General features: G+C 39.5%; 2 protein-coding genes across 3 annotated transcripts; one reads left to right on the top strand and one right to left on the bottom strand.

The window, feature by feature from the left end:
- Nucleotides 1-1406: 1406 nt before the first annotated feature.
- Nucleotides 1407-88224, top strand: SEC24D (SEC24 homolog D, COPII coat complex component; the record flags this gene model as incomplete). 2 transcript variants are annotated; one of them, XM_084252215.1, is made up of 22 exons in its annotated part: nt 1407-1524; nt 10152-10281; nt 15967-16115; nt 17169-17435; nt 17995-18122; nt 23504-23615; nt 26635-26762; nt 45641-45779; nt 49979-50094; nt 57396-57520; nt 61805-61996; nt 62699-62792; nt 69841-69957; nt 70698-70868; nt 72913-73009; nt 73130-73275; nt 74806-74944; nt 75723-75841; nt 78510-78689; nt 80032-80223; nt 82895-82984; nt 88084-88224. In XM_084252215.1, 22 exons carry the CDS (start codon nt 1407-1409, stop codon nt 88222-88224), a joined length of 3090 nt encoding a protein of 1029 aa, XP_084108341.1. The 2 variants fall into 2 exon arrangements, with proteins under 2 accessions (XP_084108341.1, XP_084108340.1); XM_084252214.1 differs by having other exon boundaries at nt 17992-18122.
- Nucleotides 88225-94916: 6692 nt separating this feature from the next.
- On the bottom strand, nt 94917-110175 carry METTL14 (methyltransferase 14, N6-adenosine-methyltransferase non-catalytic subunit; the record flags this gene model as incomplete). The annotated part of the gene is made up of 11 exons (XM_084252773.1): nt 94917-95221; nt 97262-97472; nt 98512-98628; nt 100034-100126; nt 100455-100596; nt 102120-102210; nt 104364-104451; nt 104810-104890; nt 105961-106048; nt 106957-107045; nt 110110-110175. 11 exons carry the CDS (start codon nt 110173-110175, stop codon nt 94917-94919), a joined length of 1371 nt encoding a protein of 456 aa, XP_084108899.1.
- Between the last annotated feature and the right edge of the window lie 248 nt (nt 110176-110423).

Genomic DNA, 110423 nt, shown 5'->3' with positions numbered 1-110423 from the left:
TTCCTCCTGACTTCCTAAGTGTGCTTGGTTGGATGAGCTTGACCAAAGCTCAGGCTGCCACGTCTCTCTCTCTGCTAAGTGGGAGGAGGGAAAGAATATTGTCAAAAACAAAGCTCACCAGCAGGCCTTTGCCTGGCTCTCTTCATTTCAGTTCCTGCCTCCCAAGGAGAAGAAAGTGCTCTTATGGTATTTTTACTCAGTGGCTTTAATTTTGGGAAGTTATGGCTTAATATAAAAACCAAACCAAGAGAGTGTCATTTCCTAAATACAGGTTTATTTCAGGTCTTAATAGGTATCACTGATCTTTTACCTTAAAAGGTAGCATTATCAAATAAAATGAATATTTCTATGCTGGGTGAAGAAACGGGCATTTGGAGGCTTTATTTGTTTGGTAAGAGGGAACAGAAGCCCAAAGAGGTTTTCCAGTTTATTGCAGGTCACACAAATAAGTATTGGAAATTTTGAAGTGAAAACCCACTTCTCTGGCCGTCATTGGGAGTTTTTTCTGTCTTGTTATTAAATGTTTCAATAATAGTACTATGTGGACTGTCTGGAAAAAATGGAAAAGTTAAAGTACATTGATGTTTGTATTCCAGATAGAGGGTCAAGATAGTTGTTTCATTTGTGTCTATGTGTGACTAAACAAATTTGAAACTGTACTTTTTTTCTTAATTACCTAAATATATGTGCATATGTTCTTACAGATGTGGTATTTCAATCTAAATAACTGTCATCTTCAACTGAGACCACTGACAGCTCCCCCAGTGTTTGTAGGCTACTGTTTAGCTTGGTCCGTTTACATTGAGCCCTAAAATGAATCCATCATCAACTTCTTTATCTTCTGGCCTATCTGTTGGACTATTGATTTTTCTTTCTCCCAACTGCCTGATTAAAATGACTAATTAGGATGCCACTAAAATGACACAGGTCATAAAATACCTGATTGCAGACCACTAGCAGTTCTGCTGGCCAGTCCATAGAATGCTGTGCAATGATTGGCAGTGGTGTGCTGTGTGCTGAATTGGAGCCATGGAAACCAAAGGCACAAAAATAGTAGATCCACTCTGAGAGACTGTATGTGAAATAGGTCATTCATCCATTAACTAAGTGGCTAGCAATTGTTCAGATTTTGTCTGCGAATTTGCCCAGGACTATAGACTTGAGTTACTGAGTTTTGTAGAGTTATGGCTGGAATCTTTTTAGGGGATTGTGATATGATGTATTGTATAATATGAAGCTGTCTCATGCATCTAATAAATGTACCTTTCCTTAAATCATCATAAACATTTATTAACATTGTTTATATTTTTAGTAGCATTAAGTAGCTCTTGTTCTTGTGTTGACCTTTTTTTCCTTCTGTTACAGGGTTCTTTTGTGGCTCTATCCCTTGGAATGATATTTTCAAAATGAGTCAACAAGGTTATGTGGCTACACCCCCTTATTCTCAGTCCCAGCCTGGAATAGGCCTTGCTCCTCCACATTATGGGCACTATGGGGACCCAGCCCATGCAGCCTCTCCACCAGGTAAAGTGCATTACTTTGATATATAATGATCAACTTACACTCTGAGATATAAGATGTTCTGAAAGAGCAGCGTTGGGAATGTTAAGTGGTCATTATATGATGCAATGCCTTGAGATTATAGGATCATTTGGAAAAGGCTCTCAATCATCAGTTTGGTGGTTGTGTGAAATACAAGTTTGGTTTTTAAATATAGATTGAAACAAACAAGTTTCCTGAGTGTTTATTTTCACTGTAAGATTTGTTCTTGTTACTAATCAGTGGTGTAAGGTTATTGGAAACATTCAACTAAAAACAAATTTTACATATATAGCTACTATTCATCCTATATATATATATAAAAAACATATACTATCATATATGCCATTAATCATGTACATTCACACACAGTAAATTGGTTTTGGAAATGATAATCATTGTATTACTCAAGAATAATAAAAAAAAAAAAAACCAAAACATGGTCTTAACTTGAATTCATTATTGAACATTATTAGTTTCTTTAAACTACCATACCAGGCAGATATGGGGAGGTGGAAATAAGGAGGTTGCTTTGATGGCAGTTGACACTATGAAGCTGCCTCCCTTAATTGAGGGGCTGCTCTGACCAACTATTTTTCACCCCTAAGTCTGGGGTGATGCTAGTAATAGCCTGTTTTAGGTGGATGTCTGAAATCCTCTGAAAATTTTTGTATAAGACAGTTCTTGAGGCCTCCCTGGTGGCGCAGTGGGTTGAGCACAGCGCTGTGGAGCTGTTCGCAGCCTCTACAGCGCCAGTTCGATTCCCCGCCAGCCAGGGAGATTCCCACATGGCTAGGCAGACCTCCCCTGTCTAGTCCGCTGCTCCCCTCAGGAGCATAAGACAGTTCTTGGGGCTTCAAAGAGAATGCTGAGGAATTCAACACAAATTCTTGGTGGAAATGAGTTGTGTACAAATTAGTGAGTGTCTTTGGGGTTTGCTAGGATTGACTCAGATAGGTAGGGTCCAGGCTGTGCTCCCAGCGTGTGTGCAGTGTGTCAGTGAGGAGAGCGCTGTAGGGGGGCTGGATGGTGGCATCCTCACAGAGTTTCCTGAAAACGTGCACTAAGGCTATGCGTTTCTTGTGGTTACTTGCCTTTTTGATTTCTCCTACACCTAATTTTTAAAAACCTCCCCTCAAGGCATTTTCCTCTTGTCTAAAGCCAATACTCCCCCATTTGTAGTCTTGCCTTTCTAAATTCTGTGTGAACAATCTCCAGTTTCTCTCTTTCTGGCAATTCATTCCCTCTCAGCACTTATGTATTATGGTAAATATAAATTACTCAGAAACTAGTCCTAAAAACTTCACATGTACTGTTGAATTCTCTTATTAGTCCTGTTTTGCAGTTAAAAAAACCCCGTAATGTTGTATACTATGACTTGTTCAATGTCTCAGAGCTGGTGATGTAGCCAGGATTCATATACCCAGAACCCTAAAGAAAAGCAACAGCAAGTTCCAGTTTACACCCAGGGATAACCCTCAGCATTATTTACCCTTCCTTTCTCTCTTCACAGCCGTGTTCTTTTTTTTTTTTTCTTTTTTCTTTTCCTTTTTTTTTTTTTTTTAAGATTTATTTATTTATTTATACAAGCACTGGGCACAGTCAGAGGCACGGGAGGGTGAGAATTCACCAGAGTGGGGAGCAAAGCAGGCAGAAGGACCGAAGTACACTGCTGAGGGGAGCAGCGGGCGGCAGGAGAGGGAAGCAGCTGGGGATCGAGCTGGTGCTGCGGAGGCTGCGGGCAGCTTCACAACCCAGCGCTCAACCACTGCGCCACCGGGGAGGCCTCACAGCCGTGTTCTTAAACAAAAGGACCCACTTCACTCAGTGGCTCCCCATCCTTGCCTCGCAGACCCTCCCTTGCCCAGTGTAGTCTCCCTCCATGGTGCGGGACCATCACCCACTCCTTTATCCTGCCAGGGTCGTTGGTGGCCTCCCATCAGCAAACGCAGCTGGACACTGTCCTTGCACTGCTCTTCTTTTCACAAAACTCACTTCTTTGAAGTCAGTAACACTCTCCTTTTGTAGCCTCCTGGGTTGCTTTCTGGTTATCTCTTGCTAACTAACTTTCCTTTCTCCATAACCCTCAAGGGTAGCTGCTTCTCTTTCTTTTTTCTACTGTACTTCTTTTCTCCACTCACTCTATAGATGTCCCCCCAAGGCTGCATGATTGCCCATGAAGTGCTAGTGTCCCAGATCTGTTTCTCCACCCAGGTGTATCCCCTGAGTTCCAGACCCTTATTTTCAGCTGCCCACCTGTTCACATAGGCACATTGCACTCATCACGTCCACGACTCTTTGTCTTTCCCATACGTCCTATTTTTTCCTGATACTACAAATCTCACTCACCAACATCATTCATTCAGTTTTTCATGTTAGAGATGTTTGCTGTTAAAAAAAAAAAAAGCTCTCCTTTTAACTTTTCTTACTCAGCTGGTCTCCCAATCCTTTTGGGATGACTGTAAACATCTCTCCTACCTGCTTCCTCCTTTTCTGTCCTCCTCTCACTCTTGTTCAAGCTCTGCAACTCACTTAGATTACTAAAATGGTCTCTCTGCCATCATGCTTTTTTTCATCCAGTTCTGTGCTGGGTGAAAGGATTTTTAGGGTTTGCAGATCTCATCCTGACTTCCTTGTACTTAGAATGCTTTATAGTTTCCCATTGCCCCTGATTATGTTTTAAGCTCTGTAGACCTTCATTAGTTTACCCATCTTCTTTTTGTCTTTTTTGGTTCGTTTCTCGGTCACTTTCCCATACCCATTCCTCAGCTAATTGAGGCTTCACAATTAGTCATTTGGGGACCAGTTTGCCCTTACATCCTGATTTGCACCCCTTATCCCAGAAAGCCATTCTCTGCTTCCACTTTATCAATTCGGACCCAGCTCAAGGGTGCTGCTTGCAGGTGTTTCTGATCCCTCTTCCTCCTCGCGCTCTCGCACCTGTGCAGGCCTCTTGCCATTTGTCACGTTAGACTGACTTGCCCGGAGCAGTGAGGCCCCCATTAAATTCCTATTCACTGAGCGAGTGAATGACAAGCTGCTGTATTCATCAGTAAACACTATGGTGTGTTCCAATATATATATTTTAAAAGCCCTGTCTTTGTTGGATTCAATTCATCATGCTTTAATTCAAACCTCTCTTTCCTGCAGTTCTCAGATGGATACCAGCAGGTTGACTCTTTGAAATATACCTTTCTGTAAGTGATGATGTTTTGTTTAATTATTTAAGTCTGCACTGGATAAAGTTGAATCCCTTAATCATCAAATGACTTTTCTAGTCTTTTTGCTGCTTTTCTGATAGACGCAGGCAACCTACTTCTGATTCCTTCAAGTGTCTATCCTGTCACAGATCTGGACACTGCTAGCCCTTCTACTTCTCACACCCCGTATCTCCATCTGTGCCTGTGTAATACCAGTGCTCTGTAGTAGCATGTTTAACAGATTTATTGAGTGAGTACTTGTGGTGACAGAATAAAGTGGTGACTAAAATAAAGCTAGTTGTTAACATGATTGTGTCTACCATTCTAGGGGGGGTGGTGCATTAAGTGGCAGGGATGATACAGGGGACACACTACTGTACAGAAGGTGGGGGGAAGATGGAGACCCTGACCAGGAAGAGAGGGAAAGAATGACCTGAAAGATGAATGAGACCTGGCCTGGTATGGAGGCTTCTTGCCTGCGGGACTGGGGAAGGCGCTCGAGTAGGTGGCACAAGAGATTCTGCATGGCTTCAGGGCAAGTGTTTGAGCAGCAAGAGCTGTGCCTGGCATGGCAGGAGGGCTGTTGACACTTGATTTAGAGGACTGGATTCTAAGGGCAGATGGGTGCTACTGAAGTGTCGCAAGCTGGGAAGTGTCGTCCTCCCATGTGCATTTTATTTTTTTTTAAGATTTATTTATTCATGCATACAAAACTTGGGTACAGGCCAGAGGTGTGGCGGGTGAAAGGATTCACCAGAGACAGAGTGGGGAGCAGAACAGGCAGCTTGACTGAAGTACACCGCTGAGGGGAGCAGCAGGCAAGTCAGGAGAGGCCTGCTGCACCATGTGGATAGCTCCCTGACCGGGGATCGAACTTGTGCTGCAGAGGCTGCGAACAGCTTCATAGGTTGCATCTTAACCCCTTGCACCACCAGGGAGGTCCCCCATGTGCATTTTAGAGTTATGCTCCACTCAGTCAGAAACTGAGTCACACTTGTGCTCATTGGAAAGGGGCAGCCCCCTGGTTCGCTGGAGCAGGGTTTCCTCCCCAGCTTTTTGGGCTTTGGGGGGCCACATCTTCTATTTTGTGGCAGGCAAGGCTGCAATTATAGGACACTTAGCTGCATCATGGACCTCTACTTAGTAGATACCAGTCCTCCCATCCCACTACCCTTTCTCCACCCTGCCCTCAAGCTGTAACAACCAGAAAAGCCATAGATATCACCAACTGTCCCTTCAGAAGTCAGGTCACCCCTGGTTGAGGACCACCAGTCTGAAAGCTCAGAGACAGGAAGCGGTGATGCCTTGGAACCAGGGTAGGGGCTGTGGGGTGGGTGAGGCCCCTAGTATATGGTGAGCTTGTGTAGCTCCTCCACCTGCCACAGAGCCCACAGGAGGAGAGCCATGACAGTTCGGCTCAGAGGCTCCCAATAGGGAACTTACCTTTGTTTATTTTAAATAAATATTTACTTCACACATATTTTTTTTTTTTAATTTTTGTTTCAGTCACTCAGATCCAGGGTCAAATTCAAGGTTTACTTTCCTGTGATGTATTTGTCAGGCTTTTGTTGATGATAACAGACACCACTCTAACATAAAGGAGCCTATTAAAGGGTCCTTGGGAAGCTTAGAATGTTCAAGAGAGTAGGAGAGCCAGAGTTGGGTGTGTGAGGGCCCTCACTATGCACACCCCACATATGACTGTGCTGCTAGCAGCCACTGCCTGTCACCCCAGAACCACCCTTTCTTGACCCCATGCTGGTTGGGGTCTCCTGAAGGTTTGTTGCTTTGCTGAATTTAGAGCACATGGGAACTTAGTTTGTAAGGGACTCCAGGATGGACACTTCATCTCTCTATCTCAGGAAAAGGCAAGCTAGAAAGAAATTGGAGTTGGTACTGAGTAAGCTGGTCTGTGTATTAAAGACCAGTTTGTGATTTTCAATATTTTCCTTCAGGCATGAGCGTGGCATGCCTCTCCTTTCTTGTTCAGATTCTCATACTACTATATGAAGAACCCACTTTATCTGTGATCACTTTTGAACATGACAGCACTGTGCTGAGGGGGAGACTGTGACTCTGCAGGTAATCATGATACCGACTCCCCTTTGCCCCCAGGATAGGGTCCAAGTGGCACACCGGACTTTGTAGTCTGATTCCAACCAACCTGGACAACCTCTGCTCTGGCCAATTCCCAGTCTCTCCACTCTGAACCTTTTGCCAGCCCCTCTTTACACTGAACCCTTTCTCTGCTTGCCCTTCAAGATTCAGCCCAAGCCATATTTCCTCTTCCCCCAGAAGAGTTAGTTTGTCCTTTTGCATATTATCACACTCATCATAAGGCACAATAATTGTTTGTTTATGTGGTCGTCACTTCCATAAGAGTTCCTGGTGCCTCTACGGCCCTCAGAGTAAGTTTGAATCATTGCTGTAGACTTCATTTCTAAATATGAAAGGGAAAGAACATTTTTGTGTGTAATTTATGTATATGTATTTAGTGTATAATAGCTCTGCTTGTCTATATGATAGCTGTTTTTTTTTTTAAGATTTATTTATTCATGCATACAAGAACTGGGGTACAGTCCAGATGCACGGGAGGGTGAGAGGATTCACCAGAGACAGAGCGGGGAACAGAACAGGCAGGCTGACTGAAATATACTGCTGAGGGGAGCAGTGGACGAGACAGGAGAGGTCTGCCTCTCCACGTGGGTTGCTCGGAGGCCAGCGGGGATTGAATCCACATTGAAGAGGCTGCATACAGCTTCACAGCACTGTGCTCAACCGCCTGCGACACCAGGGGAGGCCCCATCTGTTGTTTTTTTTATTCCCTGGTCAGGTATAGATTAGGGGTGCTGATAAAAATTGCTTTTTATCTACTTACTGGAGAAATGAGAGTATCTTTAGCTGATTGTAGTGCATGCAATTATTTACTATTTTAGAGTTAGTGCTGTGAATTTTCTACTTTTGTCCAAAATAATTTAAAAAATTAAAATACAAGTGTGCATGTAATCATGGTGTACATATTTTGTCAGAATAGAAATCCTTGAGATAAGAGAGACAGGGGATTTGATCAGAGGAAGGGAAACTAAGATTTGAGGAGTGATTACCTTCATGTATCAGGCATTGTTCTGGATAATCTCATAGCCACTGCATCACTTAGTTCTAGAACAGGCCTCAGTGATAGAGGACATTAATGCCATGGCAGGATAAAAGTTGAATTTCTGAAAAAGTGTCTTGTCAGACCACACCTGTTTAATGGCAGGGAAGGAATTCAAACCAAGTCATTGTGACCGCAAGTCTCGTGTTATTCTAACCCTACTGGGCTTGGGGTTTACAACTTTCTATAAAAATGTTATAAGAATAATATTGTTTTTGTTCTCAGTATATGAAAATTGCTGAGTAGCATTGTGACTGTAAAGTTAATGTAAAAAAAAATCTTAAGGTTAAGAAATTCCTTTGAATAGAAGGAATAGAAGAACAGAAGACAGCTTTGTAACAGTCTCAACAATAATATTCATGAAAACTACCATTTTGCTGCTTTCATTTCATCCTAGATTACCCAAGCATCTGAAAGCATGCTCTCTAAAGTGTTAGGTTGACATTATAAGAACCCCCCATGGGCAACTGCGAGGTCATCCAGGTAGTTCCCTTTTGAGCTGAGGGAGTAAATGCTCCAGAGGAAGAAAGAAAAAGAAAGGAGATGTTTAGTAGGAAACTCTATCATGAGGTTGGGCAGAGGAGAGCATAGGGGCAGCTGGGAGGTCACTGAAGCTGTGCCAAGAGGAGGGAGGGTCAAAAGGAAATGGAAGGAACAGAACAAGAACCAGCAGGATTCAAGTGGAGATAGCAAATAGCAGAAATGTTTTGTTTATTTAAAAGTTTCTGTAATTTGGGGCCTCCCTGGTGGCGCAGGCAGTTGAGCACAGGGCTGTGAAGCTGTCCACAGCTTCTGCAGTGCCGGTTCGATCCCTGCCAGCCACAGAGCAACCCACATGGTGCGGCGCACCTCTCCTGTCTTGCCCGCTGCTCCCCTCAGCAGTGTATTTCAGTCAGTCTGCCTGTTCTGCTCCCCACTCTGTCTCTGGTGAATCCTCTCACCCTCCTGCACCTCTGGCCTGTACCCCAGTTCTTGTACAAAAATAAATAAATCTTAAAAAAAAAAAGTTTCAGTAATTTAAAACTCACACTGGTCATCTAGCCTGAGCCTTTCCTTTGCCAGTGAAGGGAAACTGAGGGCTTCAAAGATTACCCCCCCTCCCCCGCCCTGGACCATACATCTGCTAGTAGGCTGCCAGGTGGGGCCGTGAACTTTTCTAACCTGAGCTCAATGTTTTCTCTTAGAAGAAAAGAGAAAAGGGATGTGAATAGTTCTGAAGAGAAACATTAAAGTCTGTTGGAGAAGGCTGCTTGCAGACGAAAAATCACTGCAGGAGCATCCAGATCACATGATGCATTTTGTGTCTGAGCGAGTCTTAGGACACAGAAATGCTGCCCTTCAGGTGTTTATTACCCAAGATTTGGAATCCTGGAGAGATGGTTAGCTTTGAAGTCTGGCTCTAGATGAGTTGGAAAAATTGATGCTACTCTCCATTTGCTTTCTTCATGGCGTAACGCAAGGCATAATCAGAGGGTTTTTTGTTTTTCTGTTTTTTTTTTTTTTTTTTTTTTTTTTGAGGCTGTTCTACCAAGCCTCATGCTGTTTGGGTTCACCGCCCCCCTTCCCATTTATTTGCTGATGTCCAACTGGCATTTTTCGCTGTGTATTCTAGCTTCCTTGGTGTGACTGTATGTTTGATCAAAGTGCCTCTACCATATACAAAGTTTACTTCTTTTACTTTAATTTCTATTTAGTCTTAAATTGACTCCTATCTTTTCTGTTATCAGCTATGATGTCCAAATAGCTGTGCTGGGGCCTGGCACTGATAGCTCTCTGATGGTGGAAGCAAGTTTAAAGAAGAAGCTGTCTTAACCCATTCCTGTTCTTCCCCTACTTCCCTTCCCACTTTGAATTTTTTTTTTTTTTTTTTTATAGAGGCATGCTTTATTTATTTGTTTGCTGGTTTGTTTGTTTGTTTTGTTTATACATGCACTGGGTACAGTCAGAAGCGTGGGAGGGTGAGAGAATTCACCAGAGCCAGAGCGGGGAGCAGAGCAGGCAGAAGGACCGCAGTACACTGCTGAGGGGAGCAGCGGGCGGCAGGAGAGGTCTGCACGCCATGTGGGACCCTCCTCTGGTGGCCGGGGAGCAGCCGGGGATCGAACCGGCGCCGCAGAGGCCGCGCGCAGCTTTGCAACCCAGCGCTCAACCGCTGCGCCACCGGGGAGGCCCCCCACTTTGAATTTTTAACAGATTATTGTTGCCTCCTCTCTCTTTGTACTTTTTGACTCTTCTAAATACCTGTCCTTCTGTTGCAGGTATCATGAAGACAGCAGGGCCTGTGGGGCCTGCTGCCCCAGGGGGCATGTTGCCTCCGGGCCCTCCACCTCCTGGGCCTCATCAGTTTGGCCAGAATGGAGCTCATGCCTCAGGTTATCCTCCCCAAAGGTGAGCTACCTGCATTCCAGCTCTCATGTGCATCACCAGTTGTCTGAGTGCATTCTAAGCTGGCATGTGTATTGCTTGCAAATTTGACCTCTTGATATTGTCCACATCCTTAGAAGGATGTACTAGAAAACTGCCCTAAGAAACAAAGCATTTAGAAAAACTTGGAGAAAAAAATACAACATTATAACATATTCTAAAATCTATCAAAAATTACTTGTGTCAATACCACACATTTTAGTTTGGGGTTATAGTCATCGTAATTTGGAGGTAAGTATTGATGTCTGATCCCTTCAGATGCCTATCACCTGTTTACTGAATAAAGTTTTAAATCACCTCTTCTCTTGACTCTTTCACAGAACAGACTCAGTGCCAATAGGTGTTTCATGAAGATTTTAAACATTAAATTACTTGGGTCCCATGGTAAAGACTGGATTGCAGGAGGCACAAGGGCCTCCGAAAAGGCAGGAGAGTATTAAAACAACACAGGAAATAAATCTTGTGTTTGTGTTTATAATAAATTAAGGGAGGGAAAAGTTGGCAGCAGGCCTGGAGAAGCTAAGGTATGAAGTGTGTGAATTATTCAGAGCCCTGCAATCCACTGGGAAGGGAGCTGACCTCACACCTCTGCTGGAAATCCCATTATTGTTTGTCCTGCTAGGTGTTGTTGAGAATTGCAGTCCTAAGCGGTAGAGAGTATTTACTTTGGAGATTTTCCAAGGATTTCCCAGAGGTATCACTTCCCAGGTTAAGTATGATTCCAGGTAATATGGTTTATGTGTGATGGTGGTTTGAATCAGGAGCAAGAAATCAAAGGACCTTACCTGGGAACCTTATGCCACTGCCTCTACCAGTAGTGTTGGGGGGGGTCGGGGGGCCAGAGGGGAGAACAGAAAAGCTGACACCCACCGTGTGGCTTCTGGTTGAAGCAATTCACTAGCCGTGGGATGCCGATACTTTCCTGGGCTACTAGGCCTCATTTTCCTCCCTTTTAAAGTGAGAAATAGAATTCTCAACCAGAGAATAGAGGAGAAAATCTAGAAAAGTTCCTTGTTATGAACTCCCAAGCATTTCAGATTTTGTTTAAAAGAGAAGGAAAAATCCAGTCATTGCTCTGAAGTCAGGAAAAGGTTTGGGTCACTGGTGTTAGCTCAGAGTGGGTTGAACTTTTTTGGTTGTTTCCACTTGTTTCATAAATTAGGTTTAGGTTTCCCTGGAGTAAGTAAATTGCAGGCTGTACCCTCACACAGACAATAGCTATTTGGGGGTGTGCATGGCTCATTGTCGAGTACGTGGAAAGACCTACACTCTAGAGTCAGAACCTTGTTCTGGTGCATGCAGGTACCAGCTAGACGAGGTCTTTACCTCTATGTACCTTGGTTTCCTGCTCACAGTCTAACCAAAGTAACATGGCAGGACAATGTGGAAGGTGCACCCTTGCTGACGACCTCTTGTGGTGCCCAAAAAGGGCTCAGGAAGGGTTACCAGCACTATTTCCACAGATGGAGAATGTCTGTCGCTTGCCTTTCCGGCCGGCTCAGTCTAGTCACTCCTGACAGACCAGTTAAGGAATCTGCTTGTTATGCTTCTCAGCGAATCACTGGCAGAATTGGCCCAGCCTCCTCCACCATTCACTTGCTTCAACTTGAAATGTGATTTCCAGGTTGGACATTGGGCTTGAGAAAGGAAAAGGCTAGAGACAAGTCTAAGCCTCCAGGGTGTCCTGCTACTTTGCCCTGGCGGGACACATTTCTGCGGTGTAGCTCACCTCCAGGGCAAAGGGCGCACTGGCCGTGCAGGTGAGTCATGTGAGTCAGCTGGCCAGGCTGTCAGAGAGCACAGGTGGTTTCTGACCTTCTGGATGATTGTAGCATTTCTCCTTACCCACCCAAGGAAACTCTTCGTTTTTACCATATTTAAAATGTCAAGTCAAGACTAGATGTAATTCAGTCATTACACTGATTTAAGCTTAAAATATCTATTTTTTATTTTTAAATATTGCTATTTCAAAGGTACTGTCTCATAAAATTTAAAAACTCATACATAGTCATTTGCCCTTTTGATCTTGGCTGAGGCAGTAAATGTTTTAAACTTGTAAATGGGGCTGAAGTCATCTACAGAGAGTTGCTTTTGGGTGGATTAGTCTATATGAAATCTAGAACCTAAAATTCCATTTTTTTATTATGAGGAAAAGAATCAATTAGTCTATTGTAAGAGATCTATTTTGGTCAACAAATGGTGAATTAGCATGGGGAAGAAATAGATAGTAGTAAAACTACAGAAAAATTGGTTGTAGCAGGAAAAAAAGAAAGCAAGAAAAATAAGAGAAATAGTAATTTCTCTCGTGTGTGTGTGTTTGTGTGTATGTGTGTAAAGAAATATGATTTGGCAGAGATTTTGTTTTCTCAACTCTATGGTCTTAGTTTAAAATCCAGATTTTATTTTGTCACTTCTTGAAAAATCTGGTACCTGATGTCCACATTCTAACAAACATCAGCACATTTCTTGGGCAGTTTGCTGCAAACTTGAAAATAAGAAGTAAATAAGTGTTTGAGGTTGAGTCGGCCACAGACAACAGACAACTGAGACTTTGGATAAAAAGACTAGGTTTTCATGTCTCTCTTATCCTCTGGGTGTTATTCTTTGAGTATTCTTTTTTTTAAGATTTATTTATTCATTTATTCATTCACTCATTTATGTATACAAGAGCTGGGGTACAGGCCAGTGGTCTGGGGGGTGAGCGGACTCACCAAAGACAGAGTGGGGAACAGAACAGGCAGACTGACTGAAATACACTGCTGAGGGGAGCAGCAGGAGAGATAGGAGAGGTCTGGTGCGCCATGTGGGTTGCTCCCTGGCCAGCTTGAGATTGAACTTGTGCTGCAGAGGCTATGGATTACTTCATAGGTTGCATCTTAACCCCTTGCACCATCAGGGAGGCCCTTGAGTATTCCTTTTGATGTCAAGTTTTCTCCTTTTCTGCATTCAATGAAATAGTAAATTAAAATGTGTAATTGACTGCTTCTTAGTCCATCTACATGTCACCTGAAGTAATCACCTTGAGAAATACTTAAATCTATATGATTCTTAATTTAACCACATGGCCTTTTTAGCAGGAAAGGAATGCCATAACATTCCATCTGCTCATTTTTAAGATTTGAGCCTGAGAGCTACAGAGGTTGAGTGCCCATGCCACAAACGAGGTCTCTGGGTGAGGGGTCGGAGGACATGGGGTTCCCACCTGTACTCTGATACCCACCCACTGCGTTACCTTGGATAAAGTAGCAATGAAACTGAAAAATATTAGACCACCGTGTATGTTTAAAATGTTCTGTTCATTTCTTTTCCCTTATGTGAGAGCTTTTATTAGCTTTTTAATATGAATTTTATTTTTATTTTCAAGTTGATAATATTTGTTTTAAAATCCAAATCTATCTAAAGCCTAGAATGCTCAAGTTGGTCAGGAAAGAAATACTTGTGAATTTCTGAAGCCTAACTCCCACAATATATATTAAACATTGGATGATAATTAGGCATTTATGGGTCCAAAATTAATAGCTCATGGTTGTACATTCCCACTCCATATTTTAAATCTTTAACCTTTAATTTAAAAAAATACTTGAGACTCCTTATGTAATAACTTTGATTTGAAACAGATTTCATCTCTCATCACTGTCTGCATAATAAATGATTCATATAATTTTCTCTTTTGCAAATAGTAACTTTGGTGAAATATCTATCAAAATGTTTTGGGGACTTTTCCCCCTCAAGCAATTGAGCAACACCTCCCCACAAATCACTTAACTGCCGGCCCCGGTTCCTGAGTATCAGTTCCAAACATGCAACCTTACTGCCTGTCTGTAATTATTCCATATATCTAGTTCCATAACTGAGCTATTTTTATAGGACAGAATTTTTGAAATCAAAAGAAACAATTTCTTTTTATGAAGTATTGGATTTATAAAACACATTTAAGACCGTTCTTTAAATAATTTCTAAGTGATACTATACTTTAAATGTATCAAATATATCTAGAATTATATTCTATCTTGCATATGTTTCAACCCTAGTTCATTAATAGAAATCTAAAGAAAACTTTTACTTTAAAATGTTATCTGTATCAGCAGTCTTTCTGCCTACCTGAGACTACGCAGGTGCTTCCTTTCACCAACTCTCTCCCTCTGCAGGGCAGCAACTTCCTGCCTGCACATGACCTGTACTATGCCAGGGCTTCTCTTCACTGACCTGCCTCAGTGGAGGCTGCTTTCCTCAAGGCCACCTGCCTGCAACCATGCAGGCCTCTCTCAGCAAACCTGTCCCTTTTGGGGCAGCTCTTTCTGCCCGTTTGTGTCTATGCAAGTGTCTTTTACTTTTCTGTCCCTTTCCCTAATAAACTTGTTCTTTCAATATTAAAAAAATAATAATAATAAAATGTTAAATTTTATATTGTCAATCTTAATTTTTTCCAAAAATCATGTAAATCAAGGACACTTAGAATAACCGTGTTCGTCCTTTTGTAATTTTGGTAGGAGAGAACAGCTTTGCTTCCCAGAAGTATTTATGTTAATATCTTATTCATGCTATCTTTACAGCCAATTATAGCCATGTATCTGCTACAGGATAACTTGTCCTTTTACATTACAGAGAAAAATCACATAATCATTTATCCACTTTACTGAAAGTATGGGCTGTTACCTTTCTGAAATATTTTGTAACATGCCATCAGAGTAATAGCTTGAAGGTTTGTTTTGTTTTGTTTACAATAATTAGTCAATTTAAGATATGGAAGAAAACAATGAGAAAAAATAGTGTGGTGTTTTGGAGAGGGTACTCACCTTTGTCACAAATAAGTTGTGGGTGGGGGACCCCAGGCCTCTCCCAGGCTCAGCTCTCACCTCTCCAGTAGCAGTAAAGAATGGAAGGCAAGAGCCAGGGCCACCAGGGAAATACTTTCTTGTTTCCAAAGAAATTGAAATCAGAGTGTACCATCTGGGAAAATTTAATGTTTATTTAAAATTGGTAAGAAGTCATAATGTGACTCTAAGAGAAGGATTTCACCTCCTTTGATTACATAATGAGAACTGTTGATATGGCTGTCACTGTTTCATGCAAAACAAGGAAAATTAAGTGTACAGTGTGTTCAAACTAAACCAAAGGTAGAGCACAAGGGACTTTTTAGATTAAGAAAATGAGTGATTTTAAAACGATTTATTGGCTTGTTTGCTTTCAAGTACTGTCTTGTAAGGAATGTCTTGCTCATTGAAATTATAGAGCAGGTGACACTTAGTTTAAAAAACTGGATAGAATATAAGGAGAATCTTCCCACAAATATATCCTTGAAGCATTTTGTTTTCTGGATTTCTGTGCTACGGATCCTTAATCCTGTATGGACAAAGCTGTGATGGGCTTATCTCCCCAAATTGATTTCCAGCGCCAGTACTATGTTAACATTAGGATTTGTTGTTGTTAAACATCTTTACATCTTCAGCCTGTGAGCATTTAGATATGGGATAATGTTTCATGGTGTACTCTGGGATCATGTTATAATTAAAGACTTAGCATATAGCATCAGTCATTCCCCTAGTGCCTATTAGGTGGGCCTGTTTATTTTTGCAAGTTATGGACTTTGTGGCATGTCATTTGTGTATGAAACTATGATTCTGTTTAACTTCCTTTTTGTTCTCTCAGATTTCCCGGCCCTCCACCTGTCAACAGCGCGGCCCCATCCTATGCACCCTACCCACCCTCTACCCAGTCATCTTATCCGAGTCCTGCATCTACTTCATCTGTCACTCAGCTGGGCAGTCAGCTCAATGCTATGCAGATCAACAGCTACGGTACTGGCTCCAGTCTTAATGTTCACTGGCTACTTTGTGTTGGGAGTATTTTAATGAGAAAGTATTTTCTACATTTTCAAAATGGACATAACTCTGACACACCAGAGTACTACTGTGGGAATCCCCACTGTAATAGCAGCATAACCAGCCATTGATCTTCGAGAAGAATGTTTCCATTCCTTAAAGTTAGCTTTTTAGAAGTCAGTGAAAAAAACCCTCAGAATGCTTCCCATCTTTTACTGATTTTAAAATGGTAAAAGCAAAGCAACTCAATTTCACATAGAGAAAGGGGAAAAAAATCTGATTTTTGCATCCCCCTTGTGTTACTTGCTTCTACTTCCAGTAACTGGTCAAGTCAAGGAGAGGATGTGAATAACTTTTTGAACCTATACATTACCTGAATGATGCTTGTTATATAATAACATTTTCTTCTATGTGATTCTCTACAGTTTTTATCAGATACAATCCCTGAATTAGTAGCATGCATCATGCAAAGTTGATGCAACAGAGTTAAAATTTATCCCACTACTTTTCTTTTTTCTTTTTTCTTTTTTTTAAAAAGATTTATTTATTTATTTATTTTATATAAGAACCGGGGTACAGGCCAGATGCGCGGGAGGGTGAGGGATTCACCAGAGACAGAGTGGGGAACAGAACAGGCAGACTGACTGAAATACACTGCTGAGGGGAGCAGCGGGCGAGACAGGAGAGGTCTGTCTCACCATGTGGGACACGAGCTGGCTGGCTGGGATCGAGCCGGTGCTGCAGAGGCTGCGAACGGCTTCACAGAGTGGCGCTTAACCACCTGTGCCACCAGGGGAGGCCCTCCCACTACTTTTCTTACTAAAATTATAAATGTTATTTTTACCCCTTTTAAATTCTCCAGTTGTATAAAATGCCCCAAATAGTGTTGGTCTCGCTTTCTGATTGAGGGTTTCATTTGCAAGGGCACCTTCTTGCTTTACATCAGCAAGACACGTGCTGGGCTGAGTACTTTGGAGAAGCTGGAGAGTAGAGAACCATGTGGTGCTCATGTGGTCTGGTCTTTCACAGGTTCAGGCATGGCCCCATCCACCCAGGGTCCCCCTGGCCCTCTGCCAGGGGCATCATTCCAGGGTCCCCCACGACCTCCACAGCCTTCCATTTTGCAGCCCGGATCTCAGGTTCTCCCACCACCGCCCACTGCACTAAATGGCTCTGGAGCCCCACCCTTGCCTCCATCAACGCTCCCTGGGCCTCCACCTCCCAATGCTCAGTACCAGCCTCCACCTCTTCCAGGACAGACCATGGGCTCTGGATATCCTCCACCTCTGCAGCAAGGTAAGGCTGGCTGGGCTGAGAGAAGGTCTTGGGTTACCTAGGGGTACCTTTCATTGAAAATCAACTTTCTGTCTATATTGTTAGGTTTCTGTCACTCGCTCTTAAAGAATAGTAGTTTTTGAATGGCCAGCACAAAGAAAAGGCAAATCCTAGATATTCCTTCTTTAATAAGATGAAATATGCAACATGCTTGCCTGAACAGAGTGTTGCCAGTCAGCCTGACATCTGGGACGCTGGATTATAGTCATTTCTTTTTTTTTTTTTTCTAAAGATTATTTATTTATACAAGCACTGGGTACAGTCAGAAGTGCGGGAGGGTGAGAGAGTTCACCAGAGCCAGAGCGGGGAACAGAACAGGCAGATGGACTGAAATACACTGCTGAGGGGAGCAGCAGGTGCGGCAGGAGAGGTCTGTCGCACCATGTGCGACCCTCGCCAGGTGGCCGGGGATCGAACTGGCGCTGCAGAGGCTGCGGGCAGCTTCGCAGCCCAGCGCTCAACTGCTGAGTCACCAGAGGAGGCCCTATAGTCATTTCTTTAAACATTTCTTTCTAAGGAGGCACCTTCGGCCCGCAGATGGCTGGTGCACAGCTCTCCTACCCAGGAGGCTTCCCTGGAGGGCCTGCACAGATGGCTGGCCCACCACAGCCCCCAAAGAAGCTGGACCCTGACTCCATCCCCAGCCCGGTGAGTGCCTTTTCTCTCCTGAGGCCCTTCTCACAAAGGGTCCTCCTTCTCTCATTGTCCTCAGAAATGCTTGTTAACATTTATCTTGTCCTTTGTCATCATACCATAATGCCCATCCTAGGGGAAGGCTTCCTTCTCTCTATGAATGTATGGGGTCTACAGGGTGGGTTACAGCCTACTTTAGGGGTGTCTGTGAGGGAAACCTCCTGTGTGTCTTTGGTGTCCATATAAAGGTGGCAGCATCTATTGATGATGATATTGGCATGTGTTGACGGTATTGATTGAGGCCTAATGAGTGATCAGTAGGAAGAGTCTGTCCTATATGAAGTATGCCATTTTCTATAAAGCAGGGCCTTTTTCAACAAGAGAAAGTACCCAGAGAGTGAAGGGCAAAGTATTTTACATTTGTGTATTAAAAGAACAATTGTCCTGTATCACATTAGAACTGTAACTGTACTTCTTAACCCGTGAGAGTGATTTCCGTCGGAGGATTGTTGCTCTTTAGCACCAGTATCTGTCAGCTCTTACTAGGCTATTCTGCTTAACAAATGATCCCCACCTCTGCTTACCACTGCAGAAGTTTGTTTATTGCTTTGGTGACACGTCAGCAGTAGCTGTGCTTTAAGGCCTGCTCCAGGAGCCCTTATTGTAGACTCCAAGGTGAAGGGGCACCCCCACAAGGGACATGCTATCTCATCAACAAGGGATAAAGGGGAGAGAACAGGCCAATAGGTGCAGTAGCTCTGAAAGCTTCCATGCAGATGTGGCACATGACCCAGCCACTCATGTGCCCTTGACCAAGGCAAGTCAGGTGGCAAAGCTGTGTTTCAGTGGGCAGGGGAGCATGTTCTTCCCTCAGGAGAAGCCGTGATGCTATAGGGCAGACATGTAAGGTTCTTTGGGATAATGAAATTGATGCAGTTAACTTTTGTCTCTGAAGGTAGTTCTATAAACAGAAGTAAGAAAGGTAGACTAAAGACCACAAAGAGCCTCCTGCATGAGCTAGCTCTCACTGTGTAACAAACCACAGGACAGACCATCCATATCAGCTGGCAGCATCTGAAAGATTCATGTTCTCAGGCTCCATCCCGGGCCTACTAGATCAGACCCTCCAGGAGCGCGACCTGGAGTCTGTGTTTTAACAAGCTGCTGCATGCTTCTTAGGCACACTAGAGTTTGGGAAGCCCCCCACTAGGTACTCCCATCCATTGCCATGACTTTAAATGAGTTTCCCACTTTCCTAGTCAAGGACTTTTCTGGAAATCCAGATTCCAACCCCATTCTTAGAGTTCCTTAGCCATCCCTGATTGTCTCTCATACATCTCACATTTAGTTCTTAGCTAATTCTATTGGCCCTGCCCTTTCTGCTCATCCTGTCAAAGCCTCTACCATTCATCCATCTGGATGATTACCATAGACTCTTCTCTGGTCAGCCTGGTCTTCCTGTCTGCAGACAACAGCCAGTGTCATCCCTTCCAGCGCTAAGTCCCACCCTGTTGTGGCTTAGAACAAAACCCTCAGTGTGCCTCTAGATAAAACCAAAGTTCTTATAGTCACCAGTAAGATCCTACATTATTTGCCATGCTTGATTCCCCACTCTGCTGGGGGCGTGTGTGCACACATACAAAAACAGACACACACGACACCCCCCCCCCACACACACACACACGCCCCCTTCTCCCCTTCTCTCTAAGCTGGTTTCTTACCTCTCTTTTCCATTGCTTTGCGTCAGCTACACCAGCCTCCTATTATTCCTTAAACACACCAAGCACACTCTTGCCTCAAGGTGTCTGCACTTGACCCTAAATTCTCTTCCTTTATATCTGGGTAGTGATGGCCCATTTCTCATTTTCCGCATGTCCTCCTTGTTCTTCCCAATCTCTCTGGCTCCCCTGTTCATATCACTCCATACCCACAGCACTTATTTATATGTTTGTTTATTTATTGCCTGTCTTCCACCCTAGAGTGTCAGCTCCCGGAGGTCAGGGATTTGGATTTTTCCCTGCTACGTCTCCAACAGTTAGAACAGACCTAGTCCATAATATGTGTTCATGGTATTTCTTGAATGAATGAATGAATGTTAACAGCAAAAGCAATAGGCTCCATGTACTGGGATTCACTCAAGATCCTTAAAATATATACATTGCAGATCAGTATTATTTTTATCTTAAAAGTAATGAAATAGCAATGCCAGATGGTGCCTGTTTATGTTCTATTACCAAAGTAATATGCTTTTACTAACTAAATAGATTCTTCCTTCTGGAAAGAAAGATGTAAAATCTCATTTACTGAACTCCTGCTACATGTCAGGCCTGCGCCAAGTGCTCTCAGCTACTCCTTTGGGTGTTGGTTTTAATCCCTGTTTTGAAAGTGAAGAAACTAATATCATCCTTGAAATTCTTCCTCACTCTCTTTCTGTGTCTGCAGGAGGTTTACTAAGAAGTTGATCTCTGCTCTTCCCTTCTTGCTCATACCACTCCAAAGTTCAAATAATTCTGCTTTAGGCAGCCTGCCTCAGACATGCACAAATGCCTCTTCTTTCTTGTTCTTGCATCTCAAGAGAATCAATCTCTTTTTCTCCTCCTCTTTCCTTTTCATTTTATAAACCCAGAATATTCTATTCATAGCATAAAGAGTGTGGAAGTATTTCAAGTGGCACATCTTGTGAAGGAAAAAGAAATCTGTATGTTCACAGGTAGCTTTGGCACCATCAGGAATCACTGTCATCAAATCAAAGCACTTTAACAATTGATCACAGTGAAAAACTACTGACTTTCTGCTTATTGTTTTTTTTTTTTTTTCCTGAGCCTGCTTTTAAGAACAATCACTGGGGTTAAATAAAAAATTACCATAATATGTTTTTTTAAAATAACTAGAACCATGAGACTATTTCCTACTATCTTTGTAGTATTCCAGGCAAGATGTGGATGAATTAAAAAATGTAGTCATCACATAGGGCATTGATTCTTTGGAGGCAGTGCTTTGTATATTGAAAACTGGTAGTTTATCTACCTGTTAATTTAATTTTATTTTGCAGAAGAACTGGGGTACAGGCCACAGGTACAGGGGTGAGAAGATTCCTTAAAGACAGAGTGGGGAGCAAAACAGTTGGGTTTACTGAAGTACATTGCTGAGGAGAGCAGCGGACAAGACGGGGAGATCTGCTGCACCATATGTGGGTCAGCTCCCTGGCCAGGGATCGAACTCAGGCCTTCTTTGTGATGGCACTGACACTTAACCTCTAGGTCCCCAAGGAGGCCTGCAAACTGGTAATTTAGAAGTAAATTTTTTTGAAATATGATCTATTGAAAGACTGAAAACTATCTATGTTCAGTATATTAATTATCATTACTTCTTTTTTTGTTTTTATTTAAAAATTTTTAAATATAGGATTATCATTACTTCTACCTCACTTTCTTCTTTGACATGTCAGTGGTTGAAATGATTATAACAATTATTTATTTTTTAAAGATTTGTTTATATAAGAATTGAGGTACAGGCCAGATGCACGGGAGGGTGAGAGGATTCACTAGAGACAAAGACAGAGCGGGGAACAGAACAGGCAGACTGACAAAATACACTGCTGAGGGGAGCAGCGGGCGAGACAGGAGAGGTCTACTGTGCCATGTGTGACCCTTGCTGGCCGGCCGGGATCGAACCGGTGCTGCAGAGGCTGCGGACAGCTTCACAGCGCTGCGCTCAACCACCTGCGCCACCAGGGGAGGCCCATAACAATTATTGATAAATATAAAACAATACTAATTTTGAATGACCCAGATTACTTTTGTGGTTGAAATGCAGAATATAATAATGGTTTTTGATGTCTTTTCACATCTAACCTCATCTGTGCCAAACAGTAGTTATGTTTGGAGTATAGAGAATGTATGACCTTGTGTGTGTGTGTGTGTGTGTGCGCGCAGAGAGAGAGAGAGAGAGAGAGAACAATAAGTGTATAGAATATATAAGTCCTCAGTAATAATTCAAGTCCTATGAAATTAGAAGGACAGAAAAGTATAGATTTCAAGAGAGACTAAATCTATCTGATGTTCCATAAAACCATTGATATCACTGCCAGTTGGATTGGGTAAGATGGGAGGAGAAAATGGTGAAGATAACTTTTTCAGAATTTGGGGGAATACAGTTCCATATTATTAATAATTTCTTTAGGAATATAAAAACCTTCATGTCCTTCACAGCTACCTGTTCCAGTCTGGGCACTTACCTCGTTTTTCTCCCCCTCCTCCCCGCCTGTTTTTTTATTCCCTTTTTTTTTTTTTTTTAACTACCTTGTCTCGTGTCTCTTTTGAGGGAATGGTGAAGATAAACAGAAAGATCATTATTAGAACTCTTTCTTAACTCATTTTTGTCATCCCTAGACAAATTACAGCAGAAAGACAATTTCGTATGTCTATATGCTTCATCAGTTCATGTATCAGTTTTCTATGTTTATATTCTTCATCATTTCATGTAGAGAAATATAACATGTTCCAAATTAGTCAACTAAACATGTGGATTTTTATTCCTTCTGTTATCTACACAATGACACAACCAAAGTGGGAATACATAATATTGTTGGTCTCATGTCTCAGAGAGGATGGGTGTGGTGGGCGTGAGAGACTTAAAATGCAAACTGAAGATCAAGAGGGATTTGAAGAAAAAAGTTAGCTTATTATTGCACATTTTTAAAAATTTAGTCATTTTTAGCCCTTTAGAGTTTTATTACAGGAAAATGTTTTCTTTCAAAAGATTATTTTCAATTTCTTTTTCTACCAGAATCTTTTTTTTTAAGATTTATTTATTTATACAAGAACTGGGGGACAGTCAGAGGCACAGGAGGGTGAGAGAATTCACCAGAGACAGAACCAGGAGCAGAACAGGCAGACTGACAAATACACTGCTGAGGGGAGCAGTGGGAGAGACAGGAGAGGTCTGCCACACCATGAGGGATTATCCCCGGCTGGCAGGGATCAAACCCGTGCTGCAGAGGCTGTGTACAGCTTCATAGCGCGGTGCTCAACCCGCTGCACCACCAGGGAGGCTGTCTATCAGAATCTTTTAAAAACACTTATCTCTGGTTCCAGTAAACAAAGTGAGTAAAAAGCTCTCTAAAGGATTAACATCAGAGCTCAGAGTGTTACAGAATAGAACTGGGAAACCAGTGGTCTCAGTAGTGACACGTACTTTATTGAGAAAGTAGACAGAAGTGCAGCTAAAGACATGGTAGACTCTCAATGAGACCTTGATCTGAAATGAACTGAAAGGATATAGGAAATGTCTTGTTTTTGTATTGTGAAACATGAGCAGGAGGGAGACAATTTTGGGTAAAGTCTTAGCTTAACTTGCTCTGGTATCTTGTTTAACTTGCTCCGGTATCTTATCAGATCCAGGTGATCGAGAGTGACAGAGCTGCCAGAGGAGGGCAAGTTTATGCCACCAACACCAGAGGCCAGGTCCCGCCCCTGGTCACCACAGACTGTGTGATACAGGACCAAGGTAACCCTCCAGCTATAGTTTTAATTGAGATTGTGAAATTTCTCGCCATTTGAAAAAACAAACAGCACTGTTACCACTAATGGGTAACTCCTTTGGAGTTGATGAGCGAGACTGACTTGCTGTAATCACTCAACACAAAGAAGTTCTGCCAACCAATTCTGCTTGCTGCTTTAGAAGTCTAGCTAGTATCTGGTAAGATAGTGTGAATTCTCAGTTTAAGAAAATAATTTCCACTTGTGCTTTTAAATTAGTTCATGCCCTGCTTTGGTTTAATTTATTTACCCTGGAAGGTCAGCACAAGCAGAGCAGTTGAGGCTGGACACTGGCAAAGTCAGTAGGCCTGGTTCTTGCCCCTGTTGCATTTTTTCAGCAATTTTGGGTTCTGTTTCACTACTTTTCTACTGGGACAAGGAAAGACTGGGCTCTGCCTCTACTGACTGTCCTGTCTGTGCTGTCAGTTTAATAGTTTTGTTCCCCCCGTATGGGTTTGATTTTTCCAAGAAAATGTTATTCTGTTGTTCATGGCAAGTTAAAATACAGCCTGATGGAATGTGAAGTGTCAGATTCTGAATTTGCCATTTTAATGGATCCTGTACTCATTCCTAGAAGCAAAATGTGGGGGTGCAAACATGCATTTTTGTCTCTTTGAGTGGCCAAGCCCGCCAGGTGGAGCGGGGACCTCTCTCTGTGCTGCACAGTCCTTACAGAGCTGGAGGCACACTGTGGCAGAAGGTGCGCTGATCGGGAGCTTTGCACCCCTGCATGTGAATCCAGGCTCCCTCCTCACTGCCAGCATAAGCTTGCTCATCTCAACTCTCTGAACCCTGGTATTCTTGCCTTGTGTAAAGTGTGAGCACTATGAAGATGATGATTTTTTTTTTAAGATTTATTTATTTACTTGTACAAGAACCGGGTACAGGCCAGATACGCAGGAGGGTGAGAGGATTCACCAGAGACAGAGCGGGGAACAGAACAGGCAGACTGACAAAATACACTGCTGAGGGGAGCAGCGGGCGAGGCAGGAGAGGTCTGCCACGCCATATGGGTATCTCCCCGGCTGGCTGGGATCAACCAGTGCTGTGGAGACTGGGCACAGCTTCACAGCTCAGTGCTCAACTGCCTGCACCACCAGGGGAGGCCCATGAAGTTGATGATTTTTATTCATCATTGTTGACTACAAAAACAGCAATCTCATTTCAATCTAATGGTGTTATATAAGTGTTTTCTCAATTTCTATTTTTTTTCAGTGTTTTGAATCAATAAAAACATTTTTGAGGCTTTTTATAACCTAAAGAATACTCCCAACCAGCCTTATCTTCTGTTCATTTCCTTCTTTACGTCTGCCTCAGCTGTACCAAAACTCATCCCCTTTCCCCTCATGTCTCCTGTTCTCGCTTTGTGCAATTTTCTCTGCAACAAATTAGGTACTTTTGTTAAGGTATTTTATGCTTTTGGTAGCTCAGACTGAACACCTTGGAGTCCTGCCTGACTACTCTCCCTGTTTCTCACATCTCCCATCTTCACACCTTAGGTGTCATACATGTCAACAGTGAACCACGCACCTTCAGAGGATGTCCAGGCCTTGGGCACTTGTCACACATATTGCTGTCAGCTGGAGTCTACCACTGCCGGCTCACCTGGCACAGGCTCCAAGCTGGTCTCTCTGATTCTTCCCTCCCCATCACAGTCCATGCTCTAACCAAGGCAGAGGGAAATCAAGTCAGATCATGACACTGTTCTTCTTAAAACGTGGCCCCACCTCTCTGTTTCCCTCCAGAAAAGCCAGAGGGTTTAAAAGTATCTCAAGTGTTGACTTGATGTGACCCCTGTTGCTACTCTGAGCCCCTCGCCAGCTGCTGTGTCTCCCACCTGCTCCAGTCCAGCCACACAGGCCCCCTCACTTCCCCTGTCAGACCAGGCACACCCCACTCCTCTCCCTCCAGGGCAAATCCCTCCTCCTTGGAGTCTTTCTTAAGTGTTAACTTTTTTAAGACGTGGCCTGTAACAATTTAAAATCACAATCTCTTCCACTAAGACACCTTTAACCAGGTAGCATTTTTTTGTAGCATTTATCACCTTTAATAGCCTGTATAATTTACTCATTCATTCAGCTTAATATTTATTGTCCATGTCCTCTGCAAGAACTTAAACTCCAGAAGGAAACACCTAGGGCAGTGTGTAAAACTTAGTAGACATTCAATAAATACCTGATGAGTATGTCCTTTTGATTTGGGGATGTACTGTAATTTTATTTCAGAAATTTACATGAGTCATTGTAATGATTCAAAGATATTCTTCAGGCCATGGTTAATACTCATATGGCTGTGAAATAAAGGTATTTGAGGAGAATACTCATATATGGCTGTGAAATAAAGGTATTTGAGGAGAATACTCATATATGGCTGTAATACTCATATATAGCTGTGAAATAAAGGGATTTGAGGAGAACAAATGTGTATGAAAACAGATGAAGGTGTTTTTAAAAAGTAATATTTCTCTTGCAAGTAGAATTTCATCTCTAAATTCAGCTTCTAGATTTATAGAAAAGCCCAGTCAAATGGAATCATATTTGACAAGTATCACTTGCTGACATGAAGTGGTGCACAAATGCTCACCCTCCCAGCAACAGATGTGTTGATAGAAAAGGATGAAGAAAGCTCTTGATCCTTTCTTGTTTCTGTATCTTTGCTTTATTTCTTCCACTGACTCTGAACATCTCCCAAGTCTGTCACTTGGCCATATTAGTATCCTGATTACAGAGAATAAGAATAATTAAAGCACCTCTTTTATTTATTTACTTTTTTGCAGTACAACTCAGAGTGCTTTATTTTCCAAGATATTATTGTGTACCCAGAATATAAATTGTAGAATTGCATGAGACTGCCTTTTTATAAGAAATTATATAGTCTTACAAATCAGTCTTACAAATATGTTGTCACAAACACCATGATACGTAATTATATATAACAGGGCAGACACTTTCCCAAGCTTGTCTGAAGTGTGTTATTTGATGTTCCAGGCAATGCCAGCCCCCGGTACATCCGCTGCACGACCTACTGCTTCCCATGCACATCGGACATGGCCAAGCAGGCTCAGCTCCCACTAGCTGCTGTCATCAAACCCTTTGCCTCAATTCCATCAAATGAGGTAAGAATAGTAAAAGAAATAGCAGTCTAGTGGTTCTCAAATTCTCCTTTTATCTTTATTTTCTCTCACATTATTATGTGTTATAAATAGAAAATAGTCTGTTTCTATACTGCAGAAACATCTCGTCATTCATGTCATTAGGAAAACAAAGATGTGACAAGCTGTGTTTTCTGGCATCCTAAACACCAAGCATTGACAATCTGGGTCTCTTTGGGAACTGTTGTAGCAAAGCACACAAACAGAAAATGTGGAGTGATGCATGGTGATAAAGACTGAGGCCTCTTGGGAGGCCCTTGTGTCCTAGTTCAGGGCCCAGGAAAATAGAGCCTAAAGCTCCTTGATCTGACTGTGTCCACCTTAATAATCACAGGACCAAGATGCTCATAAATCTTAGTTAAGAGCATCATAATTAGAAAGCACAAGGTAAAGAAATCTGTGTGTGTTGATTAGGAAAGATGTACTCTATACATAAACAGTTAAGAGGTGGTAAATATTGACCCATTCTGACCTTAGGATGCTGTTAGTTGGTGAGGTAATCAGATGTCCCCCTGCACTGACCCTGTTCCTCCACCTGCTGCCCCTGAGTGGCGGACACCCACTGCACTCAGGGGTGACACTGGGTGCTGTTGCAGAGCTGGTGAAAGGGAAGGAGAAAAAGAGTTTTGTGTCTGGCTGGAGCTTTGACCTTAACCCTGTTGCAGTGGTCCAGTGGGCTTGGCCGAACTCTGGTTGCATTTTTTGCATTAAAAGCTGAAACCTCAGATTCTCTTTCTCAGCCCAGCTCCCATGATCCTTTGAGGTCAGCTGGTGTTATGCACGCCTAGCACCATCTGAGCAAGAGGCAGAACATCTGCAAGAGAGAGCAGAGCTGGCCCCTTTCCTGGGTTGGCCATGCCAGCTGGTATGGGGGTCAAGTGGTATGCTGGAGGGAAGAGAACAGAGCCGGTGTCCACATAGACATGGCTTCCACCTACACATAAGTCTTCTTTTAGGGCTAGAGTGACCTGGAGTAGAGGAGGGCATTGAATGGGGTGTTCCTAAAAGCCAGTCATATGCTTTGTGGACCCATTGTTTGTTTTTTTTTTTTTTAAGATTTATTTATTTATGCATACAAAAACTGGGGTACAGGCCAGAGGTGCAGGGGTTGAGAGGATCCACCAGAGACAGAGCGGGGAGCAGAACAGCAGACTGACTGAAATACACTGCTGAGGGGAGCAGCGGGCAAGACAGGAGAGGTCTGCTGTGCTATCTGGGAAGCTCCCTGACCAGTCCGGGATTGAATTCAGTGCTGCAGAGGCTGCGGATAGCTTCACAGGGCGGTGCTTTAACCCCTTGCGCCACCAGGGAGGCCCTTTGTGGACCCATTTGTAACTCAAGAAGTACTGTTAGTCTGTTCTTACTGTATGCATGATCTCTTACATGATGGTCCTTGAAATTTAATGATCATAAATACCTCTTTAAAATTTCTATGCTCCATAAAAGCAAAATAGACCAATATGGATTGACAAAACTATTCATGCCATCTGTGATATGTATGTGTGTTTTAAATAACATAGAAGCATTTTAGCTTTTTAAAATGTTTTATTCGGAACATTTTTAAACATACAGTAAATTTGAATGAATTTTACAGTGAATACTTGTATACCTGCAACCCAGATTCTCCCATGAACATTTAACTGTCCTTAATTTATCACAGTTCAATCCATCTGTCATCAATCCGTCTTTTTTATTTCAAAGTAAATTTCAGTCATTGGTATACTCTCCCTAAATACTCCATCATGCATATCACTAATCAGAGTCCAATATTTGCTTGCAGATTATTTTTCTTGAGGTAACAGTCATTAACAGTAAAATGTGCGTGTCATGGGTTTTGACACCTGCATAGACCTGTGTAACTCAAACCCCTATCACAGTATAGGATGTTACTGTCCCCTCATGCCCCTGCCCAGTCAACTTCCCACCCCTTCTCACAACCCCTCCACTGCCAACCTTTTTTCAGATTTTTTTTCATCCTGTTTTGCCTGTTTTAGGTCTTCCTATGGACTTACAGAACACGTGTTCACTCTTTTGTGTGAGTTTCTGTCAGCATAATGTTTTAGAGAACCATTATGCTGTTATTTAAATTTTTTATCACTGCAGAGTATCTCATTGTATGTATCTTCCAATTTGATTATATCATCTTTTATTGATGGCACTTGGGCAATTTCTAGTTTGGGGCATCATGAACAAAACTTCTTATAATTATTCTTGTTTTTTTTTTTTTAGATTTATTTATTTATGCAAACAAGAACTGGGGTACAGACCAGAGGTGTGGGGGTTGAGAGGATTCAGCAGAGACAGAGTGGGGAGGAGAACAGGCAGATTGACTGACATACACTGCTGAGGGGAACAGCACAAGACAGGAGAGGTCTGCTGCGCCATGTGGGTAGCTCCCTGGCTGATTGGGGATCGAACTTATGCTTCAGAGGCTGTGCACAGCTTCAGAGCGCTGTGCTTAACCCCTGGCACCACCAGGGAGGCCCCTGTTCATTTTTTTATCCCTCACATTAACCTACTTATTATCCCCTTCTAGATATAAGTAAATTGAGGCACAGATTTAGAGAGTGTGTTCTGGTCAGTTGCTACTGAGTAGCAGGATTGGAGTCTAGTCCAAGAGGTGTGGCATCTGAGCCCTCCGCTGTTACCCACATTCTTTCATTCATTCATTCATTCATTTCTGTATGCCTAGCCCCATTTTCACATATCTGAATGCCCTTCTGAAGTGTATTCTTGGGGGCTCCTGGAAACCTCAAATTTAACATGTAAGCAAATGTCTGGTCTCTACACTCGAAACCATTCATTCTCTCATAAATCCATAAATGACACGGACATTTATTTACCCAAACCTGAACCAAAATTAAACAATTATAGTTAATAGAAAATGAGGGACAACACTGATATTGATACTTACACCTATAGTTAGATCAGTGGATTATTACATGTATACAACAACTCTGTATATGAATAGCATCTTCATTTCTTTTCCTCTATAATAAATGGCATGCATATTTTTAGGTTTAGTAAAATTTTAGGGTTTTCTTCCTTATATGACTAATATTGCCGTCATTACTGCAATTAAAAAAAAGGTATGCTTAAAAATATCCTGATTTGGCATGTACCAAAAGGAATTAGTTAGTACAGTTTTTAAAAGCCAGTTCTATTGTTTGACAGAACTTTTTAAAGCTTGCCATTGTGTTAGCAACGACCTATAGAAATAAACCTAAGCTAAGCAGTTATGATTGGAGAATGTTCCCCGTGAGCATTTGCTTAGAGATATATGTTACTTCCAAGGGCATATCTGTGTTGTTCTTGCTTAATATTTCATGTTCTTACCATAAATTTTGAATTTTTATTTTTCTAAATGAAACCCACTGTCACCTTCACTATAACTGTTAGGTATTTACTCATCAAAAGTAATTGATAATTTAGTTAGCTCTTTTGTTAACTAATCTGTGATTTTATTTTTGAAGCTGTATTTGAAAAACTGAGGTGGAAATGGTAGAGGTTTGCACTACAGGATTGTGATTAATTTAATTTTTCATTTTCCTTAAAATAGGATATCTTTATATTTCAAACAAGTATACACATCTAATTATGCATAAAATTAAATAATTTCACCTATAAACCAGATGGCAGAAGCTTTTACTCCATCTGTGGCTAGATCCAGGAATATCTGTGTGGTTTTTAAGACTATAAATGGATATAATAGTCAAAGTAATTTCTTTCCTTATTGAATTAACTCAGTGCAGATAAACTTTTATCTAAGCCATTAAACTTTGCTTGATTTATAATCCTCTGTTTCCTCTGTGCTAGAACTGGGTTGGATTCTAGGGATAATAGAAAGGCAATCCTTATTGCTCTTGTCTAGGACTTGGAGAACAGGTAGGAATACAAAGCTAATTTTTGTACAGTGTGAAAAAGACTCTGATGGAGTATAACCTCCTCCTCTGGAGTTGAGGTTCAGGAAGTTTTACCTTAGTTATGACTTTGTGAACAAAGAGGTTTGTCCTATTATCTGTAGTATTTAAATTCCTTTTTCTTAGTGATTGTTCATATTCTCATTGATTCAGTAGATAAAAAAGAAGCCATTGGAAAGAAAAGGGAACAGATGTCAAAGAATTGACATCCAAAAAAGGAAATGACTGTCAAAGAATAAACCCAGTGCCAGCATATTACATCAGGAGTGGACTTTGTATCCCTCACCTACAGAAGGGATTGTTCTGCTCTGCATTTGACTTTTGATTTTAGCCAATCTTGCCGTCACAAGTTGACATAGGTTTGGCAGAGTTTACACTGCTGCTTAATGCATCAAAGGGGAATGAATGCTGCCTCACTGTAGGATCTTGTCTGTATGCCAAGCTTTTTTCAGGAATCTAGCAGCTTTCAAAGGGGTGTTATCCTGATTCGTTAGATGTAGAAGCTCAACAGGTACTGGGACTTTTAAAGTCATACAGCTAAAACGTAATGCTATTGGAGCTTGAGATTCCAAACTCCAAGTTCTTTCAACTACATCTGGCTGTAAATGAGCTTATAAAGTTTTACTTGGTTAAGCATAGAAATGGCATCCCTTCCTCTGCTGATTGTAGTTTAGTACTGGGCGTCTTGCTTCTGCCAGCTGAATTATCTTCATATGTCATTCTTAGACCTCTTTTCCTGAAATCTTCAGGCTTAAGCTGGGCTTAGTACTCACTGAAGGCAAACACATGCAGAATCCAGCAGCAGGCTGAACTTACAAGACAGGTCCTGATTGAATGAGTATACCCAGCTCACATTGAATCGACATTTCAAAGACAAAGTTAAACCAAACTACAGAATGGTGGTTGATTTCTAGGTATCTTGGCATTCTCTGCTAATATTTTTAGCATAGCACATCTTAATTATGAAGCTCCTTGGCAGTAGTTTGAGTCTGTTGATAAATACGTTGCTAATGAAGCAAAAATTTTCATCCTGCTTTGGCCAATTTGTTTCTTACATTAAATGACTACAGACTTTACTTATCAACCCCATGCATCTCCCTACAAACTCTGGGTAAGGAAAAGATCATTTGAGGGGTCCTAGGTGTATTCTATCACATGAATATGCATGCTGGTGTATTGTCACATATTCGTGAGATATGTTGCATTTCATTATAAAGAGCAGAATAAGCAACCAAACAGGTAGCTTTTTTTTTTTTGTTTGTTTGATCAAAGATGTTTCAGGAACAATAAATACTGACTACTTTCTCAAAAGCGCAATAGGTAGTAACCAAAAGGTAGAATATGGGGATAGAAGCCAAGAAATGACTTTTGTTCTTCACTCTGTCTTATCTTGAGACCTTGGACATCCATTCCCAAGAGATAAAAACCTGACTGTGACATGCAAATCTAGAAGGCTGCTAGATCTCACTTTTCCTCTTTATTGGACATTTGGTGTGGATTACATGTATTTATAACACACCTGCACTTTATTAGAAATTCACGTCAATAAATTGCTCAACCCAACCCAAAGTGGTTTCATTTATGTTGCACTTTTAGTATTAGAAAGTGTGAAAATTAAAATAAAAACAAAACACAACAAGATTGTCATTATGCATATTTTACACATAGGCCAAATGTAGCTAGCTTTAGTGATAAATGTGTTCTAAAATGAACCTGACCATTATATAATATCATGTCCTTCAAAGAACTTGAAGAAGACTTACATTAGTAAATTATTGTTAAATGAAAACTCAGAAGCATGCATCTATTTTTCCCCAATATGTGAATTGTTATCTTTAGTTGTTTGCTTTAATGCAGTATTTTGAAAAGTTTTAACATAAAAACTTAGAAAAATAATGCATTTAAAATAATGCATAACGTGACTTTGGAACAGAATCTTATCCCTTATAGATTTTGGCCACTGTTTTTATAGAGCTTTGAACAAGTACTGTGAAAAAGTTTGGCAGCTGAAGAATACAATGTTATCCCTTTTTTTAGAACAGTGTTATAATAGATTTACAGGGAGAGTTCCATTTGCCAGGGCAAAGGTTGTTAGAACTCTATTTTGAGTTACAGTTTAGAAGCTAAATGTACCAAGTTGATTTGCTCAATCACAAAATTATTTCTGCACATCTTTATTTTTGTATTAAATTGGTACCTTTAGGAGAAACAAGAATCTAGAAGAAAACATTCTACCTTGACTAAATTTTTGGTTAATCTAAGTGTGCTTGGTCATAAGAGCAGGGCATGTGTAGCATAGGTGTGAGGAGACCAGCCCCCCTGGGTGTTGAACCCTGGGCATCTGTGAGGGAAGATGAAATATTTTCCAGCCATTTTGCTGTCATTTTCATCAATTCTAAGGTCCTCATTTTTTCACACTAACATTTCTAAAATATTAATACATTTCATTAACAACTTAGCATTGTGTCATGTTCCATTGGAAGCATTGGTGCCTTTAAAATTTTTTGGGATTTTAGAATCAATGAACACTCTTACACTTAGTGATCAAGTATGAGAAAGTCAAATATTTTAGTTTTTATTTGAATATTTCCTAGGTATCAAGTTCTCGCTGAGTAAAAGGCTAAAAAAGATTAATAAGTAGAATAGTGTTCTTAAGAAAGAAGGAAGGTGAAGAAAACCCTGTGCAAACCTTTAATTTGGAGTTTCATGTTTCCTGGAATAAAAATAACACCCAAGTGTGTGAAGCACGAGTGATTTTTGGAAGCAACCCTTTATTAGGATCTTAGCATCATTATGATTAGGATGGCAAGGGTGGGAATTCACCAGGCACAGGAAGTTGGTTTCCAAGTTGACTCTGCCATTTCTAGTAGTGTGATCTTGAAAAGGACTTTTGAGCCTCATTTCTCTCATCCATAGACTTTTATTAAAGCCACTGAAATCTTATTTGTTTAAAAAAGTATAAGAAATGAAAGTTATTTTTATTATCATCTTTATCAAGATTGTTACAATTTTTTTGATTGTGCAACATTACATTCCTCCTTGGAGAACATTAATCATGGATGTTTGGGTATGTACTTACAAGGAGGAGATGTATGAAAATGACACTAATTTAAATTTGCCTGAAGTATACACAAGAGGAATATCTTCATATCCCCTTCAGGGATTCTGGCTCCATACTTTATAGAAGCAGCAGGAGGCGGCTGACAGGGACTCCACAATTTATGGTCATATATAAATGGATAGGGTTGGTTAACTCATGTGCATTTTTTAAAAGAAATGTTGCATGGAATCTGCCATTTGATATATATTGACTTTTGTTAATCAAATGATAAGCAACCAGCATTACATAAACATTTGCATAGCTTTTGGTGCTTCAGAGGCATTTGCTAAAATAATTTTCCTCAGTCTCCTACCCACTATTCTATCCTTCTAACCAGTTAAGTCCCTAATTCGACTTTCAGATTTCAGTTCAAATGCCTTAGGATCACTTTCTGTAGTTCCACACATATCTCGTACCACCGTTTGCAAATTTGTATTTGTGTTTTTGATTATATCATTTTCCCACTGGATTCCCTGATGGCAGGGAGCAGATCTGATTCTTCTTTCTCCCAAGACCTGAGACTTAAGACAGTTCCTTGAATGCTTTTGAGCTAAATAAATATTTAATAAGGTATTTTCATTGTATAATATCACCTATCTATGAAAGTAAAATAGAGTCTTGAGGTCTAGTATTGTGAGATTTTCCACCATACAGATCTAGACTGAAACATTTATTGAGCATCTATTTTGCATAAAAATGCTCTATTTGATATTGAATGAGTTACAAAGTACAAAGAAAGGAACTGGCAGTCTAGGAGCAAAGGCAAGGCTAGGACCTGTATTTCAGTCATTTCTTTATCCAGGCATCTGTCATTTAACTTGAATTTTCATGTCCTACATCAAAGAAAATATTTTATTTCTCACACATGTTCTTATAGAAAACAGCCACTTGGGGACTCACTGCAAATTTCCCTTGCTTTAAGTATGGCTAGAGATAAAACAGCTGTGCCAACCAGGATAACAGTTGCTGAAGGAATTTCTTGGGCAGTAAAATTCTTTGTAAGTTTAGCCTAGGGTTCACTTTTCTACTCTGCTCTAATTTTTGTTTCTGTCACTATCATGCTACTCTACGTATGTATGTAGTATTGGTGTGTGTGTGTGTGTGTGTGTGTGTGTGTGTATGAGAGAGTGTGTGAGTGAGAGAGAAAAGAAAGGGGAAGGTTTAATGAGTTATACCTGTTAAAATGGATTAAAATTTTTAAAATTTTATTCATTATTTGGAGAAATGAGAGCATCCCTGCCCTTCATAAAGACTATTTCTGTAGTGTACATGTAGAAGAGAAAAGCCATAGTCAGGAATCTAGTCCATGTGGATATCATGAAACTCTTCCACAAAGATCATCTTCATGATCCTCAGCTAAACTACAGAGGCAAGTTGAAGTATATTATAGTCTTTACCATGGGAATGAGATTTGTTCATTTCATTTGCTATATCCCCTACTTTCGTCCTCTACAGTTTGAAAAGTATTGAAAATTCTTTTACCTGGACACTTCAAACATCTACATTTCTCTTTTTGTCAAGATAAGAGTCAAAAATATGTATTATCTGATAATTGTCCCTTGTTATTATTTGATAAATTAAAAAGTTTTTGTCCCTCTCCTCCCGGCTCATGATTGATATTTAATAAATCAACAAAATATTTAGTGCTCTAGATGCTTTCTTTAGTTAAAAATAATGTGGAAATTATTATTTTTTAACTAAAGAAATTTTTTCTGAACATTTTAAAACCCTGTTTTCAAGTTTCTCCTCCAATGGCTTTTGATTATTTGCCCAAATCATATGAACTCAAAAAATTTGCTGCATCATTTGGAAATGGTCCGGCTAGGGCCGGGGCTGTATATCAGGACTGGGGACCAGGTAGCATTTTGCGCTGACAACAGATTGGACTCTTGACTCTTAAGAGTCCTGTATCTTTCCCACTCTGAAAAACTCTCAGAGAGAGAGTTTCAGATATGTTTGGATAAAATGTATAGCTTCTGCCAGTGTCTACTCTGAAAAGGGAAATGGTAATTTGATTTCTCTGCTACATTTATTTGTAGAATCCATTTTATAATTCTATAATCACATCAAGATTTTAGAAGATTTTCAGTCGTCTTGTACACCATCCTCTGGACAATAAAACATTATTATTTGATGGGATCATTTATAAGTAGTGTCCATTTGGTCAAGGACTGTTTATGCTCCTTATTCAAACAAGGATTTTACTGGACAAGTATTTGTTGTTCACATTTGCCAGATGTGGCTGTTGGTGCTTGTGATATGTCAGTGAACAAAACAAACTGCCCTGTGGAGCATGTATTTTAATGGAAAGAGGCAATACAGTGACCCTTGTAACAAGAGAATCATCTGCTGTACAGAGAAAGAACAGTGAGAGCAGGTAGGAGAGGACTGCCCAGAGGAGGGCTGGATTGCAGGTTTCTGATTAAATCATGCAGTCTTGTCCACCTGATTGAGAAGGTGTCATTTAAATAAAGACTTGACTTGAAAAATGTTTTGATGGTCTTTTTCTGATGGTAAGAAGATGTGAGACCAGTGGAGGGAAGACTTTAGCTAACTTGTAATTCTGCCAGAGAGACAGAGGGAGTTTGCCTCTAGGCATATTACTTCTCTTTCATCTCTTTAAAGTATTTTACAACTTTCCTTTGAGGTACAGAAAACTGCCAATTATTTTGTTATGGAAAAAAACAAACTTGATTCCTAGGGTTTTTTAAAGGCTACAATATATTAATCATCTATGGTACTTTCTGTATTCTTGTAGCAATTAAATATGTCTTCTGCAAGTGGTCTATAGTCAGACAAAAAATAACCTATGATAGGTTAGAGTTTAAAAGATGCATGGGAAAATGTCTTTCAACTATAAAATTCCTGAAGATTCTCATTCCTTGAGATCGGTGTGTCCAATATCTGTTCCAGAGAGAAAAATGATGCTGATCTTTGCAAATATACCCATAACTTGAAAGATTGCATCAACATAACCAACCAAAGAGACCTTTTTAATTTTTTGATTTAATCATATGGTCCATTTATAATTCAGTCCTGAATAGCACTGCTACTCAGGAAAACTGACATTATGGTGCTGTTTTAACTGCACTGATATATTTATTTTTTTCTTTTGGAACTTTGGATACCCTCTCACCAGAAGCAACCCTTTTATAGATTTCAGGAGAGGCCTGATTTCCCACCTTACCAAATAACCATCCTGGTATCAGGGACCTGGACAGAAAGGTCATAGCTATGTTTGCTTTAAGATGCCTTTGGTCATTCCTAGAGAGAAATATCCTAATGTGGTTATTTGTACATCTTTAGGGATGGACTTAGCACTTTAGGATTTATTGTACCCAGTCCTGACCTGTGATGAAGGAACTAGGACACAACCTCTAGTCCAAATATGATTTCTGTGATATTGAATATGCCTCTCTTCATTATTTTTATTTGCACTTCTTTCAGACTTTAGTTTTTTTGCTTCTCCCCCACTTCTTTTTTTGCTATTACTCAACAATATTGAGAATTAAGTATGTAATTTAGATGGATCATTGGTGAACCTGAAGCTTACAAAATGTTGCTAAGGAGTGAAGACTTTTAGTTAGATGTTTAATTTAAAAATTAGAAGTAATACTCAAACATATTCTGATTTTATTTTATAAGAGTTTTAAGTTGAATAAAATATAGGTGATGATGAAACAAGCAGAAATTCTAAAATTCCCTCATGGAAATTGTAAAACATGATAGAATTCACTAATTTGTAAGTAGGTTCCAAACCTAAACCAGATGTATCATTTTCCCAAAGACTTTCTTTGAGTTCAGTGACTGGCGAAATCTCTCAACTGCTGTCAGAATTGTTACCTTATAATAACAAGTGATTCAAGTGATTTGAAGAGGCAGAGGACAGAGAGATAGAGAGAGTTTGACTTTGAAGGCTCTCTGCAAAAACCCTCTAATCTTCCTCTTTATCTGCCTTCATCTCAGCTGACCAAGGCTGGTTGCCTACAGCCACCCATATGCCCCCGACTTTTCTGTTGCATTAGGTTGCCCTCTGATTGAAATTGTCCCTCTGTCATTCAGTGGATGGTAATTCCTCATCACTGCCCTATTTTCCTTGAATAAGATTTTGTTGACACCAATCACAAGTGATTCTTCTTGTGCCTTTTTCTTTAGTGTCATCGTCTGTGGCCCTGGGCCTACGAGGGCATATTTGTCTGGACACACAATAGGTGTATTTGTTTGTTTAAAAACAGTTGCCTGCCCACTCAGATAATGTGCTGTATGAGCCACAACAGTAAATAGGTTATTAACCTGGGCCTTGTGGGTCTTAGAATTTAACATGAGGCTGAAATGTGAAGTCATGATGCAAGTGTGGGATTGGGGCTTAAGGGGGTGGAGCACACAAAGTAAGACTGGACAGCTGTGCTGTCTAAGCCCTCCCTGAGGGAGGAAAGAGACCAGCTCCCAATTTAGACTAGGTGTCTGAGAAGTCAGGAGGGGAGCAGGAAACCTCTGCCATTGTAGGCAGAGGCAGGAGTAAGGAAAATACTGGGCAGAAGCAGGTAAATTAGCGGGGGGGGGGGGAGAAAGTCAAGATAATTCTTAGCTTTGGTTTTCTATTTTCTGTATGAACAAAGAGGCACAATTATCTGCTTACAAAGGTGGAAGGAAAGTTTATTGGGAGCTATAGAATAACTCCTGTAGAGAAAGAGAGAGAGAGTTGACAAGAGATGCTTAATGGCAACCAGGGAGTGCTGAGGACTTGATGTAAGGCACAGGACATGGACAAGAGCACCTTTCTCTGGACAGATACACTCTCCTGCACAAAGGCTGCAGGAAGTGTCTGCATTTATAGCACAGGGGAGGTGGATAGCTGGTTAAACAGAAGAGATTCAAGCTACAGCTCTGCAATCTGTTGGACAAGTCACTTCCTATTGCTGATTTTCCATTCTATTCTGAACATTGGGATATAAATCCCAATACCAGAACTTTTAGCATCTCAGCATCAAGTTGAGATTATATGAAAGCATTTAAACTACAAATCATATAGATATAGTTACTGTTTTACTTATATTATGTTTGAAACAGTATATTTTTCAGGGTTTTTTTTAAATTAACTCATTTATTTAGAAGCTATTATGCTTATCTCTATAATGTTTCACCATTTTTTAAATTGAAGTATGATTGACATAACATTTTCAGGTGTACAATAATACGGATTTGATATTTGTATATATTGCAAAGTGATCACCATTATTAAGTCTAGTCAGCATCTGTCCCCATACATAATTATACAATACAGGATAATAAACTGTAGTCACATACTGTACATTATACTCCAATGACTTCAATGTGTTATAGGTAGATGTTTGTACATTTTGACTTCCTTCACCATTTCAGTAAAATTTTTCAGGGTTTTGCACAAACCAAAAAAGATTATTTTATAAATGAAAGACATGTTCAAATCCAATGTAAACTGTAGATATAGTTATAAGAAGAATATATAGACTCTTGACAGCAATGCTGAAGAGCAAAAAATTGAAAATGATCTCTCAGTTGCCATCAACAGTTGAACTAGCAAGAGGATAGTTTTGCGGTAATGTAAGCACAAAGTTTTAGGTTAGCAAGAGTCACCTGAAAACATTCTTAGAAAACAAATGCATTTTTAAGATTAATACAATAATTGAGTGTATATCAGACTCTTGTACAAGTTTCATGATTTATAAAAGACTTTGAGAAAATATTTTCATGCTATAATCGTTATTTTTTAATGTCATGCAAACTTGTGCTGCTATTTAGAAAACACAGGTCCACAAGTTACTGTCACCCCGTACCTTTCTGGTCTGGTAGGCTAACTGGATGTCATAGGTGGTAAAGTTAAAAATAGTAAACACAAACACTCTGCTTCTCAGCTCTCTTTCCTATGGAGGTATCTTCAGTAAGTGCAGTTGAGACATATACTCTTTTCATTTTAGCTACTGGGCATAATCTTCTGGGAATCTGTCTCTGTCTGTCTTCCCTGCATGCCTGAGTCTGAATGTTTGACATTGTTAAAGGGTAGTTGTTCTTCACAGCTTCTGGATTATCTTTCCACATACCATTGCCTTGCTCCTCCTCACATCCACCAATCAATCCAAATTACCAACTGACCTCTTCAGTTAGATCCCAAAATAAGGTGCCACAATGGCACTTCACATGTGAAACCATTGCTGATGGAGACACCCATAGACAGTGACTTATTGGGAAAAACAATTGATGTTTAATAAGATCCTTTATCATGCCAAAGGACCTTGTCACAGCTTGGCAGGTCTTCTTGCTTTAAGTCTTGGCATTTGATTTAGGACCCACCTGAGGGAAAAAGGTCTATCCCATTATCAGTAACTGTTTGGCTGAGGTATTTCCTCCAGGCACTTGTGGTGATAACTGTGGTTTCCCAGGATACTGATTACTTTCCTGGAGATGTCTAGTAAGGAAATAAAAGGAGAGGAAAAGGAGAAGACATACTGAAAGTAGAAAATAAGTATTTTTTCAAAATCAGTAAACATGCATTAGAAGACAGAAAAGTAGGTGGTTAAGAAGTACAACTGTGCATGTGTAAATCTTTACGTAAGTGCTGGTGTTAAAAAATAAGTATTTGGGGTAGTGGGGCGAATGTGAGAGCGAAGGAGAGATGGGACTATCATCAATATCTGGAATATAAGGCAGGACTAGCACTCCTGACTCAAGTGTTTCTGAAATCTCAGATTCGGCCACTCTCACCTGCCCCTTCATCCACGTTGCCTGTGACCTGATGTTTGTTACAGAAAACTACTTCCTGGCAGAGGGCTGCTGGGTGGCAAGGCCAAGCTCTACCTGGAGCTGCTGTGCTGCTTTGCACCTGGACTTCTGGTTTGGAGAACAGGTGGTGTAAGGGGCAGCAGGAGCCATAGCTTCCAGAGCCCCCTGGCTTCCCAGGTCTCTAAGGTTCCTGCTGCACTCAGGGGTTGCTAGCCCATCAAGACTTTAGTTTCCTTACATATGCTTGGAAAAATTGGTGGAGGATTAGAAACTTTTAAAATGAGTTTTTCTGGCCTAGGTAATACATTTGATACATACTGTCATTTCTATACAGTGCATGCTTGAAATAGTCTGTATTTTTATGTTGTTTAATCTCTGTGTTTTACCCAGTATACTTTTTTAACCAATATGAAAAGTTTCTTTCAAGAAAGGAGGGTTTTTAAAATTTTGTGGTAGTAATAGCTGATGTTGGTAAATGTTATCAGAGTTACTTAAAATGAATGTAGCTTAATTCTCTTGAATATTTTAGTACCTGCTGAGGAAATTGCAGACCTTGAATAATGTCATTTCACTCAATGTCAATTCATTATAATGTTGAGAAAAGAAATCCCAGTTGACATTGAGTAAATTCACGTTATTCCAAGACCTGGTTTTATTGTAAGTCAGTTTGCCTAAAGTCACAGTTTCCAAGAACCTACCCACAAAGTTAAGTGAGGAATTATGCTAAAGCCTTGTTTTATTTTTCAGTTGCACAGTGCCACCTACTGGATCCACACTAAGCTCTCTGTCATCCATCACTTTTCTAAAGCAGAAATTATACAGCAAAATTTCTGTATTCAGACTATTTATTTTTCTAATGCCATATTAAAAATACATAGACTATAAGCTAGATAAGATTTTCTATGTGGATTTCTTTCTTTGCATGTTCTTTGTTTTCTTGGCACATTTATTTTTAATTTTTTTTTTGAAATGCAATCTGTAAGTAGATTAACTTTGTCTTTTAAGCTAAAAAGAACTTTAAAAATTTTTATATTCTGTTTAAAATTTTTACTGATTTTCCACTAGTTCACATCATTGTAATTTGGGGAATACAACTTAACACCCCACATATGAACATGCCTCGCTCTCCCTCCGCCAAAGCTTTATGCCACGATCCTGTTACTTTCCCTCCCCTGTTCTCTTCTCCCTTACCCACCTCCATTCCTTCTGGAAACACATATATTTTTTATAGAGTCTAAGAATTATTCTTGTTGTTTTACCAGTTGCTTTTCTTTGGTTATTTATGTTCTGCAAATGAGCGAGATCATCCCGTAACTGCCTTTCATTTTTGACTTATTTCAACTCACATGCTCACCTCAAGACCCATCTTTGCTGGTCTAAAGAACCAACTTTGTTCCAAAAGTTACTAATTTAATTTTTTTCAATAGTTGAGTAGTATTGCATTGGGTATATATTCCACAGCAGTTTTTAAAAGATTTATTTATGTTTATGCAAGAACCGGGGTACAGGCCAGATGTGCAGGAGAGTGAGAGGATTCACCAGAGACAGAGTGGGGAGCAGAACAGGCAGTCTGAAGAAATACACAGCTGAGGGGAGCAGCTGGTGAGACAGGAGAGGTCTGCTTCACCCTGTGGGATTCTCGCTGGCAAGCCGGGATCGAACGCATGCTGCAGAGGCTGCAGACAGCTTCACAGTGTGGCACTCAACTGCCTGCGCCACCAGGGAGGCCCTGTTCCACACTATTTTTGTCCAGTAATCTGTTGATGGACGTTTAGGTTGACTCATTGTCCTGGCTACTCTGAGCAATGCTGCCAGGCACACAAGGGTACAGGCATCTTGTCATGTTAGTGTTTTCATATTCTTCAGGTAAATACCTACCTTCAGTTAAATATCAGCAGTGGTAAAGCTGGGTCATATGGTATTTCCTTTTTATTTTTTTAGGACCCTCCATGCCTTTTTCCATAGATGTTGCACCCAATAGCATTCCCTTCCACATGGGTGAGGGTTCCTCTTCCTCCACACCTTTGCCAACAATTATTGTTTCCAGCCTTTTTGATTTGGGTCATTCTCACAGGAGGGAGGTGAAGGCTCATCCTCTCATCTGTGACTTTGATTTGCATTTCCCTGATGATAAGTGCTATGGAGCATTTTTTCATGTTCCTGTAAGCCATCTGAATGTCTTCATTGAAGAGGTGTCTATTAAGGTCAAATTAAATAGGCATTTTATTAATGATGCTTTCCTGAGTATTCTCTGTACTCCTTCCTTGCTCTTTTAATGTTTGCTTGTTAGTGTGGAATCTTTCTGTCTCACTGAACACACAATGACCCTGCACCTACTCTGTCTTATCCTTTTGCTTTTTCCATTTAAGAGAACGGAAAGTAAGGAGGCTGCAATATAGCAGAGACCAAATGATTAAAGTACATTTATAAGCAAAATTACAAAAAATCTGGAACTATTCCTGAAGGAAATTTGATATAACGTTCCTGGTAAGGTGGCAGAATCAACTTAGAGAACTTTTTGAAAAGTGAACTTTTTCACACAAGCTTTATACACTGAAGTTGAACTCAAGAAAAGTGAGATTAGCCATTTATGAGCTCATACTCCCTACTGTAGAGTAGATATGAGGGCATCTGGAGCAAAGCAAAGTCTCTGATGGTTTTCAGTGTAGCCTGCCAGATGAAACAGAACAACGTAATTTAGAAACCCTTGTCCTGTTTCCCAAACAGAAAAAGTAAACAGTTAAAAAGCTTTTAACATTCTTTCCTGTCACCTCAATTGTCTGAATACCTTATTTATCTAGCTGTCATCCAGATTCCAAAAGCATGAAAGTAGAAAAAATTTAAGTGTATTTAACAGCCTAGATATAGTAATTACTTGTTTCCACTTTATTACTAGACATTCATTTTCAGTTTGGCAAGTTTGAATCTGTCTTGACTGGAATGCTTAGGTGTAAGTTGCTGACAAGTTCATTGTCATTTTAGACTGAGCCTGCCTTTGAGTAAATCATATCAATAAAAATAAGGTTCTTTGCCCTCCATTGCTTTGGCCTTGATCAGCAGATAACTGTATCATATTTTATTTTCAAAGTCTCTCAGGCAATTGATTGTAACCTTTGATCTCCTTGAAGATAAAAGATTGAGAAACATAAATATGACTGAGTAAATGCAAACTCAAGACTTTTTTCTTATTTGACTCTTAAGAACATCCCCCGATACCAGAGAAAGCTGCAGAACAGGACAGTGACCAAAGGCATGATTGATACATTAGATTTTTGATCCAGGAAAACCTGTGTTACTGTACATTTTTACTTTCAGTTCTTACTCTAGTTTTTCATTCTTTGTCCTAAGAATCTCTGTAGTTCCTCACCTAGTTGATCCTCTCAGACTATTCCATATTACTGGAGAGAGGTGACAAACATTTGTCCCTTTGTGCTTTGCAAATAAAAAGTTGTATGCAGAAATGTATAGATGTCAACATTTGAATATGTATATTTGTATTTAAATCAAATTCTCAGAGTGCTTTAAAAATCTACGGTGCCTTTTTTCTGGTAAGCTTTTGATTATATGAAAATCTCCTAAGATAGATTCCTGATCTTATATAATTTTGGCAGTAATAATTTAGAGCAACCTGTAAGGTACCTTAAATATTCATATAAATAAGTACCATTAGAAATTGAAATCTGTGTAAGCCTTATTAATCTGTAATCCTGTTATTAAACCCTGTTATCACCTCTCAGTGTGAGTGATTTTGAGAGAGGAAAGGTTGTTCTCTATCTACTCTTACAGTTACTTGTTATCCAGTAATTTTGTGCCAGGCACAGTGTCCATCTTCCTTAAGTACTACTCATGAAGCCCTTGTCACAGCCCTACCATCAGTCAGCGGACCTGTGCCTGTCCTAAGGGGCAGAGGAAACCAAAAAGAGAAAATCCTACCCGTCTTCTGACTTTCTTGAAGCAGGAGGTGGGGGTGAAGGCAATGGGGAGTCAGTTGAGGTGGATTCTGAATTTTTTTTATCCTTTCCCTGAGACTTTCCTGTTTTACACTTAATAACACCCCCACCCCATGCTCTTAGAACACAACAATGAATTCATTTTCACTTGCAACATCCGGGCAGGACAAATAGTAACTCTCAGCTTTCTGAGATGAGCAGAAAATGGCCTTGTCACCTTAACTCAGTGCCTTATTCTGCCAGCTCTTTGGGTCTCCATGGAAAAGCAGCCTGCTTTATTTATGAATTTATCTTTAAAGAAAAACTTGGTGGATGTGCCAAGCCAGCCTTGTAATTACTGGGTTTTTCTAGAAATGTTATCTTTAAGGAGATTCACAGGAATAATAAGAATCTTTGTGGTTTTATTTTGAAAGCCAGAAAAATTGAGAAACAGGCAGACTTACAGTGCTAAAGCTTTTCCATTTTCAAGCTGTGAAAGATGTGTTTGTGCACATGTGTGCGAGGAAGAAACCATTACTTTTATTTTTTCAGTTCTGGCAAAGAACGAGTAGCTACATTAAGAGTACTTTGTGAAACATTTTGTCATCAGAAAAGACACAATCTTCCCTCTTGCCTAAATAAGTGAATGTTATTACATGTTTCTTAAGAGAGTTGCATTTTTGAAGAAACATTTTATGTGCTTTAATGGAGCTGTCTAAATAGACTGCTATGAAAACTAAGGAATGTTAAAATCAGACCTGATTTACTTCTTATCTATAGTCTGTGAGCTCACTTAGCAAACTATGTGATGCAAGATGTTCAGGAGACATTTTTAGTATAAAGTTTATTAGGTATTAGTACCATTTTTATATTTTCTCTCCTCTCTCTACATACATTTCAGTAAATGTCCAGCACACATATACGTAAATATGCATATATGCTTATAAGTGATATATAATAAAATTGATTTTCATTTGGGTATTGCCTTGAATTCACAAAGTGTCAAGTGAAGTACCTAGAGTTCCTTAGTGAGTGCCATTAGACTACTTTTCAGGCTACAGTTATTGCATAGGATTTCTGAAATATCTGGAAACCCTTTACCCACCTATGTCTTAATTTTATTTGCTTTTATAGACTCCCCTTTACTTGGTAAATCATGGAGAGACTGGACCCGTCAGATGCAACAGGTGCAAAGCCTACATGTGCCCATTTATGCAATTTATTGAAGGAGGAAGGAGGTATCAGTGTGGATTTTGCAACTGTGTGAATGATGGTAAGTGTAGCCATAAGGTGCTCTTTGCAAAAGCTCTTTATTGAATGAGATAGACGTCTTAGATTTGGGGCAAAAGTTTATGTTAAACCTGTATGTGTGTATATAGACATACACATATATGTATGTAAAAACTATCAGTTATACCTGAGCTTTTCCTAAATACTGATGAGCTCACATTCAAGAATAATTCAAAGGAATGACAAAAGAGGAAACATCCCTCAGCTTTATCATCTATAAACATAGAAGGTAAAATTGCATTTCCCTCCACCTTCGTGGAAGAAGATTGAGGAAAAAAATACCTACTTTTAGTTTTGTTCTTTTATAAAGAACATGCCAATGTCCATGTGGGTCCCTATACTTATGTGAGCCTAAGAACACCTGAATGTCCCAAAAGGAGCATGTTCTTGGTGCTTTCCGTGCAGGGAAGTTATAAAGAAGAAACCTTTTTTATCTTAACTATGTTTATAGATGATAAAGTGGAGAGAGATTTCTTTTGTCATTCCTCCAAGTTTTTCTTGAATGCGAATTCATCAGTATTTAGGAAGAACTCAGGTATAATCATAGACTATAACATGTATGTAGATTTTTTTTTCACTTCTGGAGTGAATATTGTATTGATTAGGAAGAAAAAATAGTATGCTGGGCTTTCCCAGAGTCACAATATGTTTTATATGGTATCTGCATAATATATATTTTCAGTTTCATTCCAGTAAGAATTCACTGATGTTGGGGAAAAAACTGCAGACTTAGACTTACTGAAAGTGCTTACATTTATTATATTTATAACATGTCTGTATTTTTAATTCTTTGGTGTCCAAGAAAGCCCATACCAGGCTGAGAAAGTTCCCACTCTATTTATATTGCTAAAACTTTCTGAGAGCCATGTGATGTTTATTAGAGCATGAGTTTTCTACATTTTCCCTCCATTTTATCTCTGTAGGCATGCTTCCCTGCAGGGCTTTAGATCAGAGGAACAGCTAGCACACTCTGCCTGGGAGCCAGGTCTTGCATGGCAGCTGGCTGCTCCCTCATGACGAGTGAGCTCAGGCACAGCTCTCTGCCAGCATCACTGCATTTATAGCGTCTCAGCCCCATGTGTGATCTTTGGTGCGAGAGCTCTCTTGGCCTCCTTGCTTCTCCACCCCCTTTCACAGGCTACGGCTTTGCCCAATCTAGAGTGTCAGGGACTGGCGTTCGAGGCTTTCTCACAAAGACCTTTGGTCTGTTCTTAAAACGCCTTGCTATGGAATGGAATCATTGCTTTCCAGCCTCATCTTGGGATATGTCTCTCCTTGCTCCAGTGGTCACATCTCTTCAGCACAAACTGCATGTCAAGTGAGAACAGATTCTGTTGGCCCTCCACCCTTAATTCTCTAAGGAAGATCTTTTCCCATCTCTCACCCTGGATGAAATCTATAATTCAGACCTCTCTATCTTGGGACCTAGATCTCAGGGACCCTATGACAAGTCAGTTTCCTGTTCCTTAGTTTTGGTGGGGAAGGAAATCACGGGAAGGCAGAGGCCTCTCATAAAGGATTTGGATGCAGCTCCCCACCAAGGTCATCTGCCCCTCGGTGTTCCCAGGCAAGCCCTCAACTTACTTAGGAAAGGATCAGGGATGTGGCACTAAGAACACCCAGGGGCTTCAAATTGGTGTTACTTCCTGGTCTCATACCCAAAATGTCAGCTCAGAGCCAAACATACCCAGCTACTTCCTGTTCTAGAACCACCCCTTAGAGTTCTTATATCTCCACAAAATACATTCTTTCCCTGGGTACCATTCCAGGAGATCACTAGGATCCTTTTCCAGTAGGGTTATTCATACTAGGATCAAACATTTGTCCCACAAGGGACACACACTCCTTCAACTTTATATTGACACCTTATTCTTCACTTGAGTTTAAAGAAGTCAGAGGTTTGCTGGGCTTAAAAAGAACCCAGCAGGGCTGGTCGCAGGATTCCCCTCCATTTCCCTTCAGAGTGTCTAGGGATTGCACAGTGAGAAGTCGGTGAGGTCAGAGGCCTGCAAGGAGACATGTGCCAGAGGGCCAGATGTGATTTCTGGTGTGACTTGCATTTCAGTTTATAAAACATGACAACTAATATTAAGTGCTAACAAATACCAAATTAATTAATAGAAGAGGAAACAGTTTCACATATTACATGCAGATGTGTGAGTAAAAGCTACACAGTGTTAAGAACCTTGTATGCTGACAAGCAGAGGGTAGTCCATCTCAGTGAAGTGTAAGAAAGTAGCAGTTCAAGGCACAATTTAATCAGTTTAGTGGAGTCTGGGGAGGGGCTTGGTTCACTCCCATAATCTCTTCAAGGCTCTGCATTGTTCAAATTCAGAGATTCTTCTGAACATGTGGATTTTATTTTATTATTTTTTAAAAGATTTATTTATGCATACAAGAGCTGGGGTACAGGCCAGAGATGTGGGGCGGGAAGGGGGGCGTGAGAGGAACCACCAGAGACGGAGTAGGGAAGAGAACAAGCAGATCGACTGAAATCCACTGCTGAGGGGAGCAGCGAGCAACTCAGGAAAGGTCTGCTGCGCCATGTGGGTAGCTCCCTGGCCGGTTGGGGATCGAACTCATGCTGCAGAGGCTGCAGTGCTTCTTAGTGCAGTGCTTAACCCCTTGAGCCACCAGGGAGGCCCCCACATGTGGATTTTATAAAACTTGTTTCATATGCTATGGTAAGAAAAGATATAGTAAGAAAAAATGAAAAATCGGGCCTCCCCGGTTGCGCAGGTGTTTGAGCGCCACACCGTGAAGCTGTTTGCAGCCTCTGCAGCGCCGGTTCGATCCCGGCTGGCCGGCAAGGGTCCCACATGGCGCCGCAAACCTCTCCTGTCTTGCCTGCTGCTCCCCTCAGCAGTGTACTTTGGTCCTTCTGCCTGTTGTGTTCCCTGCTCTGTCTCTGGTGAATCCTCTCACCCTCCCGCACATCTGACCTGTACCCCAGTTCTTGTATAAATAAATAAAAGAAAAAAAGAAAAAATGAAAAATCAAACCTCAGTGATTTCTTTAAGTCCGTCCTAAGAGAACAGTCCTGTTATAATCCACACAGTTAGTTCACAACTGAATCACAAAGAATACTGAGTTGTTGGCTTTATAACAAAAGGCATTACTTCTGTGACTTTCCACATGAAAATGTTGTTCTTTAGGAAATGTTTGATATTGGAGCATTGCTGGTTATTCTAAGTATCTCTGTTAGCAGTGGTTTAATAGCCAGCCCTTTTAATCTCAAGGCAGCAAGAGTTGGTTTTCACAGAGATACCAGCCCATATTTGTCCAAGTGTTCAGTATGTGACTCATGATTGTTCCTGTGCTGTTGGATGGTGGCCAGGTCTCTGCCTGAACCAACCTTCTTAGACATTTGAATCAAATTAAGATTCCCTCAGCTGAAATCTCAGTGGTGTCATCTTTCCCTAATACAGTAATCCTCTCTCCTCAAACCCAAACACAAAAAGATTGCCATGCAAGCTTCCCAGGACTAGAGGCATCTCTTAATTAAAGGATGGCACACATATTGTGCCTAGTAGTATAGTCAAAATAACCATTGTCTGTTTCTATTAAGTAATTTTAAAATCGTTAGAAAAACCAGAATCCCTCCTAAAAGGTAACTAACAACTTAAAGACACCACTGCTTTCTTTTTTTTTTTAAGTTTTTTTTTTTCTAAACATTTATTTATTTATACAAGAACTGGGGTATAGGCCAGAGGCACGGGAGAGTGAGAGGATTCATCAGAGACAAAGCAGGGAGCAGAACAGGCAGACAACCGGAAACATTGCTGAGGGGAGCAGCGGGCAAGACAGGAGAGGTCTGCCACACCATGTGGGTATCTCCCTGGCCGGCCAGGAATTGAACCCACGCTGCAGAGGCTGCAGGCAGCTTCGCAGCGCTGCGCTCAACCCACTGCGCCATACTTTCATTTGTTTCTCTGTGATATTTCAAATCATAAATACCCCTTTTCATCAGTAACTTGTAGAGGGGCCTAGAGGATTTTTTCAGAAAATCCTCACACTTTCCTGGACATGCTTTTTAATAGTGGGCATTTAGAATATACTACATTGCAGCTTTAAAACACACTTTTTAAAATACTAACTCATTTCCTCCCATAATGAATTTTGAGCATTTATTAAATTCTTATAAATACAGAAGATTTCCTTTCTTATTTTTATTTCCATTAGTACCACCATTCTATTTCCAACATCTGGACCACATGGGAAGAAGACTGGACCACTATGAGAAACCAGAGCTATCACTGGGTTCTTATGAATTTGTTGCTACTTTGGATTACTGCAGGGTAAGTGTTTATACATTGATGTTAGGGGCAAGTGAATAACTTTCATAATGTAAAGAGCTGCCTTGATTCACAAACAAAGCATTTTGGTGGTGCCATTGAGATTTGGAAATGCCCAAGATACAAACCAGGTCTTCTAGTCATTAACCTAATTAAGATGCAAAACTATTCACTGCCGTGGTCATTTTATAAAACTAAAATGTGGAGCACGAAATAGAAAGTAATTTAATTTTTCTGTCTCTACCAGATAGCATAGAACCTCTCTACCTCCAATCTCCAACCCAGGAATCTCTTCCAGACTAGCTCAGCTGCATGGGTACCTTGATTTAAAAATTAATGTAAAAAGTTTAGCTTTCCTTGTAAGATCATGAACTGTTAGATCCCAAACCACTTCCTCACCTATTTATTCAATATACAGAATCCTCATCTTTTACTCTGAATTGCAAACTCCTTTTACATGTCTAGGATTCTTTCCACCCTCCTGTTATGGCTATCCATATCCCACCTGGCAAGCTCCTTATTTCCTCACACCTGGCTGAAGTGTGTGTGCATGCATAATGCATGCACATAGAGTAAGAACACAGATTCTTCTGATTTCATCTTGCTAATGATTTACTGAATTTTCTCAGTTATTTTTGTTATTTTCATAGAAATTGGTCCACATATCTATTTTAGTAGTTATCTCGAGGAAATTTGAATCTTCTTACATGTTTCCTTCTTCATAGAACAATAGACGTGCCCAAGTCATCGTTCTGACACCTTCCACTGATTCTGGCACAGAGTAGGCAGCTGATGAAACATATATTTCCCTTCTCCAGTGTCATAGTGCAGAGTCATCATTGTGCATACCTTATAGGACTTTAAAGTTCTTGAATGATGTAGAAATACCTTCTTGGGTATGAGATCTTGACTGACAACCAGCAGTGATTCTGACTTATTTCCTTGCTTCCCCTTCCAAAAATGAATGCCCAGTTTTCAGGAAACAGCCTCTGGTGCACCGATTTTTTTTCATAAATGTTTTGCAGTCTGTGAACAAAGAATGTTTCTTTAAACTAAAGTTTATTTAATTGATTGCATTTAATTTTTTTCAATTAACATAACTTTTGCATTTATTTTTAGCATTTTACATGATTTCTTCACTGTTTTACATAGGATTAGTTATTAAAGACAACTTAATTCTTTATTAGTTTAAAATGCTATACGATTTGAACATGCTCTGGGAAATGTAAGAACACATTTGGTACAAATGTGTTATTTCAAGCAAAAAGCATGTCCTGTAGTACTGATAACTGAGACGGTTGATTTGTTCTTTACTGCTACTGACTGAAGAGGGGTGATTTGGCAGACTATAAACATTTGAAGTTCTAATTAAATGTAATAAAGCCATTATAACTAGTGATGGAAAATCTATTCACTGATCTTTGCAACTGTCATATAAATCTAACCAGGCTCTGAGTTACCATGTCTCTGCCAAAAAGGTTATGCTATCTGGATTTTATGTTTTTTTTAGCAGAAACTTGGGCAAAGAATCAAATCTATTTCTGGGAACAAAAGTCTTAGTATCTTCAAACTTTGTTATCTGGAAGTGTTCCAGATGTCTAATTGATGAGAAATCTCGCCTAGCAGGCAAGGAGCCAAATGAAAATTATACATTTTGAAGAACTTTGTAAACTTAATCTTCCTTTTATTATTCCAAATAGAATTCAACATAAAAGATGTTGTAAATATCTTCAAATTTAATTAAAATTTAAAATATAAATGAAGTATAATAATGAGTTGCCTTAAGGATTTGAATGATAGAAAAGAGCTTATTTAATGCCTACATGTGCTTTTTAAAAAGTACCCTGCCAGCTACAGGAAAATTACAAAATCACATTTCCTTATTCATTTTTGTTTCTTTTAACACCAATTTTAGATGTTAAGTGGGCATTTCCTTAACATTTACTCTGTGAAGTTCTGTGCTAAGTGCATGGAGTCATTTATTTCTCACAGTGAAACCATCTGGTGAGTGCACCATTAAAAGGGGAAACTGAGGCTCATGGAGTTAAGGTACCAACCTTAGTCCCCACATGTAAAAAATGATGGAGCCAATCTCAAACCCAATCTGTACACCTAGGATTCCCGCTTCTCTGTCATACCACTGTGGATATGGAGGCAAATGCTTAGAAAATCACCATGGAGCTCCCTTGGAAAATCACCATGGAAAACTGTCACATAACAGTTTTCCACTTATCACTTTATAGAATATAGTGGCATATAAAGTGTACCTGAAATGTAAAATTGCATCTCATCTAGGCTTTTCTTTTCCTAAATAAAAATTAGCTTCTCTACTTAATTTTAATTTACTTTGACATTTATTGGATACCTAGCATGTCCAAGGCACTTGGATATGTCCTGCCAGTGAACCTGAAATTAGCTAGATGATTGATGAACCTGATCTCAAGATACCTGCCATGTGTAGACCCGATAAGAAAAGTATATAGTTACCATACAAACTGATTATGATCGATGAGGTAAGAGTAGATTAATCAAAGTGCCATAAGAAAACAGATTAGCAATAACAGGATTTGAAGGGTCACAGAAAGATTTATATAGGAAGTGACATTTGAGCTGGTTAAACTGTGAGCAGAGAATGGACATATGGAAATGCAGGCTGGGGATCTAAATGTTGGGGAGAAGCAGGTCTCACAAAGGAACTTGCAGCTGACGCCACTTTCTTCAGGAGCTAGGCAACACTGTGGGTGAGTAAAGTGGGCTGGTATGGGGACAAGATAATTGGAGACTAAATTCCCCTTTCCTCCAAAACATTTTCAAATTCAAACATTTTAAAAAGTACTCTGCCAAGGAAAACAATTTTCTGGCCAAATTCTTGGCCTAGGCTCACCAGATTTGACTTCTGGATAGGAAATACTTTGAAAACGGCAAGCACTTAAGTTAGTTGGAGGAATGTGTATTGGGAAATAAGGGGAAGTAAAGCTGGGAAACTGTTTGGATACACACAGTGTCCCTTTACTTTCCATTGGATCCAACATCCTACCTTTGATCTCTTAGAAAAAGTGAGTATTAGGGAGAGTCAGGCCATTGACAAATTTATTTTAATTCAATAGTCCTTGAGGGCAATTAATGGTAAGATGGAGTTATCTCCACTTCTCTGTCCACCCATCCACCCACATATTCATTAACTCAATCAACCTGCAGTTATAAGCACTTTTTGGCTTTTATTTATTTATTTATTTTTTGGTGCCTTGCTCCATGCATGGTTCCAGTGACCCAGTAAACTTCCTACAGTTGGAGTTGGTAGCAACATGATCTGTATTACATCTCAGACCGTCTATTCTGATGACCTATATTAAATGAGAGGAGAGAGATTAGAAGCGGGAAGGTAAGACAAGTTAATGCAGCAACCCAAGCAAAAGAAAATGAAGGTAGTCTAACAGCTCCTCAAAAAAAAAAAAAAAAAAAAAAATAGAATTGTCATCTGATTCAGCAATTCCGTGTCTGAGCATATACTCAATACAATTGAAACTGTGCATTTAAACATGTTTAAGATGGTATTTTTTTTTAATAATAAATTTTATTTTTCTATTCCCCATACAATTGCAACCCCCCATTCTGACCCCAATCCGTCCCCTCCCACCCCCCACCCCCCAAAGAGTGCCTCTGGTTCATAGTTTTTTGTTGATTTTGATTTTCACTTTCTTATAGTTATTCATTTTCCTGGTCCTTTATTTAAGTTTTCTAGATTCCTGCTATGAGTGAGACCATCCGGTATTTTTCTTTTTCTTTCTGGCTTATTTCGCTGAGCATGACCCCTTCCAGCGCCATCCATGTTGCTGCAAATTGCATGTGTTTATCTTTTTTGAATGCTGAGTAATATTCCATGGTCTATATGTACCACATCTTCTTGATCCCGTCAAAAGATGGTATATTTTTATTGTGTGTATTTTCCACAATTATTCATAGCGTTTTGCACCATATTCATAGCAATATCCAAAAGGTGGAAACTACCCAAGTGCCTATTGACAGTTGAATGGATAAAATAAAAATTTTGACATACATGCGTGTGTAATGAAATCTCCTTAAAAAGGAGATTTTCCTTAAAAAGGAAAAGAACTTATGACACAGGGATCAGTATCGAGGACATGATGCTAGGAGAAATAATCCAGTCACAAGAATGATAAATACTGTCTGATTCTACATTTATAAAGTACCCAGAGGAGTCAAATTCATGGAAACAAAATGTAGAAACAAAGAGTGGTTGCCAGGGACTGGAGGGGGACACTGTAAGTTTTTCTTTAATGGATGAAGAGTTAAGTTCTTGTTAGTTGTCTAACAATGTGAATATACTTCATGCCCCCAAACCGTACATTTAAACATGTTTAAGGTGGTATATTTTATGTTATGTGTATTATTTGTGTGGGGATGGGAAGTCAAATGGACAATTCCAGGTACAGAGTGAGATGTCAAGCCCAGGTTATTGTAGAGGACCATGCTTTCTGGTACTTTCCTTAGAGAAAATACCAGTTTTGTGGGAGAAATGTATTAACTTCTAAAACTTTGAGTGTAAGGTGAGGGCAGTTGTGCTATAGCTAATTGGATGCTTGTCTGGAGCTCAGAAAAGAGACCAGGATGAAGGAGAATTTGAGAAGCCACCTCTGTAGAGGTGCTGGTTGAAACTGAGTAAGTGAATGAGATTTCCTTGAGGGAGCAGGTGGGGAGAAGAAAGAAGAGGGTGACCTTTGGAGAAAGAAAGCTAAGAAAATAAAAAAATGGAAGCAACAGTCAGAAACTGGGAGAGGAAATGATCCCACAGCACATTGGAAGCTGAAAGAGGTGTTCCATGCCTAAGAGGGCAAAGAAATAAAGACATTTAGTAGAACTGGATTTTAGCAGTTTTAGTAAAGTGTCATGGAAAACCAAGTATTTGTAGTATTGTGATGGTTAAGCATGTCTGGAAAAGCAAAGTTGGATTGATGAGGGAGAGTCATCCACTGAAGAAGGCAATGAGGAAGCCATTAGAGTTTTCTAGGTGCAAAATAACAAGCTTCTGAAGGTTAAGAGTAGGGATGGAGTACAGTATGTGAAAGAAGCATTTTGTTTTTTCTTTTTTTTAAATATTATTTCAAGTTTAATTTCTAAAGTTTTCTTAACTTTCTTATACTGTTGTTCATTTTTGGACAGTATTTGATTTCTTCTCTCAAGTGTAGTCCCTGTAGTTCTCCCACCACCATAGCACCTGTGACCCATCACTGAAGTCCCTGGCGCTCCTCCTACCCCTATTTTGACCCCTCTCCCTTCCCTTCCTCTGCTCTGTGCCTCAGCTCTGTGATCAGCTTCCAAATTGTCTTTTTTCCCCCCTGACACTTTGTTTGGTTTCTCTATATTCCACAGGCAAGTGAAACCCTCTGGTATTTATCATTTTTCTCCTGACTTGTTTTGCTTAGCATAATCCCTTCCAGCTCCATCCATGTTGCCATAAATGGCATGGGTTTATCTTTTTTGATTGCTGAGTAGTATTCCATTGTGTATATATCAACTTTGAAAGAATAAATTAGTGGAAAAGGAATAGTCAAATCTAATTCATGTTTTTCAGCCTTTGAGTTGGTGTGTTACAGAAAGAAGTGGAGGAGAATGTAATTTAGAAGAATAATGGAACTACATAGAAAAGCTACAGTGTACAACTCCCGTAGAAAAGAATAATCTACTAATAGGGAAAACATTTAGAGAGAACTCGTAATGGTAAATTTAGGAGAGAATGCAAGCATGGTAAAGGTACATTTGGGTTGGTGATATAATTAATTTAGTTTAATTAATGGAAATGATTGTTATTTTCATCCCAAATACATGAACTTAAATCTATGCAATGAGTAAAATTGGTTGGGATAAGGATGATTCACAATAAAAATTGCTAACATAGCAGTATTTTTCTTCCTTTTTTGTTGGTTTGATGTTGGATGTGGCAAGTGATGAAGTTTGTAGGTTGATGGTTTTTCTGTCCTATAATTTCCTCTACTTGCCAATGAAAGACTTTTGTTAGGAGAACATATTTCGCCTTGTAGTGGATGTAGAATGAATCAGTGAGTTAATTTGGAGATATTATCATCTAGGTTTATAATTATAATAATCACAATATTCTATTGTACAATGCTTGTCATTTATCATAAAATTAAAAATTAAATTGATTTAACTCTTCTGTCTCTAGAAGAGTTATTTATGAGTCTCTATGAGTCATTTACATTGTTGGCCTGTGGCTCTCTTTTCTAAATATTTTTTAAGACCCAACTGAAAGAATCACTTCCTAAGAGCTATTTGAACACCAGCCAGTAATGGAACCAACAACTACAAAATATTTATACAGCAGCTGTTTTATGTTATAGTGATTGTTTAAAATAGAAAAGGCCCAATATTTCCCTTTTTACCATAAATAGGAATGAAATAGGTGGGTAATTAATTATATAGTATAATCTTTATGTATACAGTTACATTTTTGTATATAACTTCATATCTTTAAAACAAAAAGAACTTCTAAGGGAAGAGATTTGAAAATAGCAATATCAAGTTAATGGTACAAGTTAATACAGTTTCCAAAAACAAATGCTAATTTTTGTATACACTCTTTTTGGACAGAATTTTTCAGGTTCCTGGCACGTTCCCTCCTGTAAGGTGGAGTGTTATAAACAAGGCGGAACGTGGACAATACGTGCTCTTGCACAATTGTAGCAATAAGGTCTTTGGGGCTTTATGAAAGTGAACTCTCTCTGCTAGATATTGTAATACTGTCTATTTCAATCGTGGAACCTAGGTCATATCCTAGAAAATAAATAGCTTGTATATATATATATTTTTTTTTTAAAGATTTATTTATTTGTTTTATACAAGAACTGGGGTACAGGCCAGATGCGTGGGAAGATGAGAGGATTCACCAGAGACAGAGCAGGGAACAGAACAGGCAGACTGATGAAATACACTGCTGAGCAGAGCAGCGGGCGAGACAGGAGAGGTCTGCCATGCCATGTGGGACCCTCACTGGCTGGCCAGGATCGATCCGGCACTGCAGAGGCTGTGGACAGCTTCATAGCACAGCACTCAACTGCCTGCGCCACCAGGGGAGGCCAGCTTGTATATTTTTTATAGCTTTAGAGACTGTGTTCTAGAAAGTGATTCACTTCCACAGCAGTTACATCCTAAATATTGGATGGAACATTGATGTTTCAACAGCAAGAGTTTCTGAATGTTTTAATTTGATTATGAAATGTATGCACGTCATAATTACATGTTTATGTGATTTATTTGCTTTCCTGTAGAAGAATAAGCCTCCCAACCCACCAGCCTTTATCTTCATGATTGATGTTTCATATAGTAACATAAAGAATGGACTTGTGAAGCTCATCTGTGAAGAACTGAAGACCGTGCTGGAAAGACTTCCAAAGTAAGGAAACTGACATTCTTTTTATAACTTATACAATGCTGCTGAATTAGTTTATCAGTAGGAAATTTATTAGACAGGAAACAAGTGCTATTTTTTGCTAATGAGGACATTGGGTAATTCTTTATAGGTTAAATAGCACCAATCTTTGAAATCCTATAAAAGTCATTGTGAACTTTGGTACAAAGCAAAAGGAAAAAAAAAAAAAAAAAAACAACCACCACCAGACAAATAATGCTGTCGTGAACAGTATTCAAATTACATTGTCATTTACAAGGAGAATTCCAACAGTGTGGTAGAGAAGACTTTGGAAGCTGTGTTTCCCTTTTTCAAAAGCATTGTTTTCCAAGTGGACACTAGTGGTTTCTAGGCTTGGTAAACATCTAAGGGGTGACAGAAAAGGAAATTGTTGTCTTATGCAGAGATGGTGCTTTTTAACCAAATTTCCTTTTGCCCTTATAATACACTACCTAATGCCTTTGCAGCTTCCTTGTCTCTGTGTTCTGTGACTGTGCAAGTACACCTCTCCATGGCAGGGGCAGTGCACAAATGGAAAGGTGGAAAGGTAGCTTAGCAATCACTGTGCACAAACTGTTTAGGACAGGAATTTGCATCCAGTAAGGAGACTCAAGAACAGAGAAAATGCCTTCCTTTATGAGAAGAAGGCATGTTGAGAAAATAAAAGAACTTAGGAAGGATGGTCTGGCACATGCTACCTGACCAGTTTCAGCCTCTTCCCATTCTACGCCTGAACATAAAAGCAATCTCTGTTCTGGAAAGGGAGCTCTGGCAGTAGCTTATCTGCAGCCCACAATCTGGGCTGCTACTCTTCATACCCCCTCCACTTATGGCCCTCTGAGAGCGCGCATGAGGAGGCTCGGCAGAGAGAACTCTGGACCTCCCAGGAGTAGTTTTGTTTGTTTCCATGAAGCTGAAATCATAATCTTCTCGAGCACGGTTTGGAAAAGCTGTGGGGATGTTTAAAAAACACTGAGGTGATTTCAAACTGAATTGTAAAATGAAGAATGAGCTGGGGGCAGGCTGAAGAGGGAGCATCAGAAAGGCATCTGCCGCCTGCAGACTTGTGACTGTAGTTTGTGACCTCTTTCTTAGGGAACCTTGAGAAGCAGGGACTTTTTTTGTTACTATGATGTTATTTTATCAGAGAACGCTCTACCTGTGCTGTTTAAATTTTGAATCTGAGTTTTGAGCTTGATGAGTATGAAAGAAAACTACTTTTTGGAAATGTTCTCTCTTCCTTCTCTCACTCTACCTCAGATCAGGCTGGTCTGCTCACCAACCATGTGTTCCTTTTCAACAAGTGATGATACAAAACTTTTAAGTCATAAAATCACACTCCTTCTGTAAGTGTCATCATAACTTTGATATCCAACTGGAGCAGATGTGTGGCTTTGGCAAAAGATAAAAATAAAAAAAAAGAAGACTGATGGTTAATTCCCTGCAACTGCCCAAATACCTCTCAAAAGTTTTTATTAAAGTCCAAATGTCTTATGGGATTGGGGTCAGAATGGGGGGATTGCAATTGTATGGGGAATATAAAAATAAAATTTATTAATTAAAAAAAAAATAAAGTCCAAATGTCTTTTCTCCATCATCTTTTCAAACTAATTTATTGTTTTTTTTCCTTCTCCCCCCAAATTTATTTTGGTCTAATCATGCATATAATTTTATATACATTTTTACAATAAGATTTCCAAGATTTTGATTTACTTTTTAGAAGTAAAGCAGTTAATATGCAAAATAACCTTTTTAAAAAACACTGTTCAAGTCTTGATGAATGTCTTAGGTATGTTCATCTCTTAGTTAATCTTTTGAAAAGGGAGGACCCCGTTCTTCAGTATTTAACTTCAAATTTATATCTTTGCTATCCCCAGGTTGCCAGACTTTTCTGTCTTCTCTAGAACTGAAATGGTTTGAAATATTTCACCCATTATTCAGATCAAGCTCTGGGGTCTTTGCTGGTTGTTTGTTTTGTTTTTGATGTTGTAGAGAAAGTGTTCTAAGTGCTTGACTTTTGAATATTCTGGTTGATCTAGATGCTAATATTTTCAGTGTTGCTCTGTCAGATTCATTTGTTAAAATAATGGGAGCAAATGCTGGGGGTGGCCACTGAAAAGCAGGATGCCAACAACATATTGCTCTATACGGCATCCTTTATGTAACTCCATGGAAATTGTATAGAGTTAGTACGAAGGAGAGGGTAAGACTTTTCTTCCGGATATGATTTAACAAGGCAGTTATACTGTAGAAAAAGAAAATTTTAAGTTAGTTCTTTGTTTCTCAAACAAATTAAGAAATAATATGTTCCCATGGGGATATGTTCCAATATTTTGAAATACTGTGAGATGTTCTGATGAGATTTATTTTTTAAGTGTTAATTTAGATGCTACGTGAACCTCTGAGTCCCAGGATATACCTTTCTCATCTCTTGAAAATGTCCAATCCCAATGGGAAATAGCAAACCAGAATCGTCATTTTTCTTTTGTGCTCTTTTCTCTTGTTAGTTCTAAGAAACCATTGAGAGAGAGTAAGTGTCCTTAATGATTTGCTGGACCTTTTTTCACCTTAGGCAATAAAAGGTTTGCTGGGAAATGCGACCCTCACCAGTGCCGAGTGGCGTACTGGCTCTCAAAGTAATCAAGCCTGGATTTTGATGTTTGCTCATTCCTGTGGTATAAATACTTCCAGCCAGGCTGATTTTAAATTAGGAAGGTCGTCACCAAACTGGCCTTGGAAAGCCGTCCTATAATTAGCTTATCAATTGTGCTCTCACTTGCCAACCCAAACACCCTGTTTCACCATATAATAATCACCATCAAGGGCCTCCCCAGTGGCACAGCAGTTGAGCGCTGGGCTGCGAAGCTGCTTGCAGCCTCTGCAGTGCCGGTTTGATCCCTGGCCACCTGGCTAGGGTCCCACATGGCGCGCAGACCTCTCCTGCTGTGCCCGCTGCTCCCCTCGGCAGTGTATTTCATCAGCCTGCCTGTTCTGCTCTCCGCTCTGGCTCTGGTGAATTCTCTCACCCTCCCGTGTTTCTGACTGTACCCAGTGCTTGTATAAATAAATAAATTAATTAAAAAAATAATCATCATCAACAAACCCTCTGTTCCCACATTTTCCTAGACCCCATGGGGCTGTATGTACATAAACCTTGAGCCCTGAACTTTACTGTATTTTAGTCAAGAATTGGTGAACTGTTTGTTGAAATGCCCTATATACTAAGAGTCCACTGATGATAATTTTCAGGAATTTATAAGGGGAAGTAACTTCTGGTTGATAGCACCAGAGGAGGTTTCACAGAGGAAGAAGATTTTGCACTTGGTCTTGAAGTTTGTAATTCACAGCTTTCATGTAATTGTGAAGCAGTATGCATCGTCAGCGAAAATTGTTAATAATATTAGTTATGTCTAAGTGTATAATTTTAGGGCTGCGAGAGGGAGAGAATGTGGCAAAATGTAACTAGAATGTGGACCTCTTAATTCTGAGTATACTAAGTATAGACTTGAAGGAGACTGTTCGTGACTATTCATGCTTTTATTCCCCTTTCAGGAAGATTAAGCTTTTGTTTTGGAATTCCTCGAAAACAGAGTTAACTTTTTCATGGTTTGTTATGTTTCGGGACCTTTATTGCTTTCATTGTCTTGCCAAGACTGTCATAAATAGTCTGCAAATAAGAATGACACTGTCCGGTCCTGTATGTGATCTAGTTCATATGCTGCACAGAGTCCTCAAGATCGAGCCCATTTTCTCTTGAGAGTCTCTAAGACTCAAATGTAAGAAAAGAATAATGTAGGATGGGCAAGTTCTTTCTTTTAAAAAATAGCTGCCCTGTTAGTGCTCTGAGTGTGCCTTTCTCTTGCTTCACATAGTCCATTTGTTCTTCTCACCTTCTGGTGACATCAGAGAGAGTTTTGGTTATAAAGAATATAATAAACCTGACTTGTTTATGGGGAGGGGACCACATTTGTAATTGCTATGGATTGATAATAAACGTATTTTGAAGAAATAATAATGAAAAATGTTTTCATAATGCCCATTTGATTTTTTACCTTGAATATTAAGAATTTTTTTTGTCAACTATTTTTTAGTGATTGTCATCTCCTTCCACTGTGACACAGTACTCAGCTGGTAAAAGAAATAAAGATCAAAACTTTAAATATATCTGTTGTATATTTTATAGATAGTATACTCATTGAATTTCAAATAGAAACCTTCCTTTTGTTGTCAATTTATGAAAGAACCTCAAGCACTTTTATTTCTTTACAGGGAAGAGCAAGAAGAGACTTCTGCAATTCGAGTTGGCTTTATCACATACAACAAAGTTCTTCATTTCTTTAATGTGAAGAGTAATTTGGCCCAGCCACAGATGATGGTGGTGACTGATGTTGGAGAGGTCTTTGTTCCTTTGTTGGATGGTTTCCTTATCAACTATCAAGAATCTCAAGCTGTGATTCACAAGTAAATACCAAATGCTTTATAATTTTGGAAAGAAATTCGGGTATCTGGTTTTCATTGCATTGTGTTTTGATTCAATGACACATTATTCTGTCTTGTCATTAGCAAGGAGTCTTTAAGGTATGGATTGGATGGCTCTGTCATTATGTTAATCTCTCTCTCTTCAATGTCCATCAGAGTCTAAAAGGAGGACTATTTTTTACGCTCACATTCAAATCTTTTCTGTTTGCTGGAAAGGTAAAGCAAAGCAGATCTTCCTGCATGTGGCTGAGTGGTGGTGATAGTCACTAAAGATATAGCCACTAGTTCAAGAATGTCTAGTCTGACCACAGGGGCTGTGGTGGTAGGAGAGCTGCAATGACACCTGAGGGGAGAAATCCTATACTGTCAAAAAATTAACAAGGATATAACATAACTTCATTAAAAAAGTTATAATGATTTTTTGCTTCAGATCAATAATGTATTGAGTAGAAAAAAATATTTACAAAAAGTGTAATTTTTATAAATATCCTAACCATAAATTTTAGTGCCAAACCACCCCCCAGGTTATAATTCCCTGAGGAATTTCTCTATAATTCATCCATACATGTTTGGTGTCAAATGAAAACTTTATGTGTTTCGGCTTGAGATGTGAATGATTTATTTTTTGAAATTTATTCTAAATATGCTGAACATTTTAAATATTTTGCTCATTTCTTTCTTCAGCTTACTGGACCAAATTCCAGAGATGTTTGCAGACTCTAATGAAAATGAGACCGTCTTTGCTCCTGTCATCCAGGCTGGCATGGAAGCACTAAAGGTGAGAAGTCGTCTCTTTTAACTGGTAAATCAGTTTTAAACACACACACACACACACACGCACACACACACGGGGAGTTTTGTCTGTGAAAGAAGGTTTCTAGGTTGCCAAACCACCCAGCAAATCCAGGAGGAGGACCTGGTCCAGACCACAGTGTGCCCCCAGCATTTATATTCCAGCACTATTAGCTTCTGAACAATTGATTTTGTCAGGATTTCCAGTTTAGCTCCTCCCTCTAGCTTTTCTGTGAATTTACATGATCTATTTTGAAATTATTGCAGTGCTTTTTGAGCTACCAAATGCAAAGAGAGAATTCTCTCTATATCCCTTTCCTTCCCGAGGGTTTTTGAACTTGTGCAGGCAAAATCCCCAGTAGTCAGGGCATGTGTGAGTGTCAGGAAGGGCCTCCCTGAAATAAAAGCAGAGATGATTTGAGCCTGTCTCTAGTTGGGAAGCTGAACCCAAAAAACTTTGGTCTTTTTCATAGTAATGGACATATTCTGAGATGGCAACATTACTGAAAAGCACTTTTTTTCTGAGTCATCCTTGGTACGAGAGTCATACCACTTTGGCTGTGATAGCTAATTCTTAAAATTGAGTGTAAATTTTTTTTTTAAGATTTATTTCTAATTTTTTTCTAGTTAAAGTTACCTTTTAAAATGAAATAACTAATAATACCAACAGTGGCAGCTGCAATAATAAACAGCAACTGTGATAGTATAGAACTGTTTTCAGGAAGGAGTTTGTGTAAATTTTGCATCTAAATATCACAGTTTGCTTATAAGTACAGTGATGCTTGCCTGGGTTCCTTTATCTTCAAAGTGTTTACTCATTTGGGATCAAAGACTTGCACATATCTCTTAAAAAGTCACAGCATACATGTGAATGTCATGTAAGATTTAAAATAAATATATGTCATAAAGTAACTTGGGGATGTTAGGGCTTACCCAGTAGAAGCCAGCAGTAGTGACCGGTTAGGTTGCTGGAAAACTTGAGAATTCCTGTTTCATTCAACAGCTCCTAAAACAAATATGTTCCATTGCAATCTGAGAGTTTTGTTATTGTTGTTCTTTCTTCAATAAGGTATCTGTATCCATATGTGAATTTTCTCATATGTGGTAAGTCATAGATGGCCCCACATATCCTTCTCCTCTAAAAAGTTAGGTCTAGAAACAAATCCTCATTCATGCATTCATGTTGGAAGGATCAGTGGATATTCATCTATAAGTTAATGTATAAAGTAGAAGGAAAAGTTGCAGGCCTGGCTTCTAGTGGGCTGGAGTCCAGAATTAGGGCCCACAGCATTTAACCACTTTGGCATCCACAAGAGGTCCAGAGGCTGTTTAAGTAGTATCCTTGAACAAAAAATTATCTAAAGTAAATTTGTGTGCATGCTTTCTGTGTGATTTCGGTGTGATATTATTATGCATGACTGGAAAACCACTGTGTTCTTAATAACCACAATGTCCTTGGAGTTGGCTCATGTACTGCACCATCAATGTGCTCAGCATTTACCAGAGGCCTGTTCACTTCCCCCAGAGTGCCTTTTGCATATAATTTTTTTGTTATATTTGTAATCTTATTGTTAGAGTAATATATACATTTACGTCAAAGTTGAAGAGTGAGACAAAGCTAATATCTGAATATAATGATTTGGAATAACTCCCCAAATATCAAAGTAAATAGAAATAGTCTTAAAAAATACAATGAACTCTCTTTAGAAAAGGTGAAGGACTCTTAGTAAAGGGATAGGGAACTGTCTTTATAAAGTGATCTGGAATGTGAGGTCAGGGGCATGTGCTTGACTTTGTTCTCCTGCCACCAATATTCAATCAGAGGCTCATCACTCTCCACTGCTACAGAGGGCTCAGTATGATGGTCGCTCCTCAACTAACTAGTTATGGAGTCACGTGTTAAATGGCAGGTGCTTCTGTACAGTGCAGTTTTCTGGCCCCACTCTCATATTTGATTCATCAGATTTCCTCTTTGTCCTGCTGATTATGTATACTTGGGAGCTACTAGCCAGATGAATGGCTATTCATGCTGCAATCTCTGAGAGTATCTTTAAATTAACTCACCACAAAGTTGCATACTGAACCCATGCAGCTTTGTATGTTATTTTGCACTAAGAATGCTTTCAAATGATGCTTGAATGTCTTGACTTAGACTTTTAATCAGTGGTTAAAATGATAGCGCCACAAGGAAAGTTTCTTTTGTAGAACATCATTAGAACATACATCATTCAGTTTCTTGCTTGTGAAAGAGTCACTACTGATTTCCTACATTTCATTATCATAAGCTTTCTAATTCATGTTTCTTTTAGCTTTAACTACCAAGAAAGGTACTAATAATACTTAAGGTAGATTTTTTGATATAATTATTTCATTTCCCTGGTCATCTTATGGATTTTTGATTGTTGACATTTGCTTTGGCAGATTGATTATATCTGTGTCTTTAAAAGAGTCTTTCTCAGAACTTTTCTTGTAGATTTTTTTTTCCAAAGATTTATTTATTTATGCATACAGGAGCTGGGGTACAGGCCAGAGATGAAGGGGGAGAGTGGATTCACCAGAGACAGAGTGGGGAACAGAACAGACTGACTGAAATACACTGCTGAGGGGAGCAGCAGGCGAGACAGGAGAGGTCTGTGCAACGTGGGTTGCTCCCTGGCCCGCTGGGGATCGAACTCATGCAGCAGCATCTGCGATTGCTTCATAGTGCAGAGCTTAACCCCTTGCGCCATCAGGGAGGCCTGTAGATTGTTAATATGGATAACAAGTCTATGAAAAAATTTCCCTTGCATCTGACAGGAAACTTCAAGGTGATTATAATATTTTGTACAAGAGCACAACTGCTGCAGAATAATTGGGGTTTGTTTGCAGTTCATGCCTTTTTTTTTTTTTTTTTTTTTTTTTTTTTTTTGCCTCACAGCAACATTACTGTTTGGATGGAGAAAAAAAGATATTCAAATAGGTGTGTGTGTGCACGCGCGTGCATATGTACAGTGTGTGCTAGTGTCTGGTATGTGTATGATTATTTAGTTACATTTGACAGTAATGCTATCTTACAATCTTTTCAGGTCCTGTGTGATTAAAAATCAGACTAAAATTGGTATAACATACACAATAGTAAAATTGTTACCTGAACTTATAATTGGCTAAGGGCTAACATTTTCAAGATTTTGCAAGGTAGTGTCTAAGTACTGAAGAGACCCCCTAATTCATTCTCTTGTTCTTTCAATCAGTAGGGGTGTATTAAATGCCTGTGTTTCATAAGGCAAAGTACTCTCCCTTCCTCTAAGTCCACTTACACTTAACTATGGTCGAAGAGATGTAACTCTTGAGGCAAGATTTTTATTGCTTGTGTTCCCCAAAAGTTCAGGGACAAAGGGCAGAGAGTAACACTGGAAAGCCTAGGACTGCTCTGGTGAGCTGTCACGGGATGAGGTTCTTATCCTCTGTGGACAAGAAATGGAAACTGAAGGAGATCAAAGCACAGCTCTTCTTATTGTGTGTCCAAGTGAGGACATTTTAGTACTCCCCCGTGAACTATAGCTTCACACACTATCAGCTAGATGCCAAGTGAAATCTATGCTCATCAGTTGTAATAAACTTCATGAAACAAAGTTAAGTAGACGAAAACTAACAAAAAACGTGCTGATTTGTCGCAAAGATAAAGAGGGCCCATCTGGAAAGTTCTTATACAGACTTTCTCAAAAGTCCTTGACCTCTGCAACTGAAAGCTGCAATACACCGTCTTCTGCTTAAGTGCTTCTTTGTCCCCAGAACCTTGCATTTTCATCGTATTTCTTCCACAGTCTTTCAAAATCTACATCTCTTTCAAAATCTGACTCTCATAACTCAACTATATGTGAATTTCTGGCATTGTTTTTTTAACTTGGCCAAAGAACATTTTCTGAGTTAGCTATTACTTCCACAATAAAACTAAATAAATACAATGTGAAGTAAGAATTTGGCAAAAAGGTGGCGGGAAATGACCTTTAGTAGTTATGCTTAAAATATGTCACTATGGGGGAAGCCTATCTTTAAATTATCTTGATATACACCTAAATTTAATTTTAAGATGATGCATCACAGCAACATTCCTTCCACAAGTATTTATGGAGCATAAATATTTATAGATTAAAAGACACCACACCCAATGGGGATTGGGGAAGCACGTTGTAGAAAAATCATGTGGGTTTTTCTGTTTCCAGTGAACCTTGAAAGTGGAGAAGACTTTGGGATACATGACATTGTATGTACCATTGTTAATTCTAAAATGGTGGCCTCTACAGACACATCTCTCAGAGGAAAGGACAGTGGAGCTGAATTTTGAGCAGAGAGAGGTCAGCCTTTCTCAGCCTTTGCCATCACAATAAGGATGATATTTTTCATTCATCTAATTTTATATGAGAAACTCATATAGGTCAAATTAGATCTTGGTGAAAACATAAATTTTGTAGGCATGTAAAGCATAAAATGCTACTTGGGAAGCATTTAATAAGTGCAATTAATGAAATTATGATCCTAAAACTAGTAGGAAAATATAAGGAAAAACATATAAATATGGCTGCATTTTTCTAGTAGTGAGCTTTATTTCTTTATGGGCCCAAATTTTTTCCTTTCGAGTTTAAATCTATGGGTACATGTATGTTTAATTATGTATGTGTAATCATAATTATTAACATTTACTAAGTTATTGAATTCACACAATTTTTATGTAGTTGCTGTTTCTCCCTTTTAATATATATGATAGTCGGGGCTTAGAGAAATCAATAATTTGCCTGATATCACTTAGCTAATAAAATCACTCGAACTCTAACCCAGTAGATAGGAACTAGATCCCACATTCTCAACATCCATGGTTTGAAATGACAATGCTTCTATGAGTAGAAACTAACTAGGTGGAGAGTTTTTGACAGTGAATTCCTTAGTGGTATTGAGTGACCTAGGCAAAAGAAAAAAGACAACTGGGGAGGGCCTCCCTGGTAGTGCAGCTGTTGAGTGCTGGGCTGCAAAGCTGCCCGCAGCCTCTGTAGCACTGGTTCGATCCCCGGCTGCCAGCGAGGGTCCCACATGGCGCAGCAGACCTCTCCTGCTGCTCCCACTGCTCCCCTCAGCAGTGTACTTCGTCAGTCTGCCTGTTCTGCTCCCTGCTCTGGCTCTGGTAAATTCTCTCACCCTCCTGCACTTCTGACTGTACCCAATGCTTGTATAAATAAATAAATAAATGTTTAAAAAAAAAAAAACAAACTGGGGAGAAGACTCACATTCAAAAATGTTTTATACCTTTTCTGCTACTGGAATTAAACAAAAAGTTTCTTTATAATAATAAAAGTAGTAGAAATTAAAAAAAGGCTATAGAATTTCAAAATTGTTATCATATTTTACATGTTTTTGTCAATATTACTATAAATTTTACTAAGTTTGGTTTCTGGAACTAATGTGCCTTAACAGGCCAAAACATACAGGTGGGATGCCTGTGCTACTTCATCTATCCTTACTTTCTTCCTTCTTAATGTTGTATCTATCTCTAACTCCAAGTAGACGAGTCATGCAGCCATAAAACCACTACTCACTGCTGGCCCAGCAAAGACAAGCCAGGATGCAGGTGCATGTCAGCTGTGACTGCAGGACTGTGTGTCCATGTGACTCATGCCACAAAGTGTATCAGAATGTCCCTCAATGGAGCACATGCGAACAGGGCTGATGTGAATTCTCTCCACATCAACGAATACCTTCTTTGAGGAAGGTATTCACAAGCCTAAGTGTACCTTATTATTAATAGCAAGTAACTTACAACACACCTCACAGCCAGTCCCACTAAACCAGCCTTACAGACACCAGCTCCAGGGTGAGAGGAGGAGGAAATGAATTCCAAGCTGAGAGGATGGTGTGTGCCAAAGGATAAGAGGCGGGGCGTGGGGGTGTAAGGCATGTGGCATGTTCCAGGAAAGCTGAAGCCTGTATGGCTGAAACTTTCAGTCTAAGGAATGGCAGGTGGGAGAAATGTTGGCGCTTCGCCTGGAAAGACAGAGGCAGACCCATCTGCATGGGGCTTCGAAACTGACATTTACTGGCTGTGTCACCTGTGTAACTGGACGAACGTCAGTTTTCCTGAATATGCAGCTGTACTTCTTTCTTTCTGGGGTAACAAGCAACAAATAAAAAGCAAGTGAGGAGGGGCTGGCACAGTGCTGCACACAGCAGATGTTGGTAGCGAGGCCTCTCCCTGTTTCCTACTTCCTGTCCTATTCACCCGCCGACAGCTGCCCTGTTTGTGAGACAGCAGATGGTTTAGAGGAAGGCAAGACTGGAGGGGCAATATATCACATTGTTTAATTTCCAGAAATTTTGCTTGGTAGATTACTCCATCTATCAGGGATTAAAGATTAAAATCTTCTTAAATAAAATGTTCGACATCCCTAGTGCCCAATTGACTCTCAGGGAGTCTGAATCATCTCTCTGTTGCCTCCCAGAGCCTGTGACATGCAATCTTGATCACACTGTCCTCCCCCCATTACCTGGCTTGAGCTGGTTCCTTGTTTCTGCTGTTGCTACACCACTCCTACAATCGTGTGCACCCTTCCTTGAGGTACCCCGTCAGGTTTAATGCACATTTCTAAAAGGTTTTAAGGAAATGCTGCTACTGCATTAGGATCCAGGGGATTCTGTCATTTATTTTTGCATCACAAAAAACCCCTAAAGACCATACTGTAAGCTAAGTAAGGAAGTATTTCCACTGTAACATCCTTGGAGTCGTTTTTAAAATCATATTATATAAGCCTATATTTAAATATTGGCTCTTCCATTTAGTACGTGGATACTTTAGGCAAATCTAACCCTCTCTAAGTCTGTTTCCCAAACTATGTAATGGAGAGAATAGTACTTATCCAAGGCCCTGAAGGTCCCTGTGAGGATTCAGTGAGATACATACAGTGCTTGGCTCAAGGAAGGTGCTTATACTTTTGCTTATTTTCTGATTCCCTTAAAAGAAAACTTTGCCATTCAAGGTATTGTCTGTGATTCTTTTTTTTTTTCTTTAGGCAGCAGACTGTCCTGGGAAGCTGTTCATCTTCCATTCCTCCCTGCCCACTGCAGAAGCACCAGGGAAACTCAAAAACAGAGATGACAAAAAGCTCATTAATACGGACAAAGAGAAGGTATTGTCCTTGGAAGTGACCATGTCTTGGTTATTAAAGAGGAATTCAGAAGGATTGTCTCCTTTGTGCAAGAAAGAGGTGGAGAGGCTAAATAGAATGTAAAAGCCCAGGCTGTTACATAGTATAGGGATAATTTGAATTAAAAATGATTTAAGAAATCTTACATGCCTAGAAAAGCTGGTGGCTGAAATATACATAAATTCGAGTAAAACCTCACGTTTTTTTCATGTGTGATCCGTTTGAGAGTTTGGAGTGAGTATGGAAATGGAGACTGTAGGGGAAATGCAGAAAAAAGAGAAAGGAGAGAGAGGAGACAGACTATACCACATCTGAGGCATGCAGTGGAGGACCCTGAACCTCACAGTATTCTTCACTCAAACCCTGTGACGGTGTAGCCGTGGAGACAAGTCGGGAAGGATAAGACCATGATGTCGGCGTCCATCAATGGGACACCAGACAGGCTGCCTCACCAAGGTGTCTGTATGAGGGGGCGGCAGGAACTGCTGGAATTGTTGAAGGGCCAAGGGGAGCCTCTTGCACACAAGTATTTCCCGCGGCCCAAGCCTGGCACAGACTGGGTGCTCTTGATACCATGGTTTATTTCTTCAGCCTAGTTTACGTTACTGGAAAACAGATTCTTTTCATTTAAAAAAAATTAGTAAGAATTCAATAGAAATGTCAAATTTAAATCAAAACTATTTTGTGATTTTCCTCTTCCTTTTGTGTATCTTTTTCTTCAGACACTTTTCCAGCCCCAGACTACGGGGTATGACTCACTGGCCAAGGATTGTGTGGCTCACGGCTGCTGTGTGACGCTGTTCCTCTTCCCCAACCAGTACGTGGATGTGGCCTCTCTGGGTCTTGTGCCTCAACTCACAGGAGGAACCCTGTACAAATATAATAACTTCCAGGTAAAAGCCAGCAAGTCCTTCACCTGGGTGTTCTGTGGCCCTTTCACGTTGGGTACTTAGATGATGGGCTAAGCAAACTGCTCCCAGATAACAAATGTAATCTAGAGCCGATAAAAAAGTGACACCATCTGATACTTGTCTTTCTCCCTCTGACTCATTTTGCTCAGCATAATCCCCTCCAGTTCCATCCGTGTTATCAAAATGGCAAGTTTGTCTTTTTGATGGTTGAGTAGTATTCCACGGTGTGTATATAGTACGTCTTCCCATCTACTCATCTGTCTCTGGGCACTTAGTTTACTGTTTCCTTACCTTGGCTATGTAAATAAATAGCATAAGATTGCATATATCTGTATTTTTGCATAAATTGGATTAATACTGAGAAATGCAATTGCTGGATTGTATGGCAGATCTATTTTTAATATTTTAAGCAACCCCCATACTGTTTTCCATAGGGGCTGACTGGTATACATTCCCACCTACAGTGTATGAGGGTTCCTTTTTCTCCACATCTTTGCCAACACTTGTTTCTGGTATTTTTGATATGAGCTGTTCTTACAGGTGTGAGGTGTGGTATCTCATTGTGGTTTTGATTTGCATTTCCCTTATGATAGGGTTGATGAGCATTTTTTTTTAGTGCATCTATACGTCATATGTACGTATTCTTTGGAGATTTGTCTATGTAGCTCCTCTGCCCATTTTTTGACTGGGTGGTTGTTTTTTTCCTATTGATTTATATGAATTCTTTGTAGATTTTGGATATCAGCCCCTTGTCACAGGTAGAATATAGAAAAAGAAAGGATCGGATAGAGCAAAACCAATAATAAACCCTAGAAATCTAACTGTAGAATTGAGAACATCAGGAGAAGTGAGGAGAACGAAATGGCACCTGAGGGAGCAAAGGCTCTGTAGTGGACTGTGGGTGACTTGATGGTGGGTGTGATAACACTGCATGAAGGGGGAATGCCTACATCTTTTAAGTTGTCCATCAGTAATACAACGTTGTAAAATAACGTTACCACAATTAAAATAGAAAGAAAGAGAACTATAATTGTAGTTCAGCCACTGCCTCCCTAATCCTTGTTTTTGGCGTTTTTGGCAACAGATTAACCTCATTCAGCCTCAGAGAATGTCACTAAACCTCTATGATGTGGAAAAATATGGTTTATATATATTTTTTACATTTTATAATAAGTATATTTAAGATATTGTTTTGAAAAGTGGCTCAATATATTTTTAATTGTTGGGACTTGGAGGTCTAGCATTATACCCTTCGCTTCTTTTGCGAGATAGACTTAAGAGAATAAAAATGTCAGTGTTAGAATATATGTAGGTCTGTGGCAAAGTGACTTGCTGATGCTTCACCCTTGACTGTGACAAACTTAAACACTCAGGCATAGGTGGGCACTGTTTCCTGTGACCACCTGCACCTAAAAATCTTAACATATTAAGGGGCAGGCAGCACAGTGGACTATAGTGGAGGATGTAGGTGCCCTAGTGGTGGGTGTGGTGTGGTGACATATCTCTAAAGGGTCAGATCCTGTGCCTCTAAATCATACAGTGTCATAAACCAGTGTTACCTCAATAAAAAAATATATTTAAGAAAATCATTAAGGGACAGGAAAGTGTGTCCCTGCAGTAGAGGCCACCCCAGAAAGGACACAGAGGAGGTTGGCCTATGCCTACCTGCTTTCTTTTCCTAAATTTACTAATCAGGTAAGTCACACCTGCTCACACCTGAGGGATCGGAGTCAGGGGATGCCTCTCATTTCTGTACCTCCACAAGGAAACATGGAGTAGGAAAATTGTTCCCCCAACATAAATGGCAGATGTTACACTATCTATTTTTACTTCTCATCAATAAAGTTGGCATTTGAGGGTTTTCATAAGACCAAAGATTACAAATGAAATACAATTGAAAAAGATTTAAGAATCCATTCCAAGATTTCTAGATAAAAATAAGTTCTAATCAAGATTTAAAAATAAAATGGCCATTGTAAGTGTTTTACTGCCATCTAGTGGACGCTGATCATACTTTATTTTTTAGATTCACTTGGATAGCCAGCAATTTCTGAATGACCTCAGAAGTGATATAGAAAAGAATATAGGATTTGATGCTATTATGAGAGTTCGTACTAGCACAGGTATGAATTTTCATTTATACTATTTTCCAGGTCTCTACTGTATAATTGTTTCCTCTTCAAATTGATAGCCGAGCATCAAAGGGAATAAGAAACAATACTTCCCTTTTTCCTCATCCTTAGGTTTCAGAGCCACAGACTTCTTTGGGGGAATTTTTATGAACAACACCACCGACGTGGAAATGGCAGCCATAGATTGTGACAAAGCAGTGACTGTGGAATTCAAGCATGACGACAAACTCGGTGAAGACAGCGGAGCCTTAATCCAGGTTATTTAAAACTTATTCCTTTCCATTGTCTACTTCTTGCTTTGTTACTGACAGTGATCAGTGAGGAGAGTAAAATACAATCAACTGTCATTCTCTCTATAAAGAAATTCAACTCCACTCTGTATTCTCTATACTTTGATTCACATGTGCTACTTGATGATGTAACAGTCAAGTGTCATTGCATAAGAGTCCACTGTGGTGCGTGATTCAGGCATCAGCAAACTGATTGCCAGTGGTGTTCCTTTCTTTCAGGCTTCAGCTCCCATTTACTCATTTGTTCACTTGTAAGCAGAGTTTGGTTTTGACTTAGCCATAAGCTATAGTTTATAGACTTTACCAAAGCTCTAAGCTTTGAATTAACAACAGTTGTGGCCAGTGGCCATATTTTAGCAACAGTTGTGGCCAGTGGCCATATTTTCACATACTTAGTATTACCTTTAAAGATTGGAGTGAGGGGCCTCCCTGGTGGTGTGGAGAGTTGAGCTCAGCACTGTGAAACTATCCACAGCCTCTGCAGCGTGGGTTAGATCCCAGCTGGCCGGGGAGAAACCCACATGGCATGGCAGACCTCTCATATCTGGCCCACTGCTCTCCTCAGCAGTGTATTTTGTCAGTCTGCCTGTTCTGTTCCCTACTCTGTCTCTGGTGAGTCCGCTCACTCTCCCGCGCATCTGGCCTGTACCCCAGTTCTTATATAAACGAATAAATTAAAAAAAAAAGAATGGAATGAGGTAAGCACTGAATTGATAAAGTACTCTGATGTTTTTTATTGGAGATATTTGGGGAAGTGACTATTTGTTTGCATTTTTGAAAATTATAGTTCAACAACTTAAAACTTAAATACATTGTCAAAGCTCATTGTATTTTTTTTTAAAGATTTATTTATTTATACATACAAGAACCGTGGTACAGGCCAGATGTGCGGGAGGGTGAGAGGATTCACCAGAGACAGAGTGGGGAACGGAACAGGCAGACGGACTGTAACACACTGCTGAGGGGAGCAGCAGGCAAGACAGGAGAGGTCTGCCGTGCCATGTGGGTATGTCCCAGACTGGCCGGGATCAAACCCACACTGCAGAGGCTGTGGACAGCTTTATAGCACTGCGCTCAACCACCTGTGCCACCAGGGAGGTCCCTCTTGTTGTATGTTTTAAGGGGAGTGATCCTTGAGTAGGACTATAGGAACATGAGATGTCATTTCTGGACTTGGATCCCTGGTAATAAAATTGAAGATGTGTGAAATGCAGACTAGCCATGGAAATGCTAACAGATAATGACATTTGAGCTAATTGGGAAGAGCCCATTTAAAATTTAAGCTTAAACCAGTGAAATGTTACATGGAAACCCAGTCAGTGTGTGAATTGATTCCTTACTTGTCCTGTTCAAATTTTTTAGCAATAATAGGAGAGTTCTGTGAAGCAGTTCAGAGGTCTTTAGCTGTACCCACTGTTCTGTAAATGTAAATAAGATCAAGCTTGCTTGGGTGGTTATGTTAACCAGGAAAATGTGTTCTGGGTATTGCCTCTGCAGTGTGCTGTGCTCTACACAACTGTCAGTGGCCAGAGAAGACTTCGAATTCACAACCTAGGCTTGAACTGCAGCTCCCAGTTGGCTGACGTCTACAAGAGCTGTGAGACAGATGCCCTTATCAATTTCTTTGCCAAGTCAGGTAATACTTTGCTAATCCTATGAGCAGCACACCTTGTCTAGCAACTCAGTCAAACTTGTTGGCTGGTTGAGTTAGTAGCTGACAAGCACTGTGTTGGCACGGCCTTTTGGTGGGTGGATTCAGAATTTGTATAAGCAAAGGATGAAGGAGGAGAGTTGGCAATTCTAACGCTAGATTAATAATGAGGACTCACTCAGGCCCACGCTATATGATTTTATTTAAAGTTCCCCGAGGGTATTCTGCATTGAAATTTAGGAAGGGGATACTTAGACTCTGTTGGAAGGGATTGGGTGAGCTCTAATGCAACTCACTCATGAGTTATGAAACTTATGATACTTATGAAATGGTAGGGGCCCAAAGTGGAATTTTCTTTAACTCCTCTCTCCCTCCTCATTCCCATATCAAGATTCCATACTCAGATTTAGAAGAAGCACCAGTCTAGTTCATAGGAATTCAGGACTTTAGAAGAAGGAAAACTGGTCTTTCTTTTTCTCTGTGTGTCAAATTCCGTTTCTCATATTTTGAGGGAAAATCTGGACCAGTTACCTACATTTCATTAGAGGTAGGCCCATTGTTCTTCACTGACTAAGTCATACTGAGTCATCACACTCAGGAGAGCATTAGCAAGTTACCTTCACATTTTTTGAAAGACTTGGTCCTTGGTGGGTCATCTGAAGATGATTTGTTTATTATTATTATCATCACTATTAGTATCGTTTGAAGGGATCCATATCTGAACTACAACTTTGATGCTGTTTTCATTGTTTTGTGCAAATAGCTTTTAAAGCCGTTCTACACCAGCCCTTGAAAGTCATCCGAGAAATTCTCGTTCATCAAACTGCCCATATGCTGGCCTGTTACCGGAAAAACTGTGCGAGCCCATCTGCAACTTCCCAGGTAAGCTGATGTGCTGGGATGCAAAGGTGTCACGGGCCACTCTGCCCCTCAGCATTAGCTACTGAAGCTTCATGATGCTCCACCCGCTAGATCCCACCTAGTAAACCATACAACCAAGAAGACTGATAAAGGGACTGTAGTATTTTTGTACCCAATATTAAAAAACATACTGACTTAACAAGATGCATGAATGAAAACATGTATACATAATGGGTTGACAGTTACCCCATTATGTATAAATAATAGAATAGAACTAAGAAATATCCTAATATAAGTGGCATTGTCTCTTGCATATGAATATGGATCTTTAGTTGTGAAATATGTGTGCTTAAATACACTTTAGACATTACCCATCAAAGTGGACTTGAGCTAATGGCAGTCACGACTTCTTTTTATTTATTTATTTATTTTTCATTTTTATTTATTTATTTATTTAATTTATTTATACAAGCACTGGGTACAGTCAGAAGCGAGGGAGGGTGAGAGAATTCACCAGAGCCAGAGCGGGGAGCAGAACAGGCAGAAAGACCGAAGTACACTGCTCAGGGGAGCAGCGGGCGGCATGAGAGGTCTGTCGTGCGATGTGGGACCCTCCTCCGGTGGCCGAGGAGCAGCCAGAGATTGAACCTGCGCTGCAGAGGCTGCGGGCAGCTTCGCAACCCAGTGCTCAACATCTGCGCCACTGGGGAGACCCACGACTTCTTTTTAGATGCAAAAGTATCTGAAGGTTAATAAGAGGTATAAAGAGTTTTGAAGGAATTGCCTCTGGCTATCATCTAGTGATTTGAAATTTCAGAAGAGCCTTTAGATAAACATCATTTAGACTCTCCTGTAGAAGAAAGAGTAGAATCTCATATCCAAATTTATTTTGGCATCTGTTCTCTTATCCACATCCTTCCCTATGTCAATCAAAGGTGCCATTTTCATAGTGTTGTATTAAACATTTCAGCATAGAATTTGGATTAAAAGAGAAGCTGGGGAGCAACAGATAGGAGAGCTTTCTGCTTCATTCATTGTCAGAAATGTGTGCTGAGAGGACATCTGAGCCCTCCCCCCGCCCCCCAAAAAATATTAAACCTATAGCAACAGAGATAATACAGGTAAGTTTTGGGATTTAATTCATAATATAGGTAAAGTAGGAAAACAAAGCTATTTGCTAGATTTTTCACCAAAGTTCCTTTCTGAGCTGTCCAAAATGATTAAATTAACTGTCCATTCGTTCTTCTCCTGTGTTGATAATCACAGAAGCATCTCTTTAATTTATACATCACTGTTTGGAAGACTTACTGCTTGAGTAGGCTCCAGTATCTGTGCCTTCCACAGAGCATCTGTTTAATTCACACAAGCCCACCAGCTGCCTGGATGGAGTCCAGCTGTGAGCTCCTGGCCATCTCAGTTTTAGTATTTGTCTCAGAGCTGTGGGAATGTTACTCTGTCTCTGCAGTGTTTCACTCTCTGCAGGATTAGTTGAGGAAGAACAGGTACAGTCAGCATTCTCTCGGGAAGTTTATTTGCTAATGTTAAGGTGAATGGATCCTCAAACCTTAAGTTTGAAACAAATCTGTTGCCTATTTGAGGAAAGAAGAAATAGCTGTCAGTTTCTTCTGATTTAAAAGTTAAAAGCTTTGTCTCTACACTTAGATTGTCTATATGTGTGGTTTATTTCCGGAATAAAATCGGGTCAATGCCAAATTTCCTCTGACAAAGTTGAAAGAGATAATTGCTGTTCTTAGGATGACATATTTATTTCTCCATAAAAGCATATGTCAGGTGTACCTTTCAGCTAATGCTGTGCTTTGAAACATGTAACTTAGATATCTTATGATTATCTATCAGAGTCTGGGAAGCATAGCGATTATAAAACTGTTAGTAACCATAAAATATTAAAATAGACCATAAAATAAAAAAAACAGAATTGTTGGATTTGAGGTTTACTTCAAATAATGTGGCTTCAGATTTGGTGCCCTTCCACAGTTTACTTGGGAGAAACAGTTATCTGTGGAGGAATTCCTGATGGAATTCTATTTTATCCTTTGCATAGAACCTGTAACAGTGGCATTCAGTAGGTGTTTGATGAGGTTAGGACTGAATTTCATGTGCATGAAAAGCAGAAAGGGAAATAAATATACTTCACAGGCAGTTGGAAATGCCATTCTGGAACTCAAGAGGTAGACAGATGGTCTTGGTAACACAGATTAGGAAATCATTTATTTCATTTTATTTAATAACACGTACATGATAGTGAGTGTTTGATACAACTGGTGGTGCTTCACAAGCTAGTCATTTAATCCTCATAATAATCCCCACATTATGAAGTAGATGCGCTATTATTCCACTTTAGGTTTGAAAACCAAAGAAAAGAGAAAGTATTTTGCTGGGGGCACACACCAGCAAAGAGGCTGAGCTGGGATGGCATCCTGGGACTGCGATCAGGTTGCCCTCATCGCCGAGACCCCAGACTCTGTAGCTCTAGATTGAACAGAACCAATTGCTGTTCTGTGAATTCCCACTCTGTGCCGTTTCTGCGCTCCAGGGCCTTTAATCTTGGGCTCCCTTTTAATCCTCACCATAGCCTCCAAAGCAGATGATATTGCACATTACACATGCATCTCTGGGGGCTTTCTCAGTAAATGGCCAGGCATATAAAACAAATGTCTTTCTTTTTCAGCTTATTTTACCAGATTCCATGAAAGTATTGCCAGTGTACATGAATAGTTTATTAAAAAACTGTGTGCTGCTTGGCAGACCAGAGATCTCAACAGACGAGCGGGCATACCAGAGGCAGCTGGTCATGACCATGGGTGTGGCCGACTCCCAGCTCTTCTTCTACCCACAGTTTCTGCCCATAGTAAGTCCTGGGGTGGCACAGGTACCAGCGGGGTCTGCAAGGGAGGCACATTTTTGTCCTCTTCCAGATCTTACGTGTCGAGCATTTTGAAGGCCTCTGTCTCTGTGTTGAGGCTCTTTTCCTGATACCTAACCAAATATAATTGAGGTATTAGAGACGGGGAGAGTGATGGCTTATTTCTAACCCCTATATCCAAACTCATACTCAGGTGCCAGTCACAGAGCAATTGGAAAGTGTTAAATTGGGTCAGAAATAAAACATTACTATTTCTATCGAGAATATTAGATGCAAATGATTACAAGTGATTGACTTTCAGATACGATTGGGTTGTTAACAGTCTACATACCTGAGAAACCAGAGCTGAAAGGGATGAGAAGGTCACCATCCCACTTAATTCCCCTTGTCAAGGTCACTGGACCCGCAAGTTGCTAAAGCCAATGGGCCGTTCACGGTCCTCTCTTTGACCCATTGAGAACATCTGCTCACTTCCTCTGGAAACACCTCTTCACGTGTCTTCTCCTGCCTTCTCTGCTGCTTCCTTGGCCTTTCCTGCAGCTGCTTTTATCCTGCTAGTTTATTCTGTTCCCAGGGCGGGGGGGGGGGGGGGGGCGGTACCCCAGGTAGTTCTGTGAAGCGTCTTTTGTCTGTCTACACAACCCCCCTCAGGGGTCTTATCCATCCTAATGGCTTTTATATACCGATGATACCACTTCCCCAGCGCCAGCCCTTCCTCTTCCCTGAACTCCGGATGTGGCTGTCCAGTCACCTGCTGAGCATCTCTGTGAGCATGTAATGCACATCTTAAAACAGGTCTGGAGAGCACCTCCCAGGCTGGCTTCTCCGGTTCTCACTGCTACTTCCAATTCTTTGGGTCAGAAGTCTTGCATTCATTCTTAACTCCTTACTTCTCCCATCCACCACACATCAGCTCTCCTCTCCAAGCATGGCCAGAGTGTAACCACTTCTCACCTCTGTGATCACCCAGATGCAAGCATGATTATCTCTTCTGAGATGAGGCAGTAGCCTCCCAAAGGTCTCCTTTTGTTCACATTCTTGCCTCTTCAGTCTGTTTTCAGTTAGATTAATCCTGAGAAAGTGCTTGTCAGCTGTAGTGCCCTCTACTCAGAACACTCTGGGATTTCCATTTTAGTAGAGGAGTTTCTATCACCCTTGATCCAACCACCCTCACCCACTGTTACCTGCTCTGCCCTTCTCCTTTCTGCCTGGCACAGAGTCGGCACTCGTTAAATATGCCCTGGACAGGAGGGAGAGGCAGGGAAGGGGAAAAGGGAGAAGGAAGAGAAGCTTGGAGTTCCTGACTCTCTTGCCTTTGCCTGCACAGCACACGTTAGATGTCAAGAGCACAGCATTACCTGCTGCTATTCGTTGCTCTGAGTCCCGTCTTTCAGAAGAAGGAATATTCCTGTTGGCAAATGGTCTAAACATGTTTTTGTGGTTGGGAGTAAGCTGTCCGCCAGAACTAATCCAAGGAATATTTAATGTGCCATCTTTTGCACATGTTAACACAAATATGGTAAGTATTTTTTCTCTTTTTTTTTTTTTTGTGGTACAGTGCAGATATAAATCCTTAGATGTTTTCTATTCATGTGTAACATGTATTTTTAAAGAAGGACAAACCATAAGGTAATTAGTTCTGTTTAAGAAAAAGAAAGTCTCATGTTTTTTGTTTTTTGTTTTTTTTAAAGATTTATTTATTTATTTATACATACAAGCACTAGGTACAGTCAGAAGCGCAGGAGGGTGAGAGAATTCACCAGAGCCAGAGCGGAGAGCAGAACAGGCAGACTGACGAAGTACACTGCTGAGGGGAGCAGCGGGCGGCAGGAGAGGTCTGCGTGCCATGCGGGACCCTCCTCCGGTGGCCGGGGAGCAGCCGGGGATCGAACCAGCACTGCAGAGGCTGCGGGCATCTTCACAACCCAGTGCTCAACCGCTGCACCACCGGGGAGGCCCAAAAGTCTCATGTTTTGATAAAAAATAATTAGTTGGTATAAAGCTGTTTGTATGAAGTATTATAAAACAACCAAATCATAGGTCTTTAATAGAGGTTGCCAATGCTTCCAGATCATTCACTAGGTTATTGTGCTCTGAGTACTTTCAAGACACATTTCATTGAACTCCCACAAATCAGTGGGATGAATTTTGTTACCGACAATTTAAAGATGAACTGATTAAGGCGCAGAGATGAATTCTCCCAGGTAGTAAGTGGCAGAGGTGGGAAGTGAATTTAGGTCTTATGCTCTGGGCTCAGCCCCAGTGCTGAACTCTGAACTTCAGACGATCCAGAAATCCTTCCTGTATGTTCAGCTACAGACTAGTCAGATGAATGAGTTACAAAATGATAACCCCACAGAATATACTTCTCTCTGTGGCAGTCATCACAGAGATATGGGTTAGATGTGGGATGAAATGACTATTTTTAGATTGCCATGGGAAAAATCAGTTATACTTTGAGAGTCAGCATTGCTTACAAACGTTATTTGTAAACCATGTTGCTTGTGCCGGCTGCTATGCTGGTCATCCTACCTTACTTGTGAATTCACTTCTAGGGCTCAGTGCTGAGCTTGTTCCCCAGGACCTCACTTTATGTTGCAGCAGGATGACTTAAGGCTCACGGGTTCCTCCATTTCTGGGGTGGAGATACAATTTAGAGACACATAGTATCTCAGAAGAAGGGACAGGATTAAAATTACAGACCACATAGATAGGGGTTCAGTTAGAGAGCTGCATATTTATTATGACTATCCAAAATATATTTTCAAGGAACCAAAAGGTGTACTTATTAAGGGACTAGCTTCTTAAGATTAAGATGTAGAAATAGTAAAATATCTACATGTGGTTGAAATCAAGGAACTATTCGAAGTGCAGTGGTGTGGAGGGACACAGTGGACTGTGGTGGAGGATGCGGGTGCCCTGGTGGTGGGTGCAGTGTGGTGACAGACATCTAAAGAGGTGGGATCCTATGCTTTTGAATCAGGTACAGTGTGGAACACCAATATTACCTTAATGAAAAATAAATAAAAATCACATTGAAGTGCAAAAACATAAAATTAAAAATAAAAAGCAAAATGAAGATTCTGTAGTCTAAGAACTGTAAGTCTGAAGAATATACAGAATTTAAGGAAGTCTTCTCTTCTATCACTGTGTATTAATGAAGTAAATTTTGAACGTGTATTTGCTGAGTGGATACAAGTATGAAATAGCCAAAGTGTCTCTATCACAAACCAGCAGATTGGTAGGTCTGTGCTTTTATCTCCATGTCTTCTCAACCTTCTCAAAAATTAAAACAAACCACATGTAATCTTTTAGAGACAGCTGGCATGTTGACATATTCACATGAAGGATATTTACTTTCTGTTATTATTAAATAAAAAGTTCTACCATGTTAAAGAACACACATGGGGGATGGACTGTGAATATAAATGAAGAATTTCCTGTTTTAACAACTTCTGTGGGAAATATTGGCCATGCACCCTTCATGACACTTAATTACTTTGTGGTCAAACTTTCTTTCTTTCTTAGTGACAAACTCACAGATGATGTGTGGCTCTTGGTGTCTTCTTGCTGAGAAGCATTAGCATTTTACTCTGTCTTTATGGAAGAAAGCTGAGTCTCCACCCTTCACATGCCCCAGAGGCCACAGGCAGCTGGAAAGTCATGTTTTAAAGTCCATTAACCAGATGCCAGGGAAATCTAAGAAGCCCCATTTGAGATATCAGGAATTGGTGGTCGGTTTTAATGTTGGAACAGTGGAGTTCAAATGGCAATTTTCCAAACATGCTTATGCCTCGGAGTCCTGTACTCAGTCCTTTGAAAGAAGGGATAAAATAATTCCTTTCCTCTCACAAGTTGTCCTAGAAATACCCATCATGCCAAGGGATGCAGTTTCCTGATACATCCTTTGCATAAAACATACATCCGTTGTGTCATTTTAGATGCACATAGGTTTCAGAGTCATGTGAAGGATTTTTATTTTCAAAGGGCAGTTCATTTGTGGAAATGTATGTTAATAAAATCAATACATTTTCTCATAGTTTGGTTTTTAGGTAAATGAACTAAGCCAGTAGTCAAGTATCTGGTTTAGAAGGATGTTTTTCAATGATAACATTATCATCTCATTGCTGCTTCTGTCTACATGTTGTAAGTAGAACTGAAACTTAAGCCTTGATTTTCTTAAATCTTAGACATTACTGCCTGAGGTGGGAAACCCACATTCTCAAACACTCAGAATTATAATGAGCATTATCCAACAAAAGAGGCCATATTCAATGAAGGTAAGAATGAGATTTTATTTTTCACTTTTTTCAAGTGATTTTAAAAATTTCATTAAAGACTTTTTAAATGCATGCCCTATACTTTCATAATGTGATTTTTTTAAATAGAAAACTCAAACCTCAAATAAGTGTCTACTACTTATTAAGTGTATCTACAGGCACAAACATACACATATAATTCTCTTAGTATAACTTAGATTTCATGAAGATCCTCTTCATGGCTTAGGACAAATTGGTATCATCAGCAGACTTTGGAATGACTTTTCTCTCAGTATTTCAATTAATTACAGAATTATTCAGAACATTTGTAAATTTAATTCTTTTTTTTTTTTAAGATTTATTTATTTATACAAGCACTGGGTGCAATCAGAAGCGCGGGAGGGTGAGAGAATTCACCAGAGACAGAGCAGGGAGCAGAGCAGGCAGACTGACGAAATACACTGCTGAGGGGACCAGAGGGCACCGCAGAAGAGATCTGCGTGCCATGTGGGACCCTCACCCGGTGGCCGGGGATCGAACCAGAGCTGCAGAGGCTGCAGGCAGCTTCGCAACCCAGCGCTCAACTGCTGCGCCACCGGGGAGGCCCCTGTAAATTTAATTCTTACAGGATTTATTATCACTGAAAAGTTTTGTTATCCAGTCTTTCTAAGCTCTTCTAGCCTTTTCTGAGTTTGAGTAAAAGAATTTAAAATGTCCCATTTCCTGGGACCTCCCCCCAGCCCCATACTTTTTATGTCAACCTGGAACAAATGATGGGCGGTTCAACTTAGTCTGAGACTCAAATCACAGAGGAGAATAGTCATACTTTACCTTTACCGAAGTTTCTCCCTGCTCTATTCCCTTCCTCACACTGTGGCCAGACACATCTCATCGCAGGCGGCTTTACAGTGAGCACCACACAAAAACAAAACAAAAAAATAGTGCACCTGAAGGGCAGCAAGAGAAAACAACCCCACAGATGAGCAGCCTGAATGCTCCCTCTTCAATTTCCATAGAGAAATCAAATCCTAAAGAAATCTGACCCTCAAGTCCTTCCCTCCACAATGTCTTTTCCTGCCCAGTCTCAGCCTGAGTTGTGTCACTGAGGCCAGAAGCAGGTTACTGTTGCCCATTACAGGCTAAGCAGGGTCCTGGTGGCTCAGAAGATGCTGCAACACAAGTAGAAAGAAAACAGCCTTGGCTTCAGGCCCTCCAGGTGCAAGTCTTAACCTCGTGTGGATTTTTCATGAAGGAGTTGATTTTGCTTCCCAATATCGGGGCACAGGGTGTGCTTCTCCACAGAGCTCTTCCTCTGCCGCCCCCCAACGCCAGTGGTGACATCCGGGAGCCCAGACATCACACGTCTATGTCCACCTGCAGTCAGCTGAGGTGTGGTGCAGCGCCATCAGCAGTTGTTATGTACTTTTATGAGGTCAGAGGTGGCTTGAAGGTTATCGGCGTGGGGCTCCCGCAAAAAGAACATAAAGGAAAACTGTAGGGGGTTGGGGGTTTTCCTCTAGTGGATGTCCTGGACTCTCCCGGGGGTAGGTGGATGTTGTTTTATAGGTGCAGCCCCATCCACCCCAGTCAGACTCAGTAAATAGCAAGTTCTGGTCAATCAGATCATTTCTTCTGCCTCCCTCTTGCAGCGGTGAGTCCGCGGGTACACAGGAGGGCACAAGCTGTGGATGACAGACCTGCCCACTTCCCGCCTCTTTCCCAGAGCAGCTCTGTCCACTAATGCAGCCGCGTGAATTCTGTTTCCACATAGTCATGTTTTCAATTTTTTACTATGTACTTAATAATATGTATTAATTTAATATGTATTAACTCAATATACCTCAAACATCGTTTCGGTGTAAACAGTGCTTGGATTTTGCATCTTCTTTTACATGCTATGTTGAGAAATCCATTATTGTGTTTTCCACTTTCAGTACATTTTGGACAAGCCAGGTTTCAGGTGTTTAATGGCTACACACAGCTCGTGGCTGCAGCGCAGCTGGTCCCCAAATAACCTCATTTTATTATGTTAAGAAAAACAAATTCAGGCCAGCTTGAGTGTAACCATGTCAACCAATGACCTGCTTTCATTATAAGTCATTTTGCTTAAAGTTACAGTTTCCAAGAATGTATAGACATTGAGTGAGGGCTCACTGGACAGCAAGACCCTAGAGAACTGTAATGAGCAGGAACAAGGGTTCTCCCAGGGGGTCCCACCTCTGCAGCGCCCCTCAAATTTCCTCCCTTTCTGCCTGCCCACCTCCAACTGCTCCATGGCCAACTTCCCTCACCTCCCTCAGATGTGCTACAGCCTGCTGCCAGCTGGCTCACCTTCTCACTTCCTTTTTCAGCACCTTCCCTGGATCACATTTCCTACCAAAGCCCAAATTTCTTTTATTTATTTATTTATTTATTTATTTATTTATTTATTTATTTATTTATTTGTAAATAATAAATTTTATTTTTATATTCCCCATACAATTGCAGCCCCCCCATTCTGACCCCAATCCCTCCCCTCCCGCCCCCCACCCCCTAAAAGTGTCTCTGGTTCATAGTTTTTTGTTGATTTTGATTTTCACTTTCTTATAGTTATTCATTTTCCTGGTCCCTTATTTAAGTTTTCTAGATTCCTACTATGAGTGAGACCATCCGGTATTTTTCTTTTTCTTTTTGGCTTATTTTGCTGAGCATGATCCCTTCCAGCACCATCCATGTTGCTGCAAATTGCATGTGTTTAGCTTTTTTGAATTCTGAGTAATATTCCATGGTATATATGTACCACATCTTCTTGATCCAGTCATCTATTTTTGGGCATTTGGGTTGTTTCCAAAGCTTAGCTATTGTAAACAGTGCTGCTATAAACATAGGGGTGCAGGTGTTCTTTGGAATTGATGTTTCTGTGTCCTTTGGGTAAATACCTAGGAGTGGAATTGCTGGATCCTATGGAAGCTCTATGTTTAGTAGGTCCAGAAATCTCCACACAGCTCTCCACAGTGGTTGGACCAGTTTGCACTCCCACCAACAGTGCAGAAGAGTTCCTTTTTCTCCACACCCTCGCCAACATTTGTTGTTGCTAGTTTTTTTAATATGTGCCATTCTCACTGGTGTAAGATGGTATCTCATGGTAGTTTTGATTTGCATTTCCCTGATGACAAGTGATGTTGAACATTTTTTCATATGCCTGTTAGCCATTTGCATTTCCTCTTCAGAGAAGTTTCTTTTTAGCTCTTCTGCCCATTTTTTGACTGGATTATTTTCTTTGTTGTTGTTGAGTCTCATCAGCTCTTTGCAGATTTTTGTGATAAGCCCTTTATCATTAGTGTTGGGTGCAAAAATGTTCTCCCAGTTGGTGGGGTTTCTCTTTGTTTTTGTTATTGTCTCTTTTGCTGTGCAGAAGCTCTTTAATTTGATGTAGTCCCAGCTGTTTATCTTTGCCTTTACTATCACTGCTTTGGGTGATGTGTCTGTAAAGATGTCTTTGATGTGCAAATCACGTAGTGTTTCGCCTATGTTTCCTTCTATATATTTTATGGTTTCAGGTTTTATGTCTAGTTCTTTAATCCATTTTGAGTTGATTTTTGTGTATGGTGTGAGGTAGTGGTCAAGCTTCATTCTTTTGCATGTAGCGACCCAGTTTTCCCAGCACCATTTATTGAACAAACTTTCTTTGCTCCAATGCATAGTCTTTGCTCCTTTGTCAAAGATTAGTTGACCATAAATCTGTGGGTTTATTTCTGGATTTTCTATTCGATTCCATTGGTCTGTATGTCTGTTCTTGTTCCAATACCATGCAGTTTTGGTGATTATGGCTTTGTAGTATAGTTTGAAGTCTGGGAGTGTGATGCCTCCATTCCCTTCTTTTTTTTTCAGGAGAGCTTTGGCTATTCGGGGTTTTTTGTGATTCCATATGAATTTCATCAATAATTGTTCTATTTCTTTGAAGAATGACATTGAAATTTTGATTGGAATAGCATTGAATCTGTATATTGCTTTTGGAAGGATGGCCATTTTAATAATGTATATTCTTCCAATCCATGAGCAGGGGATGTCTTTCCATTTCTTTGTGTCTTCTTCTATTTCTTTTAACAGTGTTTTATAGTTTTCTTTGTATAGGTCCTTTACCTCTTTTGTTAGATTTATTCCCAAATATTTGATTTTTTTTGTTTCAATAAAAAAAGGGATGGTTTTTTTGATTTCTTCTTCTTCAGATTTATTTTTTGTGTATAGGAAGTCTACTGACTTTTGTGTGTTGATTTTGTATCCTGCCACTTTACTGAACTGATTGATGAGTTGAATTAGCTTTTCTGTGGAGTTTTTGGGGTTCTCTATGTATAATATCATATCATCTGCAAATAGTGATAGTTTGACTTCTTCTTTTCCTGTTTGGATTCCTTGGATGTCTTTCTCTTGTCTTATTGCCCTGGCTAGGACTTCCAGTATTATATTGAAAAGCAGTGGTGAGAGTGGACATCCTTGTCTTGTTCCAGATCTTAATGGAATTGCTTTCAGCTTTTCACCATTGAGAATGATACTGGCTGTTGGCTTGTCATAGATGGCCTTTATGATGTTGAGGTATGTTCCTTGTATCCCAAGAATTTCAAGGGCTTTTATCATGAATGGGTGTTGCACTTTGTCGAAAGCTTTCTCAGCATCTATTGATATTATCATATGGTTTTTAAAGCCCAAATTTCTTAACTGTGGTTCTGTTTCTCTCACCTCCCAGACTTTTGAAGACTGTGGTCATTTACATGCCAGTCATGTCTGTGTCTTCGGCACCTGGTATATGGTACAGGGTACCCCACTATGGAATGCTGGCCCACCCCCATCCTTAAGGAAATTCTATTCTGTCCTTTAAGGCTTAAGTGGTAGTCACTGCTATTGTAATGCCTCTGTTGTGCTGCTTTGCTTACATTTCATTGTTGCCATTTTTAATTGTATGCCTTAGTTTTTGTTATTTGGAGGTCAGTGCCTCCCTCTACTCTAAGCACTTTCGCATCATCCTCCAAGGCTTCACGCACAGTGGACATCCTATAATTTTGGTGACTCTGAAGCTCAAGACAAAACTGAGCCACATTCAGAAAATGTTTAATATAATTTCCCTTTCTTTGTTTTCCCCCCAGCTCACGATAGTGAAGCAGCGAGAACAGCCAGAAATGGTTTTCCGACAGTTCCTGGTAGAAGACAAAGGACTTTATGGCGGATCCTCTTATGTAGATTTCCTCTGTTGTGTCCACAAGGAGATCTGTCAGCTGCTGAATTAATTGAACCTTCTTTGTTGTCAATGTTGCATTTCTGAGGAGATCATCTCCTTCTTGGTGCCTAATTCTCTAGATGCTAACAGGCTAGTTTTGATTTCTTGCTCATTTTCAGAATAGCTTTCCAAAATGGCATTCAGCACTTCAGCTGTGGTGCTCAGGTATAAAGCCAGTGAAGGCACAGTTGTACCTTAAAGGGAACAGTCTTATTTCTGATCGCACAATTTTTAACTGTTGAACAGATGCAGTTTGCAGTTCATGAAAGGCATAGTTTACAGAACTGTAAACATTCTCAATTTTTTTTCTTTGTGCTAAACATATAAATTATTTTTCCAAATGTATAGATTTGGGGTAAAAAGTTGTCTTGTAGTGAGGGGAAAAATTAATTTTTACATTATACCTAATTTTTTTAAACCATGTGACCCCATTAAACACATTTTGCAACTGAAGGTTTGCATAGCAGACTTTTAATAACCTTGGAATCTATTTGGTAGGACAATTTCTGTTCTACTCGTTTTTTTCATAATTATATGTTGTGTATGTTAAAACTATTTTCCATTTGTTTTGTCTATAAAACTGTCTTTATCAATATTCTTAATGGTTCTCTGTACAATTTTGAAGGTTTCTACCTGTATATAATGGATCTTAACCAGTATCAATAAATCACTTCATATGCTCTTACTCAGTAGGTAGAATTCATTTTTTAGTTATTTTGACATTTTAAAAAGCAATAAGGGTAGTTCTTAGTGTCCTGGGAAAAGCTGTTCAGATGAATCATTAAGAACAAATTGGGAAAACTAAATTGTTTTTTGAGGATTGGAAAGTGATAGGTAAATGAATAAATCTAGGATATATCAGACGCACCTTGAGAGAGGTATTTAAAAAATGTTCTAACGTGTCCTTGTGGGCAAAATAAATTGCTAACTGACGACATGAGACCATTACTAATGAATATGTCTAAACCTAGGAGAGCAGTTTTGAGTAGTATGACATGGACCATCTGTCCTGTATCTTGCCTGTTCAACTTCTTTATCATTGATATGAATAAATACTGAATGTTGAAGTATATCAAGTATAATTATGTCCCAAGAATTATACTGTGTTCTAACATGTCCATGTTTATTCCTCACAGCAACCCTGTCTTCTCATCAGCCTCTTGTCCTTGAAGTGATTAAGTATCTTCTTAGTATTATGACACTGCCAGCAAGGTTATCTGTAAATTAGTAGATGCCATGAAACTGAGTAGAATAAATGCACAGACCTTATTAAAGTCTCCCTGTTACTCAAGATGTTTCAGATCAGCTTTCAGGAGTTTAATAAGAAGAAATGTACAGTCATTAACTTGTGTCCAAAAAACAAATGCACATTAGATGCATTTGGGAAATAACAGATACCCTGAAAAACTTAGGGAGTTTGTTGATAGGCATCTGTAGTGGGGCACATGCAAGTGTGATCTTCAGCTACTCTGATACCAGGAGAGCCTGTTACGTGAATAGAGCAGTCGTCTGACTCCAACGCCCGGACAAGCATTCAGTTCTATCTAGGCACCATCTGAGATGGGCCCAGAGCACATTCCAGCCAGAGGTGTGACACTGACACACTGGTGGAAAGAGGCCTATATTATGTAGGAAAACTATCAATAGTAGCAAGTATTTCATTCCTCAGCTCCAGACAATGCTGAAGATGGGAAGACAGAGGAAAAATATTTAAACAACTCTTGGAAGACAAAAGGGAATAGAGTATGAATGGAAAATCAATTTCCAAGGCAGAAGTAACTCAGTATAGACAGGAAGGACTCCAGTACTCTTGAATGACTGCTTGCCAAAAATGACTAAGTGCTGTTCCCCCATACCATACTGTTCTGAAACAGTAACGTCCTCCCTCAGATTTTGAGAAACAGTAGAAACAGTAGAGCATAATGGCTAAAAGCATGGACTGTGGAGCAAATGACGGGTTTCTATCCTAACTCCACCGCTAGCTGTGTGACATAGGGTAAGTCAGAAACCTTTCTGTGCCTCAGTTTCCTTCTCATTGTTTCAAGAATTAAATTAATGAATATATGAGCTTAGAATAGTTCCCTGCACACAAATGCTATTCATTATATTCACTGCTGTTATCATTTTATTAGGTTTTGAAAATTAAATTTGCTAAGGATCATGAAAACTAGGAGTAACCTGACTCATTTGCTGTGAGCTCATGAGTATTTTGATAGGCTCAAAATCAAGCTGTCTTTCAATGTTACAGAAATTATCAATAAAAAGAGTTTCTTAGATTAAAATAAACATGTGGAAAATGTTGCCTAAGCGGCTTAAGTGTTAAAACCTAAAACTTCAATAATATAAAACAAGAGAAGAATATGTATTTTGAGTGGATGCAAAAATGAGTTTACATACTGAAGACACTTTGTTGAGGCAGCTGTTAACTGGCATTACCTCTACTTCCAAGTAGTCTAACCTAGTGACAGTCAACGGAGAATATCTTTTAATGTTCAGTCAGATGGAAACATGTTCATTAATGAAATAGTGAAGAGTAAAGAAATTTTGGATCATGTTTTTCAAACACAGAAAAGTAATTTGAAATCGAGCTGCTGTTCCACTAGAGGGCAGTATACACTGAGGGCAAGTCTAAAGCCTTCCAGAAAGTCTCCTCAGTAGTCTTTAGGACAAAGCAGTTCTTTGGGGTACAATTGGCTATGTAAATTTTAATCGCGGAAAACACAAGTAATGCTAACTAGTCTGGGTAAAAAGAAAGCTCGGAGGAGTAGCAGAAATCCCCATGTCATCTCTAATGAATGTTTGAGAAAAAACTTCCTCTTTTCCAAACAGCTATTTATGAAGTTCTGTTTGTTGGAAAGTGGTATTTAGCATCGTTTCCCTAAAATTTTTCCTCTTGGAGCAAGTTCCGTCTTCAGAGGCCACTGGTGAATTTTCACTGCACTGGATGACAGTGACTCAAAGATGCGCACGTGTCCCGAGCCTGGTTCCTGTCAAGTCAGACTCCCCGGTTCCCAAAGCTCATGCTCATACACATGGAGCCACTGCCATCCAAACTGAACACATGGAAATCCAGCTTTAAATCACGTAGAGAACAAACTGGGGGAGGAGGCAAAGTGACTAGTCCAGTCAGTCTCTATTGTTAGAATAATGACTGCAGAGGATTTTTAGGGGTAAGCCTTAATAATGTTACCAGTTATAAATGTGACATTTTTACAATAAGAATTTACCTTGAAATCTTTTATATAAGACTTAAGTCAGTTTTCCCTCAAATTGAAGTATTAGTGGGGTCCATGAAAATATCTTTAAATACTTACTATTGGTGTTTATAAGGAGGTTTAGAGTATGGTTACTGCATTGATATTCTAGAACCCAATATGCCTTAGGAAAAAGGGTAGTGCACTTATGAGTTCGGTGAATCAGATCTAGCCAATAGAAATTAGAAACAGTAAACTAGTGCGCAAAGAAGTCTGGTTTTTAAAATCAACCTAACAGAATCTGAATCAACCTAACAGAATAGAATCTGAATCAACCTAACAGAATAGAATCGGTGGCTGTTTATTAAGGTGTTTTGTGCTGTTCCTCTCTTCTAGAGAGGAATTTAGAAAACCCACCAAAGTGGGCAAACAGCACAGATGAGGGGAATGGGAAGTAAATGAATTATTACCATGTTTAATATGCAAACAAAGCTCGCCAGAAAGACCATTATTCCACTATGAAAAAAGCTCATGGTTTGCTTCCACTATTTGGATTACATGCTTGGTTCCTGTATGCTTCTTACACTCTTGACTTATAGATTCTCAAGAAGTATTTTTGGTAAAATTTAGCTTATCCTAGCTTTCTTAGCCACTCCAGTAAAAGAGGTAAGAACTGTTAACATATACTTAGACTGGTCATTTTAATCTTTTATCTAATACTGGGGAAAGGGTTTACTAGAAAATAATCATCTAGATTAAATGAGGGAATTTTTGCTGCATTGTAGCTAGACATCTTTACATTTGAGTAAATAATGGAAACCTTGAGATAAGCAATATGACTTTTCCAGAAAGAGAGTCTTCTGTGGGCTCAGTTGGCTGAATAAATGTTCTAACCTTCTAGGAAGTCCTAAAATTTACAACTTCAAAGCAAACTACATATATTTTTGAGAGCCAAACTAAAGTTCACTCCCTACCATCAAACAAACATCAAAGATAATAATGTAAAAAATCTCACATGAACCCCGAGATTACAGGACTGTTCTAAAAAAAAGGCTTTTATGTAAAGGTTTATGTTTTTAATAGCTCATAAAAATATAAGACACATTTAGATCAAAGACTACTATTCAGAATGAGTCCCCACTGGGCCATCATTTTGTCAAATTAATAAAGATTATATAAAACAAATGAGGAAAATCTGGAACTCTACTTCAAAGACTACATTCTATGCTCTTAAATTCAGGATAAAACAGTACAGGTTTTAAAATTAGCTGCTGTAACTAATCAAAATGTTGTAATTTAGCAATTAAGAGATTAAAGTATTTTAGAAGACATGAAAAGGAATCATTCTGAATAATAGCCCCAAGAATCTCAGCCAAGGCCAGCGCACTGACTCCCAAGCATGTCACTGTTACAGCTCCGTTAGCTGAAAATGAAACTATGTCCTCATGCAGGGCTTCAGAAGAGGGAGAGATGCAGTTTAGGTTTCACATTTGACTTTTAGATTCAAAGGTGACTTCTATCCACAGTACTATCAGAACAGTCCCTGTGGCTACAGTATTGATCCTTGACAACTTTGGCCATAAGGTCCAGCTGCCAAATCAGACCCCAGGAAGGCTGGACTCCACAAACTAGTTTGACATAAATGAAACATGACATAACAACCCGTGACACATGCCACACACTGCAAATGATGCCTATGAACGACTCACACACCACGTCATGAATGCTGCACTTGCACTGAATGACATCAGGTACACTCAAGTGTTTGTGGTAGTCATCACAGAAGGAAGTGCTATGGTACCCACATCACAAATGACATGCACAACATGACACATCATAAATGACAGTACCTGCACCAGAAATGGCATGTTACAGATCACACACACCACACGTACGCCTACACATGATGGCCATAACACACAGAATTCATGCCCTACACAACTTGTGGTGGTCACATGTATGTCACATGGTGGTCCTACAACAGTCACGTGTGTCCTGACAGTCATACGATGCTGTGGGATGGTCAGATGTATGCCACATGGTCATGTGTCAGACTCGTCATGGTCAAATGCCATCTATACTAGGAAGAACAGCTTAAGCAAGTTAAATTCATCAGGTTTATAAGGATCTCAACTCTATTTCTTTAATTCAGTCCTTAATGGATATAATATAATCTCATTTTATGCGTTAATATGAGCCAATGAAAGGCACAGAATTAACTACTAAACTGCATCCCAGGCCAAACAATGAATCTGATCTTAGTTCGGCCTTTTTCATTTGGTAGCAATAGCAATTCCACTTGCAGAAAACATGCTTTCAAATTCCAAATTCCAGAAGTTTCAGTAGAAAAATTATACACAAAATAAAAAAAATATATTTATCAAGAGCAATGGTATCGCATTCAACAAATTTTCAATTACATGAGTTATAGAAAGAGAAATGACAGTATAGTCTCATACAACTGAGCTGCAAAGCCAGTTCCTTACACACATCACATCATATGACTTCAGCAAGAGGTGACCACAGTTCCATTTCTAAGCTGTCTTGCTGAGGGTTTTCCATAACTGTTTTTATATTGAACTTCTTCCATGACAAGTTTAAAGGTGTTTGCATTTCCTCATCCACAGTACTTTATTCCCTGAAATGCTGAAACCACACACCTAATAAGCAGGTGTCTCTGTTGGTGCCTTCTTTCTCTTATTTTGCTAAGGAATATAAAACTGCTTGGAAGGTGAATCCAAGGTCAAGACTACACCAAAGTTCTACCACATGGATATTTGTCCTCTTCTGCTTCTTTGGAAGCATGATTAAGTGTCACCTGCAGGTACGCAATTGAGATAATGATGCACTTTCTCTTCTTAAGGTGCCTACCTCTTCCTTCACCCCTATAAGCTCTACCTCCCCTCGCAGATTTAGATGTAGGTGGAGCCGATTTTGTTCAAAGCCTCTCATTTTCTTCTGTAGTCAAATTATATCTGACTTTACAATTTCTTTAAAAAGAAAAATAAGTCTTTTTACCATTTCATTAAGGAGCTGTTAAAACTCTGACAGAACTTACCATCTGTCCTAAGTTCATTCTATCCAGACTCCCAAATAGCTTCCCATTTGCTGTGACAGCAGTGGCAAGACCCCGTTATCCATGACCATAAGCACTAGTGAGATGCAACAGATTTTTTTCACTGTTCATTTCAACTAGTACTAAAAGGCAAAAACCTTTATAATTAGTTGGAACCTATCAGAATAACTTCAAGCTCTGAAAGTAAAGGTGTCCATGGTGTTCCATCCTGGTCGGTTACATGCACATGACTAAAGGTAGGGCGACTTTTTTATCTTGGACTAAATTAGTGTGTGTGACAACTGCCTAGGAGGTTGGCTAAGATACTCCTGCAGCCTTGAGAAATTAAAGCAAAATGTCAGCTGGAACGGAGTTCTAAAGTAATTGTCTCCCAACTGAAATTAAAACTACAAGAAGGTAGCAGGGCATTAAAAGGATCAGCGTCTGACAAAATTATCGGGGTGGAAAGCCACCTCTGTGTGCTCCTCCACGACCCCCCCTAAAGCCACCTCTTTCCCCCCGGAAGTTTGATCGATTTCTTTCTCGTCCCCGGCCAGCAGAAGTTCCTCCTCTTCCTCCACCTCTGGGAGCTCCACCTCCGCGATCAGATTTAGATTTGGGAGGAGGTGATTTTGGTCGAAGTCTCTCAATTTCTTCTGTACACCCAGTCAAATAGGAATTAGGGGCACTGAAGTAGGATGCGTAGGTTTCTGCATTGTAGTTGCTATTGGTAAGAGTTGGGCCAACTGTGAGCCAGCCTGAAATGAAGAGGGAAAAAAAATGATCCTTTTGGTCCTTCAAAATGTAGAAAAGGTAGCAAACATTTCTGTATAATGAGAATTTAATAGATTTTCTATAACCTTCACAAATGTTCATTGTTGTAAAACATTGATTTTTACCTAACAGTACAGAGACAATAGGACTTTAATATAAAATAATAATAATAGGTATATCATACGGAGCCTGTTATTTATCACCTAGTGGACACCCTGATTGGTAGAGAAGAACCTCTAGATCAAAGAGCAGCTTCCATACCTCATGGGCTCATGGACAATTCAGTCTGAGATTTTTAATTGCTCTCCTCAAGATTGACTTTTGGCAGGTTTGTGGTGTCAAGTACAACATACACACAACATTAAGGGGTAAGGAGCAATTGCATTTAAAGATTTAATGAAAACAGCTAACACAGTCTCTGTCATGCCCCGGTGACTCTTACATAAACAAGTTTCACAATATGAATCTTTGCAGAGTAACTGCAAGGGACACGACACAGTAGTTCACTATAATCTTTTTGATATTTTGATGTTTGCTTTTACTCGCAGCAAAACTCAAATAGTTGTTTTGCTTTTTCTTTGACGTTTTCCACCTCCTTTAAACAGCAGTTGTCACTAGAGACAGTTCCCAGTTTCAGGAGTTATTATGGAGTAGGACAGGTTAATGATGGACAAGAAAAACCAGTTTATTTCCTCAAACCTCAGAGCCACAATCTGAAGAGCAAACATTTGCTTGTTGTAAGCTGTGCTGCTGAAATATTTTTACTTTGATAAGGCAATAAAATCACCCACAAAACTTCTAGGCAAGGTGTTTGAATATATGGTGAGAGGAAGTCTAACAACTCAAAGTTCACTCAAAGCTGTATCTACACAGTGCATAGAATGACATAAGCATAAACCATATGTGCACTGAGAAAAAGATTAAAAAATCAAGGAAATGACATTTAAATCACAGCATTCCCACCGTTTAAAATCAGTATGCTGTTTTAATTTAGACATTAATAATTAAAGGATGCATGCTGTAATTTTTAAGATAACTACTGAAAAAGCAATAAAAGAACATCTAACAAGCTAATAAAAGGATAAATAGAAAAAAAGTATTTAAGCTGTCCAAAAAAAAAAGGAGTAGGGTAATACTAATGTAAAGCAAAGAGCAGATAGTAATTTTTGCCCAAATATATCAGGAATTAGAATACAAACTGACTATACAATTCAATCAGATAAGCTTGATGGAAAACAGCCATGTGTTTGTACACAAGATAAGGCAGATTGAAAGTAGTAGGATGGAAATAAAAAGCCACATAAACACAAATCAAAAGAAAGCTGTTACAGTAACATTAGCTGAAGTGAATTTTAAGGTAAGAAACACTAGATAAAGGAGGATATTTCATATTATGATGCTAGGAAGGCATAAAAATTATACATTTTATAAACACCTGACCACAGAATGTCAGAGATATATACAAAACTGACAACTAAACAAATCACAAGTCCTAAGGACAACAGATTTCAAAAGACCTTTCTTACAGAAGAGTTTAAAAAATTAGTAAAGATATGGCAGATATAAACAACACATAATAAATACAATAAACCTACAATAAAAACAATATACATTTTATACAATATAAAAACAATATATATTTCTTTAGACTTGAAATGGTTATCTAAATTGTATCAAAAGCAAACCTCAACAAATTACAAAGGAGTGAAATCTTAGTCTATTATTTGACCAAAATAAGCCAAAAAGTAGTAACAAAATAACAAGCAATTCTTTACTGAATGACACACTGCTAAGGGAAAAAAAAACATTTTTTCTAAAGCCAAACCATATGGTATACAATTCACCCATGGAATAGCAGTGAGAAGAATGAGCTTGGCGAATGTGAAGTACAGCAAAAAGAGGAATCAGACACCTTAACATTTTTATTTCATAGCGCAGTCTGTGCTATTTTAACACCCATATTTCAAGAAACCATAAAGTTGTCTTTTGGTTTTTTTTTTTTTCCATTTTTTCTGATGTCTTACCTGGTCGAATTGTACTATCTCTTCCAAACAGATGAAGGCGTCTTCTACCAAGACAGAAATGTTCAATTATATGAAAAATTTCAACAGGTTTTTCTATATTGCCGATTTCAGGTTCTTCTGTGATAATCAAGTCAATGTCCACATTAGCATGAATGAAGTCTCCGTCTGTGCTGCGCTTAACAGTCCCCTTGATCCCCATGAGGCAGTGCTCCTATGGGACGGTAAAAGCAGAGCAGGAAACTAGTCTCTTTTCATCACCAGTCCTATCTTGTAACATTTTCATTTCTGTAGCCACCAATTCCAAAACAATCCTCTTTTCTCTGGATCCTTGGGATACTGGGCACAAACAGAATAGGAAAACCTAGATCCCTGGATGTGGAAAGACTGCCAGGGAAGCTAGACATGAGGATATTAAATTTAGAGTCATCACATTTTAGAACAGTCAGTGATCAAAATCTTGTCCTCTGCACTCAACAGAAACTTGTTTTCATCTGTTACGGAAACAAGGCACTTGATTTTGACATCTTAAAATGGCATTATTATTATTAAGAATATCTCATATGATCCAAGATCAAAAATATCAGTGTTGTTTACACAACATAAATAAGTGTGAAAATGAAACAATTTTGCTTTGGTTTTCTGACCTGTATTTAATCTGGATGAAGGGGCGTATAGATTAAATGAGTCTGATCTTTCACTGGACTCCACGAACCAATAACGGCAAGGGTGGCATACTTTCCCTTCAGAAGAATTTTCCATTCCCCAAAAGAACCTCACACTCTTTAATTCTAAAGAGTGGAAGACTGAGGACACACTGTTTCAATCTGAGACCTGCTGGACAGCAGAATAGTAGAGGTTCTCGGGGGTTCTTAGTATAGATTCTAACATAGCAAATAGAACAAAAGAAAAGAAATGCCTCTAAGTTAAGCAGCTACAAGTTTTGCCCTCAACTCTTTTTTTCTGGATCTAGAGAAAGGAAAAATTCTGGGGGGAGCAAGGGTATTGAGAGCCTGTATTTGAACTATAGCAGTTGAGGACACACAGGCATATATATTTCCTTTTACAGCATCGTGGGGGCTGCCTAACCCTGTGAATAAAGCACTCTAAAATGATTTTTATGTAAACATACTCATTGCCATTTTTACAAGTCCAGGAAAAGAGCATTTCCACCAAAACCAATTAAAACAATATACTGTGATTTGGAAAACCTTGAGAGAAAAGAAAACAAAACAAAATAGTAAACGCAATACCTTTGTTCTCTGGAAGACAGCTTTTGGATCTAAAGTCTTAGTCTTTCCAGGATTGTTTTTATTGGTTTTTATCCAACAAATATCTTCACATCTTCTGTAACCCCACTTGCGTAAACACTAGGAAGAATTAAAAAAAAGAGATCCTTAGCTAAAAGAAATAAAATGATGCTTATAATAACCAACCAGCATCAAAAAACTTCCTAGAGGTCTGAGACAACAAATTCGAGTATCTTTCAGTAATTTTTAGTGTAGAAATAGAAAAAAAAGAAATACTAGCCTTTAAATATCTAGCCATGATACAGGACAAATGTGTGTGTGTGTTGGATGTTAATATGTGGTTGATATTACTACACAGTGTTATGTAACACTCACAATACTCTAATACTGAAATAATACCTTTTATTGCCTTCAATAGAAAGTAGATTTTAAAATGAGAAGAAAACACTCAGACCCTCTTTAATTATAAAATAGCTCCACAAGATAATTTGATTCCTGCCACTTCAACTATCAAGCTAGGGACAAGGCTGAAAATTACTGAAAACACTCTAATAACTAAAAAAAAAAAAATTATAAAATGTTATTTTTATGTATTTAATACTAAAAACCTCAAAAAATTCAAACATTGAAGACTGTTACACGTATCTTTATTGAGGAAAACTTTCTTTACTGCATTTGGACAGCAGAAATGAGCCCCAAACTGAATACTACTGATACCTACACACCTAATGGATAAAAGGCATATGTGATTTTGTTAACACTTAGAAATCCAAAATACTCTAGTAAAAAAGAGTTCTGAACTAAAGTAAAGTACCTCAAATAAACTGAGGTGTTGTAATGCCTTTTACACTTTCAGTCATTCAAACAATGTGTTCTAGATGCTGGGTTATTTTTCCAACTTCATTTGGTTTCCACTTGGAACTCAGCAATTAATGCAGTTCAGAAGAATATGTTTTAGTTACCCATAAAGAGCAGTAAATGGCACAAAGAAGTGTTTCTGAACTGTAATGTAGTTTCAAATCTCTAAACTGCTCTTCTTCCTGTAGTTCCTTCCAATAAACTATTATTTTGATTTATTCATGCCTAGTGCTAGTTAACTATGAGGGATGATCTCCTGAACTTTCTTTTCCTCTGAATATTTTAGTATTCTAGAAATGAAGAACAAAAATAACATTAATCTTCAATTCCTTATGCGACGTATTATAGTTTTTAAAAATAAATTTGGCCTCCCCGGTGGCGCAGTGGTTGACCGCTGGGCTGTGAAGCTGCCCGTAGCCTCTGCAGTGCCGGTTCGATCCCCGGCCGCCAGCGAGGGTCCCACATGGCACAACAGACCTCTTCTGCCGCGCCCTCTGTTCCCCTCAGGACTGTATTTCATCAGTCTGCCTGTTCTGTTCCCCACTGTGGCTCTGGTGAATTCTCTCACTCTCCTGGGCTTCTGACTGTACCCAGTGTTTGTATAAATAAATAAATAAATCTTTAAAAATAAATTTAAACATCCACTTTTAATAAAACACCACCTTACCACTCTTCCAAGGTCCAGTCCCTCCCCGGAACCACACCAAAGAAAAATAAAAGATCGAGGAGCTGCAATCTCATCAATTTCTAACTTCATGATCTGTAAGAAACCAAACAATATTGCAAAACAAGTTGTTATTTTGCATTCATCCTAAAAGAACAACCACTGAGATTTATCAGGATTTTCAAGTAGATGTATTCTTTAAATGTACTTATTTTCATTGGGAAATATACTAGAAAATATATAAATATACTGTAATATTTATTAATATACCTTATACTTTCAGTCACAAAACATGCTATAAATCTATATTTATGATCCTAAAAAAAATACGGATGATATCCAAAACCTTACTTTGTGGTCAAGTAAATATAAAATCATTTCAAAAATAAGTAACTCATGACAAAGTAGAAAAGTTTCATCATACATCATCCCAAGTCCAGCATTTTTCATTAGCAGTGATGCCAGTCTCTCTGTAATACTCTTCTAATGGGGGTTCCAGAAGAATCACATCAAACTTGGGTGTTAGTTCTCTGATGTCAAAGGCTTCTATATCTGCTTGTAAGTACCTGTTTGATTGAAGCACAGAAAGCGAGTAGGATATTTTCAAATACCTTAAAGATAGTGATGAAAGAAATTTCTAAAATGTCACTAAATGCTATGTATGAAGTAATCTCGAGCTGATTACTGAATACCTTTTTATGGATGGAATCATTCTTCAGTACAGACAGTAAACCATCTACCATTGCTCTTACCTAGGACATGGATAGAACTACAAAGTAAAGTCACTGCCCCCCAAGGACATTCAGAATATAAACTTCTCACTTTTATATTACATATCCATACTCAAATGTGAGTCTGTGAGTCCCCACCTGTTATCAACTACTTATCTAAGAAATACGTTACTTTTTTCCCTCAATTGTTTAATTTCAAAAAGCTATTTGTAAGTTTTAAATGTCTCTCTCTTAAAAATAGTTTCTAAAGATGGATGTAATTTTCATTTATTAGTTTGTTCATTAGTAAAATTGTTTATATTAGCATTTCTTTCCGGCTATCTAATACAAATTACCACTAGTTTTAACTATGAGGTTATGTCCACATAGCATGAATGCATTTTAGATGTAAGGGTATTTTTTTTTTTTTTTTTTTTTTTTTTTAAAGATTTATTTATTTATTTATACATACAAGCACTGGGTACAGTCAGAAACGCGGGAGGGTGAGAGAATTCACCAGAGCCAGAGAGGGGGGGAGCAGAACAGGCAGAAGGACCGAAGTACACTGCTGAGGGGAGCAGCGGGCGGCAGGAGAGGTCTGCGCGCCATGTGGGACCCTCCTCTGGTGGCTGGGGAGCAGCCAGGGATCGAACCGGCGCTGCAGAGGCTGCGGGCAGCTTCGCAACCCAGTGCTCAACCGCTGCACCACTGGGGAGGCCCTGTAAGGGTATTTTTAAATAGGATAAATATTAGCGTCTGCTAATATTTTTCCCCACATACACAGACTTCTTTGTGGTTCTTCTAATTATTAACAGGATACATTTTAGCAAATTGTCAAATGTCTACAACGTTCAAAGTAAGCTAAATGTGAAATAAACATCCTCTAATATCAAAGACCTTATATACATTTTTGAAGAAAATTAGTCCATTTAGCAAAAGTTAAAATGAATTATCTACAGTATTCTAAAATGTTCAGAAAAGTATCTGTAGATGCTGAGTCAAACTTAATTTTTATTTTCTTCTTCTTCATTTAAGTCTTTTTTTGGTCACTTCAAAATACAGTCACGTTTTTAGTACATCTCTTTTAATGAAAATGAAGATGGCGTCTTTTATAATGATAGAAAAAGTTTCCATCATCTTTTTATCTATATTTTCTAAAAAAATATAAATATAAAGAAACTTGAAGCAAACGAGAAAAGTGAAAACGATTACATAACCTGGTATACCTGCCATTAGAGCTTCACATTAATTTATTTTAAAGAAAAAATAGCGTGTTAACCTTTACAAGTGCAGATACTTTTTCTAACAGAAAGATTACAGAATAAAGAATATTTTAAACCTCAGTTGGGAACAAAAGTCATTGCAAAAAAATCACTTACATAGGAGGAGTGTTAGATTTAGCTATTAACTCATCCTTTAGCCTGATGAGTTCCCTCAGTTTAGGGTATTCTTCAAATCTGTCTGCCAAACCTGAAGGGGAAAAAAAGCAAATTCCAAATTTTAGTACAACTGAAGTTATTGTCAGTGAACTCAAAAGGTATGAGCTCCTACACACTACTTTATTATCATACCTTTTCAAAAAGGCAATCTTGGAGTATTTTTAAACATTTCACATACACATTTCCTATTTCATGACCCTAACCACATATGCTAGCAAAAATTCAGAGGTTTTAAATGGTGGTTCAAGTCAATAAATTATACATTTTTCATTTATTCTAGTAAATAAATAACTATTAGTAGCATCAAATCTAACCTTTCTAGTCTCAGGAAAAGTAGCAACGACTGAGTTTCTTCCCTTTCTTTTAGTTATAAATAACATCACTTCTCTTAAAGAATCTTGTGATAATGCTGTGATAATTACTTAGTTTCTTGGATAATTATACAAAGTGGAAAAAAATGATTATTTCCTTTCTTCCTTATGAATAGGTGAAGGAGGGGACAATACATGCTATAGCATCAAGGATCCTTTAAAACATTATGCTAAGAGAAAGAAGCTAGTGCTGAAATACCATGTTATGATTCCACTTACATGAAATTCTATAATAAGGAAATCAATAGAGACAGGAAGTCAATTAGTGGTTACTGAAGGCTGGGGCAGACAGGTAGCTGAAGGGCAGATGTCAAGCCTGTGTTCTGCAGTTAATACACTCTTACCCATGTAGATGCCTAAATTAAGGTATCGGATGAGGGGCAGGTATGGTAACTGATTACCAATAGACACAGTTTATTTAGAGGAGGTGAAAATGTTCCAAAATCAGACTGTGGTCACAGTTGCATTTAACTTGTGCATACAAAGAAAAGCTGGAGTTACAGTCTTTCAATGGGTGAACCAGAAGGTACATGAATTATCTTACGACTTTTTTTTTTTTTTAAATAGAGGCATGTTTTTATTTATTTATTTGTTGTGTTTATACATGCACTGGGTACAGTCAGAAGCGCAGGAGGGTGAGAGAATTCACCAGAGCCAGAGCAGGGAGCACAGCAGGCAGAAGGACCGAAGTACACTGCTGAGGGGAGCAGCGGGAGGCAGGAGAGGTCTGCGCGCCATGTGGGACCCTCCTCCGGTGGCCAGGGAGCAGCCGGGGATTGAACCAGCGCCGCAGAGGCTGCGGGCAGCTTCGCAACCCAGCGCTCTACCGCTGCACCACCGGGGAGGCCCTATCTTACGACTTTTTAAAAATGTAGGGTAACAGGCTTATCAGTAGACTGAACACCATTAAGGAAATAATCTCTGAGCTTGAGGATATCTCAATAATAACCTTCAAAGCTGAGAAGCAAAGAGAACAAAAACTCAAGAGTCAGAATATCTAAAAACTCAGAACATCCAACTACAGTGTAACACACACATTATGGGAAATCAGAAGGTGAAAAACAAAGGGGGGAAAGGGCGAGATGAAATATTTAGAACAATGAGGACTGAGAATTTCCCCAAATTTATGTCACACATCAAAGCACACAAAACTCAGAGAACATTAGCAGGAAAAATGCCAAAGAAACTATACCTACGCAAATCATTTTCAAACTACAGAAAATCAAATATTTAAAAAAAAAAAAATCTATAAAGAAACCAGAGGAAAAGAACACTGTATTTAGGAGAATAAAGATACTCATTTCTTTTCGGAAACAGGCACACAAGAGTAAAGTGGAATGTTTAAAGCATTGACAGAAAAGTGACTTAGAATTCTGTACTTTGAAATTATCTTCCAAAATTGAAAAAGAAATAGATTTTTTAGACGCACAAAACTTGAGGGAATTTTTAGCCAGTAGAACTGCCTTGCAAGAAATATTAGTTCTTTAAAGACAAGGAAAATTATTTATCAGAAACAGTGATCTATTTCTACATGATCTGATTATAGGTACTGTGCCATACAACCCATCTCTAGGACAAATTTTTCTGTGTTAAGCCTCAAAGAAGGAATAAATGAAAGCAAAATAATGAGTTTAGAACCACGCTGGAGAAGGAAGAAAAAAAAAAAAAAAGGAAGGTAAAGGAGGGAAGAGTAGAAGCACTGAGGACAGAATGGGGAAGCCAAGCCAGGGGAAAAATTTTGTAAGAAAGTTAACCCAGAAAATGCATATTACCAAGAGTTAGCAGTGGCATATTCCCAACAAATCTGACATACCTACATCCCTGATGAAATTTTGAGGTCTATGTCCAGTATCTACAAAATGTTGGCAGTAATCATTATGGGGATTTAAACTCTGCGTTCCCTAAAGAAAAAGCCAAAATTAAATTAACGTTGTGCACGCTGATGGCAGATACATTAACTCTTTGTTTTTTGTTACAGGGCCATATAAAACATAAGTTGATTCACAGATTAAAAAATTACTAATATTTGAAAACCTAACTAAAATGATAGTAGTATTCTTCGGTAGCTACAGATGTTAATAAAACATGATCTCAAAAGTCAAGTATCACAAGAATAGCTCACAAATAACTTTATTTTAAAATAACATTCTTTATTTCATTATAGTGATCACTCAATAACTGAAAATATCTTGAAAACATATTTAAAATCTTTTCAGGCAGAGATGAAATGTGAAGTTTCAAGATTTGAAAATTATTTACCTTAAGAAAAGTACTAGAATCTTTATAAATTTCTTCTTCATATGGCAAATTCTCTTCCTCCTGTTGCATTTCAAGTTCATCCTTGAAAAAGGAAGATGAAGTAAATATATTATGCATAGGAGGAATATTTCATGCTAGCGTGATTATTTAGGCAAAATATATTTTATTTCCCAAGGAAGGACAGAATTTTCAAATTACCATTGAAGTCAAATCTTGAAGTCTTTGCTTTCCCATCATTTGATCTTACTACTTGATTATTTTTACAACAAAATAAAAATTTCCTTTTCATTCTCATCAAAAATAAATAATGGTTGATTTTGCTAACCAAATTGCCTAGCATTTTTAATATCAAATGTTACTATAAATATTTGAATTTACTTTCAATCAAAAGATAAGCTCACCAATGTGGCAATTTTAATTCTAACTATGCTTTTATAATCACATGAAACTACTGCTTTACTAGGTCAAAAGTGTATCAGAAATTGGATACGGTCTGAAATAATGACAAATATTTAAGTTACATCTTAGCACAAGTCAGAATGCAAGATAATATTCATGAGATTAGACAATTATATCATCAAATTTCCTAGAGATTTACTGAAACAAAGCATTTTCTATTAAGTAGAGTTGTACAACCAGTACCATGAAGAAATGGAGATAGTGAGATAGTATTCGGGTTTTGTCCACAATATATTCTTTTCAACAAAGTATTGCAATGACCAGTTTAGAAGTTGGCTTTTTCTTGGGCTTCTTTCAAAAATGATTCTACATTGCTATCTATAACACATGAGTTTTCAAGATAATTTAATTATACCACCTTATACTGTTAACATGGAATAACACAAGTCAAAAATATGGTGTCATAATCTCTCAAAATCTGATCCAATTACCCAAAATTTCTGATGTACTTACTTCTTTACCCTTATTGAAGAATGTTACTACCTTGTGTTTACCAGCCATTATGCTAACAACTTTGTACATATCACCTAATTTATCTCACAAAATTCTTGATTAAAATGAGGAAATGGATAGAATTATCTTAATTTAATTGAGTATACACATACAATTACTTGAAACACTTCAAAATTCAGCTGTCCATCAAATTCTTTTTCTTTTGTCTTGACCATAAAATTGCCCCATTCTCTACTTGCCTTATATTCTTCCATTTTGTCTTCATCTGTCTCTCCTTCATCTTGATACTTCCGTTTTGAATTTGGAGCAGAGGTATCATAAGAAGCCCTAAAAATTAAAACTATAGGATCATGCACAAATATATGCAAGATGTACAAATACATCTAGCAGTAATATCAAATAACTGGTTCTAAAAACAGAACTTTTCCTGACTTAACAGTATCTATTTATCCAGCTTATTATAAACCATCAAAAAAAAAAAGGTCATACGATATAATTAATGATTCTACATTTGATTTTTATGAGAAAGTAACCAAATGAGAAAACAAGCTGTTATCAGGGATATATGACAAAAAGAAACTTCTAGATTATGTATCGTTCTAATATGTCTTGAACAATGATGATGTTCATATTAATTAGGACACTGAAAAAAATCTGAAATGTTTTATGAACGATTAAATGATGAGCAGTTTTAGGGTAAGTATTTTCCAAGAATTTTTTTTTAATGATTTATTTATTTATGCATACAAGAGCTCTGGTACAGGCCAGAGATGCAGGGAGTGAGAGGATCAAAACAGAGACAGAGTGGGGAACAGAACAGGCAGAACTACTGAAATACACTGCTGAGGGGAGCAGTGGGCAAGGCAGGAAAGGTCTGCTGCGCCATGTGGGTAGCTCCCTGGCCAGCCGGAGATCGAACTCATGCTGCAGAGGCTTTGGATTGCTTCATAGTGTGGTGCTTAACCCCTTGCACCACCAGGAAGGCCCTCTAAGAATTTTTAAAATGGAATTGTAAATCGTCCTCTAACATTCTGTTTTCTAACTATTTTATCAATGAGAAATAACTGCAGCTAGAAAAAAATTGTAACTCATGAACAATGAAATTGAGTGTTTCTGAAATTCTCATTTTGATGCTTTTCATAACAACGCCACTTCATACCTAAGATTATTTATTAAAACAATGATTCTTTTACAATATTGACATGTCATCAAAAGAAAAAAAAAATTCAACTGACCTGCACGTTTCTCTTGTTTCAGCAATTTCTCTCTGTTCATCTTTGCTATTTAACACAGCACCAATGCTGTCAGCATTTTCGGCTCCCAACTGAGAAAAGACAAAAGGAGAAATTAAATCACAAAGTATTGAAGAGCCTTTCCAGTCATTTGTAGTAGCATTTAATATGTCAAGTACTAAAAAAAAATCTGTAAGTACCTCAGTGAACAGATGGATTAATCAGCTTGCACGACACTATGGTAATACCGAGAATAAAACCAAGTTAATTAAGAAATATTTTGGGGTCTCCCTGGTGGTGCAAGGGGTTAAGACACAACCTATGAAGCTATCTGCAGCCAATGTAGCACAAATTCGATCCCCGGGCAGGGAGCTACCCACATGGCGCAGCAGACCTCTCCTGACTTGCCCGCTGCTCCCCTCAGCAGTGTATTTCAGTCAATTTGCCTGTTCTGTTCTGCACTCTGTCTCTGGTAAATCCCCCAACCCCCACAACTCTGGCCTGTACCCCAGTTCTTGTATGTATAAATAAATAAATCTTTAAAAAAAATTTTGACAGCTGAAAAGCATTTTACACTGTTATATTTAAAGTTAAGACACTTAAGCCAATCTCCAACTTTTAAAGTAAATAATAAACCATAATTCAGAAGTAGTAGCAATAAAAAAAAAGCAGCTAACATATAGTGTTTACAATGCGGTAGATACTACGCTAAACACTTTGCAACCATTAGGTCACACATACCTTACTTATTCACTGCTGTCATTTTTTTTAAGTTTTTTTTTTTTAAGATTTATTTATTTATTTATTTATTTATTTATGTAAGCGCTGGGGCACAGACCAGACGCATGGGAAGGTGAGAGGATTCACCAGAGACAGAGTGGAGAACAGAACAGGCAGACTGATGAAATACACTGCTGAGGGGAGCAGCGGGCGAGACAGGAGAGGTCAGCTGCACCATGTGGGACCCTCACCGGTTGGCCAGGATCGAACCAGCACTGCAGAGGCTGCAGACAGCTTCGCAGTGCGGCACTCAACCACCTGTGCCACCAGGGTAGGCCCTTAAGATTATATTTGTTGAGCCAAGTCTTTACAAAAAGACTATAGGCACAACACTGAACATTTTGCAAATACCTTAAAAACGGCAATGCAAATTTTGGTGGGCAACTGGGGAAAGTTTGCAAAACAGAACAGATATAAACACATCAGCAGTTGAGATAAGGTTGACTAAGAAAAGTGCAATTGGTTAGTTCATGGAAAACTTTCAAAGCCAGACCAAGAAATGCAGAATGCGATTTATAGGCCAAGAGCAGCCATTTAGTACTTTTAAGCACAGGAAGGACATGAAGAAAGATGCATTAAGTCATCATTTTAGCTCAGTTGAGAGGGGAGAAGGCACACTAATATATCAGAGCTGCCAAGTCCCCAGGCTGGATTTTAATCACCCCTGTCCTTTTAGTCTCCCCACTCACAACTCCCCTAAGTCTTCTCCAGTGATAAGTCTCTTCCAATCTATCAACTGCCCCTGACCATAAATTGCCCTGACTTCTGTTCCCTTTAGTCAAACACACAGACACTTGGCACAGCTCAATGCTTTCTAAGCTTCTTCCCATCACTGACTCCTCCCTGTTCTTATCTCAGCTGGGTCCAAGTTATTTCCTGAAAGCAGGCTCTTCTACAAACATTGTATCTAGAAAAAGGAGTCTCTTCCCATTATTCTCCTTTTAAGGTCATTTCCATATTCAAATCAAATTACTTAATACAACTGTCAATGATTTTACTATTGTGCATTCCCAATTTACATTGATTCCTAGCCTCTATCATAACTTCCACTTATTTTATTTGTGTACTTTAATTAACTCACTTTTGCTTACTTCTCCCCACTGAAATGTAAGTCACCTTAGGAGAACTCTGTCCTGTTGACAGCTATGGTCCCTTGTTAGAATAATGTCTGTCTCATAGCAGATGCTCAACAAATGACCCAATGAATTTTCTCCTGGGGCCTAAATTGGCAAACAGTATATTACAAGACAAGTGCTTTATATTAAGATTTTGCTTACATATGTAATTGTCTTCTCAAGTTCCAACATTCTCAAAAAATTGTGAAATAACTGCATTAGGTCAACATTAGATTTTCTATTACAGTAGCACTAAATATACCGTATCAACAATTATGACAATTTGGTATCATCTGAAAGCAAACAGGATTTTTGAAATAAACGTTCAAGTTAAATAAAAAGGCATAAATTGTGAGTTTGTAGCTACTATGGTCGAATTTTAGCAGTGAATGGTCTGTGGCAGTTCTTAACCTCTGAAGCCTGTTTTTTTTTTTAATATTTATTTATTTATGTACAATAATTGGGGTACAGGCCAGAGGTGTGTGGGGTGAGAGGATTTACCAGAGACAGAGTGGGGAACAGAACAGGCATACTGCCTGAAGCACACTGCTGAGGGGAGCAGAGGGCGAGACAGGCGAGGTCTGCTGCACCATGTGGGTAGCTCCCTGACCAGTGATAGAACTCGTGCTACAGAGGCTGTCCAGCTTCCTATGTTGTGTCCTAACCCCTTGCCTGTTCTTTATTCATTATGTTAAGATACTCCTACTTATTTCTGAAGTAAGTATGACGACGATTCTATCATCCACAGGACAGTAGACTGCAGCACACAAGAACTGGAACCCCAAATTTCCATTCATTACTTGCGATGACATGATGTTTAGTACGATCCCAAAAGACAGTGCAGCTCCTTCATAATGAAGCCACAACCTCAAGAATTAGATGCTAACTGCAAGAGGAGGCAAGACACAGAGAACCATTTCAGTAGTGAAGAAAATCTAGGAATGAAACAGGTACTTCTCCTGGCGGGAAGGGCGGGGGTGGCTTTTACCAAGACCAAAGCTTTGGACCCCATCGTGGAGCCTGTGCCAGGCACTGGGCGGGCAGCCCATCAAGGCGGCTTTACACCCATCCTGGCGTTTGGTTTAGCACAACCACCAAGACTCCGCCACAAAGTGGGAAATAATCGGGGCAGAGCGGGCGCCAAGCACAAGAAGGGCGAGCGAGCCCAGGGGCCGCGGCGGGTGGGGAGGGGACAGCGCAGGGCAGGGGAGAGGAGGCCGGCCGCGCACGCGCACTCGTCATCCCTCCCTGGGCCGCGGACCTGCTGCGCGAGGAGCTGTCGCCGTAGCTTCTGCCGCTCCCGGATCTCCTGCAGGCGACTGTCCATGTCCCCACTCTTGTTTTCCACTACCCCCGAAAACTTGGCAGCTCGCGGAGAAATCTCCGCCCAGTTTGTCTTCCGAGTCGGCGGAACGCAAGATTCGCCGAAAGGTTCAGGCGGCGCGCATCTCTTATGCAATCCCTCAGTCGCTATTTCCGGCGCGACCGGAATTGGCTCGCCCAGCCCGGAAGTCCCGCCTCCCCTGGACGCCCACGATTTGACGCCACCTGGAGGGGCGCCAATGAGGGAGGCTG

Source organism: Talpa europaea (genome assembly GCF_964194135.1).
Source record: "Talpa europaea genome assembly, chromosome: 13".
Classification (NCBI taxonomy): domain Eukaryota; kingdom Metazoa; phylum Chordata; class Mammalia; order Eulipotyphla; family Talpidae; genus Talpa; species Talpa europaea.
This window is presented reverse-complemented; position numbering and strand designations above follow the sequence as displayed.